The sequence below is a fragment of the Eurosta solidaginis genome, chromosome 1 (assembly GCF_040869045.1).
Source record: "Eurosta solidaginis isolate ZX-2024a chromosome 1, ASM4086904v1, whole genome shotgun sequence".
Classification (NCBI taxonomy): Eukaryota; Metazoa; Arthropoda; class Insecta; order Diptera; family Tephritidae; genus Eurosta; species Eurosta solidaginis.
Genome location: NC_090319.1, coordinates 188607444 through 188751622, shown reverse-complemented (window position 1 = coordinate 188751622; position 144179 = coordinate 188607444). Strand labels below are relative to the sequence as shown.

The window sequence follows — 144179 nt, the reverse complement described above, 5'->3', positions numbered from 1 at the left end:
AGTAAATTTTTATTTTTTCTACTTACTTCTACATCTAGGAAGGCTAATTTATTGTCTTTTTCCATTTCAATCGTGAATTTTATACTTGTGAGTTGAGAATTTAAAATGTTTAATATTTCTTCCGCGTCTTTAGATTTAATTATTGCGAATACATCATCTACATACTTGTTGATGTATTTGATGTATATGTCCTTTTTCTTTAATTCAGCTATGCTGTCGTCAAGGATTTTGTCTAGTACTATATCCGCTATAGTCGGAGATAGTGGATTTCCCATCGGCATCCCGTAGGTTTGTTGATACAATTGTGAGTTGTACATGAAATAATTGTTTTCTCGCAGGCAAAATTCTAGTATGATTTGGAATTGTTTCTTTGAAAAATTTGTATGTCTTTCCAACTGCGTCCATTTTTTCATTATCGTCTGTATTGCTATGTGTGTGGGAATGTTTGTAAAAAGTGAAATTACGTCAAATGATATAAGTATTTCGTGATCATCAATATTAATATTTTTCAACCTTTCTTTTAATTAGAACGCATTTTTTACATTATAACCATCAGATATTAAGTTTTTCAGTATGGCGCCGGTATGTTTAGCTAACCTATAACAAGGTACTTTCGCAGATGATAATATCGGCCTCAGTGGCATGTTGTCCTTGTGGATTTTCGGTAGACCGTATAATCTGGGCGCGACAGCCGCAGTACATGATAATTGAAATTTTTCTCTTGCATTAATTTTATTTTACAAAATATATATTTTACAAAATATAATCTGGGCGCGACAGCCACAGTACATGATAATTGAAATTTTTCCCTTGCATTACTTTTATTTTGTCTACCGAAAACCCACAAGAACAACATGCCACTGAGGTCGATATCATCATCTACGAAAGTACCTTGCTATAGGTTAGCTAAACATACCGGCGCCATACTGAAAAACTTAATATCTGATGATTATAATGTAAAAAAATGCGTTCCAATTAAAAGAAAGATTGAAAAATACTAATATTGATGATGACGGAATACTTATATCATTTGACGTAATTTCACTTTTTACAAACATTCCCACACACATAGCAATACAGGCGATAACGAAAAAATGGACGCAGTTGGAAAGACATGCAAATATTTCAAAGAAACAATTCCAAACCATACTAGAATTTTGCCTGCGAGAAAACAATTATTTCATGTACAATTCAAAATTGTATCAACAAACGTACGGGATGCCAATGGGAAATCCACTATCTCCGGCTATAGCGGATATAGTACTAAACAAAATCCTTGACGACAGCATAGCTGAATTAAAAAAAAAGGACATATACATCAAATACATCAACAAGTATGTAGATGATGTATTCGCAATAATTAAATCTAAAGACGCGGAAGAAATATTAAAAAATAAAAAAAAACCAGCTCACGAGTATAAAATTCAAGATTGAAATGGAAAAAGACAATAAATTAGCCTTCCTAGATGTAGAAGTAAGTAGAAAAAATAAAAATTTATTAATGAATTGGTACGCAAAATCCGTTGCCTCGGGACGATTAATAAATTACCACTCAAACCACCCATGGAAACAGAAAATCAACACAACAACGAATTTAATAAGAAAAGTAATATTACTTAGCAATGAAGATTTCTGGACAGATAACATTAAAAAGATAAAGGAAATTCTATATAACAATAGCTATCCAAGTTCTCTTACGGATAGACTAATCCAAAATACTGTGAACAGAGTTCACCAAAAAGATAACAACACACAACAAGATAATACGAACAAGAAATATATCGGCGTAACTTACATCCCGGGCCTTACAGATAATGAAATCTATACTATAATAAATCTCTAGAAAATCGTGTCTGTACATCCAAGATTTCTAAAAAAAAAAAGAGTGTTCTTGACGTTTGGAATGTCGTAGATTCCATCGGCACCACTTTTTTCTGTTTGTCTGTTTGTCTGTATGATATCGATAATCTCGGAAACTAACTAATGGATTTTTATGGGACTTTCACAGATGGATAGCCTGTAATCCAGAAGGGAATCTAGAACTTATTTCATTATAATCGCGTGAGAAACAAAAAAGATATAGTTGTTTAAGCTATAATTAAGCTACTTTTAAGGATTTTTTTTTTGAAAAACGAAGGAAAATGCACTTAGTTACCAAACAAATATCAAAGAATGCATTTGCAAAGTTTTTTTTCAATTTCATATAAATTAAAAATCAAATTCATGAATAGATACGGTTGCGTACCAAAAAAAATTGTTTACGCTGCCATATTACGATAATCGCTTAAAATGAGGTTACCTAAAACCTCTAAATATGCGTACAATATGGGCATCAAACAATAGAGGAATATCACAGGTTTCATTTGAATTTTGTGATATTTCGATAAATTAATCGATAACTGAGTTATCGGTCAAAATGTATTTGCTCCAAAATCTATAAATTTACCTACAATCTATCTATCTATCTTCTATCTATACTATAATAAATCTCTAGAAAATCGTGTCTGTACATCCGAGATTTCTAAAAAAAAAAATGATTGTACTTGACGTTTGGAATGTCGTAGAATCCATGGGCACCACTTTTTTCTGTTTGTCTGTTTATCTGTTTGTCTGTTTGTCTGTATGATATCGATAATCTCGGAAACTTAAGAATGGATTTATATGAGACTTTCACAGATGGATAGCCTGTAATCCAGAAGGGAATCTTGAACTTATTTCATTAAAATCGCGTGTGAAACAAAAAAGATATAGTTGTTTAAGCTATAATTAAGCTACTTTTAAGGATTTTATTTTTGAAAAACGAAGGAACATGCACTTAGTTTCCAAACAAATATCAAAGAATGCCTTTGCAAAGTTTTTTTTCAATTTCATATAAATTAAAAATCAAATTCATGAATAGATACAGTGGCGTACCAAAAAAAATTATTTTACGCTGCCATATTACGATAATCGGTTAAAATGAGGTTACCTAAAACATCTCAATATGCGTACAAATGGGCATCAAACAATAGAGGAAGATCACAGGTTTCATTTGAATTTTGTGATATTTCGACAAATTAATCGATAACTGAGTTATCGGTCAAAATGTATTTGCTCCAAAATCTATAAATTTACCTACAATCTATCTATCTATCTTCTATCTATCTATCTATACTATAATAAATCTCTAGAAAATCGTGTCTGTACATCCAAGATTTGTAAAAACAAAATTAGTGTACTTGACGTTTGGAATGTCGTAGAATCCATCGGCACCACTTTTTTCTGTTTGTCTGTTTGTCGGTTTGTCTGTTTGTCTGTATGATATCGATAATTTCGGAAACTTACGAATGGATTTTTATGAGACTTTCACAGATGGATAGCCTGTAATCCAGGAGGGAATCTAGAACTTATTTCATTAAAATCGCGTGAAAAACAAAAAAGATATAGTTGTTTAAGCTATAATTAAGCTACTTTTAAGGATTTTTTTTTTTGAAAAACTAAGGAAAATGCACTTAGTTTCCACACAAATATCAAAGAATGCCTTTGCAAAGTTTTTTTTTTCAATTTCATATAAATTGAAAATCAAATTCACGAATAGATACAGTGGCGTACCAAAAAAAAAATATTTTACGCTGCCATATTACGATAATCGGTTAAAACGAGGTTACCTAAAACCTCTAAATATGCGTACAATATGGGCATCAAACAATAGAGGAAGATCACAGGTTTCATTTGAATTTTGGTATATTTCGATAAATTAATCGATAACTGAGTTATCGGTCAAAATGTATTTGCTGCAAAATCTATAAATTTACCCACAATCTATCTATCTGTCTATCTATCTATCTATACTATAATAAATCTCTAGAAAATCGTGTCTGTACATCCAAGATTTCTAAAAAAAATGAGTGTACTTGACGTTTGGAATGTCGTAGAATCCATCGGCACCACTTTTTTCTGTTTGTCTGTTTGTCTGTATGATATCGATAATCTCGGAAACTTAAGAATGGATTTATATGAGACTTTCACAGATGGATAGCCTGTAATCCAGAAGGGAATCTTGAACTTATTTCATTAAAATCGCGTGTGAAACAAAAAAGATATAGTTGTTTAAGCTATAATTAAGCTACTTTTGTCTGTTTGTCGGTTTGTCTGTTTGTCTGTATGATATCGATAATCCCAGAAACTAACGGATGGATTTTTATCAGACTTTCACAGATGGATAGCCTGTAATCCAGGAGGGAATCTAGAACTTATTTCATTCAAATCGCGTGAAAACCAAAAAAGATATAGTTGTTTAAGCTATAATTAAGCTACTTTTAAGGATTTTTTTTTTGAAAAACTAAGGAAAATGCACTTAGTTTCCACACAAATATCAAGGAATGCCTTTGCAAAGTTTTTTTTTTTTAATTTCATATAAATTGAAAATCAAATTCATGAATAGATACAGTGGCGTACCAAAAAAAATTATTTTACGCTGCCATATTACGATAATCAGTTAAAATGAGGTTACCTAAAACCTCTAAATATGCGTACAATATGGGCATCAAACAATAGAGGAAGATCACAGGTTTCATTTGAATTTTGTTATATTTCGATAAATTAATCGATAACTGAGTTATCGGTCAAAATGTATTTGCTGCAAAATCTATAAATTTACCTACAATCTATCTATCTGTCTATCTATCTTCTATCTATCTATCTATACTATAATAAATCTCTAGAAAATCGTGTCTGTACATCCAAGATTTCTAAAAAAGGAGTGTACTTGATGTTTGGAATGTCGTAGAATCCATCGGCACCACTTTTTCTGTTTGTGTGTTTGTCTGTATGATATCGATAATCTCGGAAACTAAATAATGGATTTATATGAGACTTTCACAGATGGATAGCCTGTAATCCAGGAGGGAATCTAGAACTAATTTCATAAAAATCGCGTGAAAAACAAAAAAGATATAATTGTTTAAGCTATAATTAAGCTACTTTTAAGGATTTTTTTTTGAAAAACTAAGGAAAATGCACTTAGTTTCCAAACAAATATCAAAGAATGCCTTTGCAAAGTTTTTTTTCAATTTCATATAAATTAAAAATCAAATTCATGAATAGATACAGTGGTGTACCAAAAAAAATTATTTAACGCTGCCATATTACGATAATCGGTTAAAATGAGGTTACCTAAAACCTCTAAATATGCGCACAATATGGGCATCAAACAATAGAGGAAGGTCACAGGTTTCATTTGAATTTTGTGATATTTCGATAAATTAATCGATAACTGAGTTATCGGTCAAATGTATTTGCTCCAAAATCTATAAATTTACCTACAAAAACGCGTTAATCAGGGACTCAAACCTTTTGGTGCAATTCGATTTATCTATTCGCTGACAGGTGGCGCAAAGTTTTCGTGTGTACTGCGATGCTTTGGTAGGTGTGCGATTGGTTGCCGTACACATACACTAAATAAAATTTTCGTAAATGCTGTAATGCCAAATGTCGGAAAGGTAATTTTTTATGTGCCCATTTAGTTTTCATTGCATTATATTTAGAAACACTATGCCCAAAAAGCGTTCAAATTTATCTAAACGCACTAAATCTGCTAAGAGGTTAAGACTAATGCGATCACAAGAATCGAGTGAAAATTATGAAACGAGGCTTTCGGAAAATAGAGAACGTATAGCATTTATCAGGTCTATGGAAACTCCTTCCGAAAGTGATGCGCGCCGACATATTGATAGGGAACGCCATGCTTTGTCGAGCGAATTGGAAGCATCACACGAAAGAGAAATTCGTCTTAGTTTGCAGCAATTTAGGACTAATTTAAATCGATTTTTTTAAAGCAGTGAAGGTCGACATACACGACTCAGCACTCACCGAGAGCACCATGTATTGTCTCGAAGTTCTGAACCTGTTGTCGAGAGAGAGTCCCGGCTAAATGATCAGCGTATCCGCTCCGCAAACTTAAGGTCACAGGAAACAAGTGACCAAAGGGGCAATAGGCAGATGGCTGATCGTGAAAGTCACGCGCTGTCTCGCGAATTAGAAACCTCCCCTGAGAGAGAAATTCGTTTAAGTACGCAGAAAGTTAGGACAAATTTAAATCGCTTCTTTGAAAATGAAGAAGAACAACTTATACGACTCAGCAATGACCGAGAGAGCCACATATTGTCTCGAGGTTCTGAACCTGTTGTCGAAAGAGAATGCCGTTTAAATGATCAACGCATCCGCTCAGCAAACTTAAGGTCACAGGAAAAAAGTGACCAAAGGGGCAATAGGCAATTGGCTGATCGTGCACGTCACGAGCTGTCGCGCGAATTAGAAACCTCTCCTGAGAGAGAAATTCGTTTGAGTACGCAGCAAATTAGGACAAATTTAAATCGCTTCTTTGAAAATGAAGAAGAACAACATATACGAATCAGCAATGGCCGAGAGCGCCACATATTGTCTCGAGGTTCTGAACCTGTTGTCGAAAGGGAGTCCCGGTGAAATGAGCAGCGCATCCGCTTAGCATATCCAAGGTTATGCCAAACAAGTAATGAAAGGGTCGATATGTTGAACGCCGATTGTGAGCATAGGACATCCGAAACGTTTTCGCATCATGAGGAACGTTTGATAAATGATCGACATCGCCATAACATTACTAGAATGCTGGAAAGTAGCACCCAACACGCAGCAGTATAGTTATGACTGCAGAAAATTACGAACGCCTACGTGAAGGTCAAGAAACATACAGGGCCAACAAGAGGGAAAGAATACGCGGAATACGGCAGTTGGAGGCAGAGGAATATCGCCAAGTTCGCCTCATATTGACCGCGTGCGACATACGTTAAATAGGGAACAAAATGACTTTGAAGAGCTTCCCCCAAATATTGATGTAGGTAACGGCTTACTCTCCTGGATTACTAAGACAAAAAGTGCTTTTGCATATAACCCTTTAGTAGATTATGCTAAATACTCATTAGTTGGAGAAATGAGTTTGAAATGCAGATTTTGTGAAGCCTTTAAATTCCAAAAAGAAAGAGTTGGAATGTGTTGTTCCAATGGAAAGGTCAGTTACGAAATTTTCCTAAATCCGCCTGAAGTTTTGAAAGCTCTGCTCAACGGTGATCACTCGCAGTCAAAGCACTTTTTAGAAAACATTCGTGCGTATAATAGTGCATTTCAAATGACATCTTTTGGACCAAAACAAGTGACGGAAGGACCTTTTATGCCTACCTTCAAAGTCCAAGGGCAGGTTTATCACCTTATTGGTTCATTGTTACCCGAGAATGAGCCAAAGTTCCTGCAAATATATTTCGTAGCGAATTATGAAGATTAGGCGGCTATTAGAAACGAAAACTTTCCACATCTTAATCGTAATCTGATATCTATTCTGAAAAATATGCTACATGATGAAATCCATACGTTCACGATTTTAAAAATGCCCTTGATTTCGTTCCCGTAGAGCAAAATAATAATTATAAATTTGTAATATGTGCTGATAAAAGGCCCGCAACAGAACATCCAAGAAGGTACAATCCTCCTACTACAAATGAAGTTGCAGTTGTTTTAGTTGACCAAGAGTGTGAAAGGCGCGATATTGTTTTGCGCATTCATGACGATCGTCTTCATCGTATATACGAGACACATCGATCATACGATGCGCTTCAATACCCATTAATTTTTTGTCACGGGGAAGATGGATATAACTTTGAATTACATCAAATTAACCCTACTACTAGATTGCCAAACCCACATAAAAAGTTGTCATCATAACAATTTTATGCATACATGCTACAGATAAGAGCAAACAGTTTTGTATATTTGCAAAGATTTCGTGGACTATTTAATCAGTTTATCGTCGATATGTATGCTAACATTGAAACCGACCGTTTGGTTTACATACGGACTAATCAAAGACGGTTGCGTGCTGAGGAGTATGTGCACTTACGTGATGCTATGCAACAAGATGGAGGTACAGAAAATTTGGGCAGATTAGTAATACTTCCGTCCAGTTTTACGGGAGGTCCAAGATACATGCACGAACATACACAGGATGCTTTTTGCTACGTTAGAAAATATGGAAAGCCTGATCTCTTTATAACGATGACAACAAATCCGAAGTGGGCTGAAATTACACAGCAACTTTTGCCTGGTCAAAATGCATACGATCGGCACGACATAATAGCTAGAGTGTTCCACTTAAAACTTAAAGCTCTAATACGTCTAATTACAAAGGAGAATCTGTTTGGGTTAGCTTTGTGCTTTATCTACAGCGTTAAGTGGCAAAAACGAAGTCTACCACATGCACATGTACTTCTCTGGTTGGAAGAAAAAATACACCCTAACGATATTGATAATGTGATAAGTGCCGAATTTCCAGACAGCAACACAGATGCCACACTATTTGACATAGTAAGAACACACATGGTCCATGGTCCTTGCGGGATATTAAATAGGAACTCTCCATGCATACAGGACGGCCGATGCTCGAAAGATTATCCGCGGGCACTTATAGAACACACCATAACGAGAGAGGATGGATATCCCTCTTATCGGCGACGGTCCTCAGAAAAAGGTGGGTTTACTGCCACTTTAAGATTACGTGGTGAAGATATAATTTTGGACAATAGATGGGTCGTACCATATTCATCTGTATTCTCCAAAACGTTTCAGGCCCACATCAACGTGGAAGTGTGCAGTAGTGTATCATCCATTAAATATATACATATGCAAGTATATAAATAAGGGCAGTGACCAGCAAAGTTTGCGTTAAGGAATGAGAATGACGAAATAACTAGATTTCAATCAGGGCGTTATATAAGCTCTTCAGAGGCCGTTTGGAGAATATTAAGCTTTCCCATTCATGAGCGATATCCCCCTGTAGTGCATTTGGAGGTTCATCTAGAAGGAGGGCAAAGGAAATACTTCAATTGCGAAAACGTGACAGATCGAGTAGAAAACCCGAGGCAAACCACTTTACTGGCATACTTTCGGCTTTGCGAAAGATACAGGTTTGCGAGGACATTAATATATGAGGAGGTTCGCTCTTATTACACGTATGATAAGCAAAGAGGTGTTTTTAACCGCAGGAAACGGGGCAGATCTGTAGATGGGGAGCCCGGCATTTTTAAGGAACATGTCATTGGACGTGTATATATGGTTCAACCGAACATTGCCGAGTGTTTTTACTTGCGGTTGTTGTTGCATACAGTACGAGAACCTACTTCCTTTTCGGACCTTCGCACTTTTTTGGGAGTTGAATATCCCACTTTCCGCGATGCTTGCCGAGAACGCCACTTGCTTGACGATGACAAGCATTGGGATCATGCTATATCCGAAGCAAGCATTAGTGACAGTCCAAGCCGGTTGCGACATTTGTTTTGCGTTTTAGTGGTATATTGTTATCTATCGAATCATATGGCTCTGTGGGTAAAACACAGGGATAAGCTGTCAGAAGACTATCTGAGAAGCATGCGACGCCATATTGAAGGGGAAATTAACAACGTAATGCGGGACAGAGCTGTTAATCAATGCTTAATCGAACTTCAGAATACAGTTTTGTCAATGGGTGGGGGGGGGGGGGGGGGGGGGGGGGGGAACTTACTATCCAAATACGGCTTACCCGAACCATCTATAGACGGTGAACGCGTGAATAGCAAATACGCAAGCGAAATTTTGTATAATCCTACAAAACTTGCGGACACTCTACGTAATGGCATACAAGGTATAACGGATGGGCAAAGAGGAGTATTCGAACTTGTTGTTATAGTGTCGATAATGAAGTAGGTGAGATTTTGTTTTTAGATGCCCCTGGTGGGATAGGAAAAACGTTCCTAACTAAAATTGTTTTGGCAAAGGTGCGAGCTCAAGGCAAAATAGCTCTGGCAGTGGCTTCATCTGGTATAGCTGCAACTTTAATACCTGGTGGTAAAACTGCCCATTCCATGTTCAAAATCCCCATACACTTAGATATCAATGAATATCCAATGTGCAACATAGCAAGAAATTGCGAAAAAGCCAGCGTTATTCGTGACTGTGTGTTGGTAATATGGGATGAATGCACCATGGCGAACCGGACAGCCGTAGAAGCTGTGGACAGAACGCTGAGGGATATACGCCAAAATGACCAAGTTATGGGTGGTGTTACTTTTCTCTTTTGTGGAGATTTTCGGCAGATACTTTTATAGCAATCATAATGCTATATATGTCTATGTATGCGCATAAGTTATTCTATAACAGTTTTATATAATTCGCCTTAATGTATGCAACAATTAAAAATTAAAAAGTCGTAAAAAGCTATCAAAATGAATTATTTTAAAATTATTCACTCAACAAAAAAGTATTATTTTTTCCAACCTAATTTGTAAAAAAAGAGTGAAGAAAATACCGAAAAGAGGTTGAGCGCGAGATAAGAAGAATGGGATCGCCAGAAAAAGGCACAGAGTAAAGTAAGTGGGATGGACCAAGCAATAAAAGGGGAGGAGGGATAATGTGGGAAAATAAATATTGTTTTATATAAACGGAGCCTGCACATGGTTTCGTGATTTAGGTTAGCAGAAATGCTTTAAAATTTGTTAAGTTAAAGACCCAAGATATCGATATTTAAAAAAAATTAACGGCCACTTTAATATAAATACGCATCCCGAACAACGTCGGGTACCCTGCTAGTATTACATAAAACAATAAATAACAAAAACATTAATTACGCGCGTAAACCAAACAACACGCCCAAAATAAATTTTCACTATAACAAAATACCCAATTAAAAAAGAACAACAAACCGATGTTGTTTACGAAATAACTTGCAATGGTAACGAAAATGAAAAATGTAACAAATGTTACATCGGTACAACGAAACGGCAACTAGGTATAATAATTAATGAACATAAGAAAGATGCAGAAAACAAAAAAACGTAGACCGGCTAGCACAACACCTAACAAAGAGCAATCACGTAGCGGATTTCTCAAATGTTAAAATTTTAGACATTGAGCGGAGAGAGAAAACGAGGCTGACGCTGGAAAGTTACGCATTCAACAACAATTACAAAACGCGATGAACTTCAAAGAAGATTTTGACAATATAAACAGCGTCTACTCAACTGTTGTACAGAGATGTAAGAGAATGTTAAAAAAAAAAACAAATGTCATTTAATGTGTGAATAATGTTGTGCAACAAATTGTATTAGTACTTGAACCAAATAATTATTAATGTTAATATTAATGTAAGTAACAAAATAAGTGTTAAATGATGTGTCAGTTTCATGTTCATTGTTAGATAATCTAATATATAATGCTTAATGTATTTAATTTTATATACTTAACATTAAATAGATCCCCAAAGAAGAAGACGTAAGGTAAACGTCGAAACGCGTCGGGAACAAACAATATACCCTGTTTCAGTTTGTGGCCACAAATTCTCATTTAGCAAACCAATCATTTATAAATTGGCCCAAACAACATAATAAAAAACTAAACTAAACTAAAGTAAACTAAACTAAACTAAACTATACTAAACTAAAATAAATTAAAATAAGCTAAACTAAACTAAACTAAACTAAACTAGACTAAACTAAACTAAACTAAACTAAACTAAACTAAACTAAACTAAACTAAACTAAACTAAACTAAACTAAACTAAACTAAACTAAACAAAACAAAACAAAACAAAAAGAAACGAAACAAAACGAAACGAAACTAAACAAAACAAAACAAAACAGAACAAAACAAAAAAAAACAAATCAAATCAAAACAAAACAAAACACAACAAAACAAATAAAACAAAACATAACAAAACAAAACAAAACTAAACTATACTACACTAAACTAAACTAAACTACACTGAACTAAACTAAACTAAACTAACCTAAACTAAACTAAAGTAAACTAAACTAAACTAAACTAAACTAATCTAAACTAAACTAAACTAAAGTAAACTAAACTAAACTAAACTAAACAAAACTAAACTAAACTAAACTAAACTGAACTAAACTAAACTATATTAAACTAAACTAAACTATACTAAACTAAACTAAACTAAAGTAAACTAAACTAAACTAAACTAAACTAAACTAAACTAAACTAAACTATACTAAACTAAACTAAACTAAAGTAAACTAAACTAAACTAAACTAAAGTAAACTAAACTAAACTAAACTAAACTAATCTAAACTAAACTAAACTAAAGTAAACTAAACTAAACTAAACTAAACAAAACTAAACTAAACTAAACTAAACTGAACTAAACTAAACTATATTAAACTAAACTAAACTATACTAAACTAAACTAAACTAAAGTAAACTAAACTAAACTAAACTAAACTAAACTAAACTAAACTAAACTAAACTAAACTAAACTAAACTAAACTAAACTAAACTAAACTAAACTAAACTAAACTAAACTAAACTAAACTAAACTAAACTAAACTAAACTAAACTAAACTAAACTAAACAAAACTAAACTAAACTAAACTAAACTAAACTAAACTAAACTAAACTAAACTAAACAAAACTAAACTAAACTAAACTAAACTAAACTAAACCAAACCAAACCAAACTAAACTAAACTAAACTAAACTAAGCTAAACTAAACTCGCCATCGCCAACGCGTAGAGGTCCATGAATCTTTCGAAGAACTTTTCTCTCGAACATTCCCAAAGCCGCTTCGTCTGCTGTTGTCATGGTCCATGCTTCTGCCCCATATAGCAGGACGGGTACGATAAGTGACTTGTAGAGTATGATTTTCGTTCGCCGAGAGAGGATTTTACTTTTCAATTGCCTACCTAGTCCAAAGTAGCATTTATTGGCAGGATTGATTCTTCGCTGGATTTCAGTGCTGATGTTGTTGCTATTGTTGTTGCTGGTTCCCAAATAAACGAAGTCTTTTACTATTTCGAAATTATGGCTGCAAACAGTAGCGTGGTTGCCAAGGCGCGTATGTGCTGGCTCTTTGCTCGATGACAGCAGGTACTTCGTTTTGTCCTCATTCACCATCAAACCTATCTTTACCGCTTCTTTTTCCAGTTTGGAATAATCAGAGCTAACAATGCGGGTGTTTAGGCAGATGATATTAATGTCATCAGCATATGCCAGTAATTGCACGCTTTTATAGTATATTGTTCCAGTGCGGTTAAGTTCTGCAGCTAGTATAATTTTCTCCAGCATCAAATTAAAGAAATCGCACGATAGAAGGTCACCCTGTCTGAAACCTCGTTTAGTTTCGAACGGCTCGGAGAGGTCCTTCCCAATTCTGACTGAGCTGATGGTGTTGCTCAACGTCATTTTGCACAGCCGTATAAGTTTTGCGGGGAAACCAAATTCAGACATAGCGGCATATAGGCAGCTGTTTTTTGTGCTGTCGAAGGCGGCTTTAAAGTCGACGAAAAGGTGATGTGTGTCGATTCTTTTTCACGGGTTTTTTCCAAGATTTGGCGCATTGTGAAAATCTGGTCGATGGTAGATTTACCAGTTCTGAAGCCGGACTGATAAGGTCCAATCAGCCGGTTCACGGTGGGCTTCACTCTTTCGCCCAATACACTTGAAAGGACCTTATATGCGATATTGAGAAGGCTGATTCTACGATAGTTGGTGCATTTTGCAGTATCCCCCTTCTTGTGGACTGGGAAAAGATCACTTAGATTCCAACCGTCGGGCATGCACTCTTCCGCCCATATTTTGCTAAGAAGCTGCTGCATGCGTCTTACCAACTCCTCGCCGCCGTACTTGAATAGCTCCGCAGGCAATCCATCAGCGCCCGCGGCCTTGTTGTTTTTCAATCTGGTTATAGCTATTCTAACTTCGTCATAATCGGGCAGGGGGCATATATTCCATCATCATCGATTGCGGGATCGGGTTCTTCATCTCTGCGCGTTGAATTGTTGGCTCCATTTAGGAGAACAGAGAAGTGTTCCCTCCATAACCTAAGCACTCTCTGGACATCAGTTACAAGGTCGCCGCTTTCGTTCCTACAGGAGTTTGCACCGGTCTTAAAACCTTCCGCCTGTCGCCGTATTTTTTGGTAAAATTTTCGGGCGTTATTCCTGGTGGCTAGCAGCTCAAGCTCCTCGCACTCACGCCTTTGTGCTTCTGCTTTTTTTTTTCCTGAAAAGGCGACTCGCTTCCTTTTTCAACTCACGATAGCGTTCACACAATCCTCTTGTCGCACTCGCTTTTAACGTAGCCCTGTACGCAGCATCTTTTCTTTCGGTTGCAACGCGGCATTCTTCATCGTACGAGTTGTTTTTTCGTGGCCGCCGGTAACCAATTTTTTCCTCGGCGGCAGACCGAAATGCTTTGGAGATATGCTTCCACTGCTCCTGTATTCCTTCAGGTTGAGTTGTGCTCTCAGAGATCAGGTGTGAGAGTCGAGTTGCGAAATCATTGTCAGTCTGTTGTGATTGAAGATTTTCGATGTCTAGCTTTCCTTGCGTATTTTGTTCCTTGGTTTTAGCCGCGTTGAGGCGGATGCGTATTTTGGCTGTCCTCGGATCGTGCGCACATCTAAAACACTGGAGGCATGCCGTCCGTCTATCACAACGTGATCGATCTGATTGCGAGTATTTCGATCAGGAGACAGCCATGTCGCTTGATGTATCTTTTATGCATGAACCTCGTTCTGGATATGACCATGTGTGTAGGCTGAACTTTCCGACTGTAGGGCCAAAAACACCTTCTTTGCCCACCCTGGCGTTAAAGTCACCAAGCACGACTTTTATATCGTGACGAGGGTAGCGCTCGTATGTGCGTTCTAATTTTTCATAAAAAGTGTCTTTCACCTCATCGTCTTTCTCCTCTGTCGGCGCATGGGCGCAGATGAATGATATATTAAATAATTTTTCTTTTATTTGGATAGCGGCGAGACGTTTGTCCACAGGTGTGAACGCCAGAACTTGGCGACAAAGTCTCTCTCCCACCACGAATCCGACGCCGAAACTGCGCTTATTCGTATGGCCACTCCAAAAACCTGATTATTTAGTAAATAATACACCTACAATATGAAATTGAAATTGTGAGCTGATATTGTGACTCTTGATAAAATTTGATTTGAAAACATTTTTGAAAATGGGCGTAGCACCGCACACTTGTGCTAAAATCAATTTAACAAATATTATTAACCATAAATCAAAAACCGTTAAACCTATTGTAACGAATTTACTGCAATTCCTCTTATTTGCAACCTTCTGCTAAGTTCGAATCACTAAATTGTTGAATAAATAACTCCACTCTTCAATAATGCAAAATGGCCTTTATTAAAGTACTTCACAATAACCATTATATTTCGCTTACTGATAACTTGCTTAACTCAACTGATTGATAGCTTAAACGAAACTGACTTTTTGCGCTCTACTGTCGCGCCTTTTATACTTTTTGATTTCTCGTTACATACTTCTAGGCTTTTCCATTCCAGAACTTACTACTTAGTTAGCAGCTACAAAATCACCAGCCACAACTACGCTTATAACTTCTCATGTGAGTAATTCTTGCACAAATTATTGCCCTCTCTTGTCAGCACATCAGATAAGATATATGCATGTGTTTGTGCGTTGCTTCTCTGCTGCGTGTACGTACATATGTGTAGACATAATGATTGAATTATTGATGTGCATCAAGTCACTGCTTAGCATCGGCTTAGAGACGATAGCATCGCTCAGTGCTGTTAACATTTGTTACACTATTATAGGAAAATTCAGAAGAGAGCTTGCCGTTACTACAAGGAATGCTTCGAAGAAAAACTAACGAAATCGTTAGGGACCACGCGCACTTTTATATAAAAGATTTTGAAGAAAAATTTGTAAGAAAGAGCTTTATATCAAGTAGAATTATAACAAGAAATAGGAAAAAGAGTTGTAGACGAATTTAATAAGCTATACCTTTTCAAAAAGAGCTTAATATCCAGTGGCGTCCCAATAGGGTGGCAGGGCTGGCAAAATGCCACAGGCCCTCCACCCAAGAGGGCCCCGGGCCAGGAGATCGGGACTTCAAAAATACTTTTTTACATGAGTATTTTATTTTAGGAAAGTCTATTTTTTGTGAAGCAACTAAAGGCCATAATACAGTTTCAAGTTAATTGTTAAGCATTTCAACCAAACTAAACAAAATGTTGATTCATTTTTAGAGATGTATACGATACGCGTGAGATGGGTTATGGATATGCAAAATTTTTTTGGAAACAATACAACACATTTATAATTTTTTGGGCTTAGTGTCAAAAGATGGAATATATTGTATATCTAATAAATAAACATTATGTTAAATTGCAAATAAATAAATAAATAAATGAAAGGCGCGATAACATCTGAAGAGATTTTAAGCCGAGTTTCTCTTCCAATTTGCGTCGTGCTCCTTTTAGTTTTCCCTAGAAATTAGCGGGATGGGACCTACTGTATGCCAAATCTGAACGGTATCTGCAAGGCAAATGATATTACACTGAGAAGCTTTCCATGCAAGAATGGGAGTGCTTGCCAAGCACTGCCGAGGGGAACATCGATTAGAAAAATTTTCTTATAATTGAAAAAACTTGTTTCTAAAATTTTGATGTTGCTTTTCCCGGGCGTGAATCCGTGCAAATCAGATGAAAAAAAAAATAAAGCTTTTTCACTTAAAGAGAAGATCGAAAACTACAATTTTGTTATGTTATTGGTTTTCCATTGCAAGGTCGTACTTACTCTAAAGCACTCCCCACATATTCTAAGGCCTCTAAAGCAGGGACGGAAATTATTATTCCTTTTATAATAAATTCCTTGGAAACTATTAATTTTGGACTTTTAATATATTTGGATCAAGATAAAAATTTTTTTCCGATTTTTATTACCTGAGTCCGATAGAACTTGCTAAACTCGGACTTTTAAAAATAAAATTCCGGAAATAAAAGTTAAATCCGGACTTGTATTTTTTAAGGCCAAAATAAAAGTCCGACCTGATAACAAAGAAACGGCTTGTCCGAAATAAAATTTTTTTTAAATTCGGATAAGCCGTTTCTTTGTTATCAAGCCGGACTTTTATTTTGGCATTAAAAAATAAAAGTCCGGATTTAACTTTTATTTCCGGATTTTTATTTTTAAAAGTCCGAGTTTAACTATTTCCATCGGACTCAAAAAATAAAAATACAGATTTTAGTTTTATATGTGGACTTTTATGGAAAAAGTTCGAAAAAAAAAGGATACATGATTCGACATGCTATTGCTATAGGGATGCCTGAGAAATTTTTTTGACCTGGACTTTTTCTTCTCCGAAAAAAAAATAATTATTTTCCGTCCCTGCTCTAAAGCACTTCAGTCTAAGGCCGCCGATCTTTCAAATACCTTAAAAGGTTTGTTGAGAGCAATGGTGGCAACATAAGGGAAAATAACCATGTAGGAAAATGAACCGAGGGTAACCCTGGAATGTGTTTGTATGACATGTGTATAAAATAAAAGGTATTAAAGAGTATTTTAAGAGGGAGTGGGCCATAGTTCTATAGGTGCACGCCATTTAGGGATATCGCCATAAAGGTGGATCAGGGTTGACTCTAGAATTTGTTTGTACGATATGGGTATCAAATGAAAGGTGTTAATGAGTATTTTAAAAGGGAGTGATCCTTAGTTCCATAGGTGGACGCCGTTTTCGCCGTTTCGAGATATCGCCATAAAGGTGGACCAGGGGTGACCCTAGAATTTGTTTGTGCGATAGGGTATCAAATTAAAGGGGTTAATGAGTATTTTAAAAGGGAGTGATCCTTAGTTCCATAGGTGGATGCCGTTTCGAGATATCGCCATAAAGGTGGACCAGGGGTGACTCTAAAATGCGATTGTACAATATGGGTATCAAAAGAAAGGTGTTAATGAGTATTTTAAACGGGAGTGGGCCTTAGTTCTATAGGTGGACGCCTTTTCGAGATAACGCCATAAAGGTGGACCAGGGGTGACTCTAGAATTTGTTTGTACGATATGGGTATCAAATGAAAGGGGTTAATGAGTATTTTAAAATGGAGTGGGCCTTAGTTCTATAGGTGAACGCCTTTTCGAGATATCGCCATAAAGGTGGGCCAGGGGTGGCTCTAGAATGCGTTTGTACGATATGGGTATCAAATTAAAGGTATTAATGAGGGTTTTAAAAGGGCGTGAGGCTTAGTTCTATAGGTGGACGCCTTTTCGGGATATCGCCATAAAGGTGGACCAGGGGTGTCTCTAGAATGTGTTTGTACGATATGGGTATCAAATTAAAGGTATTAATGAGGGTTTTAAAATGGAGTGGTGCTAGTTGTATAGGTGGTCGCCTTTTCGAGATATCGGCATAAAGGTGGACCAGGGGTGACTCTAGAATTTGTTTGTACGATATGGGTATCAAATGAAAGGGGTTAATGAGTATTTTAAAATGGAGTGGGCCTTAGTTCTATAGGTGAACGCCTTTTCGAGATATCGCCATAAAGGTGGGCCAGGGGTGGCTCTAGAATGCGTTTGTACGATATGGGTATCAAATTAAAGGTATTAATGAGGGTTTTAAAAGGGCGTGAGGCTTAGTTCTATAGGTGGACGCCTTTTCGGGATATCGCCATAAAGGTGGACCAGGGGTGTCTCTAGAATTTGTTTGTACGATATCGGTATCAAATTAAAGGTATTAATGAGGGTTTTAAAAGGGAGTGGTGGTAGTTGTATAGGTCGCCTTTTCGAGATATCGGCATAAAGGTGGACCAGGGGTGACTCTAGAATGCGTTTGTACATACGAGAGGTATTAATGAGTATTTTAAAAGGGAGTGGGCTTTAGTTCTATAGGTGGACGCCTTCTCGAGATATCGGCATAAAGGTGGACCAGGGATGACTCTAGAATTTGTTTGTACGATATGGGTATCAAATGAAAGGTGTTAATCAGTATTTTAAAAGGGAGTGATCCTTAGTTCCATAGGTGGACGCCGTTTCGAGATATCGCCATAAAGGTGGACCAGGGGTGACCCTAGAATTTGTTTGTACGATATGGGTATCAAATGAAAGGGGTTAATGAGTATTTTAAAAGGGAGTGATCCTTAGTTCCTTAGTGGACGCCGTTTCGAGATATCGCCATAAAGGTGCATCAGGTGTGACCCTAGAATGTGTTTGTACGATATGGGTATCAAATTATAGGTATTAATGAGGCTTTTAAAAGGGAGTGGTGGTAGTTGCATATGTGAAGGCGTTTTCCAGATATCGACCAAAATGTGGACCAGGGTGACCCAGACCATCATCTGTTGGATACCGCTAATTTATTTATATATATAATACCACGAACAGTATTCCTGCCATGATTTCAAGGGTTTTTTATTTCGCCCTGCAGAACTTTTTCATTTCATTCTACTTAATATGGTAGGTGTCACACCCATTTTACAAAGTTTTTTTCTAAATTTATATTTTGCGTCAAAAAACTTATCCAAATACCATGTTTCATCTCTTTTTTCGTATTTGGTATAGAATTATGGCATTTTTTTAGTTTTTCGAAATTTTCGATATCGAAAAATTGGGCGTGATCATAGTCCGATTTCGGCCTTTTTTTATACCAATACAAAGTGAGTTCAGATAAGTACGTGAACTGAGTTTAATAAAGATATATCGATTTTTGCTCAAGTTATCGTGTTAACCGCCGAGCGGAAGGACAGACGGTCGACTGTGTATAAAACCTGAGCGTGGCGTCAGCCGATTTCGCCCTTTTTCACAGAAATAAGTTATCGTCCCAGAATCTAAGCCCCTACCAAATTTAACAAGGATTGGTAAATTTTTGTTCGACTTATGGCATTAAAAGTATCCTAGACAAATTGAATGAAAAAGGGCGGAGCCACGTCCATTTTGAAATTTTCTTTTATTTTTGCATTTTGTTGCACCATATCATTACTGGAGTTGAATGTTGACATAATCTACTTATATACTGCAAAGATATTAAATTTTTTTTTTTTAATTTATCTTTAAAAACATTTTTTTTAAAAGTGGGCGTGGTCGTTCTCCGATTTTGCTAATTTTTATTAAGCATACTTATAGTAATAGGAGTAACGTTCCTTCCAAATTTCATCATGATATCTTCAACGACTGCCAAATTACAGCTTGCAAAACTTTTAAATTACCTTCTTTTAAAAGTGGGCGGTGCCACGCCCATTGTCCAAAATTTTACTAATTTTTTATTCTGAGTCATAAGTTCAACTCACCTACTAAGTTTCGTCGCTTTATTGGTCTTTGGTAATGAATTATCGCACTTTTTCGTTTTTTCGAAATTTTCGATATCGAAAAGTGGGCGTGGTTATAGTCCGCTATTGTTCATTTTAAATAGCGATCTGAGATGAGTGCTCAGGAACCTACATACCAAATTTCATCAAGATACCTCAAAATCTACTCAATTTATCGAGTTAACGGACGGACGGACGGACGGACATGGCTCAATCAAATTTTTTTTCGATCCTGATGATTTTGATATATGGAAGTCTATATCTATCTCGATTCCTTTATACCTGCGCAACCAACCGTTATCCAATCAAAGTTAACATACTCTGTGAGCTCTGCTCAACTGAGTATAAAAATGGAAGCGAATAGTGTAGCAGAAAAATGGTCCATCACCCCTGAATTTTCTTAAACTAGCCATAGGATTGTAAAACGCCAGTCGAGATATATAAAAAAGACATATCTGAATCATTTGCCAGAGATACTCTTAGTTTTCGACCCACTTTCAGAGACGAAATAGTAAAATCGTCACGTATTAGAGACCTTGCTATTTTATTAATAATAAAAAATCATTTTGTCTTGCAGCTTTCCTGAAGTATGGACTGCATTACTGATATTTCTTTCAACTCATGTGACTACAGCTAGTGCTGAACGATCATTTTCAAAACTAAAATTGATAAAAACCTACTTAAAAAACTCTAAGATACAAGACTGGTTATGTAACTAGGCTATTTTCTCTATTAAAAATTCTATAGCCCAATCTTAAAACTTTGATAATGTTATAGACACTTTTGCGGAACAGAAATCTGGAAAAAAAATTTTTTCTTAATAAACATCTTATTGAAATTAAATTGTTATATTAATCCTTTGTAAATTAGTGGGACTTATACAACTTTATGTTATGTAGAAAATTAATTTATCTGAAATTAACTTTACAATTGAAGCTCACGTTGAGCATATAATGTTCGGTTACAACCGAACTTAGACACCCTTACTTGTTTTTACCTGAAAATGTAGACGCCAACGATAGCAGAAAAATTAACGGTATATATTTCAGTTGCTATGCCCCTCCGAGCATGACCATCGCCGAGTTCGAAGACATGATATACGGGATCACCATGGAAGCTCGATGTAAACACCCGCTTTTAGTGTGTGGAGGCCTCAATGCATGGTCATCTGTGTGGGGAAGTAGACAAATCAACGAACGAGGTAGAGTCTCTTCTCGAAAGCCTTACTTCTTTGAGGCTAGAACTTTTAAAAGAACCAGGGATATATACCTTCGATACAGGTACCAGACGATCCATTATATATCTCACCTTCGCTAGCAGCGAAATAGCAAGACGAGCAAAATAGTCCATAAGCAACGTCTACAAAGTAGAGATATACGCCGCTAATAAACACCGCCGCCGACGCCGGTTTTCGTCCTTTTTCGCACGATATTCTTATACATTCGGCGGCGGCGGGGCTTCGGCGCGTTATTATATTTTCTACTATTGTAAGACTGTTTAGGCCATTTATTGTTCAAATTGGTCCGATATGGTCGAAAGGGGTATCAAGGGATGCGCATCACTGCCAGTTATAAAAATCCAATTACGGAATTTAATACTTTCTAACCGTTCAAAAGTTATTTGAGAATACAGGGGCTTTCAATGCCAGCTTAAGACGCATTTTGCATCACCGAATTCACCAAGTTATTAAAACAAAAGAAAGAATATAATTAAATTAATAAAAAGGTTATAATATAAATAATTTAAAAAAAGTTATATAATAAATTTATGTGCCACTTCGCAAATTTTTACAAAAAATTAATAAAGAACAATGAATGGTGAAATGAAAAAGTGCCGATTTTTTCAAAAATTCTATACCCCGATTGGCTGAAAGAAAAAGCGAAATCAGTGATGTAAAATCCTTTAGTAGGCTCCAGGCGTTTAAATACTCCTTTGAAATGATTCTCAGCTCATACTTAAGTTGAAGACATATGCACGTATGAGAAGGGTTTGAAAAATCACTTTGTTTGCTTAACTATGAAATAGCGTCTGAAATTCTAATTTTGATTTTCACATTTCATCATTCAACACTCTCCGGTTTGACATTTCCTAAAGTAGCGGCCCTATCCCCAACTAGTCCCTTGGATTGAATCACATTGGATATAGCCTATCAACCGTGTTTAAATATCATTTACACGTTACACACATTTTAACTAGGTTAGGCTTTGTCTATAGCAAGAACACTCAAAGTGATGAAGCAAAAGCTTTCCCAAGACAGTCGAACAAATGACCGGGTGTTTTACCACCCTAACATAGGGGATACTCGAACTAAGCTAGAACTAGTTACTCCCTAACGTTTCAAGGTTTTCTAGCTCGACAGCCCAGCACGACAAAACCATCCGTCACAAAGTTTTCGGAGCTACACCTAGAGCTTCTAGGAAAGTGACGTCGACGAAAGTATGAATTCGAAATCGCAGTCCTATAGCTTCTGTGCTGGCATATGGTGTAAGGGCCAGGATGCGTGGTAGCGACTGGTGGTCGGGATTGCTACTGTTCGCACGTCGGGAATTGTAGCTCTTAGAAACAGCTGAAAAAACTGAAAGCGCCCTTTGGCGCGATCAACAATAAGCCAGCATTGATGATAATCGTTAAAACTGTGCCACGAGAGTCACGACTATTAGCAGATAATTGATAGCAACAGTAAGTCGTCTTGTGTGAGCATGGAGCCACAAATAATTTGAAGAAATCGTGCCGACGAGTATTAGAGTTAGCCCAGAACATCTCCTCCGGTGAAACTACGCTACATAAGCGTGACCATTTTAAGTATTTCTCCCTCCCTCCGCAAGGAGCTACTCCTGAAATTTTTTGAACGAATCGCGAGATTTTGAGGCAAAAACCCCGGATCTTTCCGAAATGGGCAAAACGTTGATTTCCTTAAATAAATATAAACAAAACATTTCCAAATATTATTTTTTTTAAATTTTCGTATTACAAGTCTCCCAGATACTCATCCACAACTTTACGATATTGTTCCAGATCGTCAAACATACCATTGACGTCAGCAGTATGTTTCCATCTTCATTAGTTGTGGACAATGTGATTCTTTGAAATGCCTCGCTTCAGTTTAGAGGTTTACGCCGATCAATTTGTCGGCGCATCGGCTCCGCCGCCGGTAAATAATAGAGCCTACGGCGCCGCCGCCAATAAACTGATCGGCGTAAACCCCTACTACACACACAGCGACCATAAAGTTATTAGCGTAGAGCTGCTCGAAACTCCACGAACGGTAGCAGCAAAACACATACAAAGTTGAAAATGGAAACAACACCATTTCGATCCACAAATATTTGATATTATCTGGAAGGATTCCATAGTACGAGGATCCCATATGAAAGACCAGTCGGTTCAAATAACTATGTCGCTATATATGGCATGTGATGCTGTCATGCCCAGAAGTCGCGGAAAAGCCCAGCGCACTCCGGTATATTGGTGGAACGACGAAACGGCGGAAGAGCCTAGAAAATATCACAAAGCACGAAGAATAACGCAGAGGGCACGCTCATCACCACGATATGCGGAGCTAAACAGCACCTATGATGCACAAATAATAAGTGCCTTTCCCATAAAAAAGCACAAGAATTGGTGCTTAAGGGAACTGCTGGTTAATGTCAACCTTGATCTTTGTTGATCAGTCTACAGAACTGTGATGGCCAAAGTTAAAGGACCGATATCACAGCAACCCACGTGCCCGATACTAATGAATAATATTATAGAAACACTTTTTCCGGCGCAAGATTGCTGGACTTATCAAAGCGAGGATCTCGAAAGTACGCAAATTCCGCAAATTACAGAGCAAGAGGCGCTGGGTGCTGCAAACAGAGTTGCTGATAACAAATCCCCAGGACACGATGGAGTACCAAACATAGCCCTTAAAGACGCCATCAGAACTAGGACTACATTATTTACTGATCTTTTTAATGTCTGTTATCAATAAGGCGTGTTCTCTCGCCCGTGGAAACGACAAAGACTTATCCTCTTGCCGAAACCTAGTAAACAGCCGGAGAAACCATCCTCATACAGACCACTTTGTATGCTGGATTCCCTAGGAAAGATTTTCGAGCGTATAATTAGCGAGCCCCTACATCTATCTCTAGAGGCCAAAATAAAAGGAAGTTCTGTGCACTGACTACGTTGGACATTATGAATACTTTTAACACTGCGAACTGGATGCAGATAATGGCAGCACTGCGAAGCTTCGGCACACCAGCTTACTTACGCAGAATTATAGGAAGCTGTTTTAAACACAAAGTACTTCTTTTTGACACGGATCAAGAAGTAAAATATTACATCACTGGAGGCGTCCCACAGGCATCTGTTCTCGATCCAACGCTTTGGAATACAATGTATGACGGGAAGCTAAAGATTGACCTACCAGAAAACACGCAAATTGTGGGATATGCTGATGATATTGCAGTGGTAGTAGTGGCCCAGAAACTGGATCTGCTTCAGGCATTATGTAATGACGCCGTAGGAAGAATAAAGGAATGGATTACCAATACGGGATTGGAGCTGGCTAGCCAAAAGCTCCAAACAGTCAGCGAAGGAGATAGTCTCAACTGTTGGGGATCATAAAATCACCTCAAAGCATTCACTAAAATACTTACGAGTGCACGTTGACTCTAAGTTAACTTTCAAAGAGCACATCAGAGCGGTGGGACAGAAAATTAACAAAGTTAATGGACAACTTATGCGAATAATGCCTAAAATTAGTGGTCCGAGCGAAGCTACCAGTCAGCTATTGTCCGCAGAAACCAGCTCAATAATATTATACGCAGCACCAGTGTGGTACGGATCTAAACGGATCCATCACAAAGATGTTTTAACAGCATACTGACTTGCAGTTATAAGAATAGCAAGTGCTTATCGGACGGTGTCCGACGTGGACTTATTGTATAACACTAATATCGGGCGACCATCTGAAGACGCCAAGAAAAGAGCAAGGACAAAAACAAAAGCTGAGTGGCAAGAACGGTGGGAGGCCTCGAATAAAGGGCGTTGGACCTTCTCGTTAGTTTGGGACGTAGCTCAATGAAGCACAGGCGAGCAGAACTACCATCTCACGCAGATACTGAGTGGATATGCGGTTTAAAAGAGTATTTATGGAAGCGCAGGACAGAGGAAGATCCTCTTTGCATAAGGTGAATCACGGAGTTAGAAAACGCAGAACACGCCCTGTTCCACTGCCCCCGTTTCCACTAGGAAAGACTCACCTTGCATAAACTTTTTGGGGAGGAACCTACCACGAGAAATATAGTATCACAAATGTGCAAGGGGAAGGAATGCTGGACTACAGTGAGCAAAATGGCATTTATAGTCATGACACGCCTGTTGGATGCTGAGAGGGAGCGCAGAGAAATGCGCAGACCAAGCAGTGGCGATTAAGTTGACACTCAGAGCAAATAGCGGGAGCCTGGATGCAGGGACAATAGTATGCTCTTAAAAATGAGAAATATGGAACGCCACCCTGAAGTAATGCGAAAGTGGTACCGGGGTTGGCGACGGTTCCAAAACTGGGGTTGTTTTTTTAGTCTACGGACACACGGTTACTGCGACGGTAGCAACTATGGTTAATTTGCATTTTTCAGCCCTCCCGCAGTAAACAAAAGATTAACGTTTTTATTCTGATCGTAACGATCGTGAAGCTCCGTGGGGTATTTGATCAATCTAGCTGCCAAAATTAAAACAGCAGTTATTTCTGTTCAAAAAGTGGTTGTTGCACTTCATTGTTATGAATGGAAATATTTGAAAATAAATTCCCGGTGTTCCGCGCAGAATTACTATGGATCGGGTCCCCGGTTTCGGATGCACCCATGGTCATTTTTTGGCATTATATGAGATATATCAATATGGGCAGGGCCGTAGAGAGAAAATCCGGGCCCGGTACTAAACAATTTACGGGCCCCCTATAAAAAATCCACTAATACATTTGATTAACTTGAATTAATGAATCATTCATGAATCATTATTGATGGATTACATCAAAAAAAATTTTTGCCTCATCAACTAAATGATTTTTGGACTAAGAGCTGACAATAAAATTAACACATATTATTTATTACTTATACTATTTTATTGTAACGTAGAAATAAAATTCCCTTTTAACAGCCACATATTGTTTCAAATAATCTTTTCTAGTTATTTGGTAACATTTTAATACATTTCTGATAAATTTAATGGTGATTATAAATTTTAATTATTCAATATAGAAAGTTCGGATATCAAAGAGTGATTTTACTTGCTTTTTCCGCTGCAAAATTTGTATAATAATATCAAAATTTAACTGTCTTGCCAAAACGGATTCAACACAAAGCGTGGCAAGTCCTGAAACCCGCTCTTGAGATGAACACGATTTATGAAAGTTTTTGATTCTTGAAAGGACGCTGAAGGAACGTTCTGCACTAGCTACAGTGACAGGTATAGTGTAAAAGATACGTAAAGCAATACAAATGTGTGGAAAATTGTATACAGATTTTGAACTTATGTAGATGGCATTTAGCAATTCCAATGGTGACAGACCTTTATAAAAAATTTGCTACGTAAATGTGTTTCAAGTGCATTATTTCGCATTCTTAGCTTTGAGAAATGCCCGACTTGTATTTTTCGACAAATTTTGCTGCGCTCGCCGAACCGTAGTTTCATCCATGTCTTTAAATTGCCACAAAAATGAAAACGTATCGCTCAAGTTTCTCATAGCTGCAAATCGTTCAGTAATACCAGTGGTTACCGAATCAACCATCACCAGGAATGTATTGTTTTTAAAATCAGACTCTGAATCATCCGTAATCATCTCATTTAAATTATCTTCAGAACGTCTTTTGGGTTTTCTCTTTCGAATGTCCGAAAACTTTGGCGAGATGTTGAATTGAATAGCAACTGTTCTGCATTCATTTAAAACTGTTTCCCATTGGTTCCTGATCAACTTCAAATTAGCAAAAAGGCATCTAGATGTCGGACCTTAACCTATATGGTGGCGTCTCTAGCTTGGAGGACTACGTTTCTTTCATTAATGGTTGTCAGTATTTTGAACCAAATTGAGGACAGCAAGATATGTACATTCGAACTTGTTGATGTACTTGAGAATGCTGGTAACATGCCGTATGCTTGCGCAGTCAAATTTGGCTTTTGGTTGAAGGACTATGAAGAGAGTTCGGTACATTTTTTTGAGGATGTCCCATCGTTGTGGAGTGCTGCTGAAAATAGTAAAACATTTTTTTACAACTCCGAAGAAAGTAATTGCAACCGTACAACATTCTGCAGCAACAACACCACATAAATTGAGACTGTGGGTTGCACAAGGCGAGTAATCAGCATTCGAGTTTTTGTCGAGAATGTGACGTAGTGCTCCGTTGTAAGCTCCTTTCATATTGGCGCCGTTATCGTACCCTAGTGCACGAAAATCTTTTAATGGGATTTCATGTTTACCTAGAGTTTAAAAAATTAGATCATCGATTTGCTGACCAGTTTTTTGGTTACAATTCACGAAAGCCAAAAACCGTTCTTGAATTGTAAAATTTGTTGCCTTCGAATTGAAATAGAGTTAGCGCAAAATGAGCGTAGTCAACGTGACTAGCATTAGGCATAGCATCAACGATAATAGCAAAATACTGGGTTTCTTGCCTTGATCTAATATAGTTTTCCTCACGTGCATTGCACAAATTTCTATAAACTCGTTCTGAATGTCTGGGGAAAGATAGTGATTTGTAAACGTTTGTGCTGCTGTTATGAAATCTAACTTTCTCCAAATGATCTCTAAATATCGGATCATAATGGCTTATGAGATCTTAGATGCCCAAAAAATATCCATTCTTTCGTTCACCAAGATATATAGTTTCGCCTCTGAAAGCTAGGCCTCTTTCAAACAAAAATAAAATAGTGTCCAAAATTCTTTATAAAATTTCTTTCCACTTTTGAGTTTCAGTGACTAGCAGTTCATTGAATTAGATTTTGTAAAGGTCGCCATTGAATATAACATTTAATGTGATCTTGAGTATTTTCGTGTGATGGCAGTTTATCGTATAGATTCTTCCATCCCTGGAATTTCGAATATATACACAACAAATTTTAGGTCGATTTAAAGTATTGGTACTTTACAGACGACATGGTAGGCAATAAAAAGCATTCCTACTGGCACTCCACACTAACTAGTCACGCTCCACTTTCTCTCCATTTGGCAAGATTCTGTTTAACAACGAGGTAGGAAATGCCTCGTCATGACAATCACGTGGAAAAATAACAGGCACTTTTGATGACCTCGACAAATTATTTCGTTGACTTCTTCAGATCGCAAAAACCCATTATTCATGGTACCGATACAGAGTTTGTCGTATTGTCGGAAGACTTCTTGAAGATGAACCTTCATCAGTGTCGCCACGAAAATTTCACGATTTCGGATTCATGTAAACATGCATTTTTGTTTGATGTTTTTATTGCCTCCAAATGGAAAAACTAAAGAATCTCCTGAATTAAAAAAAATGCCTTAGCACCTTTAAATGGCGGGCCCCCTGAGAAACACATTTTGGGTTGCTGTTTTTATTGTCTCCTCAGGCCCAGGTTAAAATCTTTATCAATTTTGGTTGCTTTAGAAATTCGGCTTAAAATTTGCACATGGAACAACTAAACTCTCCTGAATACAAAAAAAAAAAAAATTCCTCAGTACCTCTAAATCGCGGGCCCTCTGAGAAACACATTTTTTTATGCTTCTATTGTCGCCACATGGAACAACTAAAGAATCTCCTGAATTAAACAAAAAAAAAAAAAATGCCTTGGCACCTCTAACTCGCGGTCCCTCTGAAAAACACATTTTTGTTTGATGTTTTTGTTGTCTCCCCAGGCCCAGGCAAAAAATCATTATCAATATTCGTTGCTTTTGAAATTCGCCTTAAAATTTGCACATGGAGCAACTAAAGACTCTCCTGAATTAAAAAAAAATTCCTTAGTGCCTTTAAATCGCGGGCCCCCTGAGAAACCCCGGGGCCGGGGGAATCCCCCCTCCCGCCATCTCTCGTTGAGTTTGAATATGGGTATCAAACAAAAGGCAGTTTACTAAACATTTCTATTGTCATTTTTAAGTAGGGTTGGCCATTTAAGGTTGCCATCTCATCTTCTTTTTTATATTCCTTTGTATATCCACTACCATCTCGGATACGGCTTAACGGATTTGAATCAAATTTGGTACATCGATATAGTATTTAATTTTCAGACTTTTCACGTAGGTGTTGCCACTGAGGATGTTTTCACAAAGGTTGCGACCTTTTTTAAGTTAAAATAATTACATGAGATATGATACCATACGAAGTATGGACTATGAATAAAGAAAATATGCAAAGAAGGCAATTGGGATAAGGTTTACAACAACTAAGGCATGACGTGGCTGAATGCGTTTGTAACACTTCAACCATCGTAGGAGTGCGCGTTCAAATCCCACTCCCGGGAGAAAAGGCTTTGAAGAGTTTTACAAGGTATAATCGAAACAGCTGTCGCCTTGTCCGTCCTGATGTCACGTTGTTTAAATTTTTCCCAAATTATTAAATAAAAAATATTTTTTTACATTCATTCTCAATGAACTATTTATCCAGAGAAAGAAAAGTCACGGTATATCAAAATCGGTTGATAAATGTTTAAGTTACGAGGCTTATTGTAAACAAGAAAATTGATAAAAAAGTTCTATCAATGATCTGTACTCTGTTAGTTGCTGTGAATCACATGTATAAATTGAAAATATTTTCATACCTTCCTAGATTTATGCGTCCCTTAGTGCAAAAAAGCCTCGCTGTTTTGTCAAGTCGTTTGAAAAACTGCTTCATGTAGCCCAACTTGAGGTGTAGCGGTGGCAAAATAATTTTATCGTTCTGAACGAGTGGAATGTTAACGACGTTTTTTTCTTCCGATTTCGAGTGTTTCCCTACACAGCCTTTCACTAATTTTTAAATTATATTTTTCTCGACTCTCCCATTCGCACAGATTGTGTATCCTCCTTGCATTCCGAAAAGAATTTTCAGAACTTTCAAATCACAAAACAATTGGATTGCTATTTCTGCCAAACAAACACCCATTGAACATCACTATAGAATCCGTGACCGCATTAAATATGCTGATGTAGTAACCGTATCTCGCCCAATAAAGGAAGAAAGAACGAATACTCTTGCTGCAACTCTTGAATCGAAAAATACATTGGCATTTGAAGAAGAAAATTCTGATGGGGGTCTAACAGCCGAACGTCATGTTGTGTCAAATGAAGATTTTCGTGACCTTGGGCGTGTTTTAGGATTGTCTTGAAGGCACACAGAAATTTTGGGCTCTAGGCTGAAACAGTGGAATATTGTGGAACATTCCCGAGGGATGACAGCCTCCGTCATTCGAAAAAATTATCCGAGCTGACAACGTCAACAATCAACTTGTTTATTGGTCAGATATAGATGAGCTCTTTGTTTGTCTTGATCACGAATACCAACCAAGAGTGGCGTTTAGTTGTAGAAAAATCGTGCAAATCAAGTGTTTTATCGAAAATGTCTTTACAACTGAAAAAAAGTTAATTACGTATTTTTTTTTTTTTTGATCTAGGTTTGAAAGCTGTCCTAATGCCTAACGAGAACCAGTTTCCATCAGCTCCAATAGCATACGCTACCAATATGAAAGAAACGTATGCGACAATGAAGAAAATTTTACACTCCATAGATTATGGATAAGCATCAATAACCATTGGTTTGTAATTTGAAAGTTCTGACAATGCTTTTCGGAATGCAAGGAGGATACACAAAATATCCTTGTTATCTGTTCGAATGGGACAGTCGAGTCAATGGCCGTGTACGGAGACACTCGAAATAGGAAGAAAAAAATAACGTCCTTAACATTCCACTCGTTCAGAACGATAAAGTTATTTTGCCACCGCTACACCTGAACATCAAACGACTTGACAAAACAGCGAAGCTTTTTTGCAATTGAAAGCCTTGTTTCCAAAACTAAGCGACGCATAAATCAAGGAAGGTATAAAAAGATTTTCAATTTATACATGTGATTCACAGCAACTAATACTATGTTCCAACAGAAAAATAGATTGAGATAATTTCGATTTAAATTGAGTGGCGTTCATACAGCTCAATTTAGCTTACACAATAGTAATTGGATAGCTGGTTGGCTCAACTCTACAGAAACAACATACCTTTGTTCAGACTGTCAAAATGTGCGTGTTGGTATTAGGCGAATGGAATGGAATGAAAACATAAAAGTTTGAAATTTTTGTGTGTTGTAAGAAAATATGTTCAATGTTTTGGTTTCATTTTGAGTTTGCCATCTTCTTTTGACAATCCTTACTCCAGTGAAATGAAAATAATCAAATCAGCTGATGAGATGAGCCTACCATATAGTTGAGCCATGCGTAACTGACGTTTAAATTTACACAATAAACACACTTTACAAGGTTGCATTTTCAGTTTGAAACAAATTATTACGCAATTTTTTTATACTCAGTTGAGCAGAGCTCACAGAGTATATTAACTTTGATTGGATAACGGTTGGTTGTACAGGTATAAAGGAATCGAGATAGATATAGACTTCCATATATCAAAATCATCAGTATCGAAAAAAAATTCAATTGAGCCATGTCCGTCCGTCCGTCCGTCCGTCTGTCCGTTAACACGATAACTTGAGTAAATTTCGAGGTATCTTGATGAAATTTGATATGTAGGTTCCTGGGCACTCATCTCAGATCGCTATTTAAAATGAACGATATCGGACACCACACCCACTTTTTCGATATCGAAAATTTCGAAAAATCGATAAAGTGCGATAATTCATTACCAAATACGGATTAAGCGATGTAACTTGGTAGGTGGGTTGAACTTATGACGCAGAATAGAAAAATAGTAAAATTTTGGACATTGGGCGTGGCACCGCCCACTTTTAAAAGAAGGTTATTTAGAAGTTTTGTAAGCTGTAATTTGCCAGTCGTTGAAGATATTATGATGAAATTTGGCAGGAACGTTACAATTATTACTATATGTCTGCTTAATAAAAATTAGCAAAATCGGAGAACGACCACGCCCACTTTTTAAAAAAAAAATTTTTTAATTCAAATTTTAAAAGAAAAGTTAATATATTTACAGTATATAAGTAAATTATGTCAACATTCAACTCCAGTAATGAAAATACAAAAATAAAAGAAAATTTCAAAATGGGCGTGGCTCCGCCCTTTTTCATTTAATTTGTCTAGGATAATTTTAATGCCATAAGTCGAACAAAAATTTACCAATCCTTGTGAAATTTGTAGAGGCTTAGATTCTAGGACGAAAAAGGGCGAAATCGGTTGAAGTCACGCCCAGTTTTTATACACAGTCATCCGTCTGTCCTTCCGCTCGGCCGTTAACACGATAACTTGAGCAAAAATCGATATATCTTTACTAAACTCAGTTCACGTACTTATCTGAACTCGCTTTGTATTGGTATAAAAAATGGCCGAAATCCGACTATGAACACGCCCACTTTTTCGATATCGAAAATTACGAAAAAAGAAAAAAATGCCATAATTATATACCAAATACGAAAAAAAGGATGAAACATGGTAATTGTATTGGTCTATTGACGCAAAATATAACTTTAGAAAAGAACTTGGTAAAATGGGTGTGACACCTACCATATTAAGTAGAAGAAAATGAAAAAGTTTTGCAGGGCGAAATCAAAAGCCCTTGGAATCTTGGAAGGAATACTGTTCGTGGTATAACATATATAAATGAACTAGCGGTACCCGACAGATGATGTTCTGGATCACCCTGGTCCACATTTTGGTCGATATCTCGAAAACGCCTTCACATATACAACTAAGGGCCACTACCTTTTAAAACCCTCATTAATACCTTTAATTTGATACCCATATCGTACAAACACATTCTAGAGTCACCCCTGGTCCACGTTTATGGCGATATCTCGAAAATGCGTCCACATGTATAATTAAGGCCCACTCCCTTTTAAAATACTCATTAAAACCTTTCATTTGATACCCATATCGTACAAACAAATTCTAGAGTCACCCCTGATCCACCTTTATGGCGATATCTTGAAAAGGCGTCCACCTATAGAACTAAGGCCCACGCCCTTTTAAAATACTCATTAACACCTTTCATTTGATACCCATATCGTACAAATAAATTCTAGAGTCACCCCTGGTCCACCTTTATGGCGATATCTCGAAAAGGCATCCACCTATAGAACTAAGGCCCACTCCCTTTTAAAATACTCATTAACACCTTTCATTTGATACCCATATCGTACAAGCAAATTCTAGAGTCGCCCCTGGTCCACCTTTTCGGCGATATCTTGAAAAGGCGTCCACCTATAGAACTAAGGCCCACGCCCTTTTAAAATACTCATTAACACCTTTCATTTGATACACATATCGTACAAACAAATTCTAGAGTCACCCCTGGTCCACCTTTATGGCGATATCTCGAAAAGGCATCCACCTATAGAACTAAGGCCCACTCCCTTTTAAAATACTCATTAACACCTTTCATTTGATACCCATATCGTACAAACAAATTCTAGAGTCACCCCTGATCCACCTTTATGGCGATATCTTGAAAAGGCGTCCACCTATAGAACTAAGGCCCACGCCATTTTAAAATACTAATTAACACCTTTAATTTGATACCCATATCGTACAAACAAATTCTAGAGTCACCCCTGGTCCACCTTTTCGGCGATATCTTGAAAAGGCGTCCACCTATAGAACTAAGGCCCACGCCCTTTTAAAATACTCATTAACACCTTTCATTTGATACACATATCGTACAAACAAATTCTAGAGTCACCCCTGGTCCACCTTTATGGCGATATCTCGAAAAGGCATCCACCTATAGAACTAAGGCCCACTCCCTTTTAAAATACTCATTAACACCTTTCATTTGATACCCATATCGTACAAGCAAATTCTAGAGTCGCCCCTGGTCCACCTTTTCGGCGATATCTTGAAAAGGCGTCCACCTATAGAACTAAGGCCCCCTATAGAACTAAGGCCCACGCCCTTTTAAAATACTAATTAACACCTTTAATTTGATACCCATATCGTACAAACAAATTCTAGAGTCACCCCTGGTCCACCTTTAAGGCGATATCTTGAAAAGGCGTCCACCTATAGAACTAAGGCCCACGCCCTTTTAAAATACTCATTAACACCTTTCATTTGATACCCACATCGTACAAACAAATTCTAGAGTCACCCCTGGTCCACCTTTATGGCGATATCTTGAAAAGGCGTCCACCTATAGAACTAAGGCCCACGCCCTTTTAAAATACTCATTAACACCTTTCATTTGATACACATATCGTACAAACAAATTCTAGAGTCACCCCTGGTCCACCTTTATGGCGATAGCTTGAAAAGGCGTCCACCTATAGAACTAAGGCCCACGCCCTTTTAAAATACTCATTAACACCTTTCATTTGATACCCATATCGTACAAACAAATTCTAGAGTCATCCCTGGTCCACCTTTATGGCGATATCTCGAAAAGGCGTCCACCTATGGACCTAAGGCCCATACCCTTTTAAAATACTCATTAACACCTTTCATTTGATACCCATATCGTACAAACAAATTCTAGAGTCACCCTGGTCCACCTTTATGGCGATAGCTTGAAAAGGCGTCCACCTATAGAACTAAGGCCCACGTCCTTTTAAAATACTCACTAACACCTTTCATTTGATACCCATATCGGACAAACCAATTCTAGAGTCACCCCTGGTCCACCTTTATGGCGATATCTTGAAAAGGCGTCCACCTATAGAACTAAGGCCCACGCCCTTTTAAAATACTCATTAACACCTTTCATTTGATACCCATATCGTACAAAAAAATTCTAGAGTCACCCCTGGCCCAATTTTATGGCTATATCTCGAAAAGGCATCCACCTATAGAACTAAGGCCCACTCCCTTTTAAAATACTCATTAACACCTTTCATTTGATACCCATATCGTACAAACAAATTCTAGAGTCACCCCTGGTCCACCTTTATGGCGATATCTTGAAAAGGCTTCCACCTATAGAACTAAGTTCCAAGCCCTTTTAAAATACTCATTAACACCTTTCATTTGATACCCATATCGTACAAACAAATTCTATAGTCACCCCTGGTCCACCATTATGGCGATATCTCGAAAAGGCGTCCACCTATAGAACTAAGGCCCATGCCCTTTTGAGATACTCATTAACACCTTTCATTTGATACCCATATTGTACAAACGCATTCTAGAGTCACCCATGGTCCACGTTTATGGCGATATCCCGAAAAGGCGTCCACCCATGCAACTAAGGCCCACTCCCTTTTAAAACACTTATTTTTCCTTTGATACCCATATTGTACAAACGCATTCTAGAGTCAACCCTGGTCCACCTTTATAACGATATTCCGAAAAGGCGTCCACCTATAGAACTAAGGCCCACTCCCTTTTAAAATACTCATTAACACCTTTCATTTGATACCCATATAGTACAAACAAATTATATAGTCACCCCTGGTCCACCTTTATGGCGATATCTCGAAAAGGCGTCCATCTATAGAACTTAGGCCCACACCCTTTTAAAATACTCATTAATACCTTTCATTTGATACCCATATCGTACAAAATAAATCTAGAATCACCCCTGGTCCACCTTTATGGCGATATCTCGAAAAGGCGTCCACCTATAGAATTTAGGCCCACTCCCTTTTAAAATTATCATGAACACATTTCATTTGATACCCATATTGTACAAACAAATTCTAGAGTCAGGCCTGGTCCACCTTTATGGCGATATCCATAAATGGGGTCCATCTATAGAACTATGGCCCACTTCCTTTAAAATACTCTTTAATACCTTCCATTAGATACCCATGTCATACAAACACATGCCAGGGTTACCCTGGGTTCTTTTTACAACATGGTGATTTTCCCTTACTTTGTCTCCACAGCTCTCAACTGAGTATGTAATGTTCGTTTACACCCGAACTTAGCCTTCCTTACTTGTTTAAATTGGCAATTTATTATTACAATTCATTATATGATAAACTGCGTACTAAATTGCCCATATGGTATAAATTGCCAATTTGTTTTGTGTTTGTACATAGTATAACAGAGTACAGACCAATGATAGAAATTTTTATTAATTTTCTTGTTTACAACAAGCGTCGTAACTTAAACATTTATCAACCGATTTTTATAAACCATGACTTTTCTTTCTGTATATAAATAGTTTATTGAGAGTGATTGTAAACAAATATTTTTTTTATGATTCGTTACATAAAAAAGACGTCAAACTGTGAAAAACGGGGAAAAAATGGTAACCCTTAGAAAACTTTTGGGAAATGTCCCACTTTTTTATAAAGTAATAGCTATACCCCGGCGTGCGTTGTAACGTCCGAGATAGAAAGAGTGTTGCGTTATTCTTTCTGTTTTGTTTGTTGATAATTTAGTTTATTGTTTTGTAAATTGAATTGAATTTTATATTTAAGAATTCATGAGCTTAACACCGGCTTATAATAATTGAATTTCAATTATTATGTTTTTTCTAAGAGAAACTGAAAAGAAAGAAACATTTACTGGCATATTTCGATTGTTTACAATCATTCTCAATAAACTATTTATATACAGAAAGAAAAGTCATGGTTTATCAAAATCGGTTGATAAATGTTTAAGTTACGACGCTTGTTGTAAACAAGAAAATTAATAAAAAAGTTCTATCATTAGTCTGTACTCTGTTATACTATGTACAAACACAAAACAAATTGGCAATTTATACCATTTGGGCAATTTAGTACGCAGTTTATCATATAATGAATTGTAATAATAAATTGCCAATTTAAACAAGTAAGGAAGGCTAAGTTCGGGTGTAAACGAACATTACATACTCAGTTGAGAGCTGTGGAGACAAAGTAAGGGAAAATCACCATGTTGTAAAAAGAACCCAGGGTAACCCTGGCATGTGTTTGTATGACATGGGTATCAAATGGAAGGTATTAAAGAGTATTTTAAAGCAAGTGGGCCATAGTTCTATAGATGGACGCCATTTAGGGATATCGCCATAAAGGTGGACCAGGCCTGACTCTAGAATTTGTTTGTACAATATGGGTATCAAATGAAATGTGTTAATGATAATTTTAAAAGGGAGTGGGCCTAAGTTCTATAGGTGGACGCCTTTTCGAGATATCGCCATAAAGGTGGACCAGGGGTGAATCTAGAATTTATTTTGTACGATATGGGTATCAAATGAAAGGTATTAATGAGTATTTTAAAAGGGTGTGGGCCTAAGTTCTATAGATGGACGCCTTTTCGAGAAATCGCCATAAAGATGGACCAGGGGTGACTCTAGAATTTGTTTGTACGATATGAGTATCAAATGAAAGGTGTTCATGAGTATTTTAAGAGGGCGTGGGCCTTAGTTCTATATGTGGACGCCTTTTCGAGATATCGCCATAAAGGTGGACCAGGGGTGACTATATAATTTGTTTGTACTATATGGGTATCAAATGAAAGGTGTTAATGAATATTTTAAAAGGGAGAGGGCCTTAGTTCTATAGGTGGACGCCTTTTAGGAATATCGTTATAAAAGTGGACCAGGGTTGACTCTAGAATGCGTTTGTACAATATGAGTATCAAACGAAAGGTGTTAATAAGTGTTTTAAAAGGGAGTGGGCCTTAGTTGCATGGGTGGACGCCTTTTCGGGATATCGCCATAAACGTGGACCAGGGGTGACTCTAGAATGCGTTTGTACAATATGGGTATCAAATGAAAGGTGTTAATGAGTATTTTAAAAGGGCGTGGGACTTAGTTCTATAGGTGGATGCCTTTTCGAGATATAGCCATAAAGGTGGGCCAGGGGTGAGTCTAGAATTTGTTTGTACGATATGGGTATCAAATGAAAGGTGTTAATGAGTATTTTAAAAGGGCATGGGCCTTAGTTCTATAGGTGGACGCCTTTTCGAGATATCGCCATAAAGGTGGACCAGGGGTGACTCTAGAATTTGTTTGTACGATATGGGTGTCAAATGAAAGGTGTTAATGAGTATTTTAAAAGGGAGTGGGCCTTAGTTCTATAGGTGGATGCCTTTTCGAGATATAGCCATAAAGGTGGGCCAGGGGTGAGTCTAGAATTTGTTTGTACGATATGGGTATCAAATGAAAGGTGTTAATGAGTATTTTAAAAGGGCATGGGCCTTAGTTCTATAGGTGGACGCCTTTTCGAGATATCGCCATAAAGGTGGACCAGGGGTGACTCTAGAATTTGTTTGTATGATATGGGTGTCAAATGAAAGATGTCAATGAGTATTTTAAAAGGGCGTGGCCTTAGTTCTATAGGTGGACGCCTTTTCAAGATATCGCCATAAAGGTGGACCAGGGGTGACTCTATAATTTGTTTGTACGATATGGGTATCAAATTAAAGGTGTTAATTAGTATTTTAAAAGGGCGTGGGCCTTAGTTCTATAGGTGGACGCCTTTTCAAGATATCGCCATAAAGGTGGACCAGGGGTGACTCTAGAATTTATTTGTACGATATTGGTACCAAATGAAAGGTGTTAATGAGTATTTTAAAAGGGCGTGGACCTTAGTTCTACATGTGGACGCATTTTTGAGATATCGCCATAAACGTGGACCAGGGGTGACTCTAGAATGTGTTTGTACGATAAGGGTATCAAATTATAGGTATTAATGAGGGTTTTAAAAGGGAGTAGCCCTTAGTTGTATATGTGTAGGCGTTTTCGAGATATCGACCAAAATGTGGACCAGGGTGATCCAGAACATCATCTGTCGGGTACCGCTAGTTCATTTATATATGTTATACCACGAACAGTATTCCTTCCAAGATTCCAAGGGCTTTTGATTTCGCCCTGCAAAACTTTTTCATTTTCTTCTACTTAATATGGTAGGTGTCACACCCATTTTACCAAGTTTTTTTCTAAAGTTATATTTTGCGTCAATAGACCAATACAATTACCACGTTTCATCCTTTTTTTCGTATTTGGTATATAATTATGGCATTTTTTTCATTTTTCGTAATTTTCGATATCGAAAAAGTGGGCGTGTTCATAGTCGGATTTCGGCCATTTTTTACACCAATACAAAGTGAGTTCAGATTAGTACGTGAACTGAGTTTAGTAAAGATGTATCGATTTTTGCTCTCAAGTTATCGTGTTAACGGCCGAGCGGAAGGACAGACGGTCGACTGTGTATAAAAACTGGGCGTGGCTTCAACCGATTTCGCCCTTTTTCACAGAAAACAGTTATCGTCCTAGAATCTAAGCCTCTACAAATTTCACAAGGATTGGTAAATTTTTGTTCGACTTATGGCAGTAAAATTATCCTAGACAAATTAAATGAAAAAGGGCGGAGCCACGCCCATTTTGAAAATTCTTTTATTTTTGTATTTTGTTGCAACATATCATTACTGGAGTTGAATGTTGACATAATTTACTTGTATACTGTAAAGATATTAACTTTTCTTTTAAAATTTGAATTTAAAAATTTTTTTTTTAAAAAGTGGGCGTGCTCGTTCTCCGATTTTGCTAATTTTTATTAAGCAGACATATAGTAATAAGAGTAACGTTCCTGCCAAATTTCATCATGATATCTTCAACGACTGGCAAATTACATCTTGCAAAACTTCTAAATTACCTTCTTTTAAAAGTGGGCGGTGCCACGCCCATTGTCCAAAATTTTACTATTTTTCTATTCTGCGTCATAAGTTCAACCCACCTACCAAGTGTCATCGCTTAATCCGTATTTGGTAGTGAATTATCGCACTTTTTCGATTTTTCGAAATTTTCGATATCGAAAAAGTGGGCGTGGTTATTGTCCGATATCGTTCATTTTAAATAGCGATGTGAGATGAGTGCTCAGGAACCTGCATACCAAATTTCATCAAGATACCTCGAAATTTACTCAAGTTATCGTGTTAACGGACATACGGTCGGACGGACGGACGGACATGGCTCAATTGAATTTTTTTTTCGATACTGATGATTTTGATATATGGAATTCTATATCTATCTCGATTCCTTTATACCTGTACAACCAACCGTTATCCAATCAAAGTTAATATACTCTGTGAGCTCTGCTCAACTGAGTATAAAAAAATTTCGTAATAATTTGTTTCAAACTGAAAATGCAACCTTGTAAAGTGTGTTTATTGTGTAAATTTAAACGTCAGTTACGCTTGGCTCAACTATATGGTAGGCTCATCTCATCAGCTGATTTGATTATTTTCATTTCACTGGAGTAAGGATTGTCAAAAGAAGATGGCAAACTCAAAATGAAACCAAAACATTGAACATATTTTCTTACAACACACAAAAATTTCAAAGTTTTATGTTTTCATTCCATTCCATTCGTCTAATACCAACACGCACATTTTGACAGTCTGAACAAAGGTACGTTGTTTCTGTAGAGTTTAGCCAACCAGCTATCCAATTACTATTGTGTAAGCTAAATTGAGCTGTATGAACGCCACTCAATTTAAATCGAAATTATCTCAATCTATTTTTGTGTTGGAACATAGTATTAGTTGCTGTGAATCACATGTATAAATCGAAAATCTTTTTATACCTTCCTTGATTTATGTGTCACTTAGTTTTGGAAACAAGGCTTTCAATTGCAAAAAAGCTTCGCTGTTTTGTCAAGTCGTTTGATGTTCAGGTGTAGCGGTGGCAAAATAACTTTATCGTTCTGAACGACTGGAATGTTAAGGACGTTATTTTTTTCTTCTTCCCTACACGGCCATTGACTCGACTGTCCCATTCGAACAGATAACAAGGATATTTTGTGTATCCTCCTTGCATTCCGAAAAGAATTGTCAGAACTTTCAAATTACAAACCATTGGTTATTGATGCTTATCATAATCTATGGAGTGTAAAATTTTCTTCATTGTCGCATACGTTTCTTTCATATTGGTAGCGTATGCTATTGGAGCTGATGGAAACTGGTTCTCGTTATGCATTAGGACAGCTTTCAAACTTAGATCAAAAAAAAAAACCTAATTAACTTTTTTTCAGTTGTAAAGACATTTTCGATAAAACACTTGATTTGCACGATCCGTCTACAACTAAATGCCACTCTTGGTTGGTATTCGTTGTCAAGACAAACAAAGAGCTCATCTATATCTCACCAATAAACAAGTTGATTGTTGACGTTGTCAGCTCGGAATATTTTTTCGAATGATGGAGGTTGTCATCCCTCGGGAATGTTCCACAACTGTTTCATCCTAGAGCCCAAAATTTCTGTGTGCCTTCAAGACAATCCTAAAACACGCCAATCCAAGGTCAATCCAAGGTCACGAAAATCTTCATTTGACACAACATGGCGTTCGGTTGTTAGACCCCCGTCAGAATTTTCTTCTTCAAATGCCAATGTATTTTTCGATTCAAGAGTTGCAACAATAGTATTCGTTCTTTCTTCCTTTATTGGGCGATATACGGTTACTACATCAGCATATTTAATGCGGTCACGGATTCTATAGTGATGTGCAATGGGTGTTTGTTTGGCAGAAATAGCAATCCAATTGTTTTGTGATTTGAAAGTTCTGAAAATTCTTTTCGGAATGCAAGGAGGATACACAATCTGTGCGAATGGGAGAGTCGAGGAAAATATAATTTAAAAATTAGTGAAAGGCCGTGTAGGGAAACAATCGAAATCGGAAGAAAAAAAACGTCGTTAACATTCCACTCGTTCAGAACGATAAAATTATTTTGCCACCGCCCCGGGGTTTCTCAGAGGGCCCGCGATTTAAAGGCACTAAGGCATTTTTTTTTTAATTCAGGAGAGTCTTTAGTTGCTCCATGTGCAAATTTTAAGGCGAATTTCAAAAGCAACGAATATTGATAATGATTTTTTGCCTGGGCCTGGGGAGACAACAAAAACATTAAACAAAAATGTGTTTTTCAGAGGGACCGCGATAACATTACAAAATTGCCTGATGATGATTACGTTGGCGGTTTTCGAAATGGTCCATCGCAATATGCCAGTAAATGTTTCTTTCTTTTCAGTTTCTCTTAGAAAAAACATAATAATTGAAATTAAATTATTATAAGCCGGTGTTAAGCTCATGAATTCTTAAATATAAGTATAAACTGAACACACCATTAAACAAACATACATAAATATGTACAACTGAGCTCGAGTTGACAAAGCTTCTCATTCGCAACGAAGAAGAACTTTACAAAAACAAATCTACATGGCACACAAATCAATATAGAGACAGAATGTCTCAATTGTGTTGTTAGTGTAGAAATGAGAAAACCTGAATTAAGCATGAAAACAAATACCAGCAGGATGGCCTAGTGGTTAAAGGCTACTGCAGTTTCACCATGTGATTCACGGTTCGAATCCCGGTGAAACCTTTGATAACATTACAAAATTGCCTGATGATGATTACGTTGGCGGTTTTCGAAATGGTCCATCGCAATATTCCAGTAAATGTTTCTTTCTTTTCAGTTTCTCTTAGAAAAAACATAATAATTGAAATTCAATTATTATAAGCCGGTGTTAAGCTCATGAATTCTTAAATATAAGTATAAACTGAATACACCATTAAACAAACATACATAAAAAATTGAATTTTGTACGCATATTTGGTGAAATTTTCGTTTAAAACATTTTATTATTGCTTCTTATTGTAATACATATGGGTACACAATATTTTTGGTGGTTGGGTTCGGTGCAAAGATAAACACATTTTTTGACGTTCCAACTCTAGAGCTAGCAACATAGGCCAGACGGGACATACATGTATTATGCCGACTCCGAACGGCATCTGCAAGGCAGATGAGTTTTCACTGAGTGCTTTTCATTGCAGAAATACACTCGGAGCGCTTGCCAAACACTGCCGAGGGGCGACCCCGCTTAGAAAAATTTTCTTCTAATTGAAAAACATTATTTCTAAAATTTTGATGTTGCTTTGTCCGGGGTGTGAAACCAGGACAGTCGGTGTGGTAGGCGGAGCACGCAACCATCACACCACAGTGGCCGCCAAACAACATATAACTGGCCATGGGAAAAGCATGGACTCACTAAATTTAATCCTGCAACAGCAAGCGATTGTCCTTATGCTTTGTTGATTGTAATTACAAAAGCAAGGCGTACAGGAAGCTATAAGAGCTTAAAATTTAATGGCAAATCTGTAGGAATCATTGGGATCCGTGGTATGAGTACATCTTCACCTTTGCTTTTACCGCTGATGATTGTTGCTTCGATTACAATCGACATTAATTTCTTAACACAAAGAGTGGTTCCATTGCATAATTTTGGTGGGTCTAAATTCCGAAGAAGCATGATTGGTGAGCCAATTTTCAAAGTTAATATATGCGAAGGCATTCCAGATGGTTATAAAGAGTTTAGAAATTCAGTTGGATAATTACCAATTTGATCTTCATCTGTAACTGTGTCGATCGATTCATATTTCGTCACTTCACCAGGAATTTGGTTTTGAATGCGATCATTGATTTTGTATACATGATCATTTTGAGCTAAGATTGCTCGTTCGCATAGCCAAAAAAATAAAATTTGTTTGGTGATGATTGAAATGTGGGAAATACGTTTCCATAAGGAACACACACACAGAATTTGATTTTTATAGAAGATGTAGATAGACTGAAGCAAACAAATTTTTTTAACGGTGGCAGATTACTAAACGTCAAAAAGGAATAACAGCCAAACTCAACAATGGAGTCAAACTTTAGGTTTTATAATATCCTAAGTTTGTACGGCAACCATAGTTCTGAAAAATCCCATTTGTAGGGAAGGTGCCACGCCCATTTTTCCAAATTCCACATTTTACTGGAGGTGTTAGGACTTGACGGCATATATCTCCTTATCAATTTTCATTCTCCTACCATTACTACATCCAGAGATATGCAGAATGATATATTCCATTTGTATGGGAGGTGCCACGCCCCTATTAGATTTCGGCTATATTTTAAATATCTTGATATAATGAATAATAACCACTTTTTTCATATAAATAGGTAGGTGTACGTTGCAGTTTTGTACTAAAAACCTGAAGGAAAAGAGGTAATATGGTGATCAGAGCTAAGCTAGACGTTATTTTGAGTTTTATAAAACCGTTTCACTGCATTGATTTTCTTCCCGAATAATTGTGGAAACAATAAGGTCTCTCCAGAAAACTTCTATAAACATCTACCACCTATTTTTTAAGTTTGCGTGGTAGAACTTATATTTCAGGAAAAAAGGTAGAAGTCCGAACACTGCTCACAGTTGAAATGCATTCAAATTAACGGAACATAAGTGTCATTTGTATAACAAATACAAAGCAGTAGAAATGTTCAGCCAACAACGAAATGTGACATACGTTTGTGTATGTGTGCTGAAGCATCTCTCATAAACAGTGTACAAACCTCGGTGTTTATGTTTTCTCTCCTTCGAAAAAAATTTGCAACTTAGCAGCACGACACAAATCGAAAAATTCGTATATTTATTCAAAAAATGTTGTATACATGAAATGATCTAGAGACGCTCGTCACCCAGGGAAAAATTACCACTCATCAGTACAGCTTCCTTATGATACCCATATTGAAGTACTCGTTGACAGCTTCCATTTGATACCCATAATGTAACAACACATCCCAAGGTTATTTGATCCTGCTAAAGAACTCATCAACAGCTTTCATTTGATATGCATATTGTATAAACACATTCTAGGGGTATCTGGGTCCACGTTTTGGCCTATATCTCGAGACCCTAGTCACCCAGGGGTACGAAAAATTATCATGTACTAAAGCACTCATCAACAGCTTTCATTTGATATCCATATTGTATAAACACATTCTTGGGGTACCCTGGTCCATACTTTGGCCTATATCTCGAGACCCTAGTCACCTAGGGGTACGAAAAGTACCCCCTTTATAGTACTCATCAGAAGCTTCCATTTGGTGCCCATAGTATACAAACACATCGTAGTTTATCCGGGTCCACGTTTTGACCTATTGTAGTGTAAGCAGCCAACAATTCAATTTAATCCAAAATATTTAAATCAGTCTAATATTCTAACCTGCTACAAAAATAGTCTAAATGTTCATCAACACATAAAAATGCATTTGAGAATTAATGCTGACACAGCCATTAAAAAACAGACGTGTATAACACACAACCAAACGAATTTGAATCCCAGCAATTTGCATTCCTGCAACTTGCAAGGTTAGCATCAGTCTAATATTCTAAACTGCTACAAAAATAGTCTAAATGTTCATCAACACATAAAAATGCATTTGAGAATTAATGCTGACACAGCCATTAATAAACAGACGTGTACAACACACAACCAAACGAATTTGAATCCCAGCAATTTGCATTTCTGCAACTTGCAAGATTAGCATTTCCCATAAATTTGCAGCTCATATATGTAGGTACATATTTTGTGCCGAGTAGTATGTAGGTATGTAAGTATGTATGTTTAAGGTAGTTATGTATGTAAGTATGTAAGCTTAAATGTAAATAGATATGTAAGAATATGTTTAGAATAATCTAAACAGAAACAAACAGATAAACATCAGCTTAAAGCTTGAATCTTCTTCTTTCCGAAACCGTAAAGCGATCGAAAATCGGTTAAAACATGACGACGTTATGATTGTTAGAGTGCGCGCAGTAGACGAAAAACGGTTTTTAGACAATAACTTGAAAATTTGGGGGTGTTAGACAATTTTGAAACACATTATCATGATGTACTCGTCAAGGCCTACAACGTACACTAGGTCACTTGCAAGTGCAAAATCACTGTAGTACTGTGTTATTCATCATTAATATCAATATCAATAGCAATGTCGTCGTCTTCATCATATTCAACATCTATCAAAAAAGGTTCAGCAGAAAGAACATCTATCGACTCTCTTTTCACAATGGCATTGATGTTTTCTTTATTCGGGGTCTCTTTCCCGGCAAAAAAGGATCCGAAGCTAAAAGCAATATATTCAGTACGTCGAAGTTGCAGGAAGTTCTTGAATGTTTTCTTGCAAATCTATCACGATAAAGTCGAAAATGTTTGTTCTTTGCGTCAATGGGCTCTTCTGATTATTGACCGATAGCCAATAAAGAATTTTCGATAACAGTTGCTTCATGAATTAGAATTTTGTGAACTGTTGAGACATCGGATACCAAGGCTAAGGGCTAACATACAGCTCTGCAGTTTTCACGACAGTCTCTAACAAAATTGATCACCACTCAAAAAATCGCAGGTATGCGCGTCCGTTTTTGTTATTAAACTTCGAAACAAAATCCAAGTTTATGTATGTCTAAAAAATTACTGACATGATATGCCATGAAAAAAAAGATATATCTTTATATTTGCAACGTTTTTAAAAAATTTAATATTGAAAAGTAGTAGCATTACAAGTAGAATAACCAGTTAAAACATGCGGTATAAAAACTCTAACATATGAATTAAAACCACACTACATGTCCGAAAAGAAAACGTAACTAGATTTTATTAAGGCTAAACAAGTATTTAGGTTAGGAGGGTAAATTTCTTTTTAATCCAAAAATACATCGAACTGCATATAATTTTTATACAACTTTAGAAATAAATAAATAAATATGTATACTATTCAGTGGACAGCTAGGAAAGCCAGGGAGTATATTTATAAAAAAAATTGGTATATTTTGAAAAATCGACTTTTGGCCAGCTAAATTGATCAAATACCCCACAGTGCGTTGTCGGAATACATATTTTTGGGAAATCCGCGTCTACCTATGAAACGTGAAAAGGCGGCTAGAAAAGTTGGAGTTTGCTGTATGCTAAGTCCTTTGAAGAGCAGAGACGCCCTCCAACGTAATAATGTATTTTTCGTCGAGGAGTGGGTAAAGTGAAAATATTTCACATTTTCCTTCATTTGCTTTCTCTCCTTTCAAATCCCGATACTCTGGGATATAGTGTTTGTGTGATAGTGTTAGTGATAGATTTTAATTAAAACTCGTATCATGGCCTCAAATTCATCGGGTGAGATTAAGTGCGACTTGACCTGAAATGAATTTTTTGTTTTGGGGTGGGTTCATCGGTAGAATCTCATCACATACGACAACACTCGTAAAGCCCTGTTTAGATCAGAAAAACGTTGAGTTCATGGTTGTTGCTAGTCACTTTCTTGTGCTGGTCATTGGGACTTATGGATCCATGAATCTCGATGTCGGTTCCTGGTGAAAAGTTGGCCTATCAGGAATACTTATTTTGTCAATTTCATGGTATTGTTCGGTGAAAGTTTTCCATCGTTCCAACGTACTAGTCGATACTGGTTCATCCCAAGCGGTGCCCTCTAACGATATACTCTGCATGAGTATTTTCGCCACAATGACCATTGGTGCAAGCCATCCCAGATGATCGAAAAGTTTGTGGAATGCCGATTATATCGTTCTTTTCGAAAATTTTTCCCGATTTTCCAGCACGCCTGCTTTAAAATAAGAGAGATCTGAATGGGAATTCATTCCATCGAATGATTAAAGCCTTGATTGAACTGGTTTCTTCGAATGCCAGGAAGTCCTCACTGAGCAGATCTGCTTTGGGGATGTCCATAAGAATGGCCCATGAATTTGACGCCCATTTGTATAATGGGAAGCCCGCCGAGTATAAAACTTGACGAATTTCATCTCTGGGTTTAATGCTCGATGTGATCGTGTGTCTCCCGCTAACACATCATCTACATATGTGCATACATTCTCGCAGTATTCTAGCCGCTGTAGTGTGTGAATTTACTACATCGTCCGCTGGTTGTAGGAGCGTTCTTATCGCGAGATATAGAGCGCAATTTAATCAGAAGGTAAAAGTCTTTAACTCGTAAACGATAATAAGGTCATTCGGGGAAGTGCGATACACAATCCATTAAAATTTGGTACGATTTTCGTTCACCAAAATTTGTCGATACATCTTTTCGATGTCTCATTGAATACGAAACGGTATAGTCTCCATCGTAAGATAAGGATGGGTAGATCCGCTTGTAGAACTGGGCCTGGGAGGAGGATATCGTTTAAACTAATGCCATTCGCCGTAGGGCTAGAGCCATTGAATACTACGCTTACTTTGGTAGTGGTACTCTCTGCTTTGACAAGGGCGTTGTGGGGAAGGAAATAATTATCCAAATCGTCAGATGGAATATTGTTTTTGATTTTATTCATTTGTCCGTGCGTTTCGTATTCTGACAGCACACGGATATACTGTTAGGTTACCTGCTCTGGAATCCCGTCGTCGAGGAGAGCGCCGCCTCCAAACCGTCGCCATGTTATTAATTTAAAGGAGTGCTTAGCGTGGCGGTCGTCCTCGCCATGTTTTCATTTATTTAAAAAGGCACAAGCTTAATTAATCTTTAAAAACGCACTCTTTATAAGTTAAACTCCAAAAAGAATTTCCGAAGTTAAAGCGTGCGGCAAATGGAATGGGCGCCCTTCGGGGTTTTTCTCTACTTTCTTTTTTTCTTCATTTGTGTGACGTGGGCTGCAGTTGCATTTGTCACCCGCGTTGCCAACAGCACGCGGCTGCAAACTTAGCCCCACGTACATAGACTACATTATATTAATTTATATAAGGCCTTATTTTATCCTTATATCATCCTTCCTTTTGAAAAGAAGAATTTGGCAAATTGATCACGTTTGTCATATTCTTCTTTTGCATTCTATAAATTGTTTCGAATGGACGAATATGCTATATTAGGGTGTACCTTCCTTTTTTTTTTTGACATTCGTTCGTTCGAGCAATTTTACATTTTTATAGTTAAATAAACTTTCTTTTAGACTTATAAAGCCGTTAGCGCTACATTAGTGTTTATTTTTTTTTGGTTTTATGTTTTTTTATATAATACAGTTCATTTATGAATTTTCATTTTCCTAAATTTATATTAGAAAATACATATATATATTATAATATAGTTTTCTATATAGAATTTTTGTTCTGCCTTATTGGCTGTTTGTATGTTTTTTCTTTTTTTTTTACATAATGAATTTAATATAAACGAATGGATATTAATATACTTTATTTATTCTATTTTTGTGTACAGTTTTTTTATTTGTCAATTCATTAAAAATTGTTATGTTAGATTCATTTAATTATAACAAAATGACCTTGATATATATTTTCACGTTTGTGGCGTGTAAAAGAATTTTATCGCCTATTTTAATAATTAACGGACGAGCCGTTTTTTCATAAAAAGTTTGCTCTTTATTTTATTTTTAATTATAAATTTCTTTGCTGTTTCAAGTGCTTTCTGCTTTCTAAATTTTATTTGTTTTGCATAGTTTTCGGCTTTATATATTTATATTTATACTTATATTTATATTTATATTTATATTTATTTAACATAGTGGTTGTATCTGTAAGACAAAGCCTTTTTAAAGTACATCAGCAAGTTTCAAAAACAAAATAAATAATTATACCCAGCTGAGCAGAGCTCACAGAGTATATTAACTTTGTTCGCATAACGGTAATCCGTAACGGCATAAACTAATCGAGATAGATATAGACTTCTATATATCAAAATGATCTGGTCCGTCCCACAGTGTTTCGTGTAGAACAAGCTAGCTGGAAAAATTATTTTATGAGATTTTCCGTTTCATATGCAGTCATTTATTACAACTACGTCATTTTTTTCAGCCATATGTTCTTTTTTTTATTTTTTTTTTTTCCAAAATTTTACTTCATATGCATACATTTGCTTATTTCATATACAGTAACTCATGTGAATAAGTGACATAGATCCAAAAAAATTTAAAGGACTTAAGAATATTACTTTACTATACTTAAATTGAATGGACTACAAATCTCAATACTCTAAAAAATTTTAAAAATTACGAAAAAAAAATATAATTTTTTATGAAAATTCGTCGAACTTTTCAAACATTTTTTAAATATAACTTAGTTTTTTTTATAGATCGTGACAAATTTTCTTATGGGAAATAAGTTAAAATAAATTTTCGAAAGCGGAAATTGTAAGAATTGTCCAAAAGGGGGTGTCTACTTATTTATGTGAGTGACTGTACATATGTACATACATATTTTGTATTTATTTGAGTATTTATCCTGGCACTACAATTTTTACAAAATTATTTTATAGTACCAGTCAGGAATGTAAAAGTGAATTACAATAATAATAATAACAATGTAAATAATTTAATTAATTATGTGAAAATTACTTATTACAAAAACTTAAAAGTAAAGTATCATACAACGTAGAAAAGACAACAGATTTGAATTAAATAAAACCTGATCCAACAAAAAGTTATAGGGTAGGTTATCTTTTATAATTATGTTATTATTCGCCATCATCACTTTCATTCCATGAGTCACTTGTGGAATAGTCATGAGCATCAGCAACACTACTATGAAAGCTTGAAACAACTGGGGTATTTATTGACTCCTCAACATTATCGGGGCACAGTAAATTTAAGACTTCTGAAGTCAGTCAATAGATAAAATTGCTGATTGTATAATATCAGTACTATTCACTAAGATTTTATGAACTGTAACAGGCATGTTAAACCATGGATAGAGATCTATGTATAGTGTTTTAGTCTCGACCGCAAATTTTTCAAATCTTTGGATATTTATATTGTACCCAGATGCTAATGCGCGAAGGAGAGTGTCGAATCTTTTGATGAGTTACATCCAATCCCGTAATCTCAGCACTAGCCTCAGAATTTTCGAAAAACCTACGAGCAGTGTTGCCGTCATTGGTATTGCCGGAACCTGCTTTTGGTTTATCTACTATCAATCCAAGAACACTTTTAAATTTATTCTGGATTTCGTTGGAATGTAGCTTTGCACTCTTTATCTGCCTCATTCCTAAGCTGCCATTTTTTTACTTCGAGGCGATAACTTATGTGAGGCAAGCATTCAAAACATCTTATCTATGCATGGAGAGTAGACAAACCAAAACCAAGATTATCTCGGTTAGGCGTAAAGTCCCGTAACTCATTATTCATATCTTTTGGAGTGGCACCACAAATATAACACTTTTGTGCGGAAGAGGTTTCAGTCAAAGCATTGCAAACTTTTCCGTCAATCATTGTTAGAAGCATATTGTGATTTACGGAAACTTCGTATTGTTCGAGCATGTACTTTGTTGGCAACAACGCATTTATCTACTCTAAACTTTGTTCGTTTCAAAAACAATAAAGTCTTTTGTTTCTTTAGAAAAAATAAATTTAATTGGACAACAATACATGGTAGAAGAAGGTCGAGGATTCTGCCAAACAAAGTTACCTTTTTCATCCTGTATTTGAAGAGGAACGAAAGAAAATATAAACAAAAACTCATCAGTGTCAGAACTGCATGTAAACTTTTGCTTATATGTGCTATGGCCAGAGCTTCCATCGCAACCCCACTTGCTGATTAAAGTATATGTACGTCAAGCTTGTAGGTAACTAACAAAAACTTCTTGATTTGCTAAAACTAAACGCTCAACAGTTTTATCTAATACGGACTGGACTTTAATTTCAGCACGTGTTTCACCCACATCAATTTCATTTGGATAGCATTCTGCCTTAGCTTTTCTTAGACTGTAAAATGATGGATAAAACTTATGGCCTGCCTTCATGCTCCACTTACGAGTCGTTTTGTACCCATGAGTCGTCGACTTGCTAACTGCGTAGTATGCTAAAGCTTCTACATTGCTCAAGCATCTTGCATCTGGCTCACATGTCATCTTTTTGCCGGATATTTGAGTGGTTTCCTGTGATTTTTTATAATGTTAGCAACATTTCTGTTGCCGGACATACGCGTTGATACTTCTGCTCTAACTTCTGTTCTAACTCACCAAGACTTCTAGATTGCAAGAGGTCATGCACTCGATGCCGTTTGGTTTTTTCACTGCAGCTAACAAAGCCCTTCTTTCGTCTTCCACGACCGGGGTTACCTGAAGAAGTGGTTGGTTGGTCTGATGGCAACTTTGAATCCACCGTTATTGTAAATGTGAAGTCTGTACTCGAAAGCCACTCCGAGTTTTTATTCAAAAATCGCTCCTTATGTCTTCCAGAAGTGTTCCACTTTTGATCCAGCTTTGATGAATATGCCGATATTTGTAAACTTAAACTTTTTATCGAATACTCTGCTGATTCGCTTAAATCGTACAACAAAACTCAATAATTCTTTATATCTGGTTTCCTTCGAATGTCGAACCCAAATGTCAAAAAACTCCGTTCTTGGTACGGTTATAACTAAACTGCTTTGTGTTGTTGATTTTCCGACAGGGTGAATAGCTGATGATTGTTGTGCTGCCATCTTAAGTGTCGTTGATCGTTCTGATTTGTTATCAGTTGTGCAGTATTTATATTACATTCAGGTATTGGCGTAGATGCTACCAAATGGGGTTGTTTTGTGTAGCGTTCCTGTGTGGTTATACCTGCATTAGGATTGTTTTGTATGTACCTGTTTTTATGCCTTGGTGACTGGTACGGTAGGTTGTGGCAGGTTGAAGTCAGTGATCTTCGCCTTTTTGCTTTTGGTGTGCCTTGCGCGTTTATTTTTGTGTGTTTTATGGCTACGTGTTTGTTCCCTGTATCTGGGAATTGGTTTTGCCGTTTGTAGATCAGCTTTAAAGGTTCAAATATCTCGTCGGAGCTGGTACGTACATACGTCCTATTTTATATGTAGAGATAACTAAATATACAAAAAAAAATTAAAAATAGATGTGCAAAGAATTCGGAATGGCTTTTTCTTTCGACTATTAGAGAACACTTGCGACTTAACATATGTAAAATTTAGCCCGGATGTCCGCGGATTTATGTAACTTTTTTGTCCCTAAAGTTAAAAATATAGAGAAAAAATTCCTTTTCTTCTTAATAACGGAATGTTAAATATATTGAAAATACTCTAATTTCGAAAGAATTACTATTACAAAATTTTACTTTCCTTCGAGCTTAGAATCCATCAAAAAATTATATAAAATTGTTCACTTAAAAGAAATATGAAGCTTATTTTTCAACAAGAATTTTGCAAAATAATCAATGCATTTTATGGCCACTCCTGCCTTCTTACTTCAATTACTCAATATATATGAGCAAAAATATAAAAAAAAGCAAAAATCCCGTTATCTTGATTGTTTTCTTTCATTTCTCATTACACTTTTCTTGGAATAAGAACTTTGTTTTTGTCCAGCTAGTTTGTTCTACACGAAACACTGTGCGTCCGTCCGTAAACACGATAACTTGAGGAAATTTTGGAGTATCTTGATGAAATATGGTATGTAGGTTCCTGGGCGCTCATTTGAGATGGATATTTAAAATGAACGAAATCGGACTACAAACACGCCCACTTTTTCGATATCGAAAATTTCGAAAAACAGAAAAAGTACGATAATTCATTGCCAAAGACGGGTAAAGCGATAAAACTTGGAAGGTGCGTTGACTTTATGACGCAAAATAGAAAATTTGTAAAATTTTGAATAATGGGCGTGGCATCGCCCACTTTTAAAAGAAGGTAATTTAAAAGTTTTGCAAGCTGTAATTTCGCAGTCGTTGAAGATATCATGATTAAATTTGGCAGGCACGTTACTCCTATTACTATATGTGTGCTAAATAAAAAGTATCAAATTCGGATGACGAACACGCCCAATTTAAAAAAAAAATGTTTAAAGTCAAATTTTAACAAAAAATTTAATATCTTTACAGTATATAAGTAAATTATGTCAAATTTCAACTTTAGTAATGACATGGTGCAACAAAATACAAAAATAAAAGAAAATTTCAAAATGGGCGTGGCTCCGCCCTTTTTCATTTAATTCGTCTAGAATACTTTTCAGGCCATAAGTCGAACAGGCCGAATCGGTTGAAGCCACGGCCAGTTTTTATACACAGTCAACCGTCTGTCTTCCGCTCGGCCGTTAACACGATAACTTGAGCAAAAATCCATATATCTTTACTAAACTTAGTTCACGTACTTATCTGAACTCTATTTATCTTGGTATAAAAAATGGCCGAAATCCGACTATGACCACGCCCACTTTTTCATCGAAAATTACGAAAAATGAAAAAATGCAATAATTCTGTACCAAATATAAAAATGGGATGAAACATGGTAATTGGATTGGTTTATTGACGCAAAATATAACTTTAGAAAACACTTTGTAAAATGGATGTGACACCTACCATATTAAGTAGAAGAAATTGAAAAAGTTCGTTCTGTTCCACCTTTATGGCGATATCTCGAAAAGGCGTCCACCCATAGAGCTAAGACCCACTCCCTTTTAAAATACTCATTAACACCTTTAAGTTGATACCCATATCGTACAACACATTCTAGAGTCACCCCTGGTCCACCTTTATGGCGATATCCCGAAATGGCGTCCATCTATAGAACTATGGCGTACTCCCTTTTAAAATACCCTTTAACACTTTTCATTTGAAACCCATGTCATACAAACACATTCCAGGGTTCCCTAGGTTCTTTTTGCTGAATGCTGATTTTCCCTTATTTTGTCTCCAAAGCTCTCAGCTGAGTATGTAATGTTCGGTTACACCCGAACTTAGCCTTCCTTACTTGTTTTAAATTGAAGTTGTTATAACAACTTTAATACTTAACCTAGAATACACGTTTAATGAGAACAAGAAAGTGCTTAAGTTTATTAAGAAAGAAAGAATAGAATATATATGAAATTATATTGTAACCGCATTAATCACACTGAATTGAAGTAACTAGCTTCTTGTAGTTGGTCCTACCCATATCAGCCTTGAGGGAATCAGGAATAGAGTTTCAGAGCCTTATAGCATTAACAAAAAACAGCCTCGATCAGGACATATATAAATATCGTGGTATTATTAGCTTGTGGTGTCTAGAAGACTTGGATTATTTTAGTTTTTCATAAAGATAATTTGTTGTTTTGAATTCAATAAGTTTGAACATAAATATACAGTTTTGTGCAGCAATATGATAAAAAAATACTGCTTCCTAGAACTTTGCATCTCCATGTGGAGATGTGGTCATACTTTTTAAGGCCATAGACATAACGCGTTATATTATTTATTTATTTATTTATGTATTTATTTATTACAGCTTTCCTAAGCCTAACTTAAATATGGGGTATTCCATCCCATTTCGACCAATTTTGAACCCGACCCCTTTAGAATTGGCTGAAAGTTTTTCTTCTTTTTCTAGCTTACGAAAGACGTTTTTCAGAAGTTTTTCAAATTTTTTCATCCAACTCAAAAAAAGTTATGAATTTAAAAAAAAAACAGCGTTTTTGTTTTCAAAATGCTACAACTTTTTCAAAAATTGACCGTTTGGGATTTTTTTTTTAATTAGTTTTTAAATGTACTTTTCGGAAAAAATTCAAAAAAATGTTTAAAGTTTTTTTTTGTAATTTTTCAGTTTTTCGAGATTTTTCGAATTTCGCCCTTTTTTACTCATAAAAAATTCAATCAATTCTGCAATCATCCCCACTAATCCCGGAGTGGGCCGAGAATTTAATTATTTTTTTCTTTAATTGAAAAAAAACTTTAAAATTTTTTTTGTATTTCTTCCGAAAAGTACATTTAAAAACATATTTAAAAAAAAAAGATCCCAAACGGTTAATTTTTGAAAAAGTTGTAGCATTTTGAAAACAAAAACGGTGTTTTTTAAATATTCATAACTTTTTTTGAGTTGGATGAAAAAATTTGAAAAACTTCTGAAAAACGTCTTTCGTAAGCTAGAAAAAGAAGAAAAACTTTCAGCCAATTCTAAAGGGGTCGGGTTCAAACTTGGTCGAAATGGGATGAAATACCCCATATATTTTACATGTTTATAATTGTCTGCTGGACTATGCAATCTAGAATAGTTACATCTATGTCCTACCTTAGAGAACTATGGATGGGAGACTTCCAGATCATGCGAGCAGAGTGTTGTGCTAGTGTAGTATGCAGGCATTTTACGCATGTTAGTAAAGCGCGAAGGCTACATCTGCACGGCGATGTACTGAGTTAATCGAGTGATGCGTTTCAGTATGTGCTTCGGCAACCTTTTTTGTATGCCTACAAGAGCTTGGAAATCTTGGCGCTACATAGCAGAATAGTTTCGCTGCACTTCTATCGATGCTATGGAAGCCCGCCTCTCCAGCACTAAATTGGTAGTGTTCTACAATAATTGTACAATTTTTGTTTAAATTTATTGGAATAACATGATTCAATATCATTCGGTAGCTCATTATAGGATTTAAGACCTTTATTATACAGATTATATTTGCCTGCTTCAGTTTTATAAACCGGCAGATTAAAATCATTTTTATTACGAGTATTTGCAGAGTACATATCTATTACATATTTTATATTAGTCCTCAAATACGCAGGCAAAGTTCCCTCTATTATGTTTTTAATAAATTTCATGGTATAACAAAAAAAGTTGCTGTCTAATGCTAAACCAATTAAGAGAGCATAGCATGCCTCTGATAGATATGTCATACCGTTTTTTGAGAATGAATCTCTTAGATCGGTTCTGAAGTTGTGCTCTTGTAAAGGTTATGCAGTTAGTATTTAAAATGTCGTATAAGTACTTTATAAATTCTGCATTACTCGAGCTCGGTGAGTGAAATATCAGAGCTATTTGGTATTGGGGGAAAATATTTTTAACTTTTAGTATAATACAGCAGATGTTCTTCTTTAATGTTCTGTTGTAACTTATTGAGTATTCAATAACTTTTTTTTAACAAGTTCGCTACAGTTTACACATTTAACAATGTTAGATGTGCACTCTTTGCTATCATGGGTCCAGCACTTATATCCCAGACATTTGAAACACCTCAAAACACTTATGTGCTCGTAAGAGACGCAAGTATCCCACTCTATATGTATTTTCGTTTGTTGCAACACATTATCGAATGTTCTGCATCTGTTTCCACTATACGGTTAGTATTTTCATACAGTTTTAACACTTTAAAATCCTTTCCGTTACATGAGTAATTTTGCTTAGTTAAGCATTCTACCAAACGCTCATTGCTAACTTTTTCAGTTAAACCAACAATTTTTCTTTTCTTTTTTATTTCATCCTTATTTTTAATTTTCTCTACTTCGTAATCGTTTCCAATACCTTCTCTTACCTTTAGCTGGACTTTTTCACAGGCGTCTTTATTTTTACATTCTATAATAATGGCACCACTATTTACTTCTTTAACATTTTTAACAAGGCCTTCGGTAGGTTCGACAACTTTTTTAGAGCTTTCTTGGTTTCCTTAGCTTTTTTGCCCTTCTTTTTCGGTTTAGTGACAATTTTATTCTCATTCAATGAAGCGACCTGAACATAAGAGAGTTTTTCAGGCTGTTCATTTGCTATGCGTAAATCGTTAAGCAATTCATTGCTCTTCTTTAATTCATTGAATAAATCTTTTACTATCTCATTCTTCATTTCAATCAATTTTCTAAAAGGGAGTTGAAGTCCGTAATAATGCTACTTTTAATCTGGGAGAATTTATTACAAAATATCTGCTCGACTATCTATTTAATATCAACGGCTTTCATTTTTGTTTCTTCACATTTATTAATCAAATGTTTAATTTCAACAAATTTTGTATTGGTATCCGATAATGCACATACATTACAGAACCATTTTATGTTCATATTATCTTCTATTCTCTTTTTTTCATTTCTTTTAATATTACTGCATTTCAAGCAGAAACTATAGCCACACCCACCAGAGCATGCTACTATGTCATCTACCTGAAGCAGTTTCGCAGTACATTCTTTGCACTCTGCTGGCATCGTAAATGTATATCTTTCTAAGACTTTACATGTCAACTTTGTGATACACAACCTTAAATATTTGCAAAACTAGTTTCAAAAATAAACTAAAAAATATGTATAAATATATATTTTTCTACCGTGTTTTTTGCAGAAACTTTTCCCTCCTTAATGTCTTCCACTTGCCCTTTCTATCATTCACCTTTATAATCAAACTCAGTGCTTATCGGGCGCAAATTTTTTGCGCAAAGTTAATGATAGCAAAGAAAAGTCAAAAACACAAAATAAAGAGCACAATTAGTAGCGACAGTATAGCAACAAAGCGGCTTGGCAGGTTGTTGATGTTCTCACCCGTACTCAGCGTATCAGCGGCGTTTGTGTGAAAATGTGCTTGGCGATGTTTGCAGCGTGCCGACTCCGGTAATGGCAGCACAGCAGATAGCTTTTATAAATTAATAACCACTTAAATACTCCACTCTCCCGAACTATGTATTTAGATTTGTCCACTTGAATACAGCTTCCCGCACTTGTTGTTAGATGTTGTACATTTTTTTAGCGCTTTTATATGTTGTTTGCTATTTTTTCTTAATAAAAACACGGATCACATATCAAAACGACCGTCTTGTTCTTCTCTTCTGTGTTTACCCTGGCATTAAATGCAACATCAATTTTATAGCTCGAAGCAGAATCTAATTGACTGTAGACAAGCTCTGAGTATGATATGTGTGGCACAATCAATTGTATAGCTAACTTTTTTCTGGTCTCCAAAATTGAAAAGCAGCAGAAGCTCTTAAACAACGCAAAATAGAATAAACATTGCTTAGAATTTTATTAACGTGGTCAATACAGGTCAACTTGGAGTTTATCACAAAACTCAAATTTGAAATCTTTTCAGTAAACGAGAGGGCACTATTTCCAAAAAAGAGCTTTGGAATATCTTCAACATGTACTACAGTACTATTTATGGGCAACACATATGACTTTTCAGCATCTAAGCATAGACAGTTTTCACAAGCCCATTTCGAGATTGCAGACAAGTCACTATTTGCGACCCGGTCTATGAAAAGGTGGCTTACGACTCAAAAAAAATTGCGAGAAAGAGCTGTTAACAGTTTTTTTTTTAGTCATAAGCCACCTTTTCATAGACCGGGTCACATTTTATTTTATAAATCTTCGACAAGGCCGACACGACTAGATAGGTATGTATAACTGAATGTCATCAGCATATGCGAGGATAATTACGTGCTGGCACACTCGAAAAACATCATTGACAAAAAGACTAAACAGAAGAGGACCAAGCACAGAGCCTTGTAGCATACCAGAAGGAACAACACGAGATTTGGATGTAGAGTTTTTGCAAACTACCTTCCGGGTTCTTCCCTCCAGGTAACTGGCCATAAGCTCAACAGATTTAGTAGAGAACCCGATGTAGAATTCGAGTTTTTTGCAAAGGAGGTTGTGGTGCACTGAGTCAAAGGCCTTAGAGAAGTCAAGGAGGCACAAAAGAGTTTATAAAAACTGTAATGGTCCATCAAAGAAAATATATACTTTTGCGTTTGTTACCTTCCTTTGCACATCAAACTTTGTGGCATGCGATAAAATTCACCCTGATTGTCACCCTGGCAGTTAGTATTGTGGGCTTACAAATATCTCAAAATTTTAAAGCTACTAAACCTTGCAAAAATGGGCATGTAAAATGACAAAAACGGAAACCAAATGCCTTGTCTTCCGAGGGTATAAAAGGGCGCTCGACGCAACAGTTAGGCTCTTTTACTTATTTGCATTAAGTACCATACAAAAGGATAGAGCGACATGGAATTTTGCCATCCACGTGCTGATTAACAGAAAAGGTATGTTGTTCAAATACTATAGGCTCAAATCCTGCAGTTTTCGACCCATTTGCTCTAACCAACAGAGAATCTACTCATCTGCGTGCCACCAATCTCGTACAAGTGGAAAACCACCACATCTAATACCAAGATTTCAGTGCAATTTTTGTACAAAAAAAAAAAAAATTGGCGGTCTCTCGCCACTTCCATCGCGGCTTGGTGAGGGTGTGGAAGAGTTATTCAAGTAATTTACTATCAGTGCCATCATAAGCTGAACGGTGTGTCCATAATTCCGGCGATTATAACCGGAAAAATAGAGCCAAGCTTTGAAAGATTCTCTATCAGCATCCACACTCGAACTTTAGAGGCAGCAAAGAACACGAGGAACCTTATTGTAGGCATAAAGGCGTAAAGCCGGAACACGTATACACGCTGAGAAAATTTTTTTAATATTTAGTATGCTAGCACTTCAAAGTGCTCCCCACTCCAAATTTATATACTTTTTGTTATACCCTTTTATATTTTTTCAAGTACGACGTAGTAGAAATTGGATATAATATTTTAGCTTTCAAAGAACAGCATAATGGAAGTTGTTGTTAAGCAAATTAAATTATACAGTGCGGCACATAAGTCTTTATTAGGAGCTCTTTAATTTTTAAAGAACTGCATACTTAAAATTGTGAGTTTGATATGTAAATTTTCTATATGGGTAATTAAATATTAAAGAGTACTTTTATTTAAAAGTAGAGACTATTCATATGCAGATTTTAATTTTTAATAAACCGTATAGTAAAACTTAAAAATCTGTAAACGAATTTTCAGTATGCTGCTCTGTAAAAATTAGGGAATTCCCAATAAAAGTTTCTGTGCAGTCTCATACATATTGGATCATACATTATGAAAAATTCAACTTACTCCAGTTAATAAAATTTACCAATAATAAAAGTTATGGATTATGCAAACATATTTTTTATTTGTTTTTGTAAACAGATACACATATAAGTATATATATGTAACATTGGCTTTTTAATTAGTAATGAAGTAATAAATATAATAAAAGTAAATAATATAATTATATAATAATTCAGTCAAACAAACTCTAATCTACTTCCAAATCGGCATTATTTCGACTACTGTTTATATGTTATACATATAACTCATCCCACATTCATATATATATATATATATAACAGTGTTATCTTTAAAGTTACATAAATTAAATCCATCGTTTTAGAATATACTCATTCCCGTTTCCAGCTCGGATTTTGTGCGTAACAATACAATATTTTAGTTCATTCCAAAAAAAAATCTTATAACTTATGCTATAATTTATAACAATAAATGCGTGAACGTTCTCGTCTAAATGAGCTTCAATACCTTGTGAAAAAACTAAAGCTTTGTTATCCTTATCTATTGAAATAGTTTGTACATTATAGAACACAGGTCCGTGTTTAGTTGGAACCATAATGATTGAGTTTTGAGTCAAGTATTGATCGTTAAATTTTAACCAACTTACTTCGAACATATCTTTACTAAGACCGTTATCCGTAAGGAATTTTTCAAAAACTACTGTTCCATTTTTTATAGGCCCAGTAATAAAGTCATCAGGAGTTTTAAAATTATGGAAATAGTGATTGAGTTTAAGTTGATGCTTAGTTGCAATTGTATAACATATATTAATTCTGTTAATAGCTACGGTTGCAAACTCCTTTGATTCTTTATTTTTACTTTCTCCTCTCATAGAGGACAAATTGCGCAATGGACCCGATAATTTCATTACTGTTGGGTAGTGTACTAAAAAGTGATGTTTTGGTTTTAAGCTATTCGGAAAGAGTTTGAGGAGAGTAACTAAGTACTCATTTACAACACATTTAAGTAAGTCACAATGTTCTGGTTGGTAATGATTGGCTGTTATTATATCAGTAATATCAGCCAGTTTAAGTACCAATTGCCAGTGCTCAGAACACTTAGGAATCAAATGACCAATCATTATAGGTAAATTTCGAACTAAGCTTTGCATTTCAGCAGCAGATAGAATTATTCGTTTATTTTTGATATGATCTTTAGACATTTCTGGTGGTTTGTTTTGTCTATCATGGTAGCAAAATGAAAAACCTCTAACTTTTATATTCAATACTTCAAGTGTTATTAACTTTTTAAAAATAAAGTAGTCAAATATCAAAGCGAGATCATACTGACAAACACCTTCGAAAAAGTCATGCATAATATCTACAGCAATGTTTGCAGTGAAATGAAAACTGGTAACATCATGAAAGCAACACTTTTCTTTAATACCTGTTTCTGAGGTTTGATTTAGCGCTAAACCAGCTGCATAATTCGACCTATTACGCAGGGTGCAAACCTGCTCATCTAATATCCTGTTTATGTTTTCTTTTTTTGTCAGACAAAATCGGCAGAAATAATTGGCAGAAAAACCTTCAACCATACCAAACAATTCATTTACGCTGAGATTATCACCGATTATAACTACCAACTTAAAAAATATTTGCTTTGATTCATTATTTATGTTTATTGTTATGCCAGAGCTCTCTAAAAAATTTAGTTCACTTATTACTCTTTGAAAAATTTTTGCTTTACCAATTGTTTTTCGATCTAAGGTGTTTGTTAAAAGAAACAAAAATATATTTCTAAGTTTCGATCTGTATTTCGGAGGGAGGCATACAATTATAAAATATAAAGCTCCACATTTCTGAATACCACGATTACTTCCAAGAGGATTATTATTTTCATAATCGTCGAAATAAAATGCAATGGGTATCACGGTCTGACTATTTGTATCTTTAAACTTTCTCCAATAATCACCTTGGGCGTAATTAAAAACTATGCTTTTAGTGTTTTCTAATACGTTTAAGTAATCTAAGGTTTCCTTGAATATAGTTCCTAGTTCGAAAAATTTTTTAAGCACATCACGAATCGGTATAAACTCAGTGGTTAAAGGAACTTTACAAAAGATAAGCGAACCATTTTGTATTTTGTATTCATCTCTAAAGCCAATATTTAAATGAACAGGCCTAATAAAAGTACCCATTTTCTCAAAATGCTTAAAGCATCTGTATGATGTCCGAAAATCCTCAAAACAGCCTTGTAAAATATCAAATGATCGTTTAATTTGGTCTCTCTGTTTTAAGCTTTTTTCTGACCCATCCAAACAGCTTAACATATAATCTCTTAACAGTGTAAAACAAATAACATTAACGAATGATTTATAATCTTGAATTATCATTTCAATTCTTTTTTTGGATAAATCAGAAAGACTATACAATTTAGTTGTCAACTTTAGAACACGTTCTTGTAACAAACTTCCAAACGTTTTAGAAATATTCGATGTATCTGCTATATTTTGAGATGCAACCTGCATATTAAATTTTTGAGAAGAGTTGTTAATAACACTTGAATAGCTTAAATAAGTTTCCTCACAAGCATCAGATGAGTTATATGCGTATTCATTTAAAACCTCTTGAAATTCACTATCTGAATTGTAGTCAATCGATGGGTCTTGAATTGAAATACTAGGTACATTTAAAAGTGAAGGTGTTAAAGTTATTTGCTGCTTGTGTTCCCGTTTCCGATGCTTGCAATAAGAATGAAGTATAGAGTAAATATGTTGGCATTGGGGTTCGCAGCACCAATACTCTTTTAAATTTGAATGGAAACTTCTTATATGACATAGCAAAATATTATTACTTTCAAAAATACCTTGACATTTAAAACAAATAAACATTTTCTGGATAGCTTAATATTAGTATCTTAAGTTATGGCAACTAGTCTCTTTATAATTACAAAATTATAATCAAAATAATTTGCTGATAATAATCGCAAGTTATTCCATTTGTTCAAAGTCAGTTATAAAGTCGTTCAAGCTGATAGAACTGAATTCTTTTTCAAGGTTTATTTCATACAGAATCTTTTGTAAAAATGTCCATACGTGGATTGCAGCACATGGATATTCACAATTTAGAGAAAAAAAAACTTTTAAATGTAAAATCAAGTGCTGATAAGGTCGATTTTGTTCTGTGCCGTTTGTCCTCGATATAAACGTAAGAATCTTCAACTTTATCTAAAGCTCCGACAAGAACTGCTATTGGTTGGCAGGATATATTGTTTTTGGATAAATATTCTTGCCTGCGTTTCACAGTATCGTCGATTTCTGAAATATTCTAAGAAAGAAAAATATTCTCAGTTAGTATTTACAACAATTTCGATTAATTAATTCAATCAATTATAATCATTTTATTTAGCAATCAAATCAAGGTCTAGCAATTTCACATTTGATAGCTATTGTTATGATTTAATAAATTACCGGAACAATCAAAAACGATGAATAACGGGCCTCTGCCACAGTTACCCTCCGTTTAGTAATTTTTCTTTTTTTTGTCGCTAGTCGCTCTGATTCATCTGATAAAAGTTTTTGAATGTAAGGCGCCGATATTAACCATGGTAGAAAGTGCCAAATAATTGCGTCTTTATCTGATAAAACAAAAGTGAGTGATAAAAATTTAAATAAGGTACTCAATGAACAAAAATAAATTGCAAAAATACCTTCTTCCTTTAGAAGCTGTAAAGTATTTATAATGGCTACCTCTTCCACTTCTTTAGGTCGTCGGGCCGTTAAGAGTAAGTTTATTATTTTGTTTTTAAAGTTGCTCCAATTTGTTATTATTCTGTTTTGTTTGCTGGGATAAAGTTGGTTAAAGTCAGACTCAATCTATGGAAAAATTAAAAAGATAAAGTTCAACCGAAAGAAAAATTTTGAATTGGTAGCAGCTGGGGTATTTTAAAAAGCCAATATGTACTATAATTTGCTGTGACTATCACGATAAACCGATCGACGACAGTGACGATAATGTACACCACCAGAATGTGTTACCACAACTGTATATAGATGCAAGAATTTCTCCACTTAACTTACCACTCTCAGTCCAAGCTCTCCTTCCAAACAGGGAAACCGGATATAGTAATCATTCAAAGATATTTTATTTTGTGTTAAAAGTGTCCTGCGATATTGCAGAGTGATCTGCCAACTGTTTAATACTTCGACGTCTGGTTGTTTTTCTAAACTTCCCAATATTGTTAAGTGGTTGTCTATATCATCTGAGATAAAAGTTATAGGTGCATATGAAATTCATAAAATTTATATATGTACATATTACCCGTGCAGAATGTTTTGCTAGTACAACTGGAGCTCCCCTGGTCGATTTATCTTTATGCGATAATTCACTCTTGATTAACCCTTTTCTTTTCAAGTCGCCTACTATGTAATTATAATGTGATACTAACTTTCCTGATGGTCCTATTTTCATACCGTTCTTATTTTCGTATGGAATGTAATATACTGATGGATTTTCATTGGGAAAAACTGTAGCAATTTCGGCTGAATATTGCTTTAGTATTTCAGGTGAAAGGCTTTGTAAATAATATAATAAAATCACTCATTAAATGCTCAACAAAGTGAAACAAATTTCCGCACTATATCAAAAAAATGCATACCAAAATTTCGGTGATTTATCCAACTGAGCCGCTTTAAATGCCTTCTCTTTTTCACGATTGATCAAACGTCTTACTAATAAGTTACGTACTTTGGCATTAACATTTTTTCCCTCGTAAGCTTTTATTATAGCTTTTCCGTCAATGTCATTAGTGAGGTAATCGTATAGCATCTGGAATAATTAATATGAGTTTTAAGTATGTACTTTTAGCTAATTAAATATATATTTTGGGTTGCGGTAAAATTAAATTAGCTTACGAAAGGAGTATCGGTTTTATTAACTTTAAATTTTCGTAGGCCGGGATCAGTATCACTATCTAGAACAGAGAGATATAATACAATAAGTGTTTCAGCTTTAAAAAGAATCAGAAACTATAAATACCATTTAAATTTCCAGATCTATTTTTATTACTGCCTGAAGTGAATTCTGTTATGTCCAGTATATCTTCATCAGAGTTAGAATTTGCTCTTTGTGAGTTACGGCTCCCTATATCGGTTTGGGTGCAAGTTTCTAATGCTTGCGGCAATGGTGAAACTTCTGTAGTGGATTGATGAGTAAAATTTTAAAATATAATAAAAATGGAGTGGCCATAATACGCTCAAAAACGCTCTTTTACTTTAATTGAAGAGCATATGTATGTACATTCATACAAACTTATGTGCCAGCAAAATATACATACATTGATACACATGTAAAAATGCTACTACAGCTATACTTTGTATCACATAAGTGATACGAATATACATACATATGCACGCTCGCATAATAAGTTATAATTTAATTTATTACTTACCTTTTATCACGGGCTCCAAATGATTCATGCCCCATTCATCCAGATCATTCCACATAATTTATACCACTTTTGAGTAATTAACGCGACCACAATAAATACTAAATGTATTGAATCACGGTTGCCACTTTTAGGCAGTAGCCACGATTTTGATACTTTGGTTTTTCACTGAGGTAAAAATTCACAACATTGGCCACTATTTCATTAACCCACACATAATTTTCAATTTACTTCAATGAAATGCTTACCACAACAATTGATCAGTCCCATCAGTGATGGAGCCATTAGATGGCCGTCGAGTTAAAGGAATTGAAAACTACGTAAAATAATGAGACTTATCTGTTTTATATTAAGTATACTCAGTTAACTTATGTTCAAGTATACCGAGAGTTAGTGCAGGAATATATCAACGTGGCACACAAAAAGTAGCACTTTCAAAGTTTTTTACAAATAAATTTTATGTAACATTTTGAAACTTTACTTTCCGTTTGGCACGTCGATATTGAAATCTTTCTCACACACATCAAAGTAGCTCAATGAATTCAAGAAATCTCAGGACTATTGTGGTGTTAAGTCACCCAAGCTACTTGAAAGCTAGGTAGCTTGGTTTTCTTATAATAATTGTTAATAACTTCATATAAGAACAAAGCCAGGAAAAAGACGATAAGCAACTCATACCCAAATAAATGGGACTATTTGTGGTCCAAATGTCTCAAAGTGGCAACCGTACTCCGCTATTTTCATTCCGCTTAAAATCCTCGTCACATAAGCAGTGTTTCATATAGATGTGTTTAACGCAATCTTAAGCATTACATGTGTTTGTATGTGGACCGCCAAATAGCCTATTTGTCGCTCCCCAAGAAAACGCATGCAATCTACTCTTCTGTCAACGCACGATTCTGCATCAAAAATCTTATGTGTTTCGGCTCTAACTGTGCGTGCAATACATGCCACTCATGTTCGCAATGCGACCATGGGATACAAGTAGACATGACGCAAATTTTACTATACGGTCCCTGCAAAAATCGTGTGACCAAAAACGCACACAGCCACACGAATTTTTAACAGGGGTGACGATTTGGAATGAAAAATTGTGCAAATAAAATAGCATGCTGACAAATTTTGCTTTCCCACAATGTATCGTGCTCTCTCGCACCAATTATTTTCATAGGGATAGCAAAATACGTCATTTTTGCGTGCAAAAAATCCGCCATTTCTAATTCTGCAGAAAAGTGGAACATTTTTTCAGTTTGTGTGATTTACATTTTGCAGAAATTAATATACGCATTCTTTAATATTTTTTGGTCTACTAAAGAGTGTTTTAGCAAAAAAAAACTCATATCAATGTGTGCATGTTTATAAAGAAAGAAAGTGAAATATGTAATTGCATAGTATAAATAATCGTGAGCAATTCTAATGCAGAATAGTAAATTTTGATTTCCACATACATACAAGAAAAAAATTCTTGTTACCATTAAGATTTATTATCCAAAATTGAAAAAAAAAAGATTAGAAAGTTCGGTGTAAAAAAACGGCTATGTGTGCAATAAAATAGCCTCTCTTGTTGAGATACCCCTCCATGGTCTCCATTAATTATTGTGACGGAGGTGTGTTTGCAGCAGCAAAGTGAACCCAAACAGTGTAGGTCGTGGTGGTTGTTGTTCGTGGTCCGCATCAACTGGACCAGGTGGGGCAATGACGCCACATCCAGTTATACCAAGGTATATACCACAACAGCAACCGGGTAATGCAAGGCCACGATAGCAGCAGCAACAACCTCCCAAGGCTGGCTATCATCGTTGATTTATAAAAAAACAGTGTTGTGCATCTTTAACGCTTAAATATTTCCTCTGTTGAAACAGTTTCCACGATTCACTGTTCAACGAAAGCAGCAGCCAGCGTATGCCACCACCGAACAGCTGATAACAAAAACTTGGATGCACAGCAGTTTAAAGCCAAAATGGAAGTTGAGGAAATATCTGAAAATAAGGTAAATATATGTTTCGCGTTATTAACAATATCGCCATAAATTTTATGAATTAACAGATCGCTACGAACGACAAAGCACCCGAACGTGTGATCAAAGAAAGCACTACAGAAATGATTGCCGGCGGGGCCGTATTCTACAATCCAGTACAAGAATTTAATCATGATTTAAGTATTTCAGTACTTAATGTATACTCAAAGCGGTTGATAAGAGAGCGGGAAGCGGCGGCGCATAAAAATCCACAAAATACAAAGGAAAGCAAGCAATGCTAATGACAAGAAACCATTCACGGCTGGTGGTGGTAAATACGACGATGGACTGCGAATATTGGAAGCGCTTACTACAGGAGGTTTACGTAGCATAAGTTATGCAAAAGAAGTAGCAGGCGTGCGTGAAATTGTTGCAAATGATATATCTAAGGTGGCAGTAGATTCCATTAGCGTAAATATGCGCACAATGGAGTGGAACATTTAATTGTGCCAAGCGAAGGGGATGCAATGTAGGTTTGATATACGAATCAATAGCTAGTGATTAAACTGTAATAATCAATAATAAAATTCGCTATAGGACTCTCATGTACCTTTCAACTTCATATGAGAAGCGTTTCGATGTTATAGACCTAGATCCTTATGGTTGTCAGAATCGGTTTCTGGATGGCGCTATACAATCACTGACGAGTGGGGGTTCATTACTTGTAACTGCGAATGATATGGCTGTGCTGGCAGGCAATACGCCTGAAGCCTGCAATGCCAAATATAGTTCTGTGCCTTTGCGTATGAAATGCTACCATGAGATGGGATTGCGTATACTATTGCATTGCATTGAAACGCACTCTAATCGTTATGGAAAATATATTGAGCCACTTTTGAGCATTTCTGCCAATTTTTATATACGCGTATTTGTGCGTATGCATAGTAGTCAAGCGAAGTGTAAATATAGCATGAGGTTGGTATACAGCATTTTGGCCTTTTACCACAATCCAATTACTTACCATATCTTTATATTATGAACACAGCAAACAATGAATGGTATTTCAATGCACTGGTTGTGATACCTATACGCTACAGCCTATGGGTATTGTAAAAAGCAAGATCTCAGATAAAGGCAATGCGGAAGTAAAATTCGGTATACCAACTGGACCAAATGTTAATACAAATTGTGCGCATTGCGGTGATAAAAATCATGTAAGTTTCAACTATCCCACTTAAGTATTTAAACTCGAATAAATCAAATTATTTCCTTCTTACTTAATTGGTGCTTAACCGTTTAAACGGTTATGTCCATTCAAAAATGCTCGTCAGTCGCTTTTTCAGAGGGTTATAGATGGGCGGTCCACTTTGGTCGCATCCCATATATGATCCAACGTTTGTTGAAGAATTGCTACAAATCATAGAAGAAAAACCGCTAAGTGATTTGGACACATAACGTCGTTTAAAAGGTGTGTTATCGGCGGTATGCCTGAACTTGTATTGGGTACATGAGTTTTTATGTAAAAAATATTCATCATATCCAACATCAATACCTCGCATTCAATTGTGGACGCTGTACGCACTACATTGGGTTCACGTAATATGGACAAGCATATTGTTGATTCCAGTGGTAAGGCCACAATTTCAAATGATGTGGCAACCATTAAGAAACTATTGGATAAAATAATAACACAACGTAGCGTGCTCAAGAGGTATAAGCTTATCTGGAAAAGATATTTCGTAACGAAAACCCTAGAAAATTACCGCGCCTTGTCTGCTGTGGTTCAACAAAATATAACTTGGATGTTTGTTGCTCTTTTTCAATTTTCCTGAATACAAATGTCTGGATTGGAAAAATTTCAAGCCAATAAAGCTTGGCGTGCAAAAGTCAAGAAATTACTTGTCATGCAACGGTAAATGCTTATAAATATATCATTAAAATTGTATGCTTGTTTATGATGAGCCATTCGAGTGAGCATGGAGATGGATGTTTTAAATACTGTAGAGTAAATTGGCTTACTATATAAGAATTTGAAATGTTTCCAAATATTTGACTAAAAAGTAGCTACTAGCTTGTAGAACTTTATTACTTTACTTTTAAAAAGATAAATCACTTTAGCATGGTAATATATACCTATTACTAAAAATTAATACAAACAATATCTTCAACATTTTTTTCTCGATTCACGAACACATTTAGAAAGGCTACAACGCCTGCTAAACAGCCGGTATCTTGCCAACGCTTTAGGTTGGATTTAGAGGAGGATCTACAAACTTTGCTAGAAGCACGCGCAGCTCCTCGTGTAGCGAATGTGGATCAACACGAAAGTAACGTTGCTGTTAGCGGAAATGCAATGAACAAAATATTTGAAATGGAGGATGAAAATAAATCCAACAATGCAAACACTATAAAGAGGATTCCTTATAATTTTTCAACTAAGGCATCTTGTGACGAAACTATATTCGAATGCCAACAGCAACGTACGTCTGATGAAATTTTTATGGCTTTGGAAAAAATGTGTGATAAAACAGCATCCGATCCTGACAGCACACTATTTGTTTAGGCAGGATGCCTAACTTTTTCCGCACCCTGCGAATCGATACTCGATACTCGAATTAAGTTCTAACCACCCACACCATCACCGCCACATGCATGTGCATGCATGTACATGTACGTGTATGTGTATTTTTTGTCAGCACTTATGCATATGCATGTCGGGGTTGATGTGTGGGTGCCTTTCCCCTCCAAAACGGAGGATTTTGCGGGTCAACGGTTGTAGCTTGCTATACAACCGGCCTCTTTGATTTCAACAGCCAACCAGCTAACATCTGCCGCCAAGGATCTCTGCCGTTTTTCTACAATACAGTCAATACAGGTAATATTGTCACCAAAATCTTGTACTTATATTCAATAAAACATTATTATTATAACGAGAAATTCTCGCCTATTTGTCTATTCCTTTATTCCACACGCCACATTCCCACTGAGATCGACCCCGATGCGCCCACCTCTCCAGGATTAGACGCACACCGGCCGAACATTTGGTCCTTCGAGCGCAATTTATCAATCTAAAACGATGATGCTTCCCGAAACTTCAGAGCCCAAGTGCTCACTCTCAATAAGGTAGGCGAGATGGACCATGTTAAAGACCCCATGTGGTGAAATTTTCTATACTAAATAAGAGGTGACTACACGATGCCAAAACCTCAGAGCCCTAGTGCTCACCATTTGGTCCTATCTCCCCGAGAAAGGAATATACAGCACCTAAATTACAGTCCACAACAAAGCATCATAGCTGACCGCACACATTTTAAGAATTCCTCACAAAAATTCATCAGGAAAAGTATTTTGCCCACCAACAAAAAGTCTATTATTTAATACCAGCGTCAAAACACTGAGCAAGCGACAGCCAGCGGAAGCCACTGCATCACACAAACTACTTGCCACAATCACCAGAACAGCAAACAGCCACAAAGTAAGTGCAATATTTCTTGCCACATTTTTTTTGGTTAAAAATAATAAATAAAAAGTGCGAAAATCCATTTGAAGTGCCATACGTGCTTGTAACTGACCGCGAAAAGTGTGAAAACTGTGTAGTGCCAAAAAGAAAAATAAGTCCAAGCGCGTAACATTAACGTTTTTAATTCCTTGTGACTATCTGGCCTGTCCCCCCACCAGCGGTAAGGCTCCCCGGACACAGCACAAGGAACAGGTACACATAACCTCACTTTCACACAAAATTTCACGCCATTCGATTTAAATTTTCTTTTTGCATCACTTTAATTTCACTAGTTTCTTAACAAATTTTCGCACAAGATTTATTATACGTTTTTCCACTTTTCGTTGAGTTCATACCAGCGCGCGCACTTAGTATACAATACAATTAAACTTGGAAGTGGCGAGTGGCCCCCTTTATTTACACAAAACACATTGGTGTTGCTTCCCCCTGCTCCCGGTTTTACGGCACAATAATCTGCAAAGTCAGACAAAAATAAACAAATTAAAAGTAATAATCAATTCTGCGTAATTTTAATAGTTGTTGGTTGGGTGTTTCGCTCAGGTTTTTCAAGTTTATATCCCTTGGTTAATTCGCTCTCCACTTTTCAACCATGAACATGGACTCCGACATTAGATTGGCCGATCGAATAATCGAATTCGAGGCCGATTTTAATGATATCAATGCGGCTCTGCACACTGTACACACTCTTGCAATACAGCAAAAAGAGTTGCAAGCTAAGTGGGACAAAGCAGAGAACGCCCTAGAGGAGTTGCTTGGCTCTGACACGCTTGACGCAAAGAAAATTGCAGCGGTCAAGATCAAGCATAAAGCGGCATATGCCGTATTCCTGAGATGCATGTCGAACATGGCTGAACTTCAAGCTAAATTGAAGGAGGAAAAAGATAGGGCAGTCAAACCTGAGGGAGAACGCGCGCGCGAACACAGTATCCGCCTGCCAGCTTGTGATACTGAGGTGTTCAAGGGCGACTACCTATCTTGGCCAACGTTTCGTGACCTGTTCACAGCCATATACAAAAACAACAGTCGCCTAAGCCCGGTAGAAAAGTTGTTCCACCTCAATCAGAAAACTCAAGGTGAGGCAAAGGACATCGTCAAGGAATGTCCCTTGACAAATGAAGGCTTCGAAACAGCCTGGAAAAACCTATGTGAGAGATACGAGAATAAGCGGATTCTCGTGAACTCACAACTACAAATTTTATTTAATCTAAAAAAGATAGATAGCGAGTGCGGCAGCTCAATCAAAACCTTACAGCGCGACATAAATAATTGCTTGGCATCTCTAAAAACACATCAGATCGATGTTTCAAATTGGGATGCGATTATTACCTATTTATGTTCGACAAAATTACCTGAAAATAAGTCGGCTCTATGGGAGCAGAGCATTGACCACAAGACGGACATATCCAAGTGGGAGGATATGGACAAGTTCTTGTCAAATCGTTTCCAGACACTTGAAACCGTGTCTGGTTTTACAGGGAATGCCACTTCTAAAGTGCAAAAATCAAACACGTCGCGCCAGTCGACGGAAAACCCTACAAAAAGACTTGGTGCTTTTCAAACCAAAGTAACCAAGCAAACAACAAAATCAATATGTAAAATGTGCAAATCTACGGAGCACAGATTACGCAACTGTTCACGTTTTTGCGATTTAAATCCGGTAGAAAGGATTAAATTCGTCAAATCCACAAATGGCTGCCTGAATTGTTTATCCCCAGGACACACAGTGACGAGGTGCACCAGTTCGTACAACTGTTCCAAATGCCACTCTCGTCACCACACGCTCCTGCATGCGGACACACTTCAGCAACCGGCGGTACGAAATCCCTTCAAAGATGCGGATAATGCCCCATCAACCTCGGCACAGGCAAGGAAAAGACAAGAATCGGGACAACCACCTTCCTCTGCGAATCAGAATGTCAAATCCTGCCATGCCAATTCCAGCACAGGCGTGCTATTAGGAACTGCTCGCGTACACATTCACCATAATGGTACCGACTTCTCCGCGCGGGCATTAATTGATTCTGGGTCTGAATGTTCCTTTATAACTGAAAGACTGAAACGCAGAATCAATTTGCCAGCGAGGAAAATGCATGCCCATGTTTCAGGCATCACAAATGCGGTGTCAGCTCAGGTGAAAGAAGCATCCAACATCGAACTACGTTCACCAGTGGATCCCTGCTTCAGCCTGATTACACCCGTACTAGTTCTAACGAAACTCACTGGGAATCTTCCATCCTGCCATATCAACGCAATGACTATGCAGGCATTCCCAGACTTGGTTTTGGCAGACAAGAGGTTCTACGTCAACGAAGACGTAGACCTCATACTTGGCGGAGACATATATCCCCACATTATAATGAGCGGTATAAAGAAGAATGTGCTAAACACACTCTTAGCCCAAGAGACAGTGTTCGGTTGGATACTAACCGGTCGTATCGAATCACCGAATCCAACGAAGAGCATTATGTCTTTTTACAACGAGGTTGCGTTAGACAATCAACTCAAAGCTTTCTGGGAGGTAGAAAATGTACCCAAAAATAAAATATTAAATGAGGATGAAAGGTACTGCGAACAACTATTTAAAGAAACAACGCAGCGAAGTGAGAATGGAAGGTACACCGTGTCACTACCATTCCGGCAGGATTACCCTAACAATATTAACTTAGGACCATCCCTGAAGCGTGCATGCTCTCAATTCTTCCGGAATGAGGGGCGGCTAATAAAAAACCCAGATTTAGGTAAAGAATATGTTCGAGTGTTGTCAGAATATGAAACACTCGGACATATGAGAAAATTGAAAAAGAATATCCAATCCGACGATTCGGATCATTACTTCCTGCCCCACCACGCCGTTGTAAAAGCAGAAAGTACAACCACCAAGGTACGAGTAGTATTTAACGCCTCGAGCCCTACGGCCAACGGTAATAGCTTAAACGATATTCTCCTCCCAGGCCCAGTTCTACAAGCCGATCTACCCATCCTTATCTTACGTTGGAGACTATACCGTTTCGTCTTCAATAGCGACATCGAAAAGATGTATCGACAAATTTGGGTGAACGAAAATCAGACCAAATTTCAACGTATTGTGCATCGCACTTCCCCAAATGACCCTATTAGTCTTTGCGAATTAAAGACGGTTACCTTCGGAGTGAATTGCGCTCCATATCTCGCGATAAGAACGCTACTACAACTGGCTGACGACGTCGCAAATTCACACCCTACAGCGGCTAGCATACTAAGAGAGAGTATGTACGTAGATGATGTTTTATCTGGAGGACACACAATAGCGTCAACCATCAACGCAAGAAACGAGATTCGCGAAGCCTTACACTCAGCTGGTTTTCCATTACGCAAGTGGACTGCAAACTGTAAGGAAATTCTAAAGGGCATCCCCAAAACGGATTTGCTCAGCGATGATTTCTTAGCGTTCGAAGAAGCTAGTTCGGTAAAAGCCCTGGGAATCCGATGGAACGCTCACTCAGACGTATTCTATTTCAAGGCAGGAACCCTTGAAAATGGCGAAAACATCACCAAACGAGCAGTCCTATCCGCTATAGCCAAACTTTTCGACCCTTTAGGCTGGCTTGCGCCAATGGTCATTGTGGCAAAAATACTCATGCAGAGTATTTGGTTGGAAGGCACCGCTTGGGACGAACCAGTATCTACCAGTACGCTGGAACGATGGAAAACCTTCACCGACCAATACCAGGAAATCGATAAAATCAGGATACCTAGCTGGGTCAACTTTTCTCCAGGAACCGACATCGAGATCCATGGATTTTGTGACGCATCCGAGAAGGCTTATGCAGCAGTCGTTTACATGCGTGTAAAAACGGATGATAATGTCTGCACAAACCTACTCCTAGCCAAAACCCGAGTAGCCCCAGTGAAAACTCTTTCTCTTCCACGATTAGAACTTTGCGGAGCCGTGCTGTTAGCGGAAATCGCCGAATCAATTTTCAGGAACCTTAAATTGGGACCAGTGAGAATTCACCTGTGGACGGATTCAACGATCGTCCTCGCATGGATAAGGAAACCGCCCTGTACCTGGTCCACTTTCGTCGCACATCGGATCACCAAGATAATCGACATGGTCGGACATAAGGACTGGTTGCACGTGAACTCAGAGTCCAACCCAGCAGATTTAGGTAGCAGAGGATTACCTGCGTCTGAATTGGTCAACAATTCGTTGTGGTGGCAGGGACCTTCTTGGCTGCAAGAAGACACTTCCCAATGGCCAGCACAAGAAAGTGACTACATCACCTCCGTAGAGGAAAAGAGGGCAAAGACCTGCGCAACAACAACCGTCAATCCTACCGATATTCTTCAACGCTTTTCCGACCTACATAGGGCTCTACGGGTCTTATCATACGTTATAAGGTTCTACCGAAGAACCCACCCCGAAACAAAAAATTCATTCCAGGTCATGTCGCACTTAATCTCCTCTGATGAAATTAAGGCCACTACACGACTTTTAATTAAAATCTATCAGAAACAACATTATAGTTCCCAATATAATTATCTAAAGGCCGGAAAACCAATTGCAGGGAAAAGTGCAATACTTTCACTTAATCCCTACTTAGACCAAGATGGCATCATTCGGGTAGGAGGGCGACTCGGGGCGTCAAAGGACTTAGCCTTTAATGAACGCCACCCAATCCTCCTCCCATACAACTGCCGGTTATCCCGTCTGACAGTCCTAATGTTTCATCAACAAAGTCTGCATGGGGAAAACCAACTCATGTTGCGTCTGATACGCACCCAATACTGGATACCTAACATCAAAACCATGATTAGGGCAACCATTCATAATTGCAAAGTTTGCACGATACACCGAAAGCGTGCTCAGACCCAACTTATGGGTATTCTCCCTCGTGAACGCACGACATTCAGCCGTACATTTACGAATACTGGAGTCGACTTCGCCGGACCCTTCGACATTAAAAGTTACCGCGGCAGAGGGTGTCGACTATCAAAAGGCTATGTCTGCCTTTTCGTGTGTTTTTCCACACGAGCGATTCATCTGGAGGCCACTACTGACCTCAGCACCCCATCATTTCTTGCGGCTTTTTCCCGTTTTATATCTAGACGCGGATGTCCCAAAAACGTCTACTCCGACAACGGTACAAACTTTGTCGGAGCTTCACGATCCCTACGATCGGAATTCAAAACTTTCATTTCACAAGCCCGAGACAATGCTGTCTCGAAGTACAGCCACCAATCACTCACTTGGCATTTCATCCCTGCGGGCGCTCCCCATATGGGAGGGCTGTGGGAGGCTGGAGCGAAAAGCTTCAAAAGCCATTTCAAAAAGATAGCCTCACCACACAAATTCACCTTCGAAGAATTCCATACCCTCCTGTGCCGCATCGAGGCATGCCTGAACTCGCGGCCGCTCAGCCCGGCGTCCAATGACCCGACGGACCTAGAGCCGCTCACCCCAGGACATTTCCTCACTGGCAGCCATCTCCTGGCTCCGCCAGAGCCGGATGCGAGTGAGAGCCCTGCCTCGATGATCAATCGGTGGCAGAAACTCAAGGCCCTCCATCATACTTTCTGCAAGCGATGGAAAACCGAATATCTCACCGAGATCCAGAAACGATACAAGTGGAAACATCCACAACCTAATCTGAAACCCGGAGACCTAGTTGTTATCAAAGTGGACAACCTCCAACCCAACGAATGGAGAATGGGGAGAATCGTCAACACACATACAGGCTCTGATAACCGTGTGCGTGTTGTTGACGTTCATACAACCAGGGGACAGACCACTAGACCAATTACGAAATTGGTACTCCTTCCGTCCCACGACAAGGAGGATTAAATGTAAGGGGCCAAAGCCCGCCTTACAAAACCCAAAAACCAAAACTCTATTTCCCCAGCTACCTAAAATCAGAGGCCCACGGTTGGTAATAGCATAGAAGGCAAATTAAGGAACCCGCGTCTTCGTGTCTCTCTATCCCTAAGCCTGTGGTTCTCCCGAGCCATATATTATAATCAACCCCCCGGTCTCGTGAGGGTGCGAGTCTACCGGAGGGGAAACCTAAGGCGTACTACGCGATGGCAATGGGGAAAGGGAGCGCGGGACATAAAGACGCGTTCAACCACGCGCCGTGATGCCCCGCTATCCCTAAGCTTCTGTCTCTCCCGAGGCCCTAATTATAATCAACCCCCCGGTCTCGTGATGGTGCGAGTCTACCGGAAGGCGATCCTACATCTTCTCTTTTTTTTCTCTACCTCCGGTCTCGTGTCGAGTCTACCGGAGGGAATCCTACACCTGACTACTAGTGGGCAATGGGGAAAGGGAGCGAGACGCACGAAGACACGGGCGAGCTTCCCAAAAGCTCGCAAACAAAAAGCATTTTTTTTTTTTTTAACAATACTAACCGGAGCCCCTGAACAAAATCCCCAAATTCACTCGCTCACCCAGAGCGAGGACACCAGAAAACCCCACAATTCACTCGCTCACCCCAAGCGAGGACACCAGAAACCATCCCATTCACTCGTTATCCCATAACGAGGACATCATAAAAGCCTACCGCAGAAGGGCGAACCGATCTGCCACAGAGTCTAAGGGCTTTCGGCCCTTTGTATATTTTAAACTTCCAAAAGTCAACCCCCATTCACTCGCCCCGAACGAGGACGCCAGACCCTAACGCAGATCCACTGTCTGCCACAAAACTTGAATGCACTCGGCCAAAGACACGAGGCCAACAGCATTTAGAATAAATTTTTAAATTTCTTCAATTGAGTTTTAACTCCTTATGAGAAATAAAACTCTAATAACCGTCAACGAGTAGACAAATATCGTTAAGATCTGTTTATGCAAATTTCGATTAATTATGCGTAAATTCATTTCATTTGTAATCTTAACTCAAATTGCTACTTTGTGACGCTTAATCATATTTTGGAACTGTGGCCCGCCATCAATAAAAATAGTTTTCTTTTAGTATATAAAATCGCGTTTTTTTTCCAATCCCCACACGTATTAACAGCCTTTGTCGCACATACGCCCAAACGCCGTTGCCTAACGTTGGAATTTGTTAACGAAATTGTTTCACCAATGAAAAATCAACATCAGCTGAAATGATTGCTTCCCCCTCACCATAATTTTTTTGAACTTTTGCCGTGGATCAACAACCATGGAATAACCCCAAGCGACACTTTCAGCATCCCTATCACGAGCGGGAGCAGTCGTTACTACATACAACTGATTATCGTTGGCCCGTGAGCATTACAGAAGCTCCCAGGGCAAGGAACCGGTGGTCATGTTGAATACCCCGGGACATATTAACATCTCACAATCTTCGTGGCGATCTACCCTTACCAATTCCTAAAAGCTCATTCAGGTAATATCACCGACGTGGAGTATATTCTCGAAACGATTCCGCAATTTTAGCTAACCTCATGAACTTAGGCAGGTGGTTCATTTGTTATCAGTGCATACCTTCGTCTAATTAAAAGGTTCTAAGCATGGAATTAACCATTATTAATTCTTCCTCCTATTTGAGTAGTTAATCGGGCCACATTGGCGTATCTAGCGAAGAGCTTTTTTGCTTCACAAGCAACTTTATTTGCGGGACCGCGTTTTTTGTGAAAACTCTCATACGGCATCGGAAAAGGGGAGGTGATAGTCAGGATGTCCAATAAATTACCTTCATGGCTTTAGGGTCCTTCATCAGCCATGCACTGCCTATCCGCATTTTTTTGTGTATAGTAAGCAAGCCAAAACGCCATTCAAAAGGATATTTTATTTGATTCAAGGCCGTGACCCTCCCGCATACTTCATATATACATAGAAAACGAATACATTTCTCCTATTGCCTCAGCCAATAGACATATAGAAGGTGGATATTTATTTTAGCAAAGGCAATCTTCAAAACCAAACCGCGAGTGTAATTACACGCATAAGCATATATAAACTATTTATGTACATATGGTTATTTGCACGATTGCGAATACGGCGTCTATGGAAGTGAATCCTAAGGAAAGAGACATCAGTAAGTACATGAGCGCAGCCATAAACTAAATGATAATCCTAATAAAATTCGTGGATGCACTGAAACGGGAGCACAAGACGTGAGTCATTAATCAATGGCAAGTCATCAACTCCAACTCAACACACATTTATGAAGCTGAAAACCTATTTACATGTGCATCTACCTTGGTTGTTAGCATACAGTGCTCAATGGACAGCTGACTTCAGTCTCGTAAACCTTTGCTTTTTGTAAACCTCCCTTACCATATTTACCGTACATTTTTCTAGTAATGTAATGAATACAAATTTTGATTTATCAAAAGGATCGACCTGACATATATTTTAAAATTTAAAGAACACAAAATATGTAAATTGTATGGGTCTTTGGGAGTTTTAATGTTAAGAAAGTGCACACGACTTTTTCACGTTAGCAAGGCAATTTGTTCGCCTTTAATGAATTAAAAGGAGTACTTATGAATGGTGAATATGGTATTGTAATGTATTACAAAAATAGAAAATGGTGTTTACACGACATCCAAATTATTTTACTACGCTGCTACTAAGAGTGTCCTGTCCACTCTTCGTTATTCGTTCGCCACTCTCTCGGCAGCGGCAAATTAGAGCATCAAAACCTCAGAACTGAAATAGTGACATTGTAGGAATTTGGGCGACACATGGGAGAAGGAACTACGTATGAGAGATTAAATGTGGACCTTGTGTATGCTCAATTACTTTAATACCCACTAAAGATAATGAATGCTCGCAACGAGGAATCATCATATTTCGTTCGGCCTTTGCTCGTCCCTCAAAATACATCTACAAGAATGAATATTTGCTTACCACATTTAACAATCGACGAAATGGCGTTGGTTGGAAGTCTGCACACCGCCGGTATGGGTTCAAATGGTTTTACAACCTGGTACGCCATATGCTCTAAATCAAATCGACAATCCAACCCATTGCCATTCTTGGATAGACAGTGAGTCGTCCACAATTACCCCGACGTAACAGTTCCGCTACCTTGACCTGCATATCACAATGCAGATGATGCTAGTATTACCAGCTACCAAGGGGTTTCGAAGAAAACACTCGCTCCGGGATAATCCTGAATCCATGAACCGTGCACTGGCCGAGCCAACGAAAGCAATGACACGTGCGCAACGAAAAGCCACTGCAAATAGTGCGTACATTCCGCGAGAGTAACCTTGACGAATTGATACGACGCACCGATCCAATGCATGATCTGATACAAAATCGTCTGAATGATCTTTTCAACTCGGTAGCAGTGGAAAGGCAAACGACATCAAGTTATACGAAACCACAGCAGCTGGAAGCAGAAAAGCCCATTTACAAGACAAATTTTCCAGCGGTATTCTATTATTAACCAAATTACCTGCATATCACAAGGCATAAAAGTAAACAGTAGCTCGTTGGAAGTTCAATTTTTCTTCCCCTTTTACTTGCTACCAGTAGACTCTTCTGTTCACTCAATAAAGTTACGGAAAAATGGTATGACACAATCCTATGCGTGGTAAAACTTTTTATTGGTAAATTATCCATTGTTGTTGTCACAACTGTTGCACAACGAATTAAAGCAAAGCTTCTAGTTTACCGCCAAGTAATATTCTTAACATGTCCGATTTTTTCCTGATCTTGCCAATGAAATTTAATCAGACATCTCAGTGCTTAACACTTAAAACAGACTTCACGAGAGAACTTCATTTAAGGTTAAATGTTATGTTCCTTAAAACTACTTTACTGCCCGAAGGTTAATCATGTGCGCTTATGTAAAAGTATTTGCGCTACAGCTTTGCATTATCTTTTCGATATGTTTGTAACCGTATATCTGAAAATAAAAAGGCAAACTTAATTAACGAAAAGATAGTCAAATCTACAGCTAGTCTGCTCACCACCGCGTGTTTTTAAATCAATGACATTTTTTCCATTCAGGAAATGAAAAAGTGTAGCAAATGTCAAAATTTCTACACTTCATTCTCACTGTGAATGCATGGGAATGTCGACTTTAGGTCTCATGCGCGCTACATGCCACACATGTCGCGCATTAAATATCTCTACCTATCAAGTTATTTGGTCGAGATTTAAAATACTTAGTTTCACGAATTTCAATATTATGGACAATACACGTCGAAAATAATGTTGAATGGTGAAAATATAATTGCATTTTTATACCCTTTCATCCAAGTTACGAACCGTCCCGTGTGGCGGCAGTATTTATTACGCGACAGCTACCGACCACAGGTCGGATTATAGGTGTTTTTTTTTAGCGAGCTGAAAAAAACGCTTCAAACAGTTTCATTATGCCAAAACCATATATATGGTGGAAGTTTATCAGCTAATGGTTACTTTTTTTTAGCTGCTATGACATTTCTACTTCTGACGCAGTATGTTGTTGACACTCAAGCAGATAATTACAAAAACAAAATACATGAAATGCTTGTGTTTGTATGTATGTCACCCTGCCGCCACGCTGTTATTTTGTTATTTTTGTTTATCTGCACATTCGGATGTTCATTTCATTCGCTCGTTCAAAATAGTGCCCTATTTTTGAATATGCAACACTATACAACACTATCAAGCAGGTCGTCAATTACCTAAGCGGTTTCAACTGAAAGCGCTTAGCCAACTCCACTCGATTACTTTTATTGTTGATTTCCAGGCAATCCGGTAAGCTAGCTAGTGTTTTAATTGTACTAGTTAGCAACGAAATACAGCTTATGTAACGTAGAATACCTAGCGCACCCGGTAGATACGCGGGTATTAAGAGTTGTACAGTTCCATAAAGTTGATTATGTTTGTTGGGGCTGGGGGCAGGACTTGTTGTTTTTCAACAACAAACATCACAAACAGTCATTATAAGGGCTCGGTACAAAAACAATACGGGTCCCGAAATAAAAGAATCCCGACACGACAAAATCCCGAAATGGAAAAAAGTCAACTGTTTCTACCGGCCTAGTGTGCTACTGCCCCAGTGACCTAGTTTTTTTTCAAGGGCAAGCAAATACATATATGTATATATATTCGCACGCCACAAATTCACCATACCAGCTGTCAGCTGACCAATAAATACACGACAGGGTTGCACGCCATCTCAAAATGATACGTGCAGATAGAACGCGTCGTGAAGAACGCATCGCCAATCTGCATGTAAGCACCGGCAGTTGGTACATTTTCCAATTTAATTACGATGTTCGCTATTCGTCATGAGCTGTCGCACAAAATTAAATCAATACCGTCGTCAGCCTCTACGGTTCGTTTTAAACTCGGTTTATTCATATATTTTAACGTAGGTTTGTTAATAAAACACCACGCGTATCACGAAAACAAGTAATTTTGCGCGGGTGGCTTGGAATCACGTCCGCTCCAACCTCCCACACCCCGCAATCTTGCTGGTTTGTGTTGAAACACATAAGCTGCTCGAAATCACAGCACTAAATACTTTGCAAAAAACGCTCTCGTCACTCCACGTCATTTGACTAGTCATCTTACGGTGATGGGTTATATTCGTAGTCACATTTGCATGGGCGTGGGTAGGGTTTGTGACCAGGTGTTTTGTAGGGTAATAATATAATACCCAACTGACGAAATGCATGCGCTGCAGCGAAAACGCGCATCACCCAACCAACCTCACGGCCACTCGCCCTGGCACATCCATAAAATGCCACAGTCGCCCTGAGAGCGACACGACACGTTATACGCTGGAACGGAGACCTCGGCCTCTTCGTCCAGCCCAGAAAAACCACAAAACCATCGAGTCTGGAACGGAGACCTCTGCCTCTTCGTCCAACCAACAAAAAAACCGCAAATCTGGAATGGAGACTTCGGCCTCTCCATCCGGAACGACAAAAACCAAAGAATAACAAAAAATGGTGCCAATCTGGAACGGAGACCTCGGCCTCTTCGTCCAGCCTTACTGGCCATCGACTATACACATACTACATTCTGAATTTCTATATTTATGTATAATTCAATGGCAAGAAATATGCACTTATCACTGTTCATAACCGCTAATTTTTTCATCTTAGCTCTGGTGGCATGCGAAGCAAGTCGGAAAGGATTCCTGGCCATTTTGCGTAGTCAGACGAACTCCTCATTTAGATTAAGCTTAGTGTGTAAGTCTTATATTCATTTTTCTCGTTTCAGCAGAGGTCATTGGCGGAAAACGATGTTGCGTATCGCAAGGGGGCCGGCATGTTTAGGCAGGATGCCTAACTTTTTCCGCATCTGTCTGCGATACCCCCAATGCAACCCTGCGAATCGATACTCGATACTCGAATTAAGTTGTAACCACCCACACCATCACCGCCACATGCATGTGCATGCATGTACATGTACGTGTATGTGTGTTTTTTGTCAGCACTTATGCATATGCATGTCGGGGTTGATGTGTGGGTGCCTTTCCCCTCCAAAACGGAGGATTTTGCGGGTCAACGGTTGTAGCTTGCTATACAACCGGCCTCTTTGATTTCAACAGCCAACCAGCTAACATCTGCCGCCAAGGATCTCTGCCATTTTTCTACAATACAGTCAATACAGGTAATATTGTCACCAAAATCTTGTACTTATATTCAATAAAACATTATTATTATAACGAGAAATTCTCGCCTATTTGTCTATTCCTTTATTCCACACGCCACATTCCCACTGAGATCGACCCCGGTGCGCCCACCTCTCCAGGATTAGACGCACACCGGCCGAACACTATTTAAGTACATACATAGCGAGAACAAGGATATGGTTAAAGAAGATGCTAAAAAGCGCAGCGCCGATGGAAACTATTTTAAAATCCCTTGTAAACAAGGTAAGTGAATATACAACATATTGAAAGTTGATAAGATTGCGTGGTATAAATTTAATAATATAATCTTAGAACTACAAGAAATAGATGAAGAAGCACAATCACTGCAACGTCTATTGCATGACTTATATAAAAAAAAGATATAAAAGCAACAAGTGGTATAAATCCTAGAAAGCTTCTAGTATTTGCCAAGAGAACGGAGTTGTTTTATAACATAGGTCCTGGTTTTTGATAGGATTTTTCAATTTGGTCGTAAATAAACTTCTGGTAGCACTACGGACTAATTCTGCCTATGTGAGGTCCGCCTGCAAAATCACAATTAAATCCATCCAAAGAGTTTTTCTTTATACACAAAATGTTTTCCTGTGTACAACAACATTACAACAACCACAAAATTGTCTGTCTTCAGATTATTGTTTGTGGAGGTCAATACGCGTCGTTTGACACCACTCCCGCTATTTTTCAGAATTTCAAAACGCCATATCTGAGCATAAATTCAATACATTTTTACGTGAGATAATAAATTATATACTTGTTTTACTTTATTATCTATATAATATACAGGCACCTTCGAATGCATCGTTTCAATAACTGTGAAGATAAGCCTTACGTATGTCCCTACTGTCCACTGAGATATACTAACAATCCTGCCCTGGTCAAACACAAAGAAACTCATGAAGGGATCAAGCGACAACCGTGCGATATTTGTGGTAAAAATATTGTGGTATTGCATTTAAAAACACACAAACTAATTCATAGTAATGAAAAGCCGCATAAATGTAAATTTTGTGAAAGGCGGAAGGTTATAATACAGACATCATCTTTACGTACCTTAATTTATTTCAACTTTTCATTTTGGTTCCGTTAAAAAGCTTTACCTACGCTCTAAATCTACGCCGTCATATAGGTACTCATACCGGTGGAAAACCATACAAATGCGAATACTGCGAATGCACCTTTGCTGTAAGCGGTCCAGTGCTGTCGCATTTGCGTACACATCTGGGCAAAAATATTCATAGATGTGAGTTTTGCCCATCAACTTTTCCTCACTTTACGGAGTTACGTACGCATTTAACTACGCACAAAGACGAAGATCCAGAAACGCGGGAGCGAAATATGACAGCCTTAAAGGAGGAGGAGGCTAAATTAAAGCAAAATTTGGCCACTAAAATTCAGCAGCCGCCAAAACCCAAACGAAAATATACGTGCAATTTCTGCAACAAGGGTAAAGGTTTATAAGACAGTATGATTGTAAATGATATTCATTTTACTGATTGTTAATTCACAGATTTTACAACTTCATCTAAGCTAAAGCGCCATATACGTATGCATACCGGCGAGCGACCATATTCGTGCTCAGAGTGTGGGAAATCATTCTCATTGAAATCGTAAGAATATACAATAGGGTTCAGAGTTTGAACGGCCGGCAGTTAAAAATGGATTTATTTTAAAAGTTAATAAAAAAACCTTATATCTAAACATATCCGTAAAACGAAAGACACAAAAACAAAAGCTCAGTAAAAATGGGACAACTAAATGAAACCTTATATCCATATCGCCTGCTGATTGGAATATCACCCGGTTGTTGTTGTAGCAGTTAGGTGGGGCGAAGCACTGCTACAACAATCACCCGGTCTCGGGTGCCGTTTCGAAAAGCACCTTTCTCAGAAAACTTTTGAATAACCCCGTATATTAGAAAAGCCATATCACAGAATTCGGTTGAAGAATGCCCTAACTCAGATTTGGCTTCAAAAATGACCGATCTGAGCTCAAATACAACACATTTTGACAATAGCTGGAGTGTTTATGAAACAAATTCTAAGATAGGGCGTTCTTCAAACGAATTCTGAGAAAGGAAGTTTTTGAAACGGCGGCCGAGATTTGGTGATATTCCACTCAGCAGCCGATATGAATATATGGTAAGTCTCATTTTTACCGACCTCTCCTTTCATTTTTAAAAATGTGCTTAACAAAACTTTTTTTTCTTTTAATCCACTCTTAAAATGAATCCATAAGCACTGTAACGTTAACAACTTTTTCATACTTGTTTTTTGATTTGTATTGAGAGTGGCGATTTTAATATTAGAACGGCTAATTTAGACAATTAAAATAACAAAAATTACTACAAAGCTAAATTTTAGTGAGGACCTCTAGTTTACCATAAAAATATTAAAATTAAAAGTCCCCATCTATCCTATTCGAGCTAAAAAAAAAAATACTCGAGGTCAAAGGTCATTTCATTGCCTTAATAGCACCGCAGAAAAATTCCTCCAATTCTTTTCTCCTAGAGAGAACAATAATTGGGGAATAGGAATTTCGAATCTTCGAAGTCAGCTGATTTGCCAATTGATATTTTGTTGCGCATTTCTATTTTTGTTAACAAATTAAAAGTTTAGTTATTGTTGCGAATTTGTTTAAAATTGAGAAAAAAAAATATAAGCAAAGCAACAGGGAGCAACAAACGAATGATGCAACCATCTTTCACACGTTGTTATTGTAGCAGTGCTTCGCCCCATCCAATAGGTGCGACCGATCAGAAATTATCATCAATATCCTCTAACGGGAATCCAAGGAAACTTGCTGTTTCGACAGGGGGGACCATAATGAAAGGGGTGTTAGAGGCGTTGGTTCCACATTACAATTAAAGAGATGGTTGGTGTCATGTGGGTTGATGTCATGTGGGTCGCCTTTCTCTGGGGAGTATGCGTTCCTCTTCCGCGAGGTTTGGATACTTTTCTTTCAGTACTGGATTCACCGGGCAATTCCTAGCATAACGGTTCGACGCTTGTTTATGGAATTCACCAAGGACCTGCTTGTGTTTTTTCGCTTCATACGGCTGGGTTCAGGAGCCGTATTTCCTCAAAATGCTTACGGAGATGACTCCTTAGGCCCCTAGGCGGTGCTGGTTGACCAATCAGATGTCTGTTTGGATGCTCAGGTTTCTGGGTATTCAACAGGAACTGTTTGGTCAGCATCTCATTTCTCTCCCTGATGGGGAGTATTCTCGCCTCATTATGGTGTTCTGGGGACATAAGAAGACAGCCCGTGGCAATTCTGGGAGCAGTATTTTGGCAGGCCTGTAGCTTCTTCCAGTGGGTAATTTTTAGGCTTGGCGACCATATGGGTGACGCATAGCACTTAATCGGCTGGCTAATTGCTTTGTGTGTAGTCATGAGCGTTTCTTTATCCTTTCCCCAGGTACTGCCAGCGAGGGATTTGAGGATTTTGGTACGGCTCTGATTTCTCGGAACAATTGCGGCTGCGTGCTCACCAAAATGTAGATCCTGATGAAAGTCACACCCAAAATTTTAAGGTGTAAGACAGTCGGTAGGGTAATTTCATATGGTCGACATTTGGCGCGGCCATGTTTTAAATAAGATCACCGATGATTTGGTTGGTTACAATATCAGGTTTCGAGAGGCGACAAAACTGGAGAGATTGGGGAGATAGCTGTTTATTTTATTACAAAGCTCATCGGTGTAGGAAACAATAGCATAGGTGTAGAAGCAATAGTGACTCCTTCTGGTGGTAAAGGTAGCTATTGATATGTAGAAGTTAAACAGAAATTTGATGAATATGAGTTTTTTTTAAGTTATTGCAAAAAAGCGTTGAGGATTTTTAATATCTTACGAGGTACCTTCGTACATGTTTCTAAGAATGAAGAATGAGACCTATTCAAACTTCGCTATACTTTAACATACGATACTTTACCCCATTTTAACACAACTATCATTTATTGATTTTATTAAATTTTATAAAATGTTTCTTCCTCCACAGTTCCATTTCCGTATTGGATGGTAAATATGGCTTTCGCATTTTCTCCATCAATAACTGACAAGGTGGAAAAAATCTATGCGCGTAAATCGCAACATATCTTGGTCGAGCGTTTCTTCAATAGCTCTCTAGTGGTGATGGTGACAGCAGAAAAACCCAACTGTTTACAAATGTTACAATATATCAATTGCGTCTACGGCTTAAATACCCACAGTATATGAATGAATCGAACGCACCTAATTGTCTGCCTAACGGATAGTATACATGTTCATCAAATCGAAAATATTGCATCAAACGAACTGGGTCTGAATACTGAAACAGTACACATATTCAAAATCGATGGGGAGGCTGTGATGATGGTATAGGGTGAGTTGTTGAATAACATACGAAAACCACTTTAACCCATCTATATATTTGCATTACAGCTAAAGCTTTACAAACAGCAAAAATTGCTGGCGCCAAGCAATTGGAAAAGGCAGTGAAGCATTCATCACACTGTACGGATGGTGTAAAGTTAGAAACTGCTGTTGTAACAGCTGCCACCGACACAACGGTCATCTCTACTTCGCCGAGTAACGGCTCGTCCGACTATCTATCGAAGACAGTATAATCATATCTTTTGCCAAAACAGGTTAGCGATGTGCTTGCACAGGAAAAGATTTCAATTGGAAAACAAAAACCAATTAAGAGAGTTTATTTATTATTAAAGTATTTACTTTTCTTTATATCAACAGTATTAATTTAAGTTGCAATATCACGTGCATATATAATAAGGGATGTGATACGATTGCTGTCGGAATTAGATTTGAAACCAATCAATACTCCTGCTAAGGGTTGTATAATTATTGCTTGAATAATTAGATTTAGAACAATAATAAGTCTGACTTAATTACAAGTCGTACATTTTTAAATTCATCAATTACGACAGCAATCGGATTCTACGACACCTTTGAATATTCTTGATCTGAAAAAAGAGTAAACCTAATCTGAATTTCTACTAAGCTTTCAGTTGTAGATTATTCAAATAATTGGAGTTTTTTCTAAAGCTTAAAATTATTTTCTACTCGCTTAGAAAAGATTTCAATTGGAAAACAAAAACCAATTAAGAGAGTTTATGTTATTATTAAAGTACTTACTTTTCTTTATATCAATTGTATTAATTTAAGTTGCAATATCACGTACATATATAATAAGGGATGTGATACGATTGCTGTCGGAATTAGATTTGAAACCAATCAATACTCCTGCTATGGGTTGCAGAACTATTGCTTGAATGATTAGATTTAGAACAATAATAAGTCTGACTCAATTACTAGTCCTACATTTTTAAATTCATATTTTACTTTACTTTATTACTTTCAAATTCAATTACGACAGCAATCGGATTCCACGACACCTTTGAATATTCTTGATCTGAAAAAAAAGAGTAAATCTAATCTGAATTTCTAATTAGCTTTAATTGTAGATTTAAATTGATTCAAATTATTGGAGTTTTTTCTAAAGCTTAAAATTATTTTCTGTTCGCTTGGAAAAGATTTCAATTGGAAAACGAAAACCAATCAAACTCGCTTGATACTGAATACTTACTTTTCTTTATATGAACTGTATTAATTTAAGTTACAATTTCATGTGCATTATAATAAGGGATGTCGTGATATGATTGCTGTCGGAATTAGATTTGAAACCAATCAATACTCCTGCTAAGGGTTACAATAATATGTCTGACTCAATTAATAGTCGTACATTTTTACGTTCTTCAATTACGACAGCAATCGGATCCACGACACCTTTGAATATTCTTGATCTGAATTTCTACTAAGCTTTAAGTTGTAGATTATTCAAATAATTGGAGTTTTTTCTAAAGCTTAATATTATTTTTTTGCTCGCTTAGAAGAGATTGGAAAACAAAAACCAATTAAGCGAGTTTATTAATTATTAAAGTTCTTCTGTTGTATATGAACTGGATTAATATAAGTTCCAATTTCATGTACATATATAATAATATTGAAAATAATAAATATTGAAAATTCAATTTTTTTGGTTCATATTTTATTCATATGGCTGCTCCAGGTAAAGTAAATCTGTAGGTAAAATTCACGTTATATGGCGGTTATATAAATGGTAAAACCGCAGTAAAATTGATTGTCAAATGGCTCGAAAATGTAGAGTGAAATGACGGAAAAATTACCGCCATTTGACGAGCATTGTGACGTGTGTGAGTAGCACAGTGCTATGCTCACATCCTATAAGTGGGAGCGGAATGCACGATCACATTAATAGGAACGAAACGGAAAATTTGGTCACAAAAGTTCATCACGCCCATGCAAACGTGACTATGAATATAACCGCTGCAGAAAGTCACAATGACCGTAAAATGACTAGTAAAATGACGTGGAGCGTTTTTGCAGGGGTATATTGAGTTTTGTTATGCCGTTCTTTAATTTTTACTACGCAATTTTTCATTGCGTTTGAATAATAAAACTTAAAGTACGTATCTAAAATCTAAAGAAACTTTTGTAATTTTTGTTCGACGCATCGGATTATTCGTATAAAAAAAAAAAAATAAATGTAAGGCGCGATAACCTCCGAAGAGATCTAAGGCCGAGCTTCTCTTCCAATTTGTGTCGTGCTCCTCTTGATTTTCCCTACAAATTGGCCGGAGGGGACCTACATGTTTTATGCCGACTCCGAACGGCATCTGCAAGGCAGATGAGTTTTCACTGAGAGCTTTTCATGGCAGAAATACACCCGGAGCGCCTGCCAAACACTGCCGAGGGGCTACCCCGCTTAGAAAAATTTTCTTCTAATTGAAAACCTTATTTCTAAAATTTTGATGTTGCTTTGCCCGGGAGTTGAACCCAGGGCATACGGGATTATTCGTATAAGCTATCCAAAATGTCAGGACCATACTTCATACTTTCTAGTACACATATCAAATATTACTATGATCATAATGATTTTCCGTTTATTTTTATTGAAACCTAAAATAATGCTTTATTGAAATACTGCAACATAAATTATACTAAGTTTTAAAGAACATTTTTTAAAAAGTAAACAAAACTTAGTGGAATTTAGTGTTTGGCTAATGAAAAGTATTAGAATATATTAAATTTTAATATTTTAGTGTATTAAAAATTGAAGACTATAGAAATTTCTATGCTACTCTTTAATTTTCAATATACGTTCATAAATTTTTATCATTTTACTGTAATGTTTATTATAATTTATTAGTTTTTCGCAAATTTCTATAAAGTTTCAGGATTTTTCTTTAATTTTTAAAATATTATTGCTAACATTTCTCTCCGTGTACCCGGCATGCAGAATTTATTGTTGATTGTTTTTTCTTTCATTTTAAACTAACTATGGAATGTGGTGTTCCAACAGCCAAATCACAAAAAACCTGTTGTGTAAAGGAAAACCAGCAATAAAGCGGCAACAAAAACCTTGATTTAAAAAAAAGTGTGACGAACAATAATAATATTTTGGTTATTTAAAGAAAAGATTAGAACAAGAAACCTAAAAGAAACAAATACTGAGAAAACTGAAGAAAAACAAGTAAGGTAAGTTCGGGTGTAACCGAACATTACATACTCAGTTGAGCGGTATGGAGACAAAATAAGGGAAAATCACCATGTAGGAAAATGAACCTAGGGTAACCCTGGAATGTGTTTGTATGACATGTGTATCAAATGGAAGGTATTAAAGAGCATTTTAAGAGGGAGTGGGCCATATTTCTATAGGTGGACGCCATTTAGGGATAACGCCATAAAGGTGGGCCAGGGGTGACTCTAGAATTTGCTTGTACGATATGAGTATCAAATGAAAGGTGTTAATGAGTATTTTAAAAGCGCGTGGGCCTTAGTTCTATAGGTGGACGCCTTTTCGAGATTTCGTCATAAAGATGGACCAGGGGTGACTCTAGAATTTGTTTGTACGATATGAGTATCAAATGAAATGTGTTAATGAGTATTTTAAAAGGGAGTGGGCCTTAGTTCTATAGGTGGACGCCTTTCCGAGATATCGCCATAAGGTGGACCAGGGGTGACTCTATAATGTATGAGGGTTTTAAAAGGGAGTGGTGGTAGTTGTATATGTGAAGGCATTTTCGAAATATCGACCAAAATGTGGACCAGGGTGACCCAAAACATCATCTGTCGCGTACCGCTAATTTATATATATATGTAGTACCACGAATAGTATTCCTGCCAAGATTCCAAGGGCTTTTGATTTCGCCCTGCAGAACTTTTTCATTTTCTTCAACTTAATATGGAAGGTGTCACACCCATTTTACAAAGTTTGTTTCTAAAGTTATATTTTCGATATCGAAAAAGTGGGTGTGGTCACAGTCGGATTTCAGCCATTTTTTATACCAATACAAAGTGAGTTCAGATAAGTACGTGAACTGAGCTTAGTAAAGATATATCGATTTTTGCTCAATTTATCGTGTTAACGGCCGAGCGGAAGGACAGACGGTCAACTGTGTATAAAAAATGCGGTTGGCTTCAACCGATTTCGCCCTTTTTCACAGAAAATAGTTATTGTCCTAGAATCTAAGCCCCTACCAAATTTCACAAGGATTGGTACATTTTTGTCCGACTTATGGCAATAAAAGTATCCTAGACAAATTAAATGAAAAAGGGCGGACCCACGCCCATTTTGAAATTTTCTTTTATTTTTGTATTTTGTTGCACCATATCATTACTGGAGTTGAATTTTGACATAATTTACTTATATACTGTAAAGATATTAAATTTTTTGATAAAATTTGACTTAAAAAAAAAATTTTTTTTTTAAGTGGGCGTGGTCGTTCTTGTTTTTGTTAATTTTTATTAAGCATACATATAGTAATAGGAGTAACGTTCCTGCCAAATTTCATCATGATATCTTCAACGACTGCCAAATTACTGCTTGCAAAACTTTTAAATTACCTTTTTTAAAAGGGGGCGATGCCACGCCCATTGTCCAAAATTTTAAAAATTTTCTATTCTTCGTCATTAGTTCAACTAACCTATCAAGTTGCATCGCTTTATCCGTCTTTGGTAATGAATTATTTCACTTTTTCGGTTTTCGAAATATTCGATATCGAAAAAGTGGCCGGGGTTATGGTCCGAATTGTGGTATTTTCATTGGAAGGACAAAAACTTAAAAGCTGAAGATCTTCATAAGTTAGACCTGTGTGATGTCGTTCAAGAAACGGATATGTTTTATCCAACGACGAAGCTTGCTTTGTATATTGCTATCGCATTACCTTGTACGACAAGTTCCATAGAACGGATCTTTAGCACGTTTATAAGAGTAAGACTTGGCTTCGCTCAACTATGGTCGGAAATCGTTTGAATTGTAAGAAAAGTGATGAAAATCCAAAAGTTATTCCCAGATTGTTATGATGAATATGATTCATTTTTTTTTTAGGATTATGCATGATGAGTGTACTTAGGAAAATGGCCAAGGATAAAAGAAAGGATATGGTACTCAGAGTTTTTGAACGATTTGCACAAGATCCACGCCGTTTGGCACTTCTATAATTCACTGCTTATTGTTTCTTGACTTTAAATTGGTTGGAATTGCGCAACCTGACCCCGACAGACGTAGAGCTTAGTGCTCAACCTACCTCTTGACGGTGGTACCGGGGGTATATGGTACTCAGACAGTAGGAGGTTTAGTGCGGTTAAAGTCTCACACTAACTTTGAGTCTTTCGATGCTTTCTCATCGTAAAAAAAAAAAATTGGATTGCCCTCCCCCCTCATTATTGTAAAATCAAATCCGGGCTACGCCCTTGACACCAATTTGTCTCTAACGCTGGTAAAAATTTGATATGCTTGGTCTTTTCGATTGCCATCTAGTTTACCATTTAACTGTTGAATTGTTTTTCCTACTTTGTTAAATGGTTCAACTATTATTTTGAGATGCTTTACTACTGTTTCTGCCTTTACTTTTGTCTTTTTACCAATACATTTGTAAGATTTTTCTCCTATCGTTTTTTCTTCTATGAGTGGTTTAACGATATCTTCCCATTTGCCCATTGGGGATGGTAGATAAAAAAGTTTGTTAAACCTTATCTAAACCGTCGGCGCGGCTGGCATATCGCTTTTTTAGGAATTTGTTATGGGTTGAGTAGAGCTTCAGAAACAAATTAATGCAACTTACTACACAGATGATTAGAAGCATGACATTAATAGTATCTAGTGCCTCAGTATGGTCTATTATATTAGTTGTCATTATATTAGTCTGTTCTTTCCATAAATTTGACTTCGAACCTATATAATTCTTCAGGTGTTGTTGCTTGTGGGTTTCTTACATTCCATATTGTTGGTTCCCTAGGCATATCAATAAGTTTCCACCATGTTTTCAACCATACTAGAATTTTTTCTTCATCTACAATTTTAATTTCATTTTTGAGGTTCTCAAGTGGGCCTTTTACATAAGTTTTAATCTTCCTTGGTCTTTCCATAATTTAAAATCAATAGTTTTACCAAATTTTATTTTATATTTTTTTTCGACATCCTAATGTTTATATAACTGGTCTTGGTTTTTTAGATCCTCTTTTACTATTATTTGAGGCTTCTTTTTATACTCAGTTGATCAGAGCTCACAGAGTATATTAACTTTGATTGGATAACGGTTGGTTGTACAGGTATAAAGGAATCGAGATAGATATAGACTTCCATATATCAAAATCATCAGTATCGAAAAAAAATTTGATTAAGCCATGTCCGTCCGTCCGTCCGTCCGTCTGTCCGTTAACACGATAACTTGAGTAAATTTTGAGATATCTTGACGAAATTTGGTATGTAGATTCCTGGGCGCTCATCTCAGATCGCTATTTAAAATGAACGATATCGGACTATAACCACGCCCACTTTTTCGATATCGAAAAATCGAAAAATTGCGATATGTCATTACCAAAGAGGGATAAAGCGATGAAACTTGGTCGGTGCGTTGAACTTATGACGCAGAATAGAAAATAAGTAAAATTTTGGACAATGGGCGTGGCACCGCCCACTTTTAGAAGAAGGTAATTTAGAAGTTTTGCAAGCTGTAATTTGGCAGTCGTTGAAGATATCATGATGAAATTTGGCAGGAACGTTACTCCTATTACTATATGTATGCTTAACAAAAATTAGGAAAATCGGAGGACGACCACGCCTACTTTTAAATTTTTTTTTTTTTAAGTGAAATTTTTACAAAAAATTTAATATCTTTACAGTATATTAGTAAATTATGTCAACATTCAACTCAAATAATGATATGGTGCAACAAAATACAAAAATAAAAGAAAATTTCAAAATGGGCGTGGCTCCGCCCGTTTTCATTTAATTTGTCTAGGATACTTTTAATGCCATAAGTCGAACATAAATTTACCAATCCTTGTGAAATTTGGTAGAGGGTTAGATTCTAGGACGGTAACTGTTTTCTGTAAAAAAGGGCGAAATCGGTTGAAGCCACGCCCAGTTTTTATACACAGTCGACCGTCTGTCCTTCCGCTCGGCCGTTAACACGATAACTTGAGCAAAAATCGATATATCTTTACTAAACTCAGTTCACGTACTTATCTGAACTCACTTTGTATTGGTGTAAAAAATGGCCGAAATCTGACTATGACCACGCCCACTTTTTCGATATCGAAAATTACGAAAAATGAAAAAAATGTTATAATTCTATTCCAAATACGAAAAAAGGGTTGAAACATGGTAATTGGATTGGTTTATTGACGCAAAATATAACTTTAGAAAAAAACTTTGTAAAATAGGTGTGACACCTACCATATTAAGTAAAAGAAAATGAAAAAGTTCTGCAGGGCGAAATCAAAAGCCTTTGGAATCATGGCAGGAATACTGTTCGTGGTATTACATATATAAATAAATTAGCGGTACCCGACAGATGATGTTCTGGGTCACCCTGTTCCACATTTTGGTCGATATCTCGAAAACGCCTTCACATATACAACTACCACCACTCCCTTTTAAAATTCTGATTAATACCTTTAATTTGACACCCATATTGTACAAACACATTATAGAGCCACCCCTGGTCCACCTTTATGGCGATATATCGAAAAGGCGTCCACCTATAGAACTAAGGCCCACTCCCTTTTAAAATACTCATTATCACCTTTCGTTTGATACCCATAATGTACAAACGCATTCTAGAGTCAACCCTGGTCCACCTTTATAACGATATCCCGAAAAGGCGTCCATCTATAGAATTAAGGCCCACTCCCTTTTAAAATACTCGTTAGCACCTTTCATTTGATACCCATATCGTAAAAAAATTCTAAAGTCACCCCTGGTCCACCTTATGGCGATATTTCGAAAAGGCGTCCACCTATAGAACTAAGCCCCACTCCCTTTTAAAATACTCATTAACACCTTTCATTTGATACCCATATCGTACAAACAAATTCTAGAATCAGCCCTGGTCCACCTTTATGGCGATATCTCGAAAAGGTGTCCACCTATAAAACTATGGCCCACTCCCTCTTAAACTACTCTTTAATACCTTTCATTTCATACGCATGTCATACAAACACATTCCAGGGTTACCCGAGGTTCATTTTCCTACATGGTGATTTTCCCTTATTTTGTCTCCATAGCTCTCAACTGAGTATGTAATGTTCGGTTACACCCGAACTTAGCCTTCCTTACTTGTTGTTTATATTCCTTAACCTCTTTATTTCCTTCTGTAAGTTAATTTTTTCTTCCCTACTTGTACTCAAGTTTATTTCTATACTCAGTTGAGCAGAACTCACAGAGTATATTAACTTTGATTGGATAACGGTTGGTTGTACAGGTATAAAGGAATCGAGATAGATATAGACTTCCATATATCAAAATCATCAGTATCGAAAAAAAATTCGATTGAGCCATGTCCGTCCGCCCGTCTGCCCGTTAACACGATAACTTGAGTAAATTTTGAGGTATCTTGATGAAATTTGGTATGTAGGTTCCTGGGCACTCATCTCAGATCGCTATTTAAAATGAACGATATCGGACAATAACCACGCCCACTTTTTCAATATCGAAAATTTCGAAAATTCGAAAAAGTGCGATAATTCATTACCAAATACGGATTAAGCGATGAAACTTGGTAGGTGTGTTGAACTTATGACGCAGAATAGAAAACTAGTAAAATTTTGGCCAATGGGCGTGGCACCGCCTACTTTTAAAAGAAGGTAATTTAGAAGTTTTGCAAGCTGTAATTTGGCAGTCGTTGAAGATATCATGATGAAATTTGGCAGGAACGTTACTCTTATTACTATATGTCTGCTTAATAAAAATTAGCAAAATCGGAGAACGACCAAGCCCACTTTTTAAAAAAAAAATTTTTAATTAAAATTTTAAAAGAAAAGTTAATATCTTTACAGTATATAAGTAAATTATGTCAACCTTCAACTCCAGTAATGATATGTTGCAACAAAATACAAAAATAAAAGAAAATTTCAAAATGGGCGTGGCTCCGCCATTTTTCATTTAATTTGTCTAGGATACTTTTAATGCCATAAGTCGAACAAAAATTTACCAATCCTTGTGAAATTTGGTAGAGGCTTAGATTCTAGGACGATAACTGTTTTCTGTGAAAAAGGTCGAAATCGGTTGAAGCCACGCCCAGTTTTTATACACAGTCGACCGTCTGTCTTTACTAAACTCAGTTCACGTACTTATCTGAACTCACTTTGTATTGGCGTAAAAAATGGCCGAAATCCGACTATGACCACGCCCACTTTTTCGATATCGAAAATTACGAAAAATGAAAAAAATGCCATAATTATATACCAAATACGAAAAAAGAGATGAAACATGGTAATTGTATTGGTCTATTGACGCAAAATATAACTTTAGAAAAAACTTGGTAAAATGGGTGTGACACCTACCATATTAAGTAGAAGAAAATGAAAAAGTTTTGCAGGGCGAAATCAAAAGTCCTTGGAATCTTGGAAAGAATACTGCTCGTGGTATGACATATATAAATAAATTAGCGGTACCCGACAGATGATGTTCTGGATCACCCTGGTCCACACTTTGGTCAATATCTCGAAAACGCCTTCACATACACAACTAAGTGCTACTCCCTTTTAGAACCCTCATTAATACCTTTAATTTGATACCCATATCGTACAAACACATTCTAGAGTCACCCCTGGTCCACGTTTATGGCGATATCTCGAAAAGGCGTCCACATATAGAACTAAGGCCCACTCCTTTTTAAAATACTCATTAACACCTTTCATTTGATACCCATATCGTACAAAAAATTCTAGAATCACCCCTGGCCCACCTTTATGGCGATATCTCGTAAAGGCATCCACCTATAGAACTAAGGCCCACTCCCTTTTAAAATACTCATTAACATCTTTCATTTGATACCCATATCGTACAAACAAATTCTAGAGTCACCCCTGGTCCACCTTAATGGCGATATCTTGAAAAGGCGTCCACCTATAGAACTAAGGCCCACGCCCTTTTAAAATACTCATTAACACCTTTCATTTGATACCCATATCGTACAAACAAATTCTAGAGTCACCCCTGGTCCACCTTTATGGCGGTATCTCGAAAAGGCGTCCACCTTTAGAACTAAGGTTCACGCCCTTTTAAAATACTCATTAGCACCTTTCATTTGATACCCATATTGTACAAACGCATTCTAGAGTCACCCCTGGTCCACGTTTATGGCGATATCCCGAAATGCCGTCCACCCATAGAACTAAGGCCCATTCCCTTTTAAAACACTTATTAACACCTTTCGTTTGATACCCATATTATACAAACGCATTCTATAGTCAACCGTGGTCCACTTTTATAACGATATTCCAAAAAGGCGTCCACCTATAGAACTAAGGCCCACTCCGTTTTAAAATACTCATTAACACCTTTCATTTAATACCCATATAGTACAAACAAATTCTAGAGTCGCCCCTGGTCCACCTTTATGGCGATATCTCGAAAAGGCGTCCACATATAGAACTAAGGCCCACGCCCTCTTAAAATACTCATTAACACCTTTCATTTGATACTCATATCGTACAAACAAATTCTAGAGTCACCCCTGGTCCATCTTTATGGCGATATCTCGAAAATGCGTCCATCTATAGAACTTAGGCCCACGCCCTTTTAAAATGCTCATTAATACCTTTCATTTGATACCCATATCGTACCTAATAAATTCTAGAGTCACCCCTGATCCACCATTATGGCGATATCTCGAAAAGGCGTCTACCTATAGAACTATGGCCCACTTCGTCTTAAAATACCCTTTAATACCTTCCATTTGATACACATGTCATACAAACACATTCCAGGGTTACCCTAGGTTCTTTTTACAACATGGTGATTTTCCCTTACTTTGTCTCCACAGCTCTCAGCTGAGTATGTAATGTTCGGTTACACCCGAACTTAGCCTTCCTTACTTGTTAAAATAGTCATTAATATCTTTCATTTGATACCCATATCGTACAAAAAAATTCTGTAGTCACACCTGGCCCACCTTTATGGCGATATATCGAAAAGTCATCCACCTATAGAACTAAGGCCCACTGCCTTTTAAAAGACTCATTAACACCTTTAATTTGATACCCATAACGTACAAACAAATTCTAGAGTCACCCCTGGTCCACCTTTATGGCGATATCTTGAAAAGGCGACCACTTATAGAACTAAGGGCCACGCCCTTTTAAAATACTTATTAACACCTTTCACTTGATACCCATATCGTACAAACAAATTCTAGAGTCACCCCTGGTCCAACTTTATGGCGATATCTCGAAAAGGCGTCCACCTATAGAACTAAGGCCCACGCCCTTTTAAAATACTCATTAACACCTTTCATTTGATACCCATATTGTACAAACGCATTCTAGAGTCACCCCTGGTCCACGTTTATGGCGATATCCCGAAAAGGCGTCCACCCATAGAACTAAGGCCCACTCCCTTTTAAAACACTTATTAACACCTTTCGTTTGATACCCATATTATACAAACGCATTCTAGAGTCAACCCTGGTCCACTTTTATAACGATATTCCGAAAAGGCGTCCACCTATAGAACTAAGGCCCACACCCTCTTAAAATACTCATTAACACGTTTCATTTGATACCCATATAGTACAAACAAATTCTAGAGTCACCCCTGGTCCACCTTTATGGCGATATCTCGAAAAGGCGTCCACATATAGAACTAAGGCCCACGCCCTCTTAAAATACTCATTAACACCTTTCATTTGATACTCATATCGTACAAACAAATTCTTGAGTCACCCCTGGTCCATCTTTATGGCGATATCTCGAAAAGGCGGCCATCTATAGAACTTAGGCCCAAGCCCTTTTAAAATACTCAGTAATACCTTTCATTTGATACCCATATCGTACAAAATAAATTCTAGAGTCACCCCTGGTCCACCTTTATGGCGATATCTCGAAAAGGCGTCCACCTATAGAACTTAGGCCCACTCCCTTTTAAAATTATCATTAACACATTTCATTTGATACTCATATCGTACAAACAAATTCTAGAGTCACCCCTGGTCCACCTTTATGGCGATATCTCGAAAAGGCGTCCACATATAGAACTAAGGCCCACGCCCTCTTAAAATACTCATTAACACCTTTCATTTGATACACATATCGTACAAACAAATTCTAGGGTCACCCCTGGTCCACCTTTATGGCGATATCTCGAAAAGGCGTCCACCTATAGAACTTAGGCCCACTCCCTTTTAAAATTATCATTAACACATTTCATTTGATACTCATATCGTACAAACAAATTCTAGAGTCACCCCTGGTCCACCTTTATGGCGATATCTCGAAACGGCGTCCACATATAGAACTAAGGCCCACGCCACCTTAAAATACTCATTAACACCTTTCATTTGATACTCATATCGTACAAACAAATTCTAGAGTCACCCCTGGTCCACCTTTATGGCGATATCTCGAAAAGGCGTCCACATATAGAACTGAGGCCCACGCCCTCTTAAAATACTCATTAACACCTTTCATTTGATACTCATATCGTACAAACAAATTCTAGAGTTACCCCTGGTCCATCTTTATGGCGATATCTCGAAAAGGCGTCCATCTATAGAACTTAGGCCCACGCCCTTTTAAAATACTCATTAATACCTTTCATTTGATACCCATATCGTACAAAATAAATTCTAGAGTCACCCCTGGTCCATCTTTATGGCGATATCTCGAAAAGGCGTCTATCTATAGAACTTAGGCCCACGCCATTTTAAAATACTCATTAATACCTTTCATTTGATACCCATATCGTACAAAATGAATTCTAGAGTCACCCCTGGTTCACCTTTATGGCGATATCTCGAAAAGGCGTCCATGTTTAGAACTAAGGCCCACTCCCTTTTAAAAAACTCATTAGCACCTTTCATTTAATACCCATGTCGTACAAACAAATTCTAGAGTCAGGCCTGGTCCACCTTTATGGCGATATCCCTAAATGGCGTCCATCTATAGAACTATGGCCCACTTCCTCTTAAAATACTCTTTAATACCTTCCATTTGATACACATGTCATACAAACACATTCCAGGGTTACCCTAGGTTCTTTTTACAACATGGTGATTTTCCCTTACTTTGTCTCCACAGCTCTCAACCGAGTATGTAATGTTCGGTTACACCCGAACTTAGCCTTCCTTACTTGTTTCGTATTGCTTTGCTATAAATCTCCTACCGTTGGCCTGTTTTCCTCCTCTTTTTCTTTTCAGTTTGACCAGTTTTGGGACTTTAGGTTCCTCTATTTTTTGAATCCTATTTCTCTTTCTATACTCCTCGATTGTTAGTGGGTAGGGCCTCTCTTGATTTTCTCAGGTGTTTTCTTTGCACCTCCTTGCAAAATTAAATTTAATCTAACTAATTTATCAAAAATTTGGTCAAATTGACTTTGATTTTGTATGTCCTCTTCTGGGAACATAAATCAATAAGTAAGAAAAAAAAAAAAATTTTTACAGCAAAAATATAATTTTTGCTTTTCAATAGGCAGCCGTTAGGTTGCCGGAATATTGTTATTGTTAGAAATAAATATTAATGTTAATTATTATAATACATATCGGATAAATGGTTAGCAATTTGGAGGACCGCTTTTTCTTCAGGGTATCCGTTAATATCTTCTCAATCCTCTAGCAAATGTTATATTCCACTTCGCTTTCCGCATCAGGTGCACTCGGAAAAATGGTTTGCAATTTTGAGCACCCCCTTTTTCTTCAGGGTATCCGTTAATTTCTTCTCAATCATCTAGCAAATGTTATATTCCACTTCGCTTGCCGCGTCAGGTGCACTCGGGAAAATGTTTGGTAATTTGGAGCACCGCTTAGTACTGTCGGTTTTTTGTATGATTTGTGTAGTATGTGTATATATATGTAGCGCTTAGGCTGAATAATCAGCCAGTATTATCCTTTCCAGAAATGACCTTAGGCTGAAAAATCAGCCACCAGAATCATAGGCAGGATCGCCATATACAATGTGGAAAAATGAATAGTGTTTTGTGACATGTCAATGAGTGAATGCGTGAATGCTTCTTTATTCTAATATTGTCAGTTTATTTATACTAAATTATTCTAAGCATATTCTTACATACATATTTACTTTAAGCATACATACTTACATACCTACATACAACTCGACACAAAATATGTACCTACACATCTGTGTTGAGCTGTGACTTCTCTGGGAAATGCAATGTCAGCAAATTTGCCGGTATACAAATTTGGTTTGGTCGTGCGTTCTACACACACCTATATTAAATCGTGTGAATTGCTCTGTCAGCAACAATTAGCAAATGCCCCTTTAGTGTTGATGAAAATGTAGACCCTTTTTGTTACAGGGTAGCATATTAAATGGTATAATTATTTGGCATTGAAATTGTTGGCTCTTTACACTACAAGCTGCTGCTGGTGTTAGCTGGTGGTGGTGGAAAACGGTGAAATGCGTTACATTGTGTGGCGTGGTTTTCGAATCCCGTTATACGTGACGTGGTGTGAGTGCCGTTATTTAAATGTTTTTATGTACAGGCCGGTTGGTTTTTTTACAAAGTTTATTTTTGATTTTATTAATTAAAATTTTTTTTTTTATTAAAATTTTTACATTATAGTTTTATTAATTTGTCGAATTTGTTGTCACCTCTGTGCTGATTAAAACATTGCTGTTATAATATATATAGTTAACTTATATCTAATTGAATTAGATTCTTGTATTGTAGTTCTGTAAAATTTCGATTATTTCTGTTGTATTTAGGATTTTATATTATAGATTTATTACTCTTTCTATTATTTCTGCTGCAATTAGTACTTTATGTTATAGTTTTATTAAGTTTGTAGATTAGAATTTAGATTACTTCTATTGTATTTGAAATTTTATATTATAGATTTATTAATCTTTCTATTATTTCTGCAGCAATTAGTACTTTGTGTTATAGTTTTATTAATTTTGTCGATTAGAATTTTTACGTTTTATTAAATTTTGATTTGGAATTTTATAATTTTATTAAATTGTAGTTTTGTTTTTTTTCGGTGCCACTGCCACTGCCACTTTTATTATGCCGTTCAAAAAAATGTCGCACGGTCGCCATATTGTATAGAAAGTGACGCCGTCTTGTTACCTGCCTCCTTGCTGTCGTCTTGGAGGGCGCCGCCTCAAACCGTCGCCAAGTTATGTGAAAACGCTATTTTGATAACTGCGTTACTATCGTGGCGGTCGCCTTCGCCACATTTTAGAATTCATAAAAACACTTTTGTTTACTTTAGTTAAATTTGATTTAAATATACACTTTATTTGCTATATCTTAAAAAACACGTCCGCAGTCAAAGTGTGCGGCAAATGAAATGGCCGCCTTTCGGTTTTCTTTTTTTATTTCTCTTCTCTTTTATATGTGTAACGTGAGCTACAGTTGCATTTGACACCCACGTTGCCAACTGCACGCGCCTGTCAAATACAGCTTAAGCCCCACGTACATAGACTACATTATAATATTTTATATAAGGCTTTATTTTATCCTTAGATAGACGTTCCTGGAAATCAAGATTAGCAGACAGAAATTTTAGGCAGCGATAGACGCAAGCAGAGTAATAGAAAAGAAGTGAGGAAGATTGTTTTTTGTAGTAAGATGACAGTTGCTGCAATTAATTGGAAAATGAAGATGCTGAGGAATTATAAGCTAACATAGTTCGATTTTCGATGAATAATTTGGTGGTTGAATTTAACAGACAGAAGCTGAAAGTTGCTCAAGCGGTAAGGACGTATCAGAAGCATTGTAATCATGGGATTGGAGGAAAGCCAGGAAAAGGTTAAGTTTTCATCGCTGAAAGTGGAGCAACTGAATGCTTTGTTTCAAAAATGTACTGTCGCAGATTCGGGCAACAAGATCCACGAGATTGTATCATTAATGGAACTATTCGAGTCTGATGAGGTGGATATTGAAGAGGTCGAATCACGTGAATATCCGTCTTAGCAGCAACAAATTGGTGAACTCAAAAAATGATGAGCAGCTTATGAAAAACAGTGAGTGGACTACAGGCTATGACGTAGGTGGTGGCAAAAGATTGGGCTGAGTCCCTGCCAGCATTCAGAACATGGTTTCAATTCGCGATTGGAAGTCAGTACGGTGCAATAATTGCAACGAGGTGGGACACATAGCAGATAAGTGTCCACATCCACAGCGCAAAATTAAGTACACGAAATGCAACAATTTTGAGCACGAAGCCAAATCATGTGGCATAGCGAAGCCATCAGTAGCAAACATAGCAGTCAGTGGATTCAGCAATAACACCATTTACCAAAAATGTAAAAGTATTCGGGCAAAATATTTAAGTATTTTTTGACACCGCCAGCGATGTGTCAATGGTCAAAGAGTCTCTATTAATAAGAAACTTGAAGTGTTCGGAGGCGGTACAGTCGAAACAGAGCACAAGGTAAATGTCGTTATGCAACTAGATGGTAGAGAAGTGCAATTTTGGTTAGTCATAGTGGCAGACGAGTTTATGCCATATGAGGTACTAATCGGTCGTGATGTGTTATATAGTGGAGACGCAAAATTTGTCATCGAATCATGAGTGTTGAGAATAGAAGGGCCAGGGTCACAGATGAAAGTAAACTTCGTGAATGGTGGTGACTCCAAGCAGTTGAGCACCTTGTTAGATCAGTATGAAGATTGCGCAACAAGAGTTGTCAGACTGAGTCAAATGGAGATACAAGTCACCACTGATAAGCCAATTGTGGGAAATCGCTATCAGTTCCCATTTTCGTAACGTCCGGTTTTGTCAACGATTGTGGATAATCTATTGGATCACAATATAATTCGTCCAAGTACGTCCCCATATGCAGCTCCCGTGGTTTTAGTAAAGAAGTCCAACGGTGAACACAGAATGTGTGTCGACTTCCGCGCACTCAATGCAGTCAGCTAGCGAGATTAGAGAACAACCGATTATATAACATATTGGATATAACCGCGGGGTATAATCAAATCCCAATGAAGGAAGAGAACGAACAGTATACTGCGTTTATTACCGCGGATGGGCTGTTTGAGCACAATGATAGGCCCTATGGTATTTCAGGAGATAGTGTTGAAGATTATTAAGAAGCTCAAGCAACGGGCCAAAATTGTGAGTTATGTCGACGAAGTTTTCATTGCTTCATCAACAATGGACGAGGGTATTCACGTATTGACAAAGTTTTTAGCAAAAGTACGCGAAGCAGGCTTGACGCGCCGACCATCGAAAGGTGTTTTCTTGGCGGAGACAGTTACTTTTCTGGGTCATATAATTGGTATGGTATTCATCCAGGTGAGGAGAAAATGCAAAGCGTGAACTATTACCTACTACTGACTTCAGCGACACAGGTACGTCAGTTTTTGGGACTAACAGGTTTTTTCGTAGGTTCGTCCCACATTATGGTGTCATTACGAAGCCCCTCACTCAATTCCTAAGAAAGTTTCGAACGGACGAAAATACAAGATGAAGCCTTCATTGCATTGAAGTTAACACATACATCTGAAACGGTTCTGGCACTGTTCGATTCTTCAAAGCCGCATGAGGTGCATACCGATGCCAGAGCTCTAGGTATCTCGGGTATTTTATTTGAAAGGGAAGAGGAAGGTCTGAAGCCAGTTAAATACTACAGTCGACAGTGCAGTGCAGCTGAAAGCAGGTACGTAAGCCACGAACTAGAAAGATTTAAAGTGCACTTGTTGGGTTCGCATTTTCTTGTGGTAACCAACTGCAACGCCATATCAACTACACAAGCAACGACGTTAGTTCACCTTCGAGTGGATACGTGGTGGTTTCAGCTTCGGGAGTTCGAGTTCGAATGCCCTCATCGGTCTAAAAGGTGATGATAAAACGTGACCCGACAGCCATCAAAGTTGATTGGATTTACGTGTTGCAAATGCAGGATAACCAGTTAAGGCGGATCGCTCACATTTAAAAAAAAACCATACCTCCGCATCTGACGCAGACGAAAAGCAAACACGTATGGATTACCAGATGCAGCAAGGTCGGATATATCGCAATGTCGAAGGGCAACCAAAGCGGGTAATTTCGAAAGCAGTACGATGGCGAATAACAAAAAGGAAATGAGAACAATAAGCGTTTTTACTGTCCGTTTAAATTACAATTTATTAAGCACAATAGCTTTAGCACAATAGTTTTTAGTTCACAATATATATTTCTTAAGCACGAGAGGTTTAGTTTACAGTTTTTAATTTTCTTTTCTTTTAAAGCCTAAAAAGCGAGATTATGCTTTACCAAAGGTATATGAAGCGAATAAACACAACAAAAGATTTTATTCAATTAGCACGATAGCTATATTTTTTGGTGATTTATCACGACAAACGTAGTTAGAAATTTATTAATGTGCCTTGCACTATAACTTTGACGAGACTAAAAAAATAAATTCAATTCTACTTTCAATTCATACAAAAATTCAAATTTCTAATATGTATATGTAATTACTTATATTCAAAGGAAATGTAAAAAGCAACAATTTAAATGGATACAGGAATATCACCCGATTTAACGGCAGCGTACATAATAAAAATAGTTATTTTAGCAAATATATGAAGTACAGCTAAGGACGGTCACCTAGTTCAGCGGTACTGCGCAACAGCGGCTTTAATGCTACCATATGTACATATGCATATAATATGTGTGTACAGTGGAGTTTCTCTGCATAGCTAGCAGTAAGCATTGGTGGGATGGCAGAATCAAAGCAGGCGACGGTTTATGCATTTATGTATAGCAATATTTATATGCATATGAGCATTGACAATTGCAAAAGGCAAATGGTAAAATAGCAGTGATAATAAATAAATATTCTTGTCAGTGCTGGAATGCAGAAAAAGGTAGTAATAAGGAATTAGTAACTTATACTACTAAATATGTATAATGCGCTTTTGACTAAACATACTCCACCCGTTGGAAGGCTTAGGCTTTCAAGATATTGTCGTCAATTGGAAGTAGACATAGCTTTGACACACATCGTTTGTAGATACCATTTGCAGTTTTTAGAACGGCAACTCGCTGAAGATTCGATGCAGATGAGTTCCACTGTTGGCGTTAGTGAGAAGTGTTAAATATTCGGAATGCCACTTCTTCCAAAACTGTTGTTGCATGAAACAAACACGCTGCCATCTACTAAGTCGTTTCATATCAATTGCTGAGAGATCAGGTTCTACCACAGACGTGAAAGATGCGCCAATAAGAAAGTGCCCAGGTGTCAGTACCTCAATGTCGTCAGGGTTCTCTGAAATGGGACATAAACGGCGTGAATTTATAATTGCAGATATCTGGCACACAAGTGTGCGAAGCTCATCGAAATTAAATTTGAAAGGCCAACAACTCGGTAAAAATGATATTTGGCAGTTTTTACTGCGGCTTCCCATAAACCGCCGAAGTGAGAAGAGCGAGGGGGTATGAACTTCCACTCAATTCCATCGTTGGCACACTGCTCATGAATCGCTTTTGAATGCTCTTGACTGAAAAATTGTTTTTTCAGGTCTGATAGGTCATTTTTAGCTCCAACAAAATTAGTAGCGTTGTCCGACCATATGATTTGCGGTTTACCACGTGTACAAATAAATCTCTTTAGGGCTGCGAGGAATGGTGAGGTTGCCAAATCTTTTACCACCTCCATGTGAACGGCCTTGGTTGAAAACCAAATGAATATGGAAATGTAGCACTTTATTGGAGCTCGATTTCGTACATCAGATTTGTAGAAAAACGGTCCACAAAAGTCAACTCCGGTAATTAAAAACGCTCGATTGCATTGCACTCTTGCGGCTGGTATACTTCCCATTAAGTGCTCCATAAGCTTAGGCTTGATATGAACAACGAACGCATTTGTTAATAATTTGACTTACGGTTTTACGTCCGCCAATAGGCCAATACTGAAGACGAAAATATGCTAATAACGACTGCGGCCCAGCATGCAATAGTTTTCTATGGAAGCTGTTGATGATTGCGTCAGTTACAGGATGCCGTTTAGGCAAGATAATTGGGTGTTTCGATGAAAAATCCATAGTCGAATTTTGAAGCCTTCCGCCGACTCTAAGTAATCCATGATCGTCGAGAAAGGGATTCAGTGAACGAATTTCCGACGAAGTGTTTATTGCCTTTCCAGCTTCGATAGCTTTATATTCTTCTCGAGGATGTGTCCTCTGAATCATTCGAAAAAGTAAACAGGTGCCTTGTTGTAATTCCATTGTACTGAGTAATCCAGTCGCTCTTGCTTTAGATGGCCTAGAAAACCGATAAATGTATGCATATACTCTCTGTCATTTTTTAAATGAGTTAACAAATTTGCAATTTAATGAAATATCAGATGTGGTAGTACATACAAACGCTCTCTTTCGAGATTCTGGTAAATCCTTCATTGGTAGAAGCGGAGACTTTGGTCAATTTTGTTGATTATTGCTAAGATACGATGGGCCGAACTTCCACAAAGGCATATCTAAAAGTTCCTTCGGGCTAGCACCTCTTGAGAGAATATCAGCTGGATTGGAATAGGTCGGGACGTAATTCCAACTCACGCCTTTGGTTAGCGTTTTAATTGTGTTAATACGATTTGCGGTGAAAATATTAAAGTTGGCTGGTTCATTTCGCAGCCACGATAGAACTATTGTTGAGTCCGACCAACAAAATAATTTTCTTCCATTGAAATGCGTTGCATCGACGACTTTCGACATCAATTCGGCCAACAATAAAGCTCCAGAAAGCTCAAGCTTCGGAGATTTAGAACAGAGAAGATTTGTTCGAATAATTCCATCCATTTCAGTTCGTACGTATATGCATGCACCATAAGCAGCAGCACTCGCATCGCAAAATCCATGTATTTGTATGTCAGCCTCGGGTATGAGTAGATATCGATCGAAACTAAAATGAGTAACTAAATTGTATTGATTGCATATTTCTATCCATTATGTTTGTATTGCCTGAGACGGACTCTCGTCCCAATGCAACTTCTCTTTCCACATATTTTGTAAGAATATTTGGGCTTTGGCCACGACAGGCCCAATCAAACCAAGTGGATCATAGAGTCTAGCAACAGCTGAAAGAATTGTACATTTAGTTACCTTGCTTGGGGTCGCAAAGGGCGAAAATGAAAAAATTAAAAAGTCCAAATTTGGATCCCATACCAAACCAAGTGTTTTTGTTATGCTGGTACCATCATCAAATGTAAAAAATTCTTGCTCGTCATCAGCTGCAACATCAACTAAAATTAAATTATTTTTTGAGCACCATTTTCTCAAATGAAAGTTTCCAAGCGACAATAATTTTCTTGTTTGGTTAAGCAATTCTTTAGCAACATCTACGGAATTAGCGCCGGCAATCATATCATCTACATAAAACCCATTTTGTATTGTCTCAGCTCCAAGTGGATAGATGCGTGCTTCATCACGAACAAGCTGGTGCATTGAGCGAATGGCTAGAAATGACGCTGGTTTGGTTCCATATGTAACGGTATCTAATTTAAATATACGAAATTTTTTATTAGGGTTATCTATCCGAACTATTCATTGAAGAAAATTATCAGGATGTGACATTTGATTTGGTTTATTTTCGACGACAGACATGTGATTCAAATCCAGATACTCCTTTATAAATGATGAATATTGTTGCTTAAGTTCAGCATTACGCTGAAACCTTTTCTCCAGAGACTTGAAGCGATTTATGGCTTGCTCGTACGATTCTCCCAACTCGCGTGAAGGTGATTTGGTTGGCAAGCGAACAGAAAACTCACCAGTTTCTAAACGTTTGTAATTTTGTATGAAATGCTTTCACACAAATCTTCCTCTAATGTAGTTGTTGGAGAAGATGGATCACAGCTTTCTATGGTCCAAAACCTTTCCACTAAATTTTTTAATTCTGTTTCGGTGTCATTTTCTGGAGCCATATCGATGACAGCCAAGCAAGATAATTTTGAAGCGTTGTATATGGTGGCGCCTGATGCAACCCAGCCTAACTTCGTTTCGCAGCGGTAAATTTTCACCCAAGCGTATCTGACCGACGCAGAGTAAATCGAAAAAGAGGCCAGCTCCAATCAGCATGTCAATGCGCTGTGGTTCAAACAATAGTGGGTCGGCAAGGCGAATATTTGAGGGTATATTCCAATCAACATCTTTCAATGAGCGACTTGGTTGGATATCAGTTATAGTGGATGTAACGACAGCCGTCAACTTGGCTGTGTACTCTGTGATTCGAGAATGGAGATCTAAATCAACTATATGATTAGCGACGAAATCATTTTGGCCTATACCAGAAATGAACTGTGAGGATTTTGTTTTCTTAATTTGCAATTGGTTAACTAGTCTATTAGTTACAAAGTTGAGTTGTGACGCAGAATCTAACAGAGCTCGACAAGGAATCAAAGAGCCAGATTTATTCTTTATGTATATAACGGCGGCCTCCTTGGTGTGATGGTAGCGTGCTCCGCCTATCACACCGTATGCCCTGGGTTCAACTCCCGGGCAAAGCAACATCAAAATTTTAGAAATAAGATTTTTCAATTAGAAGAAAATTTTTCTAAGCGGGGTCGCCCCTCGGCAGTGTCTGGCAAGCGCTCCGATTGTATTTCTGCCATGAAAAGCTCTCAGTGAAAACTCATCTGCCTTGCAGATGCCGTTCGGAGTCGGCATAAAACATGTAGGTCCCGTCCGGCCAATTTGTAGGGAAAAATCAAGAGGAGCACGACGCAAATTGGAAGAGAAGCTCGGCCTTAGATCTCTTCGGAGGTTATCGCGCCTTACATTTATTTTTATTTTTTTATATAACGGCGGTTGCTAAGAGAACGAAATCTCTGTCCGCAACGCTATGTTCAGCTGCAGAAATAACGAGTGCCGAAGCTGGAGGAACAAAAGTGGAAGATTAATAGTATGCGTTATTAGCAATATTTGGTGCATTTACTAAATGTGATGATGATGATGGTTTGGAAATCGCCTGAGCTTGGGACGAGTTTTGGACGGAAATTGTACCTTGGTGTAGCAAACTATCGTGCTTCGATGAGCAATGTCTACAGTGACCACATTTGCATTAATTAACGGAATGGCCTGTTCTAAGACAATTCAAACAAAGTTGCAATCTTTTTGCTTCCCTGTAGCGCATAATTGGAAAAAGCGTCAGAAATTGCTCGCATTGCGCGATTTTATATTCACTAGAACTGCATAGTTTGCAACCAGCCACGGCGGACGTTAATTGGACCTTTTTGTTGTTGTTATACAATTTCTTTCCTACCTGTTTTTCCGATGATACAAACGCATTTTCGACATACTCCAATCGTTGACAACGCTGCTCCAAAAATTTAGCCATTGAATCCCAAGTTGGTATTTCATTCGCAGGTTCAGCAATCTGCGATTTGTTCCTTTGTACCCAAAGTTTGTAACGCGAGCAAGTGAGCATTTACTGTATCGCTAAGATCACGAAGAGAGCCTGGAAATTCGAACGTTTATTATCAAATCTATATTTTAATAAAACAAGAGCTTTATCGTAATTTTGTTCCCATATTTCCAACGATCGAATCGTGTCCAATGCTGCGTCGCGTAGACTCGATCGAAGGTGATGAAATTTTTCAATTCTAGTCAAATCTACATTTTGATGAACAACAGTGTTGAACATCGAAAAGAAATCTGGCCAATCGACATAGTTACCGCTAAATTTGGGGATTTGTAGGATGGGTAGCTTTTGCTTCGGTTGAGTTACGATAAACGATGGTTGTTCACAAGATGGCCGTACTGTAGAGCTGTGCGTTTCTGAGTTACGTAGAGTGTGCATCCGCCGAGTCAGCTTGGTTTTTACCTGATTTCGGTTAAATAATCAATATCGCCATCATTAAGCTGTCTGTGCATACTATCGAACCGTTTCTCCAGGCGACCCACTTGTTTGATGCGAACCTCCACTGCAGCCTCATCGAACGCTTGTATAGCCTCCAACGTTGATGCGCCGTTAATTTGGACAATTTGTTGAACTAATGCCTCGGGCTTCTTCTTAGCATCAGCTTGGTCTACCGTTTTAGGTGGTGCCATTTGAATGTTTTCGAGGTTTAGTGAAATAAACGAAACGAAATTTTGTTTTGTTACCGAATTAACGAGTCTTTTGACTAGCAGACTGTATTTTATACGCGACTTTGAAAACTTCAACTTTTGCATATAAATACCGATTCCGCTATCATGTCGGGGTCACCAATGAAATGAAAACAATAAGCGTTTTTACTGTCCGTTTAAATTACAATTTATTAAGCACACAATAGCTTTAGCACAATAGTTTTTAGTTCACAATATATATTTCTTTAGCACGAGATGTTTAGTTTACAATTTTTAATTTGCTTTTCTTTTAAAGCCTAAAAAGCGAGATTATGCTTTACCACAGGTATATGAAGGGATTAAACACAACAAAAGATTTTATTCAATTAGCACAATAGCTATATTTTTTGGTGATTTATCACGACAAACGTATTTAGAAACATATTAATGTGCCTTGCACCATAACTTTGACGAGACTAAAAAACTAAATTCAATTCTACTATGAATTCATACAAAGTTCAAATTTCTAATATGTATATATAATTACTTATATTCAAAGGAAATGTAAAAAGCAACAATTTAAATGGATACAGGAATATCACCCGATTTAACGGCAGCGTACACAATAGAAATAGTTATTTTAGCAAATATATGAAGTACAGCTAAGGATAGTCACCTAGTTTAGCGGTACTGCACATCAGCTGCTTTAATGCTACCATATGAGCCGTTTAATTTGAAAGTGGCATAAGTCATTTCCAACTCATGGTCTTAAATGCATTGTTATTTTTGAACGAATGCATATATAGATGGTTCTACAATTATAAAATAATAATAAGAATTGCATCTTTTGGATATTGGACTCTAAAAAACTGGAGGCGAGGAGAGATACAAACAAATTACCACTGAACCCAACCGACATGAAATGACTTATGCCACTTTCAAAATAAACGGCTCATATGTACATATGTATATAATATGTGTGTACAGTGAAGTTTCTCTGCATAGCTAGCAGTAAGCATTGGTGGGATGGCAGAATCAAAGCAGGCGACGGTTTATGCATTTATGTATAGCAATATGTATATGCATATGAGCATTGACAATTGCAAAAGGCAAATGGTAAAATAGCAGTGATAATAAAAAAATATTATTGTCAGTGATCGAATGCAGAAAAAGGTAGTAATAAGGAATTAGTAACTTATACTACTAAATATGTATAATGCGCTTATGACTAAACAAAAAGCATGTCATGATGATATGGGTCACTTTGACGTAGATAAGACAGTGGGATGAATTGGGAAGCCCTTATGGATTCCAAGAATACGAAGTTATGTAAAATCGTGCATTAACTCATGCGAACAGTGTTGTCTTTTCAAGGTAAAAGGAAGGAAATCTGAGAGTCAGCTTCGTGTTATCGAAGTCTTACCGATACCATTCCGAACGGTTATTATTGACCACCTGCTTCCGTTTCCAAAGAGCAAAAGGGGTAATGCATACATCTTGGTCATTGTATGTGGATTCAGAAAGTATGTACTACTGAAGGCACCGCGAAATACAAAAACCGAACCTGTTACGAGAACATTGGAAGAGATGATGTCTATATTTGGCCAGCCAGTCCGCCTCATATCTGACCGAGGTCCAGCCTTCATATCTAAAGCACTCCAGGACTTTTTGTGTGCTATATTACACTATATTGTTTTTGGTAAACTCACTATTTATCTGTATTCATCCAAAACCTGACTCAACAATCAAATTTCTATTAGGTAACCATAAACCTTTATTTAGCAATGTTGATAAAGGATTGAAAGTTTTGCAAAGTTTGCTAAGCACTCAAAACAGGTTTTTTCGTTTTCTTATTTTCATTCATTGTTAATTTTGTCAAAGGTTTTGATTCTTTTCGTTTATTGTTTTTTTTTTTTTGGTGTATTAAAGCAGTCAAACCAACAAACGCTCGCACATAGTAATATTTAATTAAATATGTACATGCATTTGTGCAAATAATTATATGTACCGGCTGTGTGCATGCGTAAGTTGCTCTGACATTGCTATGATATCAAAATCCACCAAAAAAATTGTTATTTCATATAAGGAAGAATGTGCTTACAGTTGTTCGTAGTTACTTAGATATATTATGCAATCCATCGCTGAAAGGCCTTCCAAGATGATGCAGCAAGTCTGACGTTATTGCTCTTGTTAGGATGTAAAGTTTTGGTTGAATATATGGTTTTTTGCTTGGGTTTTACGGATGTTTAGACTTTTTCGTTACCACAAATTGTTATTATTTCATGAAATAATGTTTCGCTTAAGAAAATATATCTTTTGGGCTATAGTCAACCCACAAAGTTTTTTTTTCTAGTGTGTTTAAAATCTCACATTAACTTTATCTCTGTAGATGGGCTATATATATATATATATATATATATATTTTGTTGTGCGACACAAATTAAGACTCAATATTTCCATAAAACACTATAGTACTTTTACTAAGCGTAATTTTTTTTGTTAGTTAAACTTGTTTCTGTTTATACTCAGTTGAGCAGAGCTCACAGAGTAAATTAACTTTGATTGGATAACGGTTGGTTGTACAGATATAAAGGAATCGAGATAGATATAGGCTTCCATATATCAAAATCATCAGCATCGAAAAAAAATTTGATTGAGCCATGTCCGTCCGTCCGTTAACACGATAACTTGGGTAAATTTTGAGGTATCTTGATGAAATTTGGTATGCGGGTTCCTGGGCACCCATCCCAGATCACTATTTAAAATGAACGAAATCGGACTATAACCACGCCCCTTTTTCGATACCGAAAATTTCGAAAAACCGAAAAAGTGCGATAATTCATTACCAAAGAGGGATAAAGCGATGAAACTTGGTAGATTGGTCGAACTAAAGACGAAGAATAGCAAATTAGTAAAATTTTTGACAATGGGCGTGGCACCGCCCACTTTTAAAAGAAGGTATTTTAAAAGTTTTGCAAGCTGTAATTTGGCAGTCGTTGAAGATATCATGATGAAATTTGGCAGGAGCGTTACTCCTATTACTATATGTATGCTTAATAAAAATTAACAAAATCGGAGAACGACCACGCCCACTTTAAAAAGTTTTTTTAAAGTCAAATTTTAACAAAAAATTTAATATCTTTACAGTATATAAGTAAACTATGTCAAAATTCAACTCCGGTAATGATATGGTGCAACAAAATACAAAAATAAAAGAAAATTTCAAAATGGGCGTGGCTCCGCCCTTTTTCATTTAATTTGTCTAGGATACTTTTATTGCCATAAGTCGAACAAAAATGTACCAATCGTTGTGAAATTTGGTATGTGCATAGATTCTAGGCCGATAACTATTTTCTGTGAAAAAGGGGGAAATCGGTTGAAGCCAACCCAAGTTTTTATACACAGTTGACCGTCTGTACTTCCGCTCGGCCGTTTACACGATAAATTGAGCAAAAATCGATATATCTTTACTAAGCTCAGTTCACGTACTTATCTAACTCACTTTGTATTAGTATAAAAAATGGCCGAAATCCAACTGTGACCACACCCACTTTTTCGATATCGAAAATTACGAAAAGTAAAAAAAATGCCATAATTCTATACCAAATACGAAACAGGGGATGAAACGTGGTAATTGGATTGGTTTATTGACGCAAAATATAACTTTAGAAACAAACCTTGTAAAATGGGTGTGACACCTTCCATATTAAGTTGAAGAAAATGAAAAAGTTCTGCAGAGCGAAATCAAAAGCCCTTGGAATCTTGGCAGGAATACTATTCGGGGTACTACATATATAAATAAATTAGCGGTACGCGACAGATGATGTTTGGGTCACCCTGTGTTACCTGCTCCATATGACCATATATATACTATTCGGGGTACTACATATATAAATAAATTAGCGGTACGCGACAGATGATGTTTGGGTCACCCTGTGTTACCTGCTCCATATGTACTTTTCACGCATTCCACAGTTTGCTTTTATGTCCACTGGTCGAGGCGTGTGCACTGGCTCATGCCCGGAGCTTCAGTTTCGTGGGATATTTTTAACGGCCACTGAACCAAACTGCGAAAATATGACCTGAGCAGATAAAAAGTATATTTACTTGCACACTAGAAAATAACCTCTACAATTCTATACCCCTTTATAAGCCAACTTACTGCTATTATCACAGCCACTTAACCAAGCAACATTATAGTCGATGTTATCAGCTTCTCTTAACCCGCCCTTCCATGGCTTTTTCGCTGTTATAAAGCCCCTTTTTGTATTACCTACCTCCCCTCAGATATAAGACCAAATTAGTAACGAAAATTAAGATTCCATATTGATTTCAATATTTATTTATAACATTTCAATCCATTTTGATAAAAGAAAAGTGAATAAAAATTTAATTTCCCTAATTAAATTTATATATATGCAAACTACAAAAATATCTTAGGCAGTTAATAACAAAACGAATCACCCTACTGTTTCTACATAGCAAAATCTTGCCCTATCCTAACTTTAAATAGTACAAGGGAACCTTGACCTATATTTTTAAGAAAAATATAAGTATATATAAATATATGTACAGGTAGGTATACGCATTTAAAGCAAAAGAAAATTACTTATTTATATATATATATATATGTAAATACGTAGCACATGCCCATTGAAGAATTTAAAAAAAGGTATAGTAGAAAACTCAACAGCAATAAAAACAAAATTAACCAAACCAACATACATATGTACGTATGTAATATTGTATGAACCTGCAGTGATCTTAATGCGAGTAGGTATGTGCGTACATATATATGTGTGTCAGCCTGCGCATACGAAAATATAAAAATTTATCAAAATGAAAAAAAAAATTGAATTAAACTTATTTTTGATTCCACTTACATTGGTGCTTCATTATAGTGATTTGCGCCGGATCAAAGATTTATCCAAATATGCATATTTATACATATCTCGACGCGTCGAAGGCCTCCTCGCTCGATGATATTATCTGCATCACTCTATAACTATGATGAAAGATATGCTTTCGCACAATTAACTAAAGGTTTTAGGTGCTATCTTGCATTGGATAAAAAAAAATATTATTATTCAGCAACGTGCTAAGTAGAAACAAAAAAAGTTGTATTTAACTTCAAAAATATATATATATATATATATATATATATATATATAAGTAAAGGACTGAAGGTCCTTGAACAATAAAAAAGTTAAAGGGCCAACTTGCCCTGAAATGAAACACAAAAAAGTTAGATTTACAGTAATTTATTGAAATAGAACAAGCGGGTTAGTAGTCCACGATGCAACCGCCACTTTGATGCGCGCTGCTTCCTTATATAGAATTGTTGCTCTGCTGCCTTGGGGTGCGCAGTATTTGGTACGCTGGTTTAGGCCCTACCTTTTCACGGTTGACATGCACTGAGGGCATGTGCAAGTATTTCACAATCATGTGAAACATTATTTGCTGACGCTACTGTCTGGCCCTGTTGGTATGATTCTTGTTGATGTGCAAGTATTTCACAATCGTGTGAAACATAATTTGCTGACGCTACTGTCTGGCCCTGTTGCTATGGTTCTTATTGCGTAAACATTAGTACGTGGTACTAATCATGAACTTTGTTTCCCACAGGTGTATATGGTGAAATATCATTGGCCTTGAATTAGGGTGTTGGGTTGCAAAATGGTATGACTGCAATTATGCTGATACAGCGGCACGCGTACAGGTAGGGTGTGGGAATGGAATGTGTTGGGTACCGCAGCGTGTTAACTCCTCCCCCTTTAAATATCTGCGTCCCGCAGATTAGATGGCGAAGGGAGTTTCTCGATCCTTGGACTAAGTCGTTTCTCGATTTTTATTTCGGGTAAGTGGATCCTTGCTGTGAGTTTCCTCCAGATAAACCAAATTAGTACCATAAGTAGTAGTAGTTCTGATCCCTCGGATAGCATGAACCGATTCGTCTCAGACTTAGGGAGTTTCAATATTTTCAAGTTGTCTATTGCCATTCCATGTACCAGATCGAGGTTTAAAGCCATGGTGTGGTTCGTGACACTAGTTAGGATTGGTGGGAGCACCTGAACTCCTGAGGTTGTAATGCTTGAATATGTCTGGTAGTTGATCACTACCGTCTCATTGTCTACCTGTAGAATATAGGATCCGTTAAGATTAGCAGTGGTTTTACCTGAACTTATGGTGCCAACGAAATTGTCCAGGAAAATTGTATCCTCTTTGATTATATCGATGGTGGATGCGTTGCTTGTTAGGTAAGGGCAACTTGTTTCTCCGCCCTTGAGGAGGCGCGCCAAACAACCGGCCTCCGGTAATAATTCCAAGGATTTCCTTTCGCATACCATTGCAGAGGATAGGTGCAAGCAATCTCCCTTTATGCCATACGTCTCGCGTTTGCTTGTAAGAATAGTTTTGTAGACCAATTCTATCCGGTGGCCCCTCCGAATATTAGCTTGTGTGGTAAGATGGTTGAATCTTTCTTCTGTGACTTTAGGCAGAGATAAAACATACAGCAATAGCGTGTTGTTAGTGTAGATCGAGGGTTTACTATACTCAATGGCTTCGATGGCATTACTGTAGGGAAGGATGTCGATCTCGCCAACAAGCTGGTTAACTTCTTCCTTGCTTAAAAGATTACTGCTGACGATGTCAGCCTTGGCCATTTGGCAGGCGCGTATCAGCTCATTTATATCTTCCTTTAGGATGGTTATTTTACTTTGGACATCTTGTTCGAGCCTTTCCTTGGTTCTCCGCTCAACGACGCCATTTGTTATCGTCACAATGGTGTTTAGCTTCTGCAATAATTCGTTAATTTTCTTGAAGATTGCGTTATTTACCTTGTATTGTCTGTTATTATTTTGATGAAGGGAGTTCTCGTTGCTGAGGACCTTATCCCAGTCGGTGGCATCTGGTCATCCAGCTACCCATTTCCAGGCAGACCCTATCCAATTAATGGATCGCTTCGATCTTTGCAAGGTTGTGCCCTCTTAGCTCGTTTAACTGCATGTGAATTCTATTTAGTTGGAACAGTAGTACCTCCGTTGTTGTTGTTGTTTCATTGAGGTTGATTAATAAACGCTCCAGTTGAGCCGTTGCCAAGTCATAGCGCTCCAGATCTATTATGTGAATGAGCTTAAAGTGTCCATCAAAGATCCAACCGTACCCATCTCGTATAGAAGCCAAAATGGTGAGTCTATTTTAAATATCTCATAAGAGTGCGCGGTTGCGCAGAGGCAGATGCTATGAATTATAGTAATGTTAGTAAAAATTGTATCATCTTAGTGTCTATTTTGCTAAGCTATTCTATGAAATTTGAAACAGTCGTTCATTCATACAATACATTTTTTAAGACTATTATAGGAACTTATCCTAATTCGAGTTGCATAGTGGAAGGTGAATTAGTAAAAGTTGGTGAAGTCTATTATGTTAAGAAGGTTTTTCTATTTCTATTAGTTGGGAATCCAGTAGTGAAGTAGTTGGTTATATTAGTTGCAAGTTTCTAATTCGACTAGTGTTATTGGTTATGGAAAAATTTAGAATTGTTAATTTGTTAGTAAATTTCATGCAAAAGAATTTTTTTTCTTTTTCTTTTTTTGAGAGAGAATCTCCATTCCCCTTCTTTTTTTATTATATTTTTTCTTTATTTTTTCTTTTTATTTTTATTTTTTTCCCCCTTTTTATACCTTTCATGAAAATGAAATGGTATATTAATTTCGTCACGAAACCGAAAATTGTAAGTCCTTAAAGGAAAATAGATAGACCCACCATTAAGTATACCGAAATAATCAGGTTGAAGAGCTGAGTTGATTTAGCCATGTCCGTCTGTCCGTCTGTCCGTCTGTCTGTTTGTATGCAAACTAGTCCCTCAATTTTTGAGATATCTTGATAAAATTTGGTGAGCGGGTGTATTTGGGTGTCCGATTAGACATTTGTCGGAACCGACCGGATCGGACCACTATAGCATATATCCTCCATACAACCGATTTTTCAGAAAAAGAGGATTTTTGTAATATCTTACCCAATTTAACAGATTGAAGCTTCAAACTTCACCATATACTTTCGCATATTGCACATATTGTTGCCTGAAAAAATTTATGAGATCGGTCGTATATATAGTATATATCCCCCACAACCGATTGTTCAGATAAGGAACTTTTCGTAATTACTGCCCTATTTTAAGAGCTAGAGGCTTCAAATTTGAACGAATGCTTACATATATAGCATATATTGTTGTCTGAAAAAATCATTAAGATCGGTGGTATATATAGTATATATATGGTGGTATATATAGTATATATATATAGTATATATATATATATTTTCGCAAATTTTAGCCCCATTTTAACAGCTAGAAGCTTCAAATTTCACCGAATACTTACGTATATAGCGTATATTGTTGTCTGAAAAAATCATAGAGATCGGTTGTATATATAGTATATATCTCATACAACCGATTGTTCAGATAAGAAACTTTTCGCAATTTCTACCCCATTTTAACAGCTATAAGCTTCAAATTTCACCGATTGCTTACGTATATAGCATATATTGTTGTCTGAAAAAATCATAGACATCGGTTGTATATATAGTATATATCTCATACAACCGATTGTTCAGATAAGAAACTTTTCGCAATTTCTACCCCATTTTAAGAGCTATAAGCTTCAAATTTCACCGATTGCTTACGTATATAGTATGTATTGTTTTGTCAAAAAATCATAGAGATCGGTGATATATATAATATATATATGATGGTATACATAGTATATATATATTTTTTTTACGATTTCGGCCCCATTTTAACAGCTAGAAGCTTCAAATTTCACCAAATGCTTACGTGTATAGCATATATTGATGTCTGAAAAAATCATTGAGATCGGTGGTATACATAGTATATATCTCATACAACCGATTGTTCAGATAAGAAACTTTGCGCAATTTCTGCCCCGTTTTAACAGCTATAAGCTTCAAATTTCACAAAATGGTTACGTATATAGCATATATTGTTGTCTGAAAAAATCATAGGGATCGGTGGTATATATATTATATACTTCATATAAACTGTCATTTTGACCCCTTTTTTACGGCTAGAAGCTTCAAAATTCATCAAATTTCATCAAATAGTTACGTTTGCGTCATATATTGTTGAAATACGTGATTCGTAGTCATAGTTTTTACACGCAGACCACAAAAAACCTGAAACTTTGCATCCTCACACAAATTACCTACCTGTTTTTTATTTTATATTTATCTTAAAAATCGTTAAGGTATGTAGATCTGTTCACTATATATTTCTTATCTTATACATCCGATTATTCGGAGATTACGAACGGGATAAGATTATTGTTCAGCCCCATTCATGAAAGGTATGAAGTCTTCGGCACACCCGAAGACAGTCCCGTTCTTACTTGTTTTATTTTGGCGTTTCTTGTTACGCATGTTTGCCGCCTTTTTCGCAGCTTATACTTGCATTTATTTTGCAATTTATGTTTTGTGACGCATATTTTTTCATTTGCATTGGAATATAGGTGTAAACTTGACTATGGAAGGTCCGCGTTGATCCCTTTTATTCGTAAGCATTTATAATTGCAAACGACCTACTCGTGGCACGGATGACTTCACGCAAGTAAGCAGAAGATCATTTTGGGGGAATTGAACCCCTCCGAATCACTTATCCCACACCAGTGAGAAAAAGGGAATTGAACCACTATAACTTCAACGGCTGCAGGCGCATTAACGCTCGGATTCTAATGATCTTAAGCTTGTCATTAACCTCTTGACCAATGTTATCTTATACGTTCTTTACATCCACTTTGTGGAATTTTTTTCCACTTTCCGTGGTAATGGTAACATTTCTGTTTTCGGCAGCGGCTTCTTTTTTATAGAGTGCCTTTTGTTTCCCTTTTTTTGTTTGTTGGCGATGAATAATTCATCACCACTATTAAAGTTCCGAGGGGGCGAGCGGGTTATATTTTTCCTTGCATTTCTACTCTCTTGTTCGTCGAATAAGAGAGCCCTGATATTTGCGTGCGTTTGGTCCCTAAAGTCTCTTAGACCTTGATAGTTTATTCTAGCCGTTCTGTTAAAGAATACATCCACCGGTTTTCTTTTTGTTATAGAGTGGATAGTATTGTTGTATCTATCTACAACAATCGCCACCCTCTCCTTGGTAGTCATTCTGGGAAGATCCTTAGACAAACATCGATAAATTTCTATCAGGGTTGAATGCAGCCTTTCCACCTGGCCATTGGTCTCGCTCCGTTGTGTAGGCGTCTGGTAGATTTCAATCGCGATAGACCTAATGTAATTAAGAACGAGTGGTGTTAGGAATCCCCTCTCGTTTTCCATGACCAAGGTTTTTGGCACGGAAAAATAATGTAAAACATCGGTAAGTTTCTTTCGGATATAAATGGACGACTTATTCTTGATAGGGAACAGTTTGGCGAATTTGTCTATACAACTAAGGAACTTTTGTTTTTCGATTTCAAAAATATCCATGTGGATGATCTCACATGGGTGGCTGGGTACCGGTGTCGGTTGGAGATGAGTCTTAGCCGGGTGCCTGTCATATTTGTTAAGCTTACAGACTTCGCACTGCTTAACGTAATCCCTAATTTGTTTTGACATACCTGGGAAGTAGTATTTTTCTAAAACCTGTTCCCGTTTTTCTTTCGGGTTCCTGTGTGCTTTGCGATGCTCTTCCTGGATTATATATGAAAATTCTGTCAGGGATAGTTACATCTTCCACTACGCGCTGAGTTATCCTGATTTTGTACCTGTGGAAATTATCCGTATACACGTTTTGCAATAGTTGGATGAATTCCTCAGGGATTTTTATGCAATTTATGACATTAGGATTAAGGCATTCCTTGAGAATTGGAATGAGGTTCGATCTATCGAAGTTTGGTAAAGAAATAAAATATCTGCGGTAACCGTTATGTGGTTGCTCATGGCATCGAAATTCTTGACCTACCCTAAATATTAGCTGATTCCTAAAGACGTTTATTGGTAACTCTACATGCGGTACCAGATCGGAATTATCTTGTTCAGCGTAGTGCATCGTTGCTTCCGATGCAGCATCTTCATCATTGTTTCCAATTTCGCTTCCTGACGTTTGAGCCACCACAGAATCCGTTAAAGCGTTTACTTCGGTCTTCAGACGTGAAATAGCGTCGGCAACCACATTAGCCTTCCCTGGCTTATAAATTATTTCGCAATTATACTCCTCGATTCGTGCCTTCCACCTTTTTAATTTCGCATTATAATTACGGCAGCTTAAGGAGAAGGTTAACGGTTGATGATCGGTATATATCCTTATCTTTTTGGCACCGTACAAATACGATCGTAAATTGTCTAATGCCCATACAATGGCCAACATCTCCTTTTCGTTGGTGGCGTAGTTTTCTTCAGTCTGGTATAGGGAACGAGAAATATATGCAATTGGTTTATCCGTACCTATATCCCCCTGTGATAGAACTGCCCCAATTGCGTAGTTCGATGCGTCAGTTGTTAGGTTAAAAGGCTTGCCGAAATCAGGAAATGACAGAACATCGGCGGAGGTCAGCACACGCTTCAGGTCAGTAAAAGCTTGCAAGGCAGCGCTGTCAAGTTGTATTGCTACCTTCCTCGATGCACTGGCCTTTATTTGTGCATTCTGCCCACGCGTTAGGTTTGTTAATGGCTTAGCTATTTTGGCATAGTCCCGAATGAACTTCCGATAGTAGGAGGCCATTCCCAAAAAACTTTTTAGATCCTTCAAATTGCATGGTGGCAAAATTGAGTTCATGGCCTCCACCTTTTTTGGATCGGGACGAACTCCTTCGGGAGTGATGATGTACCCTAAAAATTCAACCTCAGTCTGCAGGAAATGTGTTTTTTCTAAATTCACTTTAAGATTGGATCGTAGCAATTGGGAAAATACCATTTCGACATTCTTCGAATGATCATCAACATCTTTGCCAAACACAATAATATCGTCTATGTAAACATAGCAGATTTTCCCGATATATTGTTTCAATACGTCGTCGATCATGCGTTGAAAAATGGCCGGTGCGTTTTTAAGGCCGAACGGTAATCTCAAAAACTCATACTTTCCGTTCATCGTTGAGAAAGCAGTTTTTGGTATGTCGGATTCCTTCATGGGGATTTGATGGAACCCAGAAGTCAAATCAATAGTTGTGAAGTAGCGAGAGTTGCCAAGACTACACAAGGTGGCGTTTATATCCGGAATAGGGTAGGTGTCAGGGATCGTTACAGCGTTAAGCCTTTTGTAATCTATCACCATTCGGTACTGTTTCTCCCCATCGGGCTTAGGTTTCTTAGGAACCACCCAAATAGGAGAGTTATATGGGCTCTTGGATGGTCGGATAACTCCTTCTTCTAAAAACTCGTACACTTGTCGGTCGACCTCTTCCCTCATACAAGAAGGATAGGGATAGCTTTTTCTATAAATGGGTTGGGGGGTTGTTGTCTTAATTTCAGCTCGTACGCAAGTGTCTACTAATTCCGTCCCGTTAAGGGGTAAGAAAAGATCGCTAAATTTATCAATAAGGTTACACAATTTTCCTTCTGTCTCAGGAGGGAGATCTTTAGACAACGTATAATTCACTTGCGTAGATGTGCGAGCTTTCAATGGAATTTTGTATTTGTTTACTTTCAGGATGTTCGATTTCCTATCAACTACAGCGCCTATATCCCTAAGTGTGTCGTCTCCTATGATCCCGTTAAATGACGTCAATCCTGGGAGCACAAAGAATGTTGTCTCAGAGTCATTACTTATGTCTTTAAATAGTTTTAAATTAATTTTTTCTTTTATGAGAATATTCCCGCCAGCTGATTTTACGGAGAAAGGGTTTTCGACCGGATTACCTTGCTTTACGACCGTTCGGCTGATGAAATTTTTATTGGCACCGGTGTCGATGAGAAAATCTAGGATGCGGCCGTCAGGGAGTACGTAATCTATGTAAGGTACGCTAGATGGTCGTCGGATAAAAAATGCTCCTCCTGTGCATCTTGTGCCTTCTGTAGGTAGTTATTCTCTTCGTCGTTGGTGCTTTCTGTTTCTATGTTGAACAGCCTTTGCTGTTTCCGCGGAAGATTGTCTGACTTTGCACCTCGTTTAAAAGGATTCGGTCTATTCATATAATTTACCTTACGGGACTGGGTAGATTCGTCTACGTCCATTTTCTCGATGGGCGGCTGAGAGGTTGTTGGAGGATCTCGTTTTAGTACGGTGTATCCACCTCGTTTTTTAAAGGGATATCGACGCTCCTGGGGACGGTACGTCGTCCTAGGTGGTAGCGGAGGTGACTTGTTGCACTCTAGGCCATGCATGCGTTCTGGCATGGTGTTCATTGGTGCGATGGTGCGATTATTGAATCGCGTAGTATGCACCGTGTATTTTCTTAAGTTTGTATTTTGTAATTCGAGGCACCTTGAATATGCTTCGGGTAGAGTCTTTGGACGCTGAACCAGGAGCATCTTGGAGAGATCGCCATTCAATCCGCGGATGAACACATCCAGCGCGAGGTTCCTGTACGTGTCTATAAGTACCCGCACTGTCTCCGGAGAATATTTCTCAGTTTTAAGTTTATTAATTATTAGAGCAAATTGGTGATTCACGGCTCCGAAGAAGTCATCAAGCCGTGAATCCTTTTGAGAGAGTTGGTGGAGTTGGTACTCCAAGGTGCAGATGTCACGCTTGTCCGCATAATGGAGTGATAGACATTCTTTCATGGCGGCCCAGTCAGTGTCAAATATACTATAGGAAACGAGGCCAGTATCTGCGGGCCCTCGTATCTTTTGGCGAACGTGTTGTAAAATTGCCCGGTAGATGGGCTTATTCTTCACTGGCTCAAAGTCCTTAAGGATGCTTTCGACAGCGTGCACCCACGACACAAACATCGTTGGATTACCATTAAAAATTTGTAACTCTTTTACGGAGTCCGGAAGCCTCGAGATATCCTTTAATTCCGCCTCAGTTGCTGGAGCTCGGGGTTGAACAGGAGCTTCTACCGTTTCTCGCACCGGGGTAGCAGCTTCTATCGAAGCGATTCTGCTTTGGAGTGTGTCCAAGCACGATACACGTCTCTCCAGACCATTTATTTGGTCCATAAGAGCATTCACGGCACCTGTCAAATTTGTAACTGTAACCTGGAGTGAATCCATCCTGGAAGACGAAAGAGAAGAAATATGGAAACAACAAGAAGTATTACTCACGTAACCAGGATTAGCATTTAATTGTTCACTCTAATTTATAACCTTTATTTAGCTAATATTTTTCTTTCACTTATTGGCTTTTAATTCCTTTTTTTAAAGATAGCTTTAATTTAGCTAATTTTTTCTTTCACTTATTGGCTTTTAATCCTTTTTTTAAATATAGCTTTAATTTAGCTAATTTTTTCACTTCACTCAAATTCACTTCACTACTGGTGCCTGCTCGGGCGCCAGTAAAGGACTGAAGGTCCTTGAACAATAAAAAAATTAAAGGGCCAACTTGCCCTGAAATGAAACACAGAAATGTTAGATTTACAGTAATTTATTGAAATAGAACAAGCGGGTTAGTAGTCCACGATGCAACCGCCGCTTTGATGCGCGCTGCTTCCTTATATAGATTTTTTGCTCTGCTGCCTTGGGGTGGGCAGTATTTGGTACGCTGGCTTAGGCCCTAGCTTCTCACGGCTGACATGCACTGAGGGCATGTACAAGTATTTCACAATCGTTGCTGACGCTACTGTCTGACCCTGTTGGTATGATTCTTGTTGATCGTGTGAAACATAATTTGCTGACGCTACTGTCTGGCCCTGTTGGTATGATTTTTGTTGATGTGCTAGTATTTCATAATCGTGTGAGACATAATTTGCTGACGCTACTGTCTGGCCCTGTTGCTATGGTTCTTATTGCGTAAACATTAGTACGTGGTACTAATCATGAACTTGGTTTCCCACAGGTGTATATGGTGAAATATCATTGGCCTTGAATTAGGGTGTTGGGTTGCAAAATGGTATGACTGCAATTATGCTGATACAGCGGCACGCGTACAGGTAGAGTGTGGGAATGGAATGTGTTGGGTGCCGCAGCGTGTTAACTTATATATATATAATTTAAATTTAAATTAAAAATAAAAATTTTTTTTTCTAGTTAAACTTTGATAATATTTTATGATATGATATGGAGTAGATCAAATTCTAAAAAGTTGAGGATTCCCAATAAAGTTGAGTTAGGTTAGGCAAAGAGAGCCATGTGGATTTACCAAATTATTATTACTATGACGTTAATATGAGTATATATGCAAATATGTTTCTACTTATCTATGAAAATTTCCCTTTTTTCTTTTTGATTTACTTTAGATACTTCAGCTATATAAGTTTAAGCTAAGATTTAATTCATAATTCAAATATAGTGTATCATTGATTCACAAATATTAATATTTTAAAACTAGTATTTATTGTTTGCCATGCTAAGGAAAATTTTAATTAGTGGAATCCGAATTATTATATTTTAATTAAGCGCTAATCCACGTTATTATGTATATATATATTTTTTCCTAAGTCTTCTTTCTTTTTTTTTTTTTGATTGAGTCATCGCTTTATGATTTCATATATATATATATCACCATCTATACCTACGTTTATACGAAAGCTTGCATCGGCAATGCTGATTTAATGTTAAATGGTAATTAGGAATTTTAAAGCATTAAATTGTTTAAAAATATTATTTAACCAAATCGAGATTTTTGGAAATATTCACGTGTTGACTCGCATGATCGTTTGTCTATTGTTTCCGTATATGGGTGTTGGATTAATTGGCTTGTGGCATGGAGAGCTGCAGGGCACCTCCCAGCCACGTGGTAAAAATTTATGAAACTCTTGTTTTCCATAGTTTTTTTCCGAATTTGAAAATGTCTCTTATTTTCTTTGTTTTTGAATGCAACCCGACTCTAAGAAATTGAAAAAAAACTTTTTTAACACACTTTATTTTACTGTGCACATGATATATATGCATATAAACACAAAAAACTATAAAAAAAGGTATTTTCTTACCAAAGTTATAAGCTGCAATGGAGATCCGTATGTACGGCTGGAACGTATAGTGATTGTAAAAAAAACAGAAGACTACGTTTTTTTATAAAGAGACTTTGTACTTTATATTTTGAACACTTTTATTTAAAACTATTATATTTTCTTTTCACTGATTAAATGTTCACTTGTCGGCTGCTGATGTAGGAAAGAAGGAAGTATTAGCTTAGGCCGGAGCAATCATATGGGAAGCTTCGATATATATCGTTCTGCCTTCTTTTCTTTTATCGAAAAACATCTGGTTGTGTACCAAGCCATTGGGATATAAATCAGGTGTGTTTATTTGTATTGCGGACAGTGGCGGCAGAAAAAAATGTGCAAAAGATTTTAAGGAGTAGTATAAAAAAATATTTATATAGGGAATAGGACATCTGAATATATGTTGAGCCATGTACCACCCACCTAGAGTAGAGGTATACCATATACTCAAATTTTGTTTGGCTTGATATTTTTGCCATGGTAAACTCCTGTTTTGCTGCCTTCGTAATCCTCTAGCTCATACAAGCAGTTACCTTTGATTGCTATAACTTTTGCTTTTACGAACTTGGGAGCAAATTTTGCGCAAAATCTTTTTGAGGCATCACTTTGGACAAAATTCCTTCTATATACAATGTCACCGACACTGAAAGTTTTTGCCGAGCTTCGCAGATTTTAGCGTTTAGCGGATTGTTGAAAAGCTTTATCAATATTTTCCAAAACCGTGGTGCATATGAGTTTCAACTTATCATTTCTGTTTATGTCGTTATCATCCATCGCTTCCAGTGTGCTCAAAAGTTTGTAGTCCTCGGCATACGAAAGCATTTGCTGGCCGAATAGTGCGTAATATGGTGAGTATCCAATCGATTGGTGGCAAGCACTTCTTGTAGCTTCAGCAATATCAGGAAGGCGTTTGTCCCAGAGTGCCTGATCATCTTTTAAGTAAGCTCGTATGCCTGTTATTATGGACCTATTGACGCGTTCACTGGCATTAGCTTGTGACTATATAAAGCAGTATACATGTGACGTATACCCCTCTCTGTGAGCATAGAGTTGAATTGTGAAGATTTGAACTGCTTGCCATTGTCACTTAAAATTGTTTCAGGAGTGCCAAATACACTGAAAACGTTTTCTTTCATAAAGCTGCAAATAGCTGATGTGTTAAAATTTCTTACTGCTTTTAGTAGTGGGAATTTCGTTAAGTGGTCTAAGACGATAAAAATTCCAATATTGCCCTGCTTTGATCGAGGATATGGGCGAAGAAAATCAACGTACAGTTTTTGAAATGGCCGTTGGACTAAGTATTGGGCAGACATAGGTGGTCGGAGCGTTGTATTAGGAGATTTGCTCTGCTTGCAGATGTCACATTGACCAACATAGTTTCAAACATCAACCGTCATATCTGGCCAGTAAAAGTTAAGTCTCAGCCGTTCTAACGTCTTCGCTATGCCACCGTGACATTTATTGGGCGGATTATCAGCCTTTTCCATGACTTGGATTTTGGAATCCATAATTTCCAGTTGAAGGCTTCCCGTACAGGGTCACCATTCGGGTGCTCGGTTTTTTTATAGAGACAGTTTTCGACAACTTGTAAATCGGGTAGACGTTCGTTATTGGCTCGGACGTAATCTACTAGCTTCTTATATTCTTCGGACTCGAATTCGACGGACTTTGTGTCAAATATCGGACAGATTTCCAACTCACTAACTTCATCATAATTTTGTCGCGAAAGGCTATCAAGTACTGTATTTTGCGGCCCTTTTCTATGCTCGGTATTGAATCGATATCCTTGGAGTTTTAGTGACCAGCGAGCTAGTCGCCTAGATAAGTCTGTTTGACGCATTAGCCATTGTAGGCTCGCATGGTCCGTGACGATGGTAAAATCTTGGCCCTCCACATACGCTCTAAACTTCTTTAAGCTAAGAATTGCTGCCAAGCACTCTAATTCGGTAACACTATAATTGCTTTGCGCTTTATTGAGCTTCTGCGAAAAGCAGGCAATTGGAACTTCAATTCCATCGTCATTTTTTTGCGACAAAACCGCGCCAACACCTAGTTTACAAGCGTCACATGGTATAATGAATAGCTTGTTATAATCTGGACTGTTTAGAACGGGTGCGGTACATAACATATTTTTCAACTTATCAAATGCACTTTGAGCTATTTCGTTCCTGATATGTATGTATTTGGCAACTCTAACACTTACGATATTACAATACCTAACATAAGTATATAATGTAAATTTAAGGTTCCTTATTGTCTTGTTCTTTTCAATAAAGTTAGTCTCTCACTAGCAGTTCCCGGTGTCGTATTAATTCTGCCATATATACATATTACTGGCGACGAGAAATAAGGAAGAAACCACGTGTAATTTATTTGTACAAAAGTTAAACAATAAATTTTGCTTTAATATACAAGAAATATATTAAAAGTGAACAGGAAACAATGGCAAATAAAGTGTTTGTTGGAAGTATCGAGTTTTACGTGTTAGGCGAGGATTTTTCGCTATACGCTAGAAGACTTAAGCACCTTTTGTCGCTGAATAATGTTTCTGAAAATAGCGCAAAAATTTCACTTTTGGTGAGCTTAGGAGATCCCGACCCCTATAAAGTGTTGGTCAACTTGATCGCTCCTAAAACAGAAATTGATGCGACGATCAAATTCGACGACCTAATTGAAAATTTATCAAAGCACTTCATGCCGAAGAAAAACGTGATCGCTGAGTGCTTTAAATTCTTTAAAAGGTCACAGAGGACAGAGGAACCGCTGCAGGAGTATGTCGTGGAATTGAAACAAATTGCCCAACATTGTGAGTTTGGAACATTCCAAGATAAAGCATTACTAATCCAGTTTGTGTGTGGAGTCTCCGAGGAGAAAATTCAAAATCGGCTTTTAAACGATGCATAACTTAAGACATTTGAGAAAGCAATCGGAATTGCTACAGCAATGGAAATGACAACCAAACGCTTGGTAGCTATGAAACAAGGAGATGGTCACGTACATGCATTGAATGGTGGTAGAACAAGCTCGAGAGACCAGAAGAGGCGAACATCAAATAGCAGTCGAGTTAATAGCAATGACAAAAGAGAGAAAACTGACAAAAATATCGGCAGTCAACGAGAAGAAGAACGGCGAGAAAGACGACGCGTGAGGTGTTTTAGATGTGGTGCAATTGGACACATACAACGGTATTGCAGGCAATCTAGAAAGAGTAACGTGAACAATTTGGATGCTGACAATGAAAGTGAAAGCAGTGATGCGAAAGATAACTCTGAGTACGATTGTAGGTATTTAAATAATTGTAAAACAGTAGAGAACATAAGACCGCATAAAGTAAAATTAAATATTAGTGGAAAAACTATTGAATTCGAAGTAGACACAGGTGCTAGCGAGACAGTTATAAGTAAGTTTCATTATAATTTATATTTTAAGAAAGTTAAATTGATTTTGGGAAGAAAAAGCATGAAGTTGATATCCGGTGATTGCATTTGTTCAATAGGTAAACTCCAAGTAAAAGTGCGTGTACAAAATGATTCGTTTAATTTATATATGAATGTATTAGACACATATGATGACTTTACTCCTCTGTTAGGTAGAACTTGGCTTGAAATTTTATTACCGTCGTGGCGGAGAATGTTGGAATTCGGAAAAGATGAAAATGTTTGCCACTCCATAAAAACTGCTGCGCCAAGTATAATTGCGAAATATAGAAAAGTATTTACGAAATCGTCGTTGGCGGCCACCGTGGTGTGATGGTAGCGTGCTCCGCCAACCACACCGGACGCCCTGGGTTCAAACCCCGGGCAAAGCAACATCAAAAATTTTAGAAATAAGGGTTTTCAATTAGAAGAAAATTTTTCTAAGCGGGGTCGCCCCTCGGCAGTGTTTGGCAAGCGCTCCGGGTGTATTTCTGCCATGAAAAGCTCTCAGTGAAAACTCATCTGCCTTGCAGATGCCGTTCGGAGTCGGCATAAAATCATGTAGGTCCCGTCCGGCCAATTTGTAGGGAAAATCAAGAGGAGCACGACGCAAATTGGAAGAGAAGCTCGGCCTTAGATCTCTTCGGAGGTTATCGCGCCTTACATTTATTTTATTTTTATTTTTTTTATTTACGAAATCCAATGACGTGGTAAAAAAACATTTCAAAGCGGAGATCTTACTAAAAGAGGACGCATGTCCAATTTTTTGTAAAGCCTCAACAGTTCCTTATGGTTTACGGGTTAGTGTTGAAAAGGAGATAAAAAGATTATGCGAAGAGGGAGTGTTAATTCCAGTTACGAGAAGTAAATGGGCAAGTCCCGTAGTTATTGTAAACAAAGGAGACGGGAAAATTCGGCTGTGTGTTAATTGCAAGCGTACGATTAACAAATATGTGGAAACTGAACACATACCGATTCCGCGAATCGATGACATTTTAGCAGGAATGGCGGGGTGGAATGTGTTTTGTAAAATTGATTTAATGGGTGCTTATTTACAAGTGGAAGTGTCTGGGCGGTCACGGGAATTGTTAACGGATAATACACATATTGGTCTTTTTCAATATACCAGACTAATTTTTGGGCTGAAGACCGCGCCCCAAATCTTCAATGGTATAATGTGCGAGATTTTGAAAGGGTTGGATAAAGTTCACGTATATTTTGATGATATTTTAGTAGGTGGATCTACACAACAGGAATGTGAGAAGAATTTAACGAATGTATTAGAAAAACTAAATATGTATAACGTAAGAGTGAATGAAGAGAAATGCGTATTTTTTTCTAAGGAACTTTGCTATTTAGGATACTCCATAAGTCAAGAGGGTATTCGACCAAGCCAAGAGAAAATCGAAGCGGTTTTAAACGCTCCTGAGCCGCTAAACAAAGCTTCTTATTTAGGCATGGTAAATTTTTACCATAAATGTGTAGCAAATTTATCTAGAGAACTCTCGTGCTTGTATACGCTGAATAGCAAACATGTTGACTTCAAATGGACAGCGGAGCATAGTGCTTGCTTTGAAAAGAGTAAAAAGCTCATTCTCAACATTGATGTTCTTACTCACCATGATCCATCGAAGCCAATTGTTGTTGCGTGCGATGCTAGTCCGTACGGAGTGGGAGCGGTGTTATCACACATTATTGATGGCGAGGAGAAACCGGTTATGTTTGCATCAAGCAAACTATCCAAGGCGAAAAAAAATTACTCTCAGCTGCATAGAGAGGCATTGGCTATTCTTTTTGCAATAAAAAAGTTTCACAAATATATTTATGGGTTGAAATTTACTACACAAACAGACCATCAGCCGCTACGAGCGCTTTTTGGAAGAAAAAAGAGATGTCCGTTGTAGCAGCTAATCGTTTACAAAGGTAGGCGATTTTCTTATCGATGTATGACTTCGAAATCCGCTACAGAAAAGGCTCAGATATGCAGCACGCTGATGGGCTATCGAGACTTCCACTAGATAAACCAGTAGAAGAAGAAATAGTTAGTATCAATAATGTGGCCATCAATAATTTTCCACTAAAAATTGATGAAGTCAGGCAAGAAACAGGAAAGGACAAAATCTTAAAGAGATTATATAAGATAATTGAATCGAAAGGTTGGCCGAATACTGTGAAAACAGAGCTAAAAGCTTACTTTTCTAAGCGTGAGTCACTGGCAATAGAAGATGGTTGCATTTTTTATGGGGATCGATTGCTGATTCCAAAATCGTTAGTTAGGGCAGTATTAGAACTCTTGCATGATAGTCACGTAGGTATAGTGAGAATGAAGTCATTCGCGCGCTCATATGTATGGTGGCCGAACATCGATAGAGACATAGAGAACTGGGTCACGCAATGTAATGGTCCTCCCTTCAATTCAAATACATACTTAGCCGTTTGTAACTCCAATGGTATAGAGGTATTGAAATCTCCCTCTTACCATCCTCAGTCGAATGGAAGTGCACAAAGAGCAGTACAGACGGTGAAGCAGGCATTAAAGAAGTGTCTAGTTGACCCGAAAATGCAAAATATGTCTTGGGAGTTAAAATTACAAAATTTTTTGCTTAAATACCGCAACACCCCTCGACGTCTACCAACGAAAGGCCAGCCAGCCGAATGTTTACATATATGCCTCGAACGTTATTAGATGTGTTAGCGAACAAAGAAGGTAGGAAGAGAGAGAACAAAATTCAGAAACAGGTTACAACTACTCAGGAAGGGGAAGAGAAGAGAAAAATAAAAAGGAGTTTTAAAGTAAATGAAAATATATTGTATAGAAATATATTTGGAAACGAAGTCAAATGGATATCTGGACGTATAATAAAGAAGTTGAGTAATATAAGATTTGTTATTGTTGTAAATGGTTATCAAAAACATGTCCACATAGATCAAATAATAAAAGCAAATACAACATATATTAGAAGTGGGACTACTTTTTACTTTTCAAAGTGAAGATAGTCGAAAAAGGTCGAGATCACCGGAATCAAATATAATCGTAACACGAAGTCGAAGCAAGAAAAGTAGAGGTGAATTAGGTACAGAAAAATAATAATAAGCATAAATAAAGAAATATGTAAATAAAGCAAAGAGCTGCCATGTAATCAAATTAAATCTATAGTAAACATATCAATAATGTACATACTTGCACATTTAATAAAAGGGTAAGAAGATGATATGTATGTATTTGGCAACTCTAGCCCTTACGATATTACAATACCTAACATAAGTATATAATGTAAATTTAAGGTTCCTCATTGTCTTGTTCTTTTCAATAAAGTTAGTCTCTCACTAGCAGTTCCCGGTGTCGTATTATTTCTGCCATATATACATATTAGTTCCATGCGAAGTTTTTATTTTTCTTTAGCAGGTTCGTAAGTGGAGTAGTAACTGCAGCAAAATTATCTACAAAACGGCGGTACCAACCAGCCATTCCGAGAAAACGCCTCAACTGTTTTACATTTGTAGGTGGAGGATAATTAGTAACGCCCACAATTTTGTCGGGATCTGTTTTGAGTGTACCGTTTCCAACGATATATCCCAGATATCTGACCTCCTTAATGCAAAATTTACTTTTTTCTATGTTGATGGTTAAACCTGCTTTCCCTAAACAGTGAGCTACTTCTGACAAAAGGGACATATGGATGTTAAAATTTTCGGACACAATCAAAAGATCGTCTAAGTAGACAAAAACTTGGTTTTTTAATTGAGGAGGGATGACGCGATCCATCAAGCGACAAAGTGCTTGAGGGGCGTTGCATAAGCCAAATGGCATTACACAGTACCTATAAAGCGGACGATTCGGGACAGTAAAACATGTGAAATCTCTGGAACTTTCTGCTAAGGGAATTTGCCAAAAGGCACGACGCAAATCAAGTGAACTAATATATTCTGCCTTTGGTATTGTGTTTAAGATACCGTCAATATGAGGTAGGGGATAAGCGTCCTTAATGGTAACGCTATTTACTTTTCGCGAATCTAAACACAGACGGACTTTATTCGGCTTTTTCACTAGGACAATCGGACTAGACCACGGACTATTAGGGGATTCTTCAATTACCCCTAATTTAATCATTTCGTCGATTTCTGAATGTACAAGTTTTTCTACGGCAGGGGATATGGGAAAATACCTCTGTTTGCTCGGACGGACATTTGGCTGGAGCTCAATAACGTATTCCATTAGTGAAGTTTTCCCTAAGCCTTCCTTTTCAAAGCTTGGGAATCGGTTCTTGACTAGTTCAAGGTGTCGTTGTTGCTCAAAGGTTAAGGAAAGGCGATCTCGGAAACTACATTGGGTGCTATTTGAAATTTTAACCAGAAGTCAATGCCTAAAATTACTTTTTGTGACATGCTAGGTATCACGAAAAATCGAATAATTTCAGTTTTATTCTCGAATTTCACTAATAGATCTACAGTACCAAATACTACTTGTTCTTTACCGTCAGCGGTGCAAATAGATGTTGAAAGCCTACGAAGTTGTTTAATTCTGCAAATATCTTTGGCCAAAGAGGAACCTAACCATGATGTTTGAGCACCACTATCAAGTAGTGCCAAGTATTCCTGATAAAGAATTTCAATTTTGGCGTAAGGTCTCAAATCTAAGTTCTTTTTTTGTATGGCGTTGACAGTCTTATACAAATGCTTACGAGTATCTTTCACATTTTTCCAAAACTCTTTCACACGTGAAGATGAGCGAGTAGGACGCGAAATAAGTTTAGTGTCAGTATTGAAAATTTTCTTTTTAGTATCATTGTAATTTTGTAAGCGAACCTCATAAGGTACAATCTTATGAACAAACGGTTGACTGCTAGAGTAATTCGGGTGTGCTAGCGACTTTACGCAATCGCTATTTTTGTGAATATTTTGGTCAGTAATTAATGTTACACCAACGTCACTTTTCTTCATGCCAGGGAGTTTACCTAATGTTTGTTTTGGTCGTTGCGAGGAATCTGCTTTGACAACTCGCTCGGCTTCAAGTTTGCCGATTTGCAATTTGTACAAGTAGGCCGGTAAACATTACTAGTGCCGCAGCCGTAACAAAACACAGTCCTATCTGCAAGGCAATCAAAGTAACGGTGACCTTCTTCCTTGCAATTCCAGCAGATAGGTTTAGTCTTATTGGGATGTGTGGAAATTTCATCAATTTCACAATCAAAACTTTCTGTTACTTCCTCTTCACATTCGTTTACATATCGCCGGGGATGTGGCCGTTGATGTGATGTCGACGAGGCTGTGTTAGACTTCTCAAGCTCATTTATGAGGCATTCACCTTTAAGGCAAAGCCTGCGCAACTCTGCTAAAGAGGTAATGGGTACATATAACAGTTGTTGGCGTACACGCGGTCGCAAATTGTGCTGCAGTATTTCAATTAACTCGGCTTCTGGTAATGTTGTCTGCAATGATTCACGAATCTTTATAACTGCATTTCGGTAGTTGTCGAAACTCTCACTTTGGCCTTGTTTTCTGCTCCGAATAGCTTCTTTAATCTCAAAATCGCTTTTATGCTGCTGGAAATTAGTCCCTAGCGCTTGGCAAAGGGAAGGCCAAGTAACACGGTCAACTGATCGGCGGTTTCTCCAGTACCAGTCCTTGGCTTCTTTCAAAAACAGACTCTGAACGTGCTCACATTATAAGTTAAAATTACCCCCAAGTGTATCAATAACCTGACTTTCAATACGATAAATGAAACTATCAACTGTGATTCGCGATGAGCCATCGAATTTAATATCCCAATTCGAAATTAATTGCGCTATTCTACTGGAATTGGGAATGTTAGAGTAATCACTGAGCCTCAGTTGATCAACCTGTCTCGCAAAACTCGGATTTGAATCGTTACCTAAGTTGGGTATGTCTCTAGGCCAAAATGGAGTGGAGATATTTGGAGGAACTCTCGACTGTGCATTTAAATTAGCACTTGGGCTAGCATGAACAATAGGTGGAGCTGGCTGTGCAATTAGATTTAGCCTACTTAATAAGTTTGTTACGATATTTTCGGGCTTTTGGTCAATTATGTCTGAAACATGATTTTCTAGGTTATCAAAAAGTGTTGATTGTCTTGCAGATATTACAGCCGACACAATGTTTCGGACCCTATTATCCTCTTCTATATTGTTGTTGCTTGGACCGGGTGTATTTGTTTTCGGTGAACTTGCAGCAGTTTCAACTACATGTTTCTGAGTGCTTACGTTGAAAACCTTTTCTCAATTGGTGGAAGGATTCAATGTTGGTTGCTGCATGCTTGTGTTGAGTTGACTTTCTCGACTGGTGGAAGGGTTTCCTGGTGGAAATGTGGGACGTGATTTAGAGTTAAGTTTACACTGCCGACAGGTACACTTGGCTCGGCACTGCGGGCAAGAAGTGTTACTCTTTAGCCAGGTCAACAAACAAGCTCTTCACAAGTTGACCAGGAATGACCAGCGCGACAGCGCCTCAGGCACCAAATCCCGTTGGGCGCCATCTGTTATGGAATCGCATTTTCGGTGGAAGCTGTAAGGAAGGCGGTCGGCATGATGTTGTGGTGCACAGTGGCTATTCATTGTCGGCTGGGGCGGGTCCTTGCCAACCTTATTGTTCCTGCGCCATAAACAGAAAAAAATGGTCATATCATGCCTATTCAAATCAACTGTCAAAAAGCGCAGAGCCGACTCAAAACGCTTATAATTCAAAATAAAACCACATCCGGCAGAACCGGATGTCACGGACAGACCGTTACAACATTCAAAATTTAAATTCAAAAAAAATTAAATTCTTTAAATTAAAATTCTTTTAAATAAAGTGCTTCGCCCACACGCACACCGGCACAATACCTAGGCCATGCCTGGTGATCCATCTCTCCCCACCGCAGCTTTCCGTCAACCGAAGTGGGAGGGGGACTGTAACATAGCGTTACAATAACGTAACCACCCCCTGTATTTCCTTATTCACTTAAACCTGAACCTCCTTGTACTTATGCTTGTTAGCATAGTCAACAACCACTAATAGCAAACCAATGAAAAAGCACAATAATGGTGCGTTGACTTCTCAACCAGTTTATATAGCATAGCCAAAAACCACTTGTATAGCATAGTCAACAACCACTGATAGCAAAAGAATGAAAAGCACAATAACGGTGCGTTGACTTCTCAACCAGTTTGTGGCACCACCCATATAAACATCGAATTTGCATTTTTGCAATTCAGTCCTCGCAGGTGAGCCAGCGGGAGTGGTTGTCTTGTTAAAGACAAAATAACCACTCCGGCTAGCTAGCTGAGTGGAAGGGGCGCTGTCATGGCGCGGTTCACCATCCGCCAGGGCTGGACGACGAGAGCGGTGTCTTCCGACTATTTTTCCCTCCGTCGCCCAGCTTGGTGCTTGAGCGGCCCGCTGCCTCAATAACCTCATACCCCCTTCCCCTCAGCTCGGGTTGCGTGGCAGGGGCGCCATCATGGCGCGGGTCACCCTCCACCAGGGCTGGACGACGAGAGCGGTGTCTTCGGACTATTTTTCCCTCCGTCGCCCACCTTGGTGCTTGAGTGGCCCGCTGCCTACTTGACCACATACCCCCTTCCCCCTCAGGTCGGGTTGCGTGGCAGGGGCGCCTTCATGGCGCGGGTCACCCTCCACCAGGGCTGGACGACGAGAGCGGTGTCTTCGGACTACTTCTCCCTCCGTTGCCCACCCTGGTGTTGGGCGGCCCGCTACCTCAATGACCCAAAGCACCCCTCCCCGCAGCTCTGGTTTAATAGGCTGGCCGCAGCGGTGGGACCACTCCCACTAGTTAGCTAGGGAGAAGAGGGTGCGGCCGTGGCGTGAGTTAACCCTTGCTGCACCAGGACGACGAGAGTGGTGTCTTCGGGCTACTTTTCCCTCCGTCGCCCTGGTCTGGTAAGCAATGACCCGCTGCCAGAACGACCGCACGACCCCTCTCCATAGCTCTAGTTTCAGCCATGAGCCGATGTGTGCGCACAGGGGCTATCGCTGTGCCGTTAAGGTGCACTCCCCCTCCGCGCACGGATCGACCCACGGTTTCTCGGCTGGTACAACCCCGCCCCCCTTACGCACCTTATATTAGCGTGCAAGTAGGGAGGCGGGGGTGTCCAGCGGTGAAACCAGCACTAACCCGAGTCCTCGCAGTTTCTCCCGCAGGTGAGTGACCCCGCCGATTACCGAACCTGCCGAAGACGTTCGATCAGCCCGATCCTGCCGAAGCCGACCGACCAACACAAGCCCGCTGGTACGCCCCTCCTATCCCGCCCGGAACACGCAGCCGATGTCCAGGTAAACCCCGTCTCTCTCGCCCCGGCCCTGTTACGCGCTCCGTAGCCCACCGCCGTTGCATCCGTCACGCCGCTGCTACGACGACCGTTGGCCGTCTGCCATCCTACCGCCGTTAAGCCGCTGCATTCTTCCCACCGCTGCTACGACGCCCGTTGGCCGCTAGCCATCCTACCGCCGTTAAGCCGCTGCATCCGTACCGCCGTACCAGTGAGTCCGTTACCCGACCTTTCAGCCGCCCTACCGAACCTCCTCTACTCCAACGACCGTTAGCCGCCGCTCCGCCCCTCGCCATCTTGCGAAGGAAAGCTGCTGCCCGCCTTATATCTCCAGCCGTGTGTGCGTGTGTTCGTAACACATAAATATCCTGTATTTATTCAGTAGGGGTTTGTGGGACCTTTACTCGACTCTGGATTGACTGAGCGTTACCCCAGCCTTAGACAAAACCCACCTCATAAATGGCGCACGAGCAGGGACCCTCCTCCGCAGATGACTGTGGAAAAACAACTACAACCACCACCAACACTGCTGGGGCGGGTTCAACGAACACACCGCTAGAAACAACACACACACCGATTCCGGAAGGTACGCTGCTGAACTCCGACTCGCTCAATTGGATCTACCTACTGAGGAGGGAGAGGCTGATCGAGGAGTGTAAGGAACACCGAATCGACGTGGAAGGCGAAACCGTAGCCGAGCTGCGTCGCGCAGTAAAAACCTGCTGAAAGAGCTGGAACAAGAAGTGAACGAGGAAGAGGGGAAGTCCGCTATGCTACCTCAGCCAACAACAAAGCCGATCCCTTCAATCCAGATCCACAGCCCACAGCCGCACGGAGGAAAGAGAGAGAACGCATCACCGAAACGAGACGAAATGAGCGACGGTGAACTTATGAATACCGTTCGCCGCTGTGATTTGCACTTTTCGGGAGAGGAGTCACTGCACGAATTTCTTGAGAGAATAGAGGAGCTCGCCGAATGCTAGCGCATCCCCGTCGACCGGCTCCTCCCAACACTGCCGGGGCTTCTACGCGGGAAAGCACGGCAATGGTACTGCGTTCGTAAGCAACACATACACCGCTGGAGCGATCTGCGGAGGGAGGTGCAGAAATTTTTTCTACCTAATCGACACATACGACATTTGGCAGAGGCCATCCGACAACGCAAACAGCAAAGCCGTGAGAAGGCCAAGGACTACCTCCTTGCACTGGAAACGTTGATCCGCCAACACCCGACGATGTGCGAAGAAAATCACCTCGAACGGATCTACGATGGTCTACCCGTGGAATACCGCCTTTTCGTCAAGCGCAGCGAGTTTAGGACGATCGAGGAGCTCCTGGAGCTAACGGAAGAGTATGCGCTGTTAAGAGGCGAGGAAGCAAAACAGGCGAAAATGGTGGTCCATAGCGAATACCACCTACCCATGGAATACGACAGCAAGGAGTGCTGTTGGTGCTGCAAGGAACGCGGACACCACCGCTTCCAATGTAAGGGCCCCTGGAGAAAGTTCTGCTCCCGGTGTGGCCAAGACAACATCCTCTCCAGGGACTGCCCATGCCCTCCGACTAGCCCAATTACCGAGAACGCATCCCGGACGCCGCCCAACGCTATTAGAGGAAGCCGCCAAGCACCGTATGTCCGACCTGAGAAGCCGAGGGAACCACCCGCCGGAAAATCAACCGCAAAAACACAAGTAGATGGCCGATTCTACATACCAGTGGTCATCGAGGGCATGAGCGTGCGCGCACTAGTGGACACCAGCGCCACCCTATCCTATGTAGATGACACCGTACGGAAACACCTAGAAAAGAACAATATTAAGGCGTGCCCCAACAAGCGAAGCATCCAGCTGGCAGATCAGACGTGTGTCTTTACCTCGAACTCCTACCAGGCAAGGATTGTGTATCAAGGACGAGCCACAGACGCGATGCTGTCCGTCATCCCAAACTTGGCCGAACAGGTAATCCTCGGAATGGACTTCCTAAGCAAAAGGGGAATCATCCTCACACTGGATGGTCAGCCGCTGGAGGCCACCGTGACCAAGAGAGCACCCGAACTGGATAAGCTATGTGCATTGACGAGCCGAGAATACCTGAGTGACGAACAAAACACAGAACTGGGAAACTTCCTGGCACATCACCAAAAGCGGTTTGGTGAAATCATCGGACCAAGCACTGCAGCCGAGCATACGATTCGTCTCAAACACAATCGACCGCTGAAGCAACGCGGGGGTAGTCCCCGCAACCCGGCCATGCAACAAGTCATCAACGAAGAGGTAGGCGAGTTATTAGCAGGAGGAAGAATAGAACCATCACGAAGCGCGTACAGCTCGCCAATCGTGCTAGTCCGCAAAAAACAGGGCACTTGGAGGATTTGTATAGATTATCGTCAGCTCAACGCCGCCAGCGAACCAGACGCTTACCCGCTGCCGCAAATTGGAGCCATTCTCGACCAGCTGAAAGAGGCGAAATTCATCTCTACTATCGACTTGAAGAACGGCTACTGGCAGATCCCGCTCGCCAGAGCATCTCGACCATACACCGCATTTACAGTTCCTGGCAGGGGATTGTTCCAGTGGAAAGTCATGCCATTTGGCCTACCTACACCCTGCTCCGGCTACATTTCAACGCGCTCTGGATTCGATACTTGGGCCCGAACTCCAACCAAAGGTTTTCGCCTACCTGGACGATATCATCGTATTGGGAGATACCTTCGAAGAACACTTGGCGATCTTGAGGGAAGTGTTCGAGCGCCTACAACGACACAAGATGCAAGTAAACTTCAAAAAGTGCAGCTTCGTCCAGCAACAACTCCATTTCCTAGGACACATCATCAGTTCGAAAGGAATTCACACCGATCCAGCAAAAGTATCCGCTGTACAGGAGATGCCCGCACCGAAAACGCTCAAAGAGCTCCGCCGTTTTCTTGGACTCGCGTCTTGGTACCGCCGCTTCGTGGCAGACTTCTCTACGCTCGCTGCGCCGCTTAACCATCTGCTAAAAAAGGGACAAGTCTGGAAATGTGAGGCGCAACAAAATCACGCTTTCAAAGCACTCAAGGATAAGCTTTCCAGGGCGCCAATACTTTGTTGTCCAGACTTCTCTCGACCGTTTTTTTCTCCAGACCGACGCGAGCGGAGAGGGCCTGTGCGTCGTGCTCTATCACCGCCATTCCGACCACGAGAATGTAGTACCTTAGCCAGCCAAAGCCTAACCCAGCTGGAAAAGCGATACTCGGCCACCGAACAAGAATGCCTCGCCGTGCTATGGAGCATCCGTAAGATGAGACCGTATCTGGAGGGGTATCACTTCACCGTCATCACCGACCACCACTCACTAAAATGGCTGCACTCGCTCCAAAACCCCTCTGGACGTCTGGCAAGATGGGCACTGGAATTACAACAATATAACTTCGAAATAGAATACAGGAAAGGGGCACAAGATGTGGTAGCCGATGCGCACTCTCGCTGCCCGCTACAACTCGCGGAAGACGATGTTTTGTACACCATAACCAACAAAACAAACGACTGGCACGAGAGGAAAGCAAGAAGTGCAGGAACAACCGCAGGCACATCCAGATTACCAGATCGTCGAGAACCGACCCTTCCGCCACATTTCCCCGAGGAATCAACTCTCGCGGGCACCGCAATGGAAGCTGTGCGTCCCAGCCGACCGACGAAACGAAGTACTGCAGGAAGTCCATGATGCCGACGCAGCTGGACATCTCGGAGTGAAGAAAACGCTCAAAAGAGCGCAGCAGAACTATTACTGGCCCGGGATGTTCCGCGACGTACTAAAACACGTACGGAAGTGTATCAGATGCGCGGAATACAAAGTCGAGCAAAGATGCCCAGCAGGATTTATGGCAACTATGCAATCATCACGACCGTGGGAAATAGTAACCGCTGACTTCGTGGGACC

At 38.0% G+C, this 144179-nt stretch overlaps 3 protein-coding genes and 1 pseudogene across 10 annotated transcripts; 3 read left to right on the top strand and 1 right to left on the bottom strand.

Moving 5' to 3' along the window:
• Positions 1–62415: 62415 nt before the first annotated feature.
• On the bottom strand, positions 62416–66070 carry LOC137240272 (uncharacterized). The gene is made up of 9 exons (XM_067766317.1): positions 65939–66070; positions 65527–65682; positions 65403–65461; positions 65147–65316; positions 64810–65062; positions 64569–64750; positions 64199–64364; positions 63960–64126; positions 62416–63816 (listed from the first exon to the last, which is right to left on the bottom strand). The coding sequence occupies exons 1-6, from the start codon at positions 65991–65993 to the stop codon at positions 64742–64744; spliced, it is 702 nt and encodes a 233-aa protein (XP_067622418.1). The 5' UTR covers positions 65994–66070; the 3' UTR covers positions 62416–63816; positions 63960–64126; positions 64199–64364; positions 64569–64741.
• Positions 66071–67195: 1125 nt separating this feature from the next.
• LOC137240274 (tRNA (guanine(26)-N(2))-dimethyltransferase-like) lies at positions 67196–69250 on the top strand (annotated as a pseudogene).
• Positions 69251–69331: 81 nt separating this feature from the next.
• On the top strand, positions 69332–70990 carry LOC137240280 (uncharacterized). The gene is made up of 2 exons (XM_067766330.1): positions 69332–69804; positions 70092–70990. The coding sequence occupies exons 1-2, from the start codon at positions 69731–69733 to the stop codon at positions 70453–70455; spliced, it is 438 nt and encodes a 145-aa protein (XP_067622431.1). The 5' UTR covers positions 69332–69730; the 3' UTR covers positions 70456–70990.
• A 158-nt stretch (positions 70991–71148) lies between these two features.
• On the top strand, positions 71149–90012 carry LOC137236958 (gastrula zinc finger protein XlCGF49.1-like). Of its 8 annotated transcripts, XM_067760051.1 has the most exons (7): positions 71149–84209; positions 84279–84717; positions 84771–84916; positions 85079–85431; positions 85495–85594; positions 87984–88346; positions 88406–90012. In XM_067760051.1, the coding sequence occupies exon 1, from the start codon at positions 72002–72004 to the stop codon at positions 77234–77236; it is 5235 nt and encodes a 1744-aa protein (XP_067616152.1). In that variant the 5' UTR covers positions 71149–72001; the 3' UTR covers positions 77237–84209; positions 84279–84717; positions 84771–84916; positions 85079–85431; positions 85495–85594; positions 87984–88346; positions 88406–90012. The 8 variants fall into 8 exon arrangements, with proteins under 8 accessions (XP_067616152.1, XP_067616149.1, XP_067616148.1 ...); XM_067760048.1 differs by having other exon boundaries at positions 84279–84631; positions 84771–85431; XM_067760047.1 differs by having other exon boundaries at positions 84771–85431.
• The last annotated feature ends 54167 nt before the right edge of the window (positions 90013–144179 follow it).

Excerpts from the sequence above, each read along its gene's own strand:
- LOC137236958 (XM_067760053.1), top strand. The coding sequence starts at position 72,002 with ATGAACATGGACTCCGACATTAGATTGGCCGATCGAATAATCGAATTC.
- LOC137240280 (XM_067766330.1), top strand. The coding sequence starts at position 69,731 with ATGTCTGGATTGGAAAAATTTCAAGCCAATAAAGCTTGGCGTGCAAAA. Across the intron at positions 69,805-70,091 it reads AAATTACTTGTCATGCAACG|AAAGGCTACAACGCCTGCTA; the intron begins GTAAATGCTTAT and ends GAACACATTTAG.
- LOC137240272 (XM_067766317.1), bottom strand. The coding sequence starts at position 65,993 with ATGTGGAATGATCTGGATGAATGGGGCATGAATCATTTGGAGCCCGTG. Across the intron at positions 65,462-65,526 it reads TAGATCTGGAAATTTAAATG|ATAGTGATACTGATCCCGGC; the intron begins GTATTTATAGTT and ends TCTCTGTTCTAG. Across the intron at positions 65,063-65,146 it reads GATAAATCACCGAAATTTTG|CCTTTCACCTGAAATACTAA; the intron begins GTATGCATTTTT and ends TTATTTACAAAG.